Consider the following 144,179-nt stretch of genomic DNA (forward strand, 5'->3'; position numbering starts at 1 on the left):
TTTTTGCTTGAATCCCTCCATCATACTTTGCCTTGAAAAAAAAGAAGAAGAAGCAGCCTGCTCGTTTCAGGGAGCTCTGCTGTTCATTCACAGAATGTTCTCCTTCATTTGACCTTGTAAAGGGGTCTAGAGCCCTGATTTCCTCTGGAATTACTTAGCAATGCAATGCCTCAGTAGAATGTCCCCTTCAGGAAACTTAGGCCCCAGTTGAATGGGACCTCTGGGCCCTTCTCCCTAACTTCTAATAAGAAATCCCAGAGCCATGCTCATAGCATTGGCCAGTGAAGCAGGAATGGGAACTGCCTCAGAAGCCAGTGAATTTTTGATGTCATTTATCAATACCAAAACTGTAACATGACCATCAACTTGCAAGAATTACAATTATATTATTAAGTGGGAAATTTGCCATCTTTGGAAAAACCCAAATGACACTTACCCTTTCTGTTTTAAGATACAATTGATTGGTAGAGCTATTTCTGATTTAATTAAGAGACGCTGTTTCATTTTAAAAGGCCCTACTTAGCATAATGCATATTCGGTGGAGGACCATCTCAAAATAACCTTTTGTATAACTCAATGGAGCAGTGTTTCATAAACACCTTAGTATGATCCATGATCCCTGTTCAGTTTTGAAGCAAATACGACCCAGGCTAGTCATCCTAAAATATTTAAAAGAGGCCAATAACAGAAGCTTTACAAACAACCCATTCATGATCTCTTTCCCTCAGTGGGAATTATATTGAATGTATTCATGGCTTTTAAAATGCAAAGGGTATTGTGGTCCTTTCAGGTCTTTTTGTATAGCAAAAATAATTTATGAATGGAATTACCATTCTGTTGCTCAGGCTAGAGGGGATGGGTTAGAATAGATATGGGTGATTAATCTAAACTCCCCACACTAAATGTTTGTGTTCACAATATATTTTTCTTCAGTTCTGAGGTAGTGTAAAGAAAGAACACTGACCATGGAATCAGCAATCCAGGGCTTAAATTATGGCTCTGCCATTTATAATTTTTGTGACCTTGGGCAAGTCACTTAACCTCTCTGTGCCTCAAAATGAAAGATCTACAAAACGAAGATGCTGATGCAGATGTCTTTTAAGGTATCTTTCAACTCCATATCTATGATTCTATCATTCTTCTGAGTCATTTATAATGATCTAAAGCAGAAGTTGTTGGAGTCCATAACTTAGTTGTTTTTTTAATTGATCGATACAATTGTTTCCCTGTGTATTTGTTTTCATTTTCCTATGTATTCTATTTTATTTTATACATTTCAAAACATGATCCTGAGAAGTGATCTATAGGCTTTGCTAGGCTTCCAGAAGAGTCCCTGACACAAAGAAAGGGTAAAGAACCCCCAGTCTAAAGCATCAGTCCATACTTGGACAACACTTCAGATGTTCAACTGAAGTCCATGTGGCTGAGCCTGGGGAACATCTGCTGAGAAATAGAACTACAACAGATTCCAGTCTCTAACGTTAAACTCAATCATATGATTCTTTGAGAAATACTGGAGAAAGGGGTTGCTTTGGATTATCAGCTTTTCCACTTTCTGTTGATCTGGAAGCGTTTTATTAGACTTTTTAAGCACTTTCAAAGATGTTTTCTCCCAGTACTAAATACCCAATGTCACAAAATAGGGGAAGCATGTTTGGGATCGCTAATAGTTTGAGATGAACATACTGTGCATGCCAGTGTATTAATAAAGAGCACAGGACTTAACAGCTGCCCCTACCCAGACCCTGCAACCTTCTGTATTATACACTATCATGATTTAATGACAGAATTGGCACGGTCCTTTTAATAACTGACACCTATTTGTTAATAGTCCACACTCAAAACCAGTCAGTGCTCAACTTTTAACCCCAATCTGATATCCCAAGCTGCTATCCACTAAGCTTCTGATTTTGGTGGAGGGGTGGAAAAAGAAGAGGAGAAGGTGTAGGTGTTTCCTTAAAGACGGAGATGCTATTGGGGCTTAAGACAGAAGAAAGGATTAAGGACTGGTGTGGAGGTTGGGATAAACCAAGGCTATATTCCAAGGATAGAGGAATCAAAGGCTTTAAATTGTCGATCTCTTCTTATTTACACTTGTTAATAATATTCCATCATTCCCAGCCCAGGCCACATGCCTTCTAATTTTGGCTCCAAAGACCTCCTTTCCACTTTAGTACCCCTGTTTTTCCCTCTTTCCTTCCTGATTCTCTGGAATAGCTGTTGTGCCTTGATCACATTTCTTTTCTTTTCTTTTTTTCTTTTCTCTTTCTCTTTTCTTTTCTTTTTTTTTTTTTTTTGCGGGGCAATGGAAGGTTAAGGTGACTTGCCCTAGGGTCATGCAGCTAGTAAGTGTCAAGGGTCTGAGGCCAGATTTGAACTCAGGTCCTCCTGACTCCAGGGTCAGTGCTCTATCCACTGTGCCACCTAGCTGCCCCATTTTCTTTTCATTTTAAAACTATATTAATACTTTTATAATACCATAACAAAATTTCCCCCCTCCCCAGAGCAAGGTTTTGCTCAAAATCCGACAATACACTAAATAAGTCTGAAAATGTATACAGTGTACCACCCCTAAGGACCTTCAAACGGGTGGAGTAGGGCAGGTGTATCTTTTCATATCTCTTCTTTTGGAGCCACACTTGTTTCTCATAATTTTCTTGCTCACATTTCCTGTGACTGTTCTTTGATTTGCTTCACCCTTCTTGCCAGGTTTTGAAATTTGATTCCTCCCCTGGCACCTAGTAGGTGCTTAATAAATGCTTGTTGACTTATTGTCAGCGGTAGCTTGCAAGCCGCGTGTGGTTCTTTCTTCATCCTGGCGGCAAGTGCTGACACAGATCTTTGTCCTCCTTTCTCTTTTAGTCTTCACACTGCTTTCTTCCTTTTAAAAAAAATGTTGTCTCAGTCTCTGAAGTGTGGAACCAATGCTTTTTGTGTATCTTTTCCCTATCCCAGCTTCATCCTCCATTTCCCTTAGACTTTGATGCCGAACTTTCTTTTTAATTAATGCAGCCTAACTTTAAGACCATGTCAGCATACACTACTTTATATTCTAACTGCTAAAACTTTTTCTTCCCCACCACCATTAATTTTGATAACTTACATCATTTTTTTACCTGTCTGGGTAACATCCCTATATCTTGTCACTTCTAGACATTGTGTGTTTTGTTTCTTTGTCCTTTATTGTTTTAAAAACTTTCTCTCAGTTATCTCTCTCTGCTCTCAGCTGTTCCTGATTCCTTTACCCTTTATTTACCACTTTCTTCTCTCATTTCCTGGAGTTTTCCCATTGATTTCTGCTTTTACTCCAAAGCTCTACCCACTTTTAAATCATTTTGTTCTCTCTCAGATCTCAGTGTGGCTTACCTCTACCATATCTTCTTGTTTAAGCCAATTAGCTGTAATTCTATTCATTTGAGCTTGACTAAAACAGGATGGGAATCCATTTTTTTTTTAAGTGAGGCAATGGGATTAAGTGGACTTGCCCAGGGTCACACAGCTAGTAAGTGTTAAGTGTCTGAGGTCAGATTTGAACTCAGGTCCTCCTGACTCCACGGCTGGTGCTCTATCCACTGGGCCACCTAGCTGCCCCCGGGAATCCATTTTAAGCCAATTTCCTAAGAAGGTCCCCCCAAAACTAAGGAGTTTTACTGCTTCTAATTAATTCTGGGGTACCAGTTTAAAATGTCTGAATATGTATTTAAATTTCTGTTCTTGATTGTGGAAAATTCTGAACTTGGAATCATCTGACTGTGTTCAAATGTCTGATCAGTCATTTACTGTGTTGGGCTAATCAGATGACCTCTCTGGGACTCACCTGTCTCATCTGTAAAAAGAAGGGGTTGGAATTAAGTGGCCTTTGAGATCCCTTACAACTTTAAATCTGTGCTCCTATGAAATGATTTCTTTAATCTCCCAGCATGGAACACAATCTTGCGGAATAAAAAGCTAGCCACATGTGTGTAACAGAAGAGAATTAAATGAGCCCCCATGCCAGTTAGCCAAAAGTAAAGCTAGTTCAACCAGGTAAATGCTGAAGGGGTAAAAAAGATAATAGGAAAGCAGTAATAACATACTTGGGTATCTGTTCCCCACATATATGTGTATGTGTGTATGTATGTGTGTAAATATATGATACATGTATGTATGTGCATAAGTGTGTGTATATATTGTATGTGTATGTGTATATGTGTATACACACACTCTTGCAAGTACTGGGAAATTCAAATGTATGAGAAAGAAATTTTGAAAAAGGACATTCTGTTATAGTGTTTATTTAAAATTAATACCTGCCTCCTGCCCATGGCAATGGTCAAAAGGTATTCTGTTACCATGTGTTATTTTCATATTATTTTGATTAGTAGCAGAGAATCATGCTAGAATGAGAGCATTTGGAACCATCATTAGACAATACTCAGGAAAGGGACTTTTTCCACAAATAAAGTTTTTATAGCAAAATAAACCTAATATACACCCCCCCCCAAACAAGTGCACCTCACTTTTCTTGCTTTCTAGGCTGCTTCATGTATATGGTTGTAGTCAAAAGCTATTCTATTATATTGCATTGTTTTCATCTCATTTTTATCAGTATAGGAAAAATTTTTCAGAACAAAATAATTTTTTAAAAAACCAAATGAATGCTATATATGTAGGCAGCAATTGGAATGATTATTTTAAATTATATTTTATATATTTTTTTGATTACAATAATGATTATGTGGGCTGGACAAAGGCCCATTTCTGTTTTTTTGTGGAGAGGGTGGAATCAGTACCTATAATTTTACAAGGTTCAGGAAACTCCTGGTGGGGAATCTCCCTTCCCAATGCAAATCAGTAGTTGTTCCACAATTTCTAATCTTGAAGAATTGTCTGAAGCACTGATAAAGCAACTTGTCCAGGGTAACATTGCCAACCACGTGTCACACGAAGGACTTGAACTCAGGACTTCTTTCTAAGAGGCTGGTCTTCTTAACAATTCCCCCAATCTTTCTCTAAATTACTTACTGGGTGAAATCATTTTTTCCTTTAATTTAATTGAATAAAGATTTATTAAGAGCCTATTATGTGGGGCAGCTAGGTGGCGCAGTGGATAGAGCACCGGACCTGGAGTCCGGAGGACCCTGAGTTCAAATTCGGCCTCTGACACTTAACACACACTTACTAGCTGTGTGACCCTGGGCAAGTCACTTAACCCCAATTGCCTCACTTAAAAAAAAACGAGCCTATTATGTGCTAGGCAGTATGCTAAGCACTTGGGATACAAATAAAAAAAAAAGAGACTTGCCCCCAGCCATCAAAGAGCTTGCAGATTAATGGTAGGAGCTTACAAGCTAATCTTCCAACAAGTGAGGCAAGTGTCCATAATGACAAAGTTTTAATGGGCAAAGACTTTAAGGAAATGGAAGAATTAATGATAGATCAAAGGTCCAGTCACCACTGTTCACTCTTACTTTGGCAGATTCCTAGGTAAAGCGCCAAGCTCTTAGGTGAGAGAGGTAATTGGGTCATGCCCCTAATTTATTTATTTAAGCATTTCCTACTGCCATTATTTTCAGACCTCTTTTGAACAGCTATGGCCTATAAATAAAGGAATACTTTTGTTGGAGAATTATCAACTTCTATCCCCATTGTCCATCATCAGCTTAATAAACTATAAAATAAAGCATTTCTATGTATGGACTACTTAGTGCAAATTAGACACTTAATATATGCTTATTGAACTGGTTAAGTGTAGTCTATGTGTTTTTCTTCGTAGGTGCAGCTAATAGTTGGGGTGCTGTAGTAGTGTATAACTGCTCACACTGGCTTGTGCCTCCTAAGACTAGAAGAAGTCCAGGGTGCTCTTTATTAACCCAGGTATTGCTACACTTATGTGGTTAGCCTAGAGCTTTAGTTTTATTTAGTTTTTTTGAGATTAGGTCTCTCCTTATCTTACTCAGGCTAGAAGTGCAGCAACTACTCACAGACCTCATCCCCTTGATGATCAGCATGGAAGTATTAACCTGTTGTATTTCTGACAGGGGGCCTATTTACTTTTCTTTAGACAGCCTGGTGCCTCTCTGCTTCTGAGGTTGACCAAATTGATTCTACATTATTTCCAATTGGCTTTAGTCCTGTTGCACCTCAGAGCTCCCAAATTCAGCAGTCCACCAGCCTTGGCCTCCCAGTAGTAGCAGGAATTACAGGTGCGCCGCCACATGCAGCAGCCTCAGTGCTTTGTGAAGGCCTCTCTGACGCCTGCACAAGAGCACCTCTCCTACCACCATTTTTTCCCATGTCGGAGTAAGGTTTTTTTGGAAAACCCCACTGTCCAGATTTGATATAAGAGTATGATATAGCATGTAATTCCACCATTCTGTTGTAATGTGACATGTTTTCTCCTGAAAATCACCACACTGTTACAAACTATGCAATAAAAACCAGAGTTTGTGGGGAACACAATACTCAAAACCTTTCCACTGACACATTAAAAAGAAATAGGAACCTAATAAAAATGGCAGCACAGTAGTTATTGTGTTAATGGTTAAGAAATACACAAATAGTACAATAAATGGAAGCACAGTCTGTGGCCTTGAGCTGTTGTTCTGGCTGTGCCCTGGGATCCACTGGGCCTGGGCTGGTAAAGTGGTGACTACAATGGCCACTGGCAAGAGTGTGGCCTCATGGGCTGCTACCTCTGAATGTCTGAGGCTATAGCATGGGGAGGGGAGGGCTGGGTACGTGTCGACTTAACCCTTTTCCACCCATAGCTCCTATATGCACCAGCAGTATGCAATAAATACTGGCACTTTGGCTAGAAAAAGACCTGAATTTTTCTTGTGGGTGTCCAAAGAGTATAGTTTCTGAGTTATTTTGAGGTAGTAGGGTTTTCTGCCTTCTTACTATTTCCCGTGGACCAAATCTCATATAAGCAAACTCAGAATTTAAATTATCCTGATTGTTCCCCCCAATATATCAATCTGTTGGAACAAATTCACATTTCTAAAATTAAGCCATTAAGGCAGAACTGACTGTATAGGAAAGGCTCAGGCTTGCTACTCACCCATCTGGCATCTAGAATTTTTCTTTCCTTCTTTTTCCTCACATTCAGAGAAAACAGAAGATCAGTATTTGATGTCTATGCTCTGTACTGTACAGATCTAAACAGCTCTAGAATATACAACTCTTTCTAGTCCTCTCAGTTTCCAGAGCTTATGGAAGATTTAGGGGACTTAGCCATGTGTCTGTGGATCCTCTGAGAGTCAGGAGACCATATCAGAAGAAATATGGTGGAAGAAGGCTATCCATCCCTAGTCTCACCAGCCACTAAGGTTTTTTTTAAATTTTCCACTCTGGAATTTCCCTCTGTCTCAGGATGCCACTAATGGTGCTGATCCAGTGTGGATGGAAGCTTACATCTCTGCTCTCCTATTCATTGTTCCTAATGACCCACAGTGGCATGTTAGGGTCAGATGGTGGAACCCCCAGTGTCAGAGTTAATGCCAAGGCCATCCAGTGCCTGCTAGCCACATGGCAAACAGAGCTATAGCATCGCCCCCTGTTCTTCTCTTCTCCCCAGTTCTCCCAGAACTAAGCCACTCTCAAGGTCAGAAAGGAAAGGGAAATCTTGTTTACCTCCATCTATTCAGGTCTGCCTTGTTTTTCTTTTTTTTTTGGGGGGGGAGGTGAGGCAATTGGGGTTAAGTGACTTGCCCAGGGTCACACAGCTAGTAAATGTTAAGTGGCTGAGTCTGGATTTGAACTCAGGTCCTCCTGAATCCAGGGCCGGTGCTTTACCCACTGCGCCACCTAGCTGTCCCCTACCTTGTTTTTCACTGTGAGTTTGACTTACCTCTCAGAAACTTGGTGAATGGAGAAGGGCAAGTGACCCTTGCCCCCTCAAATTACCATCACCTCAGACCCTGGGATAAATAATAAATCAAAGATAAGAGGGCATGGAATGGGTGCCAGTTACCATTTGACATATGAGAAATAATCCTCTGACAGGTTAGCCTTGTTGAAGAGTTGAAGGGTTGTCTTGCTACAGACTATCTCCCTAGCCAGCGTGAAACCATCTTTACAATCCCATTATCAAGCATTCTTCCTTTTGGTTAATGCATTTTGACCACTTGGGGTATGCCCTATTGAAATCCACAAAGATACCAAAAGAGTGTAGAAAGAAGGTGGCAAAAGTGTCGTTAAAAAATATCATTTAGGGGGCAGCCAGGTGGCACAGTGGATAGAGCACCGGCCTTGGATTCAGGAGGACCTGAGTTCAAATGTGGCCTCAGACACTTGACATTTACTAGCTGTGTGACCCTGGGCAAGTCACTTAACCCCCATTGCCCCACCCAAAAGAAAATTACTTATAGAATAAAAGGTCAAAAGGACCATCAAATTAAAGTTTCATTTCTAAAGTGTTCAATTTAACATGAACTCAACATTTTAGCATAAACTCTTCAGGTGGAGGAATAGGGGTAAGCATGATAAATCATTGGATGTTGTCCAATCTAGTTCCCTCACTTTACGGATGCCGTGATGACCCAGAAGACTTAGGGGATTTGCTCTGGGCTTCCAAAGGGCTTGGATTCCAGAACCTCATCTTCCTGAGTCAGCCCGATATCTCCTGCCTCTTGTTTGGCATGGCTGGAGAGTTGTCCTCATTTAATCACTCTTCAAAAGAAGACAGTTAAGGTTTCTTTATTTTCTTGTCTTCATTTGTTTTTTAAAGGCAAGTGCCTGTGTGTGTGTGTGTGTGTGTGTGTGTGTGTGTGTGTGTATAAGAAGGTAAGGAGATGGCTTGGTTTAGTGTACTGACAGTGTGGCCCTGGACAAGTCATATCCCTTCCTATGGCCCATAGACAATTTTTTAAGACTATAAATTGCAGAGCAGTTGCTGACCTGTGTTGATAGGAGTTTCCTAGGAATTCTTATAATCACAAGTCTTAAATAAATTTTATTTTTAAAAGAGAGGGAGGGAGGTACTTAGAGATAAAAAGAAACATACATGTTGAGAAAGCCAGGAGAAGTCATTTTCCAAGGTTTGCATATTATTTCTCCCCCACCCCTCAATTTGAAAATGTATCCCTCCCTTTTGCCTGAAAAGTGTGCTGTGGTGTGTTTCTGTTTACTGGAGACTTTGTCTTTCCTGTAGCATTTTATCATAAAAGAAATACCTCTCCACCATGGAGACCAGAGTTTTCTGGCATTAATTATATGTGCATTTTTAAAAATCCTATTAAAGTGTTCCCTACTGTGCCCCCCTGTGTATAGTGCCCTGCATGACTCCCTGACCTGCTGAGCTTTAATCCTAGCCTCGATTGTAAAGCTATATTGGACTCCTTTTCTGGTCTCTGGAATCCTAGAACTTTATAGATAAAGGAACCTTGGCGATAAGCTGGATCATCTATCTAGTTACAATACCTTCATTTCACATATAAGAAACTGGGACCTGGAGAGGCAAAACAACTTGCTTGATTTCACACAGCTAGGGCAGAGAATTTTAAAAAATCGATTTAATTTATGGCTTTGTTTTTCTTTAACTTTTATCTTCACATAAATCCCCTCTCTTTTCCCCTAGCCATAGATAGAGTCATTCCATGTAACAAAGAATAAAAACAATTAGCAAAACTAAAGCAATTGTGTGCTGTCTGATAGTATCTTCAGAGTTTACATCCATTCTCCCCCACCTATGCAAAGAAGGGAGGAAGATGAATTTCTTATCTTTTCTTTGAGTCAAAACTTGGTCATTATAATTACATAATTTTGATTTTGGTTTTTTTTTACATTCACATTGTTGTAATCATGTGTATCTTGTTTCTCCTGGTTCTGCTTGCTTCATTCTGCATCGATTTCTATCTGTCTTCCCAAGCTCATTTCAGTTCCTCATAGTCATTTCTTACAGCATAGCAATATTCCATTTCATTCACTTACCAGTTTTTTGAGTCATACCTTAATTGATGGGTATCTACTCAGTTTCAGGTTCTTTGAAGAGCATTTTAAGTAAATTATTTCTATTTCTATCTTGAAGGAAGTGGGGAAACTGTTACCCCTATTGCTTTAGTCCTAGACTCTAGGGAGCTTTTGGATAAAACTTGACATTCATTTGCTCCTGCCCAGGTACCATTGCTTCATAGTTTTGAGACTGTCCAGGTCAGCCCCTTCCCTTGACAGAGGAGAAAACTGAGGCCTAAACACTGAAAGTAACTTTGCCCAGAGGTAGTAGGTAGCAAAGTAGGGGTTCAAACCCCTCAAACCCAGCTCAGATTTATCTAAATCTCATGTTCCTGCCATGAGTTGCTTGCACAAAGTTGCTTCCTTGATTTTGTGATAAGATACAACAGGAAAGCTCATTTATTTAGCGCTTTCAAAGGCAAGTTGCCATGAAACAGATCTTTACAATGCATGGGAAGGATTTGCTCATCAAACAGGCACAGTGGATTAGACTGGAGAAATGTTTAGCCTGGTTAAGAAACAATTTTTAAACACGAAATGTTTTTATTATGCCTCTTCCCACAAAACCCCTGCTAATTATAAGCTATTCTTATCAGTTCACTAAAGCCTGTTTTGCTAGAGCCTCTAGTAGGTATTAGTTATTAGATTACTTTATTTTGCTGTATATCCTTGAAGCAAAGCAAGGGGCTCCAGGGGAGAAGGTGATCAGGAAGACCTTGGGGCAGTGCTGCTTCTGGAGCCTCATGCCTGTTGGACCGTGGGGAAGTCACTTGACCTCGTGCAGTCCTCATCTTTTGGGTGTTATGGATTCCTCTGGCACTCTGTGACGCCTCTGGACCCCTTCTGAGAATCATGCATAAGGGGGACAGGGAAAAGGAAGGGAATAAGCATGAATTAAGCACCTACTATGTACCAAAGCACTGTGCTAAGCGCATTGCAAATATCTTAACAACTGTGGGAGGTAGGGGCTATTATTATTCCCATTTTATAAAGGAGAAAACTGAGACTGGGAAAGGTTAAGTGACTTTTCCAGGGTCATACAGAAAAGTAAGTATCTGAGGCAGGTTTTGAACTGAGTCATTATAATCACTGGAGCCAGCTCATAGGGCTCCCAAGAGCAAATTGTTAAATTTTCAGCAGGAGCATTTATACCTAGTAAATTGGCAAAGGCTACAAATCAGGGCTTGATTTATTATTTTGTTAGCTGTCTAGATTTAAGAGATTGATAATGAAGATTAAAAACTGGGTCCTGCGTACTTTTTTTCCTCATAAAGCTGGTGGTTAAACATTTAGGTCTCCCTGATTGCAGGTCCATTACACTGAATACCTGGTTGCCTGGAAATAAAATGTAGACATAAGAAATGATATTATGAAAGAAGAAACTGTTTGCAAACCAAAATAAATTTGGAGAATCAGGAAGCTAGGCCAACAACCTTCTGTGAGAAACAAACAAACAAACAAAACTAAATTAAAGCATGCTTTTTTACGTTTTCATTCCTTTTCCTTATCCAGGACACACGACTGGACTCTCCTTGAACAATGACAGGTTGTATAAGCTCACATACTCCACCGAAGTGCTTGTTAACCAGGCTGGAGAACCACTCCAAGATGGCGCGGGCTACAAAATCTCCTCCAACGTGGACGTTGTACTACTATGGAGGAATCCTGATGGGGACGATGACCAACTAATTAAAATCACGGTGAGAAAACCTGCATGTCTGGGGAAATCCTGGAGATGGGCAGCCCCCCAGAGGGAGTGGCCATGTGCTCCCTTGTTTGTAACCAATCACTAAATTGGATTCATGGGTTTTATCTGCCACAGAACTTGGGTCACCATATTCTGCACCACCACAAAGGTTTCCATTTCTAGGCACCACAATTTAAGGAAAACACGAACAAACTAGAGGATGTGCAAGGGAGAATGGCCAAGTTAATGAGGGAAGACATGTCATGGGGGGAGATTTAGGGGATCTGGAGGAGAGAAGGTTTGAGGGGTAAAGTAGGACATAGTAACCACCTTCAAATATTTGTGAAATAGTTCTGTAAAGATTTAGCAGAGGATCACTGAGCTGGAAGGAACCTTAGAAGCCAATGAGTCCAACCTTCTCATTCTACAGATGAGGAAACTGAGTCTGAGAGAAGGTTAACTGACTCACCCAAGGTCACACAGCTAAGTAAGGGTCTGAAGCAAGACTCGAACTCAAATATTCCTTGCTCTCAAGCTCAGAATTCAGTCCCACCTAGCAACCTCTGCTAAGAATTATTGATGCTCCTCTCTTTTACTGATCAGTCCACAGCAAGTAAACAAATGAACAAATTGGCCGTGTCATACCATGCATGCCTCATTGAGCACATTAGGTTCCCCCACCCTTCCATGAGAAGCAGCAGGCACAATCTGCCATCAGTCTTCTAACGATGCAATTCTTCCTTCCATTGATCAGGGTTGTTTTCCTTTACATTATTGTGTCAATGGTATCATTTGTTTTCTTGGTGCTACTTATTTTGCTTGTACCAGTTCAAATGTCTTCCTAAGTTTCTCCGAATTCTTTGTTTTCATTATTCCTTATTGCACAATATCCATGTACCACAATTATGAGCCCACTCTGTTTCTACTTCTTTACTATTATAAAAAGTATTGGTGTAATTTTTAAAATATATGGGACTTTTCCCTCCTTTTTTAAACCGTCTTGAAGTATCTTATATACCACCTTATAATTTTTCATGTATGTTGCTTCAGCAGGCAAAAGCAAGATTAGTGGGTAGAAGTTATAAGGAAGCAGGTATTCTCTCAAAATAAGGAAGAACATTTTAGCAATTGGAGCTGTCCAGCAATGGAACAAACAGGGCTTTACATCATAGGAAGCATTGAACCTGTGCTAAATGACCAGCTATCTAGCATGTGGTAGAAGGGATTTGAGCATGATGGAGTTTTGGGGTGACTGCTAAAATACTTTTCAGCTTTAAAAATCTATGACTTTCTGAGTCATTTTCTAGAACTCTAGTTTCCTGTTTCCTAAATTCAGTAGAGCCCTATCAAAATCTTGATGAGCATAGCTTTAGTGGCATGGAGGGATAAGGAAAACACTCCTGTGATAGGTATCTTTTTGTTAGGTAGAGACAAATGTATGATATTACACAGAAAATTATTTGATCCAGTGCAGCTGAATCTGTGGAATATTAAAGTATTTTAATGGGTTTTACTATCAGATATATTTTTGCTTCCTTATTCTTTTTGCAATAGAATGCTCATGTCTAACATCTGTATATCTTCCCAGCCTAGTTAAAACCTCAGTAGTCCTTCCCACTTTTTGAACTGTTATATACTCTATAGAAAAGATCATTCTTATTTATGCATTCACTCATTCATTCAATAAGCATTTATTCCACCCTGATCCATTGCAGATCATTGTGCTAGTTACAGGAAGAAATGCAAGTTAAATGAGACATGGTCTCTGTCTTCATGGAGCTTACGATCTAGTACAGGGGTGAGACAAAGGAAGGCAATTATGGGGCAGCTAGGTGTCGCAGTGGATAAAGCACTGGCCCTGGATTCAGGAGGACCTGAGTTCAAATCTGGCCTCAGACACTTGACTAGCTGTGTGACCCTGAGCAAGTCACTTAAACCTCATTGCCCCACAAAAAAAAAAAAAGGAAGGCAATTATTCTACCCATTATTACATGAAGGCTACATTACAGAGCTACACAATAACGCATGGTCTAATAACGTAAATTCTAAGCCAGACTGATTCTATTGACACGGGATCAGGGTGAGCTTCATGGAGAAGATAGTCCTGAGATGGGCTGTGAAGGGGAAACATTCAGGGCTTAGGGGGCAGCATGAGCAAAGGCCAAGAGAGAAGACAAGGGAGTAAGAGTGTATGCAAGGACTGTGTTTAAAGTGGCTTGTTTGGCTTGAACATCAGATACTCACAGGGGATAATGCGGGATGAGTCTAGAAAAGTAAGGTGGTGCCAGATTGGGAAGGGTCTTGACTGGCAGACAAAGGAATTGCACTTGTGCTACTCTTGTGGAAAGGATGTAAAGAGGCAGACTGGATGATAATTCACTTATAGAGATTCAGAATTGACTGAATGACTCTACTCACAAGTAATGTTTCATGGTCTGATGCCAACTCAGAAGAATTCTCCAGCGAGTAATCGTACTTGGTACAAACTGTGTTTGCAAACATTTGGATCAGTGACTTGGATCAAGACATGAATGGTGTGCTTATCTATTCTGCAGATGACATCAAGCTGGGAGGAATAGCTAACACACTGGATTACAGTCAGGATTCTAAGGGATCTGTATAAGAAAGAACACTGTGACAAATTATGAGTAAATATAACAGGGACCATCATACAACCTGATGCAAATTCAAAAGCTCAACTTCACAAGGACAGGATGGGGAGAGCATAGCTAGATAATTCATCTGACAAAGATCTGGGGGTTTTAGTGGATTGCAAGCTCAGTAGGAGCCAGCAATGTGGTACAGCATTCAGTGAGCTGCAATAGAATCATAACTTCTAGGAATAGTATCTCTATACTCTGATCTGAAGCCCGGTATTGAGTTCTGGACCACACATTTTAGGAAGACTACTGCTAGGGTGGAGATCATCCAGAGATGGACAACCAGGATGGAGAAGGGTTTCGTATACAGTCACCAAAGGGACTGGGGATGCTTTGCATCGAGTAAAGAAGACTTAGGGAAGCACAATAGCTGACTCCAAGTATTTAAACAGTGCTATGGAAGAGAAAATAGATTTGTTCTCCATAGTCCTGACAAGCGGAACTGGGAGCAGTGAATGGAAGCAGACAAATTATTGAGTCTTGATGTGGAGAAAAACTTTGCAACAATCAAGGCTATATGCAAATAGAACAGGCTGTATTGGGAGGGAGGGGCTTCTGTCCTCCATTGGGTGGCTGTAAGTCAAGACTCCGGGCCACTTTGAGCTATATGGTATAGAGGGGATTCTTTTTCACATGTAGATTGGATTCGATGTCCCTTTAAGGAACCAGAGTCCTTTCCATGAAATCCTCTAATTCCATGTGATGTTGTAGTTTTCTGAATTGTACAGATTAGAATGAGAAAGGTTTTGGGAAGTGGGAGTGGGAATCTACCTGAAGTAATCAAGAAATTGAAAACACCATAAATGAATGATCCTCAAGGCTCAGCCATCTTTAAAAATCTGTCCCCAGTCAGTTAGATATTTGATCTCAGGTGATCATCTTAACCACCTCCTTAAACCTTGTTGTCTTTGGTGAAGCCAAATCCAGGGGTGGTGGGGAGGGGTGTGTGTGTGTGTGGGGGGGGGATCCAAAGAGTTTACTTGCATTCTTCTTTACATTATAATACTGTATCCCATCTCATTTCCCATGGCTCCTTGAGGATAAAGATACAGGGTGTTTGCCTAATGTACTTTTCATTTGGTTACAGATAAAAGATGTTAATGTTGAAAATGTAAATAAAAGGGATGGAGAAAAGAACATCTTCAAGGGGAAAAAAATCTCCCAAATCATAGGAAAAAATAATTTGGCGGCTTTGCAGACACCTGTGCTTCTCCATTTGACTCGAGGAAAGGTAAGAAGCAGTTTTAAAAGGACAGCGTGTTCTTTTTTTCCTCATCCTTACCTTCACTTCTCTTCTACTTAGAGAGTACCCTGTGATGTCAATAGAAATGGAAAGGATTGCCCCAAAATAGATGTTTTAGGGACCTCTGTGAGGACATAGAGAATACTAGCCAAAGCTAATAAACCAAGGTCCACAAGTTGATCTAGTAGAAAGCAATGCAATTAATCAGGGCACTGTATTTCTTTTTATTTTCTATCCACTTAAGAGTGCTATTTCTATGAAAATATTTATAAAGAAATGTAAGTGATTGTAGAAGGAGATGTTATTCACTAATGACAGATAAGCATTAAGGAAAGTTGTATTAAATAGCAAATGAACAAAGTTTCCAAAGATGGTGAAATGTGATCACAAAAATTTAGAGATATGAACAGAATAATGATGAGAATTAGATGAGATTTAAACGGCCAATTTGATTATAGATGACTGATATCAGGCAAACAGAAAAACATGACTTTCAAAGGGTATGGCATTGCCAGGATAGGTTTAATTTTAAAATTTGATTAAGAGACTTCAGAAATCACATCCAAATTTGAAAATATTTCAATGTCAAAATAATAATAAACATGCCAGCTGGTATGTAGATAACACTTTCAGGTTTGCAAAGTGCCTTATGTATATTCTTTCTCTTATTCCTCACAATAATCCTGTGAGGTAGTTATGATAGGGGTGACCATGCCCATTATACAATTGAGGAAACTGAGGCATAAAACTGGTATGTGACTCACCCGCAGTTGCACAGCTGGTAAGTGTCACAAGTGGGTTTTTAACACAAGGCTTTTCTTGTTTCAAGTCTTGTACTCTTTTCTCAAAGAAGAACAATCTGTACTATTGTAGTATTGAATTAGGTGGCAAGTTGGGTAGAGTGCTAAGCTTAGAGCTCAAATCCTGAGACAAGCTCACTAGCTCTTTGACCCTGGGCAAGTTATTTAACTGCTCAGCCTCCGTCTCCTCATTTTTTTGCAGGGCAATAAGGGTTAAGTGACTTGCTCAGGGTCACACATCTAGTGTTAAGTGTCTGAGGTCGGATTTGAACTCAGGTCCTCCTGAATCCAGGGCTGGTGCTTTATCCACTGCACCACCTAGCTACCCCTCAGTTTCCTCATCTTTAAAATGGGAATAATAATAACATCCACCTCACAGAGTTGTGTGGATTAAATGAGATAAAAGATATAAAGGGCTTTGCAAACCTTAGTTTCTTTGTAACAATGAATTAACTCATTAAAGAGTTAACTAATGAACTCATTTGCAAACATCCATTAGTTATATTCTGAGTCTGTTACAGAAAATGGCCTTGACACGATGGAGTCTAGGAAGTACAGCAATCAATATTGTTTTTAGCCACAGTTTATATAATGATACTAGAATATTCAGAGAAAGTGAACCAAAGGAGATATGATGCACACTTAGAGAACTGAACTGCAGAATGAAATGAAAAGAAACTGAACTTCACATAATCTTTATATTTAAATGTGGGATCCAGCATGGCATAGAGAATAGAGATCGGGTCACTGTCGTTCAGGCTTGGGTTCAAGTTCTCCATCTGCTCCGTGCTGGCTGTGTGACTCCGCCTCTCAGTGCTCTAGGCACCTCTCCACAGCAATCTGTAGCCGGCAGGTGCTGATCTACATTGGTAGGAGGCAGTTTCCACATTGGGAGTTCCCAATGTCAATGAAATCACAGTCCTAATTCAAACAAAACCAAAATATTTTTCCTAAATCTTAAAAAAGGATGAGACAGCTACAATGCAGCTTAGCTTCTACCCCAACAGCATGGAAGGAATGATTGTCTTCTGCCATAATTAAGATTAGAAATCAAGGTTTGTACAAATCCAGGGGTAGCTGAAGTTTCTCCTGTGGCTATAGTTGGCCTATAACAGGATGTAGACTATGAGCAACACGGGGACCAGGGAATCCTGTTGGGAAAATCCGTGCTTTTTTGGTGGAGTTGTGATACCTTCCCTTCGGATTCTCCTCAGAGATCTGGTGACCCAACAGCATGTCCTTGATGACATGGAATCGTCTACTTGTCTTCTCTGCCTCCTCCAATCGAGCAAGACACGTGTGCCAATGTGATATCGATTGGCTGTATAATCTTAATGGCTCCCTGAGTGCCACCTGAGAGCAAAGTCTTTTGTTACTCACAAAAACACATCAGCCCATGCCGGTCAAAGGCTGCATTGTGCTTGCCACATCGTTATTTCAGCAACTCAAAACCCTCCATTCTAGGGGAGGTTAAAGTACATAATGGTATCTTCTAGGCATATAATGCAATAATTACAGAGGGTAAGGTGACGTTGAAGCCTGGTATCATTCTTAGCCATGTCAGCATCCTCGAGAATGCTTGCTTGGGCATCTCATCTTCATGTGAGTTAAGATGACGCGCTAGGTCCCGGCTCCTCAGAAGTTAAAATTCCCCTCTGCTGCTTCAGATCTTAAACTCTTGGACCTCAGTCTCTGCTCATCATCAGGCTTTGATGTTCACCATCACAGACACGGGGCTTCCAGAACAGAGTGGGTTCCTGGCCCATCCCTCTTTGTCCCTGCAGGAAGCAAGACCAAGTGGAAATAAAGCTCTGGCCATGCAGCCTAAGTCTCAAAACTGATTTGATTTTGATGTGACGTTTTCCAGTTCGGTTACCTGTGATGAACTGAATAATGACCAGTTTTTCATCTTGAGCTAAAGAATCCACCCTGGAAACTGGCTATCTCATGCCATCTTCTGCCACTGATGAAGTCAGACAGAGAGTGGCTGGTCCATTTTGTTTTGGTGAAAATTCCCTCTCCTGCTGACAACCAACATATGTTGTATGTTCATTGCTTTTAAACTCAGCAAAATCTGGCTCCCTGTGCCAGATCCCTAAGATCACTTGAAAGTGTCAGGGCCAAGTCAAATCAACAAGCATTCATTAAGTGGTGCCAAGCACTGTGCTAAGCACTGGACCAAAACAGGCCCTGCTCTCAAGGGGCTCTCAATCCAATGGGGAAGACAGCATGCAACAACTATATACAAATAAGTAATGGACAGGGTAGAGTAGAGATAATCTTAAAGGGAGGCCCCAGAATCAAAGGGGGAGCTGGAAAGGCTTCTTTCAAAAGGTGTGACTGTAGCTGGAAAACCAGCAGACAGAGATGAGAAATGAAATGTCTTAGGTGAGGAGCAGCAAGACTGGATTGTGGGCGACATGGAAGGGAGGAAGGGATAAGGAGCCTGGGAAGTCTATGGAGGGCTTTCAGAACCACCCACAAGATCTTACATTTGATACTGGTGGTCGTAGGGAACTTATTCATAATTCTTTTTGTTGCTTCTTTTGCAAGTGATGCAGCATCAGCTACATACTGAAGAGATTTTGTGGGGAGGCGATGAAGGAGTTGAAGGGTGGGGGGGGAGGGCTGAAAAGCGGTAGTACCTGTGGTTTCACTAGGAAAGGAAACTCCAGGTGAGGACACTCCCTCTACCAATGTGGGTTATCACTTCTCCTTTTACAGAGATGCCTGGAGCAAAGGTAGCAAACTCTCAGCCTGGACATTTGTCCTACCAAATGAACGTGTATTGGGAAATGTCATAGATAATCTTACTTTGTGGGCTTTCTAAGGCAATGTGCAGCCTGCAGGGATCCATTTCTATTGGAGTTTGGCCCTCCCCGTAGAACACTGAGAGATGTTAGTGGCTTGCCCAGCAGGGCGCAGCCAGGGTGTGAACCCAGGTCTACACCGAGCTGTCTGCCTTTTAGGTCAGGCTGAATTAGCATTTAAATAAGACAATGTATTGGGACTTTAGTTTCTGCCAGGTTTCTGCCTCCTGCTTCAAAGCTTCCCCTGCCCCCTCCCCCACTCTCCAGCATCCCCTCCCTCTCCCATTCAGACAGATGGAAGAATTGATTCTTGTTTGCTAGGCTACTTCCTTTTGTTGTTTTGAGTCTTTTTTTTTTTTTGTAGCAAGGAAGAGTTTCTCAGTGATGGGAACTTGATTTTTTTCTCTTTCTAAAGATGCTATAAGCCCAGAGAAAATGGGCAGAGGCTTGGTCTTCGGCCTACAGACAATTCCCACTGAGTTCAGTGGTGTGTAATTCCTATCCCATTGTAGTCTGAAAGCTTGCTCTCAGCCCCTCCTCCCATCTGTGGACACCCCCTCCCCCTCTCTTGATTGTCTAAAGACTCGGGGCAGTGTCTTCGGATGACCACTCTAGGTTCATCCATGGACAGAGTATGATCCTGTTGTGAAACAGTGACCTTTATCCTACTATAGTGATGTTGCCTGGTGACTGATAGCTGCCTGCTTGTCCATGAACTGGGAGGAAAAGCACTGACTTTGAACTCAGAGGACCAGGATTCAAATCCTACCTCTGCTCCTTACCACCTGAGGAAGCCCTTAACCTCTCTGGGCCTCAATTTCATCATCTGAAAGATGTATGGGTATCTTAACACACTCTAGGGTCCCTCAGAATATATGGATAATTTGCCTTAGAGTCAGCAAACGTTTGTTCTCCAAAGGTTGAACCAGAGAGCCAGGCTACGACTGATGTAAGGTTAACGACATAAAAATATAAGGCATGTTTGGTAGGTTGGAAGGTTGTGCTATATAATGATAACACTCCAGGATTTTCTTCTACCAGATCCCAACACTTGCCCTTTGAAACATCTAGGAAATAGGCCAGGCTGGTGATCTCATGGTCAGTGGTAATCTGTGCTCCATCATGTGAGAAATCAATCACGGTCTGTTTCCTAACACAGGTGCAGTAGTAGTAGACCTTGGATTCACTTTAGTCCTGGAAATCGTCCTGACCTACCCTTGGCTTGAGAAATATGACTGCATGCCAGTCATGCTGTTGAAAAATGGAGAGAGACCTTGTTTATCATATAACCCGCTAGAAACTCATGTTTGGGGCTGATAGATTGCCAGTGGTTTGTTTGAGAATACGATACCGTGCATTTTCAGACACTGAGGTCATTGTTCCAATTCCCTTTTAACTGAGCCAAATACTAGCCTGACCTAGTGCAGTGACTAAGCTTGGGTCTGCATAGTCAAAGAGAAGGAAACCTTTGAGGTGACCATCTGCTCCCGAGCAAAACTGTAACTTACTTCTGTTAGTTGTGAGTGTGTGTTCACTCAATTCTTCGGATGATTGCTCAGCTTCCTCCTTCACTTTGTGAAGCCCCAGTTCTCTTAGGGAGAAAAGGATGTGGAAGGTAAAGGCATTTCAGTATGAATACCACTAAATAAAATAAGGTGGCTTTTCTAAAGGAATGTGTGAGCCTTGTTCCATCCTTTCCCTAACAGTGCATTTGCCTTTGGCAAACCTATACCTAGGATGCACTTTGGAGCTCACCGCATGACAGTCTAGCAAGTCGGCTTTATTGATAAAGCGCAGTCAAGGAAGGTGAGACTAGGCACAACTGCGAGGGCCCTTGGAAATGGAACACCAAGACCAGTGAAATCTGATGGCTTTTTATAGGGATCTTATCAATGTCAAGCACCAGGCATTGTGGGAACTGAGACTGATTCTAGTGAGGGCAAGTGAGGGGAGGCTTTGCTGGGGAATTGATGGTTAGTTAATATTCACATGCTCTGCCAGTGGGAAATATTCGGCTGTTACTGCTTGACTCAGGAGTTTTGAGCTTCCCTGGAACTTCTTAATTTAGTGCGGTGGGATTGTTATAGGTCCCCAAACAATAGATTGGGATCAACTGCTGGGTCTCAAAGATTGACCTTCTAGCTAGCCACCTTGAGCATGTCTGGGATTTGTAGCAGGAAGGGGGTACTACCAGCAAATGTTCTTGTCTTCTCTCTACTAAGGGATTTTGCTTTCAGCATTTCCCGTTCCCATCATCCTTCTGAACTCAAGCTTTCTATGGAATGAAAAGTAGCTCCTCTTCACCAAAAAGCTAAAGGCTTGGTACAAGAATAACAAATATTAAGGGGAAGAATCTGGCTCCCTCTGCCATTGATTTAATGAGATCTGATTGATAATGCTTGTCTTTCTTTTGGATTTTTTCTACCCCAGGTTACAGACTACTACTCATATCCAAGTGAACCAGTGGGTGTACAGAATCTCAAGAGAGGGCTGGCCAGCCTATTTCAGATGCAGCTAACCTCTGGAACTACCAATGAGGTATGAGCTATAGAGGGATATCACGGAACAGCTATAACTTCTCATTCACTCAAAGAAAAACTGAAACTGGTGCCCTGGAGTACAATTTAATTAAAAAAATACTTTTCAATGAACAGGCTCCCTACCATTTCATCCCATCAAAACGAAACAAAAACAAAACTCTTGTAATAAATATGCATTGTCAACTAAACAGATTCCCCCATTAGCCACATCCAAAAATGTAGGCCTCATTCTCCTTCTTAAATCCGTCATCTCTCCCTTAGGAGGTGGGTAACATGCTTCATCATCAGTCCTCTGAGATTTTGTCATTGCACTGATCAGAGTTTTAAAATCTTTTATTTTTAGCATTTTTTTAAAAAATTTGAGTTCTAAATACTCTCCCTCCCTCCTACCCCTCCCTCACCCACTGAAAAGGCAAGCAATATGACATCAATTAAGCACATGAAATCATGCAAAACATGTTTCCATTTTAGCCATATCACAAGAAAGGGAAGAAAAATAAAGAAAGTAAAACAATTATACTCTGAATTACACTCAGAGGAGGATATAATTTTTTTCAACATGAGTCCTTTCAGAGCAGCTAAGTCTTTCACAGTTGATTATCATTACAATATTGCTGTTACTGTATACAATGCACTGCATCAGTTCATATAAGTCTTCCCATGTATTGTCTGAAACCATCCTCCTTGCTATTTTTATAACACAATAGTACTCCATCACAATCCTATGCCACATCTGTTCAGCCATTCCCCAACTAATGAGCATCCCCTTGTCCATTTCTTTGCCATCACAAAAAAGAACTGCTATGAACTTTTGTACATATAGGTGCTTTTCTTTGATCTCTTTGGACCTAATTGGATCAAAGGATGTGTACAGTTTTATGGCCCTTTGGGCATAGTTCCAAATTGTCCTCCAGAATGGTTGTACATGTTTACTGCCCTGCCACTGTTTATTAGTGTATCTATTTTCCCTCATCCCCTCCAGCAATTGTCATTTCTGATAGGTGTGAGGTACTTCGAAGTTATCTTTATTTGCATTTCTCTAAACATTAGTGATTTAGAGCATTTTTTCATATGATTATAGACAGCTTTGATTTCTTCTTCTGAAAACTTCCTATTCATATCCTTTGTCTATCAGTTGGGGAATAGCTCTTATTTTTATAAATTTGACTCAATTTCCTATATATTTGGAAATTTCATTATCTATATTACCTTTTAGCAAAATGTAGTTTTCCTGATTATCTCTTAATTAAGTTTGTTTTTGTTTTTGCTTTGTCTGAAATCATGATCGCTAGGCCTGTCCTTTTTACTCCAGGGGAAGTGTAATTGATTCTGCTCCAGTACCTTATTTTAACTCTGTGTGTCTTTCTGTTTCAAGTGTGTCTTTTAAACAACATATTGTTAGATTCTAGTTTCTAATCCATTTTTCTATCTGCTTCTGTTTTATGGGTGAGCTCATTCTACTCACAATCACAGTTATGATTACTAACTGTATTTTCTGCTATCTCATTTTCTTCTATCCTTCTCTCTTTTTATCCTGTCTCTTCCCAAAAGTCTGTTTTGCTTCTCATTACTGCTTCCCTTAATTTACCATCCCTTTTACTATCTCCCCCTTTTCTTATTCCCTTCCCCTCCTGTTTCTGTATTGGGTAAGACAAGAGTTCTATACCCAACTCTGTGTGTGTGCGTGCATTCTCTTTCCTCTTTAAATCAATTTCAATAAGAGTGAGGGTCAAGCATTTTCTGCCACCACCCCCCTTTATTTCCCTCCTCCACTGTAAAAGCTCTTCCTTGTGAACCTTTTTTATGTGAGAAAATTCTCCCCATTTACTTCTCCCTTCCACCTTCTTCCAGTACATCCCTCTTTCTCATCCCTTAATTGTTTTTCAGATCATTTCAACATAATGACTCGCACCCATGCTGTCTGTCTATGTAGATTCCTTCTAACTGCCCTAATGATGATAAAGATCTTAGGAATTGCAGGAAGCATATAAGAATGTAAACAGATTAACTTTAATGAGTCCCTTATGATTTCTCTTTCATGTTTACCTTTTTAAACTTCTCTTAAATCTTCTATTTGAGTGTCAGATGTTCTGTTCAGCTCTGGTCTGTTTATCAAGAGTACTTGAAAGTGCTCTATTTCATTAAATATCCATTTTTTTGCACTGAAGTATAATACCCAGTTTTGCTGGGTAGGTTTTTTGGGTTGTAATCCTGGCTCCTTTGCCTTTCAGAATATCATATTTCAAACCCTTTGCTCCTTTAATGTGGAAGCTGCTAAATCTTATGCGATCCTGACTGTGACTTCCGTAATATTTGAATTGTGTATTTTTCTGGTTGCTTACAGTATTTTTTCCTTGACTTGAGAGCTCTGAAATTTGGCCATAATATTACTAGAAGTTTTCATTTGGGGATTTCTTTTAGGAAATGATCAGTCACTTCTTTTGATTTCCATTTTACCTTCCAGTTCTAGGATATCAGGACAGTTTTCCTTGATAATTTCTTGAAATATGATGTCTAGATTGTTTTTTATAATGGCTTTTAGATAGTCAAATAATTCTTAAATTATCTTTCCTTGATCTGTTTTTTTAATCTGTTTTTTAGGTCAGTTGTTTTTCCAATGTGACATTTCACATTTTCTTCTATTTTTCACTCTTTTGACTTTTTTATTGTTTGATATCTCATGAGCTCATTAGCTTCCATTTACCCAATTCTAATTTTTAAGGAATTGTTTCATACTTCTTTTTAAATTTGACTACTTTTTTTTTTTTTTTTTAGTGAGGCAATTGGGGTTAAGTGACTTGCCCAGGGTCACACAGCTAGTAAGTGTTAAGTGTCTGAGGCCGGATTTGAACTCAGGTCCTCCTGACTCCAGGGTCGGTGCTCTATCCACTGCCAGTGCTCTATTAGCTGCCCCTAATTTGACTACTTTTTAAGGTATTATTTTCCTCAGTATGTTTGTGCCTCTTTTTATCAAACTGTTAGTTCTGTTTTCATAATTTTTTTTTATCACTCTCATTTCTTTTCCTGTTTTCTCCTTTCCCATTCTTATCTCTTTCTTTAACTGTCCTAGGAATTCTTGTTGGGCTTGTGTCCAGTTAGCAGTTTTTTCCTTTAAGGCTTTATTTGTAATTGTTTTCACATTGCTGTATTCTTCTGAGTTTGTGTTTTGGTCTTTCTTGCCACCACAGTGCTTTTTATAGTCAAGTTCTTTTTTGTTGTTGTTGTCATTTGCTTATTTTTGCAGCCTATTTCTTGACTTTAAAATTAATGTTAAAATTGGACTCTACTCACCTGGGGGTGGGAAGGCACTGTCCCAAGCTTCAGGCTTTTTCATGCAGCTGTTTTCAGAGTTAGTTCTGGGGATATGCAAGTTTTCAGTGCTTTCAAGGTGGTGTGATCTGGGAAGAGATACGGTCACTGGTTTGTGCTCTGGTCTGTAACCAAGAAGGGCTCCTGCTGTCCTGCAGCCACAAGTTCTAGGGCTCATCACTTCCTTGAAACTGTGAGCAGGGCCCCTGCTCCCTTGTGACCAATCACAAGTGCTCCTCCCCACCCTAGAACTGTGACTCAGGTGCTTATAGGCAAGAGACTTGCCACTTAGCACCAGTGCTAGCGGAGCTTCCTCTGAAAGCCCTTTCTGACCCATTGTCCAACCCCCTTACAGTCTCTGGGCTGAGAACTCCCAAAGCTGCCGCTGCTTCTGCCACAATTACCTCCAAAAGTCTTTAACAGTTGTTGATATTGTATCCATTGTTCTCCTGGTTCTGCTCACTTGACTCTGTATCAGTCCATATGTGTTTTCTAAGGTTTCTCTGAAACTATTCCTTGATTCTTTTCTTTTGACACAACAGCATCCCTGTGGTGATCTATAGACATTCAGCAAAGGCAGTCAGACAGACAGACCCTTGATTAGGACTGCTTTAGCCCAGTAAAAAAAATTCAGGGGAAAGAAGTACTACATGAAGTTAATTAGGTGCCATAACTTAATTCTGATAGAAATACAAGTGTCTATCATTAAAAAGACAACAGTATGGGTAATGCAAGGAAAGAGCCAAGAGCCTTGGTCAGCTACCCTGGAGCTAAGTGTAGATTGAGGGGACTTAAAGAGTCCAGAACTTTAGAGCTGGAAAAACCTTCAAGTTTCCATAGGGTCACAGCTCTAGAACTGGATGGGTCTTTAGGGGTCATTAGATACAACTCGTTTTACACCTGAGCAAGCCGAGGCCCAGAGAGGTGACGTGACCTGTCCAAGGTCACGCAGAGAACAGGTGACAAAGCCAGGGTTGGAGCTCCAGGTTCATGTTCCAATTGAGGAAACAGGCAGGGGATCAAGTGGGTTTTCCAAAGTTAGTACCTAGAAGTACTAGAGCCTCATCTGGCCTTCAGACTGACCCACATTTCAGATAGATCCATTACACAGGGGAAAAATAGAATCAGGCAAAGAGAGATATTAGGAAGGTGGCCAAGAGAAAAAAAGTCCAGACGGCCCAAGCTAGTTAGGGTCCATAGAGCCCAGGTATAAGTCGAGGTTCAAACAAATACAAAAAGCTTTGGGACCATCATTGAAATCTAGCAAAGGAGCCCTTTGGGCTTGTATTCCCATGCCTTCTAGCAACCTCAGGTCTCAGACGTTGACAGGAAGGCAACATCTCGCCCGTGGCCAGCCCATTTTCCTAAGTCCTGTTATTGTCAGGTATCAAGGGGTAGGAACACTTTTTGTTATTCCGGACTTTCTTGTCAGGGTCGAGGATTCAACAGGAAAGCGTGGAAAAATAGCCATGTGCTAGAAGAAATGCACACTTTCATTCCCTTTTCTCACTCCAAATGACCTAGAGAAAAATGCAATGGCCTCGTAGTAAGTTGGGGTGACCTTTCTCAAGGCCCTTCTCTTCAAATCAAGTAATAAATGAGTTCATTCCAAATGAGGTTTCCTCTTTTTTTTTTTTCAATTTTAGGTGGACATTTCTGGGAATTGCAAAGTGACCTATCAGGCCCATCATGATAAAGTGACCAAAATTAAGGCCCTGGATACCTGCAAAATCGACAGGCCTGGGTTTGCCACCCAGAACAAGGTATAACCCACCCCTCTTAATCCAGAGTGTCTGAAAGAAATGGGAACAGTCTAAGAATTTACTGAGCACCTCCTCTGGGCCAGGCTCCGGGCTGAGCTCTTTATAGTCTCACTGGATTTGGCGGAATGAGTATGAAAAGAGGGGGGGGGGGTAGAGAACAAGCTGTGGAAGTGTACATGGGGTCATCAGGCAGAGACTCCAGTGCAGATGGGAAGCCGAAAGGCCCTCCCCACAAACCATGTAGACGGCTACTGTTTTTTCTTAACCGGATCCAGAAATCAACAGCTGAATCCTGGTTTTCTCTCCTCCTTCCCCGTCCCCCCAGGTTTTAGGGATCAGCTCCAAAACAGTGTCCATGACCACTTACAAGATAGAAGACAGCTTTGTCACAGCAGTCCTGGCAGAAGAGACCCGAGCTTTTGGTCTCAATTTCCAGAGGATGGCTACAGGCAAAATTGTATCTCGGTGAGCTAAAGAAGCGTGTATTCCGAAGTTTACACTTTCTTTGCTGTTCCTTAATTTGGAGAAAAATGTAACTATGGTTCTCTTTAGTTCATTTCTCTGGCTGGCACAAATTGTTAAAGTAAAAGCTAAAAGACAAACCCTCATACTTACCTGTCACATGATTATGAGGGAGTATCATACTGGAATCGGGAGGCTCCAGCTCAGGTCCTCCCTCTGACCCACTGGTTGTGTGACCATGGACGCATCCTTTAACTTCACCATGCTGGGCAGCTCCCTCCTTGGCACGGAAGATGCTGCTCTGATTGGTTGAGGAAGGTTCTCTCCGGGGAGTTTCCTGTCTGTGAAGTCTTAGGTACAGAAGAAAAGAAAGGAAGAGAAGAAATTCTTTCTGAAGGAAACATGGCAAATGATCTACACTGTCTGGTGTACATTAGTTATAGTATGACAAACCTAAATTTATACGTTTTTCTTTTTTTTCTTTCAACGAACATTTATTTTATTTTCCATTTACATGTAAGGGTAGTTTTAAACATTCATTTTCATAAGATTTAGAGTTCCAAATTTTTCTCCCTCCTTCCCTCCCTTTCCTCCCTCCTCCACAAGATTGCAACCAGGTTATATATGTACAATCCACAAGTGTTCTTTTTATCAGTTCTTTCTATAGGGGTGCATAGTAAGCTTCCTCATTAGTTCCTTGGGATTGTCTTGGATCATTGCACTGCTGAGAGTAGTTAAGTCATTCACAATTACTCATTGAACAATACTGCTGTCACTACGCACAATGTCCTCTCAGCTCTGCTCACTTCATTATATATCAATGTTCATTAGTCTTTCCAGGTTTTTTGGGGATCATCCTGTTTGTCATTTCTTGTAGCACAAGTCCATTCCACTACAATCATATAACACAGCTTTTTCCATCATTCCTCAATTGATGGACATTCCCCTGATTCTCAATTCTTAGCCTCCACCAAGAGTTTCTATAAATATTTTTTGTACAATTTTCCCCCCTTCTCTCTTTTTCATGATTACTATTGTTAACTGTTTCCCTTCCATCCTATTCCCTTCCCCAGGATATTTATTCTATTATCCATCTTCTTTCCTCCTATCACTCTTCAAAAGGGATTTGCTTCTGTCTATCCCCTCCCCCACTCTGCCCTTCCTTCTTTTGCCCCTCTCTCTTTATCCCTTTCCCCTCCTATTTTCCTGCAGGGTTAGATAGATTACTCCACCCAATTGAGTGTGTACATTATTCCCTCCTTGAGCCAATTCTAAGGAGATTGAGGTCTTTGAGCCAATTTTGATGAGTGTTAGGCTCATTTACTGCCCAGATTAAATAGATTACTCCACCCACTTGGGTGTGTCTGTTAGTCCCTCCTTGAGGCAGCTCTGATGAGTTTAAGATCTTTGAGCCTTTTCTGATGAGTATAAAATTCATTTACTGCCCTGCTCCTCTCCCATCTCTTCCCCCACTCCATAAGCCTTTTCCTGTTACTTTCATGTAGGATTTTGCTTCTGCCCTTCCCCCTCCCCTAATGAATTCCCTTCACCCCTCAATTAAACCCTAAAGATGTTATCATCTAGCTAAGTGACACAGTGGACAAATCACCACCCCTGGACCCAGGGGGATCCCAGCCAAAACCTGGCCTCAGACACAAGACAGTTGCCCACTGTACGACCCCAGGTATGTCCCCCAGCTCCAATTTTTTTTTATGGTTCTCTAGGGTCTTGTATTTGAAAGTCAAATTTGCTATTCAGTTCAGGTCTTTTCATCACAAATATCTGAAAGTCTTCTTTTTCATTAAAGTCCCATTTTTTCTGCTGAAAGATAATGCTGAGTTTTGCTGGGTAGGTGATTCTTGGTTGTAATCTCATTTCCTTTGCCCTTTGGAATATCATATTGCATGCCCTCCGGTCTTTTAATGTAGAAGCTGCTAGATCTTGTGCTATCCTGACTGGGGCTCCACAGTACTTGAATTCTTTCTTTTTGGCAGCTTGCAATATTTTCTCCTTGACCTGAGAGCTCTGGAATTTGGCTATAATATTCCTAGGAGTTTTCTTTTGGGGATCTCTTTCTGTATTCTTTCAATTTCTATTTTAGCTTCTTTTTCTAGAATTTCAGTGCAATTTTCCCTGAGAATATCTTGGAAGATGGTGTCTAAGCTCTTTCCTTGATCATGGTTTTCAGGTAGACCAATAATTTTCATATGATCTCTCCTGGACCTATTTTCCAGGTCGGCAGTTTTTCCCAGCAGATATTTCACGTTGCCCTCTATTTTTTTATTCATTTGGATTTGCTTTATTGTGTCTTGGTTTCTCATAAAGTCACTGGCTTCCATTGGTTCAATCCTAATTCTTAGGCAATTATTTTCATCAGAGAGCTTTTGTACCTCCTTTTCCATTTGACTTTTCAAGCTGTTGACTTTTTTCTCATGTCTTTCCTGCATCACCCTCATTTCTCTGTCCATTTTTTCCTCTACCTCTCTAATTTTATCTTCAGAGCCCTTTTTGAGCACCTCTATGGCCTGAGACCAATTCTTATTTTTCTTGGAAGCTTTAGATATAGGGACCCTGATGTTGACATCTTCCTCTGAGGGTGCCCCTTGGTCTTCCTTGTTACTGAAGAAACTTTCTATGGTCCTCGCCTTTCTCTGTCTGCTCATCTTGCCTTTCTTTTACTAGACTTTTATCTCCTTAAAGTGGGGCACTGTTTCCAGGCTGCAGTATCCCAAGCTTCAGAAGTCCCAGGTGGTATGATTTAAGGAAGATCAGGTTCTTCCCTCACCTGGCCTGTTTCCTGGTCCTAGGTGACCGCAGACCAGCTTGCCAATGAACCAGCTTTGGGTGTTGTGGTTGTTAGCTCCGACGAGCCTGTGCCCCTCCCCCACTTGGGCCACTTCTACTCGAGCCTGCCACCTGCTTCTCAGTAGGGGTGTAAAATCCAAGTTCTGCCTTAGTACCAGCATAGACCCTTGTAGTCTCCCCCCTGCCCAGGGCTCAGCCATCTCACCAGACTGTGTGTGAGCTTAGTTCCAGACGACACTGGTGCTTCAGCTGATTCAGAGGCTCTGGGGATCTCCTTCTCTAGTGAGGCCTTCCTGGGACTGGATCTGTGTCAGGGTGACTGTGGGGTTGGGCTTGACTCCTGTATCAGCACAGCAGCTCCCTCCTTCGGACCTTCCAAGCTGTTCTTGGTTAGAAGATGATTTCAGCACATTCTTCTGTGAGTTTTGCTGCTCCGGGCATTTTCCTATGACCTTATTTGGATATTTTTTGGAGCGATCGTGTCATGAGTTCAGGAGCTCACTTGCCTTTCCTCCACCATCTTTATACATGTTATTTTGATTTTTAGATTGTTTGGGGTCAGTAGTAGTTCCCATGATACCGGGTCATAGAGGACAGCAGAGCATTATTAGAATTTAGTTAAGAAAGGAGAAATCTCAACGACTGAATGAATGTTGACTGTTTCCCTTGCATTATTTGACCAAGTCCCTTACTACTTGATTGGATATGAGTGCCAACCACAGGGCCTTTTCCTTGGTTGTCCTACAGGCAGAAACTGGAGCTGAAGACGACAGCAGCAGGCCCAAAACTGATGGCCGGGAAAAAGGTCGCTGCTGTGGTTAAGGCTGTGGATTCAAAATACGTCTCCATCCCCCTGGTCGGGCAGCTCTTCCAGAGCGAGTGCAAGCGGTGCCCTTCGGTAAGTTCTCAAAGCCCTTCTGCTGCTTTGGGGAACCGACAGCCACTCACTTAGCTTCTAGTCACTAATGCTTCCAAAGGTTCTGTAGGACAGACAATAATCTAGGGCCTTTTGTCTACTAAAAGTCATAAAGGAACAATGGGGAACAATGTGATTGCTTCCTTGTAGAGAACTAGAACAAAGGCACAGAATCGAACATCATACGATCTGAGTCATAACATGGAAACATTGGGGGGGGGGGCGCGGCGTGAGGGTTCTCATTTGCAAAAGCCTTAGATCAGCTGTGCAAAGTCACCTTGGAGAAAGGTCAGTCATGTGCGAGAACATAAAAACTGAATAAAGAAATGCTGAAAAGCAGAATATTATATAATCCTTCATTTACCAAACACAATAAAATCGTAATTGATATATTTGAAGAAAGATTCAGACTTAAAAGAGACCAAATCATTTAATCGTATAGAACAGGTAGCTCATGTAAGCTCTGAGGCATCCTCATCCCAATTCTCAGATGAGCTGGGTCACCATGGCTTGGCTGCATTTCCCCTTGAGGGTTCTACAGGTAACCCTGAGGGGTCAGAGGTAACTTTAGGATGTCATTGGTTCAAGCTGCCCAGATGATCAATCGAGAATCCATTTAGTTAGTAGTTTTGAGAAGGGGTATTTACTAAGATGGTACAAGATGAGTTGGTACAAAATATCTCTGACAAACTTTCTCTCCGGTATGTACAGAATTCAGGGAAAAACATTCTTGGGCTTAGACTTCACATGGAACAAAAGGATGCATTGCTAGAAGTCTTTTTCCCTTTCATGAGCTCCTCAAGAGATTCCCCGTAGGTGGGGTGGGGTCTCTTTTGGGGGCCCCTTGTATAGTCAGGAGCCCAGTCTGGCCATGGCTTCTGGTGATGAAGACCTACCAGTCCATCCAGGGATGCCGGACATCCTGTGCCAAGACATCAGTGTGAAGATGAGTAGAATAAAAGTGGGGAAGGGAGAGACAACTTGGACGAGGCTTTTCCTTCCCCGCCTGGCCGCTGTGCTTGTCAGGGGTCTCAGCTAGAGCTCTACTCGCAGGCTGATTTCTGGTATCCCGTACTTCTTTAGCTGTTCAGTAACACATAGACAATCCCAGGGGTGCGCCCAAGTTTCCTTGACCCGTCTGTCTGTGATTCTTGTGCCTCTAAAGACATTTTACTACTTACTCCAAGGCCTATTTGTTATTGATACAAGCTATGATCTTACCTTTACAGACATGTTGTTGAAGAAAAAGTAATTTCTTCAAATAAAATGACAATAAAGGGACAAAAAAAAACTCTTTAAGGATACAGCCAAAATTATATTTTAGAAGAACATTTAATCTTTTAAGAACAGAGCAGTGAATTAGGCAGACAAAAAAATATAGCAGTTCTGAAAATCAAAAAAAGGCTAAAAATCTATTAAAATGATAAAACTACAAGCTAGGTTTTTTTAAATAATGGAACAGACAAAATATTAGTTAATCTTATTTTTTAAAGGAATGAAAAATCAATTTTTCCCAATCAAAAATGAAAAAGTAGAATTTACAATAAATATACTTCTCCCACCATCTTCCTACTCCATGCTTTAAAAACATCAGGTCATTTCTTAAGTTGTGGAAACTGTTAATTCAGAAAACCAAAAATATTTTGATTTTTTTTTCCTCTCAGATCATCTGGGAATTAATGTAAATTCTACCATTTTCCTGCTTCAATGGTAAAGCCCACACCTCATAAGTGAGTGACCACTGCATTAGGTCTATTAGGTTCAATGATACCAGCTAAACAGGATCATTCCCATGACCTAATAAGGAGATAAGACAACCCAATGTATATGGCCACCATAACCATGGACAAAATTGTATTGTGGGGTGTTGACACAATGCTAACACCTAGATCAAGGCTTCTTAAACTTTTTCCATTTGTGACCCATTTTTGCCTGAGAAATTTTTACCCAACCCCTGGGATATAGTTATATAAAACAGGGATATATAACCTTTTGCTGTGGCCAAATATTCCTGTGCCCCCCACAGTCAGTTACATGACCTCCCATGGGATCATGACCCGCAGTTTAAGAAGCGTTGGCTTATATTACTTGAAAGACATAAAATAGGATCTATTCTAGGGAAGAATAATCAGCCCTTTGTAAATGATTCTGAGACTGAGACATCCCCCCGAAGACGCTGGGTATGAATGGTTGTCGTGTTTTTCAGCTTTCTGAGTTCTGGCAGAGCAGAAGAAAACAACTGCAGCCAGACAACCTGGCCAAAGCCGAGTCGGCCAAAAGCTTCTTAGGCCTCATCCATCGCTTCCGGGCAGCTGGGAGAGAGGAGCTTCTTCAGATTCTCAGAAGCGAGAACAAAGAAATCCTGTAAGTCTCGGGAGCCCATCCCACGGTGTTTTCCTAAGGTCAGAAATGAAACTGGCACAGAAGCCATTTACTTGGATGATTGTTGGAAAGAAAATTGAACTGAGACAAAGCTAATAGAATTGACTGTTTGGCACTTTTGGCACAACTTTATACCACAAGGCAAAAACATAGAATCACTTGACCAGAAAAAGATTCCATGTGCTTAATAGCAATGAAATCTTGATGAGAAACACTCTGGACTCTATAAGGGCAAAGATTGGGCCTGCTCTTGTGCGTGGGGAAGCCAGCAGAGGGCTTAGCCCAGTACCCAGCACATAGGAGGCGCTTAATAAATGATGATTGATGGATAGCTGGGAGTGATACGCTATGCTTGAAGCCTTACATAAACTCTATTTATATTTTAAAGGATTTAAGACTTAATGGGAGAAAAAGGAGACTTCATTTGAGAAATGTAACGTAATTCAAGACACAAATGAAATGATTAGTCTGTAGGAATATAAGAAGTACTTTCAATGTTCCAGCAGGTTCTGTTGATACAAAGACAGACATGAAATAGTACCTGTCCTCAAGGAGCTCATATTCTAAGGGGAGAAGACAAAATATAAAAAAGTTGTTGAGGTGGCGAGGGAGAGGTCCCCTCGAGGGGCCTTGGAGAGGACTTCTGGGAAGTCAGAAGCAGGGGCAGTGCTTGGGCCCTTCCTTAAAATGCAGGTTCCTGGAGGATCTCACCTTTGGCTGCTGGGACGGTCCAGGGGGAGAGGGCCAAAGGAGGTGAAGGCACTTCTGGGGAGAGAAGGCATGGAGGACGACGCTGAACCCTAGAGAGAATGCAGCATAGTTGAATGAGCCCAGCACACAGCTTTTTTTTTTTTTTTTTTTTTTTTTTAATGGGGCAATGGGGTTAAGTGACTTGCCCAGGGTCACACAGCCAGTAAGTGTCAAGTGTCTGAGGCCGGATTTGAACTCAGGAACTCCTGAATCCAGGGCCGGTGCTTTATCCACTGCGCCACCTAGCTGCCCCCCAGCACACAGCTTTTAGGGATTTAATGTGGAGACCATGGCCTGGTCCCTTCCCACGCACCAAATCTTAACTGAATCCATCCCCTGTCCAGTAACCAGCTGCGTGACCTTGGCCAAGTTCCTTAATGTCTTTGGTCCTCAGTGTCCTCTCTACATCATGACAGCAGTGCCACTCACCACCCCTGCTTCAGAGGATTGTTAAGGCCAAAGCACTCTGCCAGCTTGACCGAGCAGTGACGTATGTTTGTATTGATTCAGCGTCAGTCAGACAGGTGCCCACCATGGGCCAGGCCCTGTGCTAAGCAGTAGCTTTTCCTATTCTCTAGAGTATGCTTCTACAGCATTGTGCTATGGGATTGCACAGGTCACTCTGCACATGCCCCACATGCATCTACTGAGTAAAAGGAGCTGAGTCCTAGGGGTCAGGTAGCCTTGGGGCTCTGCTCCAGGCACTGGAACCTCTCGGACCAGCAGAGTCTGTTGTTCAGTTTTGAAAAGTGACAAAACAACAGGGCCTGATCGATTTTGTGGGAATGATGGAGAAAATGGTGATAATGCAGATTAAACTGAAAAGTGTCATAGCTCTGTCCCTTACTAGTCACGTGACTATGACCAAATCATTTAACTCTGTGAGAAATGAGGATCACTGTCCCTCCCCGCTCTTCCTAGGAGATCCTCGTGAGGAATCACAGTGTGTGAAAGCACTTTGAAAACATCAAAGCCTTTTGTAGATGCTTGGTATTATACAAACATACATGCATATATACACACACACACACACACTAAGAATGCACATTATGTGAATGTTTCTTGATATAGTGATGAGGGTTAAGTACATCTACTTAACTATACCACTGCAGAAATTTGGGGCCTGGGCCATACCACCCATACTGAGGGACATCCCCATATCCCAGGTCCTCAATATATTGGAGTCAAGGGGCAGCTAGGTGGTGCAGTGGATAAAGCACCAGCCCTGGATTCAGGAGGACCTAAGTTCAAATGCAGCTGCAGACACTTGACACCTAGTAGCTGTGTAACCCTGGGCAAGTCACTTAACCCCCATTGCCCTGCAAGAAAAAAAATATGTGTGTGCGTATATATATGAGTCAAGTCAACAGGCATTTATGAAGAGCCTCCTATAGGCCACATACTGCATTCAGTGCTAGAATATACCCATATGCTGTGATGGGCTCATAACAATAGTCAATGGTGAAGTGAATACTAACTCCCTCTGAATCCTATGGACTTTTTCTTCTCTTTCAACTTCCATATGTACAGACTCGTTTCACTCTTTAGGCATCTGAGGCACGGACACTTGGTTATTTGAAAAGGCAGTGAGCCGGGCTGAGAGTATCAGCTTGCAGTTGTCAGCATTCCGTGCATTTGTAACGGTGTAATATGGGAGTGCAGATAATCCTTAATAATGATAATAATGGCCAACATTTATATAGTGCTTTAAGGCTGGCAAAGTGCTTTACATGTGTTTCTCTTACTAAAATAGCGTGTACTTATAATGTACTTTAAGGTTTACAGAGCACTTCATTTCATCGCATTTAATCCTCACATCAACCCTGTTAAGTAGGTGCTATGATTATCCCCATTTTACAAATGAGGAAACTGAGGCTGAGAGAAGTTTAAGCTAGTAAGGGACTGACAGGATTCAAATACCATCTTCCTGACTCCAAGTCAGGAGTTATAATTATACCACCTAATTGCCTCATCTTGATCTTAATCCATTTCTCTAGCACTGGAATTAATTTGGTGATTTGTTTTTCAAAGAATTTACTTTTTCTAATTACATTTAGCTTCAGTTTAATATTTAATATTAGTTTTCATTCTTCTAACGATGGCATCTTTTTTCAGAATAAGGAGGAAAGGAACGGCCACCAAGAAAGGAGGAAATGTCCTGGGATTAAGAAATTTGCTTATGAATAATCCATGAAGCAGACAACCAAGCAATAGAATAAAGGCCATGACTAAAACTTTCTAGCAAAGACAACACGTAATAGTGTTGGTAGAAAAAAGTGAAATTGGGTTCTTTCCTTTGTGGCATCTCTTGGTTCCCTGGAAAGACAAAATTCAAAGTCTGTTTGTAGCCAGACTTTTAAACACTTTCTTGAGTGTTCACAATGAAGGCTAACATTCATGACTGTCATTCAGCCACGCCATGGCTGGCCCTCCCTGAGCTAGGCACTGGGGATACAAATACAGAGAGCGGTTTTCTCTTACAGACCCCAACTGATAGACGCTGTAACATCTGCTCAGACCCCGGATTCTTTGGAGGCCGTCCTGGAGTTTTTGAATTTCAAAAGTGAAAGCGACATTCTTCTGCAGGAGAGGTTCCTTTATGCCTGCGGTTTCGCCTCCCACCCCAACGAGGCTCTGCTAAAAGCTCTGCTCGTAAGTGCAAAAGGACAGTGGGGATTTCTGGGGAGAGGGGACAATGAAGTACAATGAACAGGAGTAATACAAATATTGAAGAGTAAAATTTGGCCTGAATTGCTGTAAGGATCGTGTGAAATGCTGTGATAATGCCTCAGATTGTTCTACCTTCTCATGAAAACTTCCCTGGACTGTTTCATAGGCTTAGGGACTGGCTCTGTGATTTCAGGTCCACAAGGGCTTTTGGGTGAGGAAACTCCCCCGCTATGAGTTCAGGTCAGCACCTTCTCAGCAATTTGTGTCTTAGAGATTTGCCCTATGGGGCTCTAAGGGGTTAAGTGAGGAGAGGAGCTAGGTTTGACATGCCCCCGGAGGTAGAGTCAGGATGGCCCAGCTAACCCAACACAGCTCCACAAGGACCCAGAAAGTACAACAGCCCAAGTCCTTAAGGGGAAAGCCAAGAAAAAAAATCATAGTGATTAATTTTTCCACAAGAGCAGAGAGAGATCTCAGAGAATCCCTGGACCAACACTGGGAACAGGAACAAGTGGCTACCAAATGGCAGTTCTGTCACCCATTGCTGAGAGGAGTAGTCACAGATGAAAGGTGCTAGTACAGATCAAGGAAACTTAGCTTGCGATACTGAGCCCAAGAGCAGAGTGGAGACTCAATTCTAACCATTAGCCTTGTACATAAGCCTTCAGTGGAATAACTATGGCAGGAAACCCAGATCAAAGGAGAATCAAGAAGTTCAGTGTCTCTGAACCTATAGAATTTTCCAGTAAGCTAACAATGACTGAGTCCAGCAACAGCCTGCTGAAACTCAACCACATACAACCCGGCGGGTCCAAAGCTGGGCTAGGAGCTTGCAGAGCTCATACTGGGAGGGCAGCGAATAAATCTCTCCCCAGATTACATTACTTTAGACGCATCAAAAACTTGCAGGACCCCAGATTGAGCTGTGAAAATAGCAGAAGCAAATAAAAAGACAGATGCTCAGGCCAAACATTTCTCCCAGAAGGGAGCAAAGCCCAACATTAACATAAAGCCCAGTCAAGGACCAGGCTGGAAGAGTGAACAAACAAATAAAAAAAAGAGCCTGACCATAAAGATTTACTATGATGACAGGGAAGCTAGTGACACGAACACAGAAGACAATGATTTTAAAATATCTACAAAGCCTCAAAGAAAAGTGCAAGTTGACCATAAGCCCAACAAGAATTCTTAGAAGAGTTTTTTTTAAAAAGAGCAAAAAAACTGATTTTAGGGGGAAAAGTAGAAAGTTGAATGAGAGTTGTGCAATAAAGTTATGAAAAGAAAATTAACATTTTTGTAAAAGCAGTTTAAAACATTACTAAAGAAAAGAACTCCTTAAAAATTATGCTTGTAGGGGCAGCTAGGTGGCACAGTGGATAGAGCCCCATCCTCAGAGTCAGGAGGACCTGAGTTCAAATCTGGTCTCAGACACTTAACACTTACTAGCTGTGTGACCCCAGGCAAGTCACTTAACCCCAATTGCCTTGCCAAAAAAAAAATACACTTATAACAAAAGAGGTACAAAACCTTACTGAAAAAATGGAATTATTTTAAAATTAAAATATGAGATATCAAGAAAAAATAAAACAAGGTCAAAAGACTGAAAAAGTATAAGTGTGAAATATTCCACAGAAAAACAACTGATCTGGAAAATAGATTGAGGAAAGATCATTTAAGAATCACTGGACTTCCTGATAGCCATGGCCAGGAAAACTGCTCAGATATTTTAGATAAAGATACAGAAGAAATCAAAAGATTTAACCAGTCACTTCCTAAAAAAACTCAATATGAACACTCTCAGGAATATTATAGCCCAAATCTAGAACTCCCAAATCAAGGAGAAAATACTGGAAGTGGCAAGAAAGAAAGAATCCAAGTATTGTAGAACCACAGTCAGAATCACAGAGGATTTAGCAACCATCAGGATAAAGAAACAGAGGACTTGGAGTATGATCTTCTAGAAGGCAAAGGATTTAGGATTACAGCCAAGAATAACCTATCCAGCAAAACTGAGTACAATCATACGGGGGAAGAAAATTGGAGCAAGTTGATGAAGTAGAGCCCTTTTCAGTATTTCTGATGAAAAGACCAGAGTTGTAGAAAATTTAACATTCAGACACAGGACTTAAGAAGAACATGAAAAGGTAAACATGAGAGAGAGATCACAAGGAACCAAACACGGTTAAACTTTTCATTCGTATGTGAGGAGAGGATACCTGTGACCCCTCAGAAATTTATTATCTCTGGGGGATGCCTTGGAGGAGTCTGATTAGACAGAGGGCTTGGGGTGTGTTAGTATTGTGTTAGTGGGATGATTTCCAAGAAGAAGGAATGGAAAGTTGAGAAGAGGGGATGTACTGGGAGAGGGGGGTGGGGGGAAAGGGAAGGAGAATTGGAAAATTACCTCATATAATTGTGGTATATATGGAAGAGTTTACATAATGAAGGGAAATTTGTGAGGAAAATACCTGAACATCACTCCCATCTTGAACTGGTTCAAGGATCCCCTCTTAGAATAATGCTTTTACATGCATAGAATAAAATATATAGGATTACAAAGGAAACCAATTGTGTGGAAATACAATTATTGAAAAAAATAAGTTCACGGACTTCAGGGTAATAATTAATGATAATAACAATAATGCCATTTTTATAGCTTCTGCTATGCTAGGTACTTTACAAATATTATCTCACTTGATCCTCATATCAACACAACCTGGAGGATAGGTGCTATTATTACCTTCATTTTACATATGAGAAAACAGAGGCAGAGGCTGAGTGACTTGCCCCGAGGTCATACAGCTAGTATGTGTGTGAGGCTGGATTTGACCACAGATCTTCCTGGCTCCAGATCCAGCACTCTATCTACTGCTGTACCTAGATGCCCCAAACCCCTTATTTTAAAGCAGCTCTCAACCCAGCTGTGGCTGCCCATCCGGCACAGATGTTGTCCCTATTCTCCCACCAGTTTGCCCCAAGAAGACTCACTTAATGTGCTGGGAACAGGGTGTTGTGCTGGTGGTAGGGAAGGGTTAGGAGCTTCTCTGCTTCTAGCAGAGCACCCAGGCTTATCTCTTTCTCTTACCACATGGCCAGCCTATTTACTGAATCACTCATGCATTTCTTTGGTGACATCTTTTGTTCTGCTCCTTCCTAATTTCTGGTTTGCAATGTAATATGCAACATTTCCTTGATCACCATTCAATTTCGGTTATTCAGAGACTATAGAATTCCTTCAGTGACCACCCTAAATGGCACAATTAAGGAGAAGAGATAGACTTAATTTAATAAAATCATCTCAGTTCACAATAGAAAAATTGAGTTCTTCATTAGGGAACATGCATGGCCCTTGTGTTCCTGAAAATGGTACTGTCAGATAAATCAGATTATCTCATATCTCTTCAATTCAAAGGTGTATGGTAAATTTCAGGGCCATAACTAGTGATTCTGGTGCCCAGGGCAAGACCACAAAATGTGTTCTTTCATGTATCAGCTAAAAGGTGTCTTCAGATAAACTTTTTAAAAAAAATTTGGGGGGTTCTCTTAATTTTTTATTCATTTTGAATTCAAATATAAAAAGACAAAAAAATTTCCACGTATACAGCACAATACAAAAAGAAGATTCAATATGAATATAAAATGAAGATTGAGTATTTTAGTTTACTTTTTTTGTTGCAAAACTATGTAATAAGTACTATACATTGTTTCCAAAGCTACCCTGCTTTTCTGTGCTTCCAAGTTTTCTTTTATACATATACATATGTATGTACAGGTATATATGTATGTATGTATGTATGTGTGTGTGTACACATAAACACCTATATACACACACACATATATACGTATGCATATAGATACACACACACACACACATATATATATATATATATAAAATACTACACATACTTGTATTTATCAGTTATTTCTCTGGAGACAGATAGCATCTTTCTTCATAGGCCCTTTGTAGTTGATGTGAGTATTTATAATACTCAAAATGACAGTCATTCACAGTTGTTCTTAGAACAATATTGCTGTTACTCTATACAACATTCTCTTGCTTCTGCCCATTTTCAGATAAAAACAGATTAGATTGGGGAAAAGAGAGACCTTGGGGAAATAGCATGTACCTTGGGACCTAAGGCCTCCTGGAGGGGAGAGGTCCTGGGATGCTAGCTCATTGGGAGAGACAGAGAGACCTGAGGACATTTGCTATTACTGTTTGAGTAAACAGGGAAGTGTTGGGCCAGGAAGAGGTTCAACTTGGTGGGCCACCACAGGAAGGAAAATAGGTATCATCTGGAATTGATGTGTTTTAACCAGTTTTTCTAACTAGGTGCTAATCTCATCTATTTCTACCTCCTGAAGAAATTCAAGGGATTATCTATCATCAGTGCCTTCCAAACTGTGGGGCCCTGAACAAAGCACCAGCTGCCCCCACCCTGGTTATGGCTCTGGAAAATGTGTAGGGGTATTAAACTCTGAAACTGAGTATTTGGGGAGGATAAAAACATTTTATTTGGACAGTATGTGTGTGTATATATGTGTACATATATACATATATATATATTTCTCTATGTATTGATATAATGCAGAAAAATGTAAATGTATCAGTAACACCTATTTCCATTCGGCTAACAGAAGACATTCAAGAGTCCTATTGGAAGCAATGACATTAGAGAAACGGTCGTTATCGTCATTGGCGCACTTATCAGGAAATTGTGTCAGAATGAAGCCTGCAAAGCCCCAGTAAGTGACAGTCATTTTGCTGATTTCTTTTACAATCTGTCAGTCATCCAGCAAGTGCTATGTGCCTAACATTGTAGGGCCTTAAGTACGGATTTGTTCTTGAATATAGATAAGGCTTCATGAGAACCCTTGAGGACAGATGTCAATCCACTAGAAATTCAGTTTCCACAATGGAAACCTTTTATTTAGTTACTTCTAATGACTTAGAAGTTGTATGCATCTTTGATGTGTGCATTTTGGTTTCATATGATAAAAGCCTCTCCATTTGCTTGAGAAATCTGCCTCTTTTCTGCATGTTCATTTTTTTAAATTAAAGTTTTGCTGATTTCCTCTGGGTTTTTTTGTTTTGTTTTGTTTTTGTGAGGCAGTTGGGGTTAAGTGACTTGCCCAAGGTCACACAGGTAGTAAATATCAAGTGTCTGAGGCCGAATTTGAACTCAGGTCCTCCTGACTCCAGGGCCGGTGCTATATCCACTGTACCACCTAGCTGCCCCTTCCTCTTGTTTTTAAATCATAATTGTTTCTCAGGATGGCACATCTCTCCCCCACCCCCACATGCACTTGCCTAGCTAGTGGACTTTTCCTTCTAACAAAGGAAAAAACACAGTTAAGCAAAACTAAATGACAGTGCAGTTGTCTGATAGCCTAATCTCCCCATGTGCATCCGCACTGGTCCAATAAAAGGAGAAGGTTCATTTCCTTTTCTCAAGAGCTAAAATTAGTCAGGACACTTAGATGGTGTTTGGGTTTTTGTCATTGTGCATCTTCTTTTCTCAGTCCTGTGTATCTGAATTCCTCATATTCAGTTTTTATTTTGGTCTAATAATATTCTGCTTCATTTATATACAATTGTTCAGCCATGCCCCAATTAACGGGGACCTGACTTCTAGGTTTTTTTGTTAATACAACAAGTTTGCTATGAATATTTAATTACATCTAGAATTTTTCTTTCTGTCTTTGTTGTCCTTATGATATATGCCCAGTTGTAGGATCAGGGACTATGAACAGTTCAGTGACTTTTATACATAATTACAAATAGTTTCCCAGAATGTTTGGAATAATTCATAGCTCTACCTATGACATATGACTATACAAATCTTTTCACAGTCTTCCAACACTGTTTCCATCTTTTTTTTTTCATTTTTGACAATTTGCTGGGTGTGAGGTGGAACCTTGGAGTTGTTTTAATTTGCATTTTTCTGATTATTAGTGATACATTGGGAGATGGTGCTCGCTCTCATATGTTTATGTCAGTTCTCTACCTCTGGGATATCAGACTTTTATTAGTAATACAAAGATTCCCCGCCACCGCCCCTCCCCCAAGTTGCCAGTCCTTCTTATCCTTGCCACATCAATTTTGTGGATGCAAAAATTTTTATAAATTCTCCGTATTCTAAAATGTTCTCTATCCTCTTTTACAAGCTCTCCTATCCCTTCATTAAGAATTCTCCACAGGGGCAGCTAGGTGGCGCAATGGGTAAGGCACCAGCCCTGGATTCAGGAGTACCTGAGTTCAAATCCGGTCTCAGACACTTGGCACTTACTAGCTGTGTGACCCTGGGCGAGTCGCTTAACCCCCATTGCCCCGCAAAAACAAAAACAAACAACAAAAAAAGAATTCTCCACGTAGCAATAGCAAGTAGAGCAAACAAGATACTGTCTTCTGTTCTCGTTTTTTATGATGCACTTTTATATTCAAATCTCTGTGTTCTGTTAAGAAAACACACACACATGCAGCTTCCTGTCAGGGATGACTGAAAAGAAGAAAGGCCAGATTGATCAACATCAAACAAAGCTGTTCTTTCTGCTCTGCAGATGTTGAGCTCATAAAAATATATGCTTTCCCCCTCCCCTGCCCACGTTAAAATTTCAAAGCCAGTTTCAACTGTTCTGTCCGTTCCCTCTGAGACAGACATCACTACAAGGTTTCACTTACTGAGGGGTGCCATTAACAGCCAGACTAGTGGGGTTTGAAACAGAGAGGGCTCAGAAACATGTACACAGGTGCTGCTTTAACTGCAAGGAGAGTTAAAGGTCCCTCAAATTGGAATCCCAATCCCATTGGCCTTTTGCTTATCTTCTAATGTCATCTAGTGATGGCTGAGAAAGGCAGAGAGCCCTAGAGAGCCACCCCTGGAGCCAGAGACCTGGCTTCAAGTTCTGCCCCGAGCCACTGTGGCACCTTTCAGTGCCCTGGGCAGCTCTCTGAGGCTTTTAGCTGCAGAGAAGGCGCCTCTGGGACATCCTCGACCTGCACTGGCAGAGGGACCTTATACCAGTGACTTCAGAGCCCCAGTCCCCATCCATCTGAGGGAGGTTAGGGAGTGAAAGAAGTTCTGGGTGAGGGGAAGACTAGTCATGAGGGCTCTTTTCTCTTCTTTTTACTTACATTATGGCTTCCTTGTCATTTCGATGTGATTTCCTTAGCTTAGACTTGCTTCCTTTGTTCTAAGAATGAGCAGATTGGAGGGACCCTGCACAGAGTGTCTGGCCTCAGATACTTACTAGCTGGCTGACCTCGGGCAAGTCATTTAACCTCTGTTTGCTTCAGTTTCCTCAACTGTAAGACAGTTATTGTTGTTGTTGTTTGTCCTTCGTTGTGTAAATTGTATTTAAGGAAGGCTGTGCAAAGTCAGCAACCTCACTCCCTCCTCCAGCGGCAAAATAGATATCAGGACCATCAGAGATGGCCCTGGATGTTTTAAGGCAATTGGGGTTAAGTGACTTGCCCAGGGTCACACAGCTAGTAAGTGTCTGAGGTGAGATTTGAACTCAGGTCCTCCCTACTTTAGGACCAGTGTTCTATCCTGGGCCACCTTGCTGCTCCAGAGTTATTGAAGGGATCAAATAAGATAGTAATTGTAAAGCCTGGTACATAGTAAGATATACGTATGTGTGTATGTATGTCTTGTGTGTGTGTCATGCATATACACATGTACATATATGCATATACTCAGATGCATACATATGCGCACATATATCTACACACATATACATATATATGTTAGCTATTATGATGAAGGTTTTGTTTTTCTTGCTTTCTCAGTGTGTATTGGGATAGGGATGATGAGAGGAAGAAAATGCAATCCCATAAATAAAATAAATTTGAATTAAAAAACCTATATCTGATATGTGTGATATCTGTACAAACCACACTTGAAGCTGGGTTGAATTTCCAAAACACTAGCAAGTCTTGGAGGTGTTCCAAATGCACCAATTGCTGATAGAATCTAAGACCCCTGAGAGCAGGGTAGGTTTCATTTTTTATATTTGCATCCTCAACACCTAACACCATACCTGGCACATAAGTGCTTAATAAATATTTGTTGACTGATTGATATCATTAAAATGTTATGTGATTCACCACGTGGGCACTATGACAATTCCTGCTTTAGAAATAGTTTTCCATTCAATAAACATTTGCTTAACATTCACCATGTGACAGGGACAACTAGGTACTATATATAACCACACCTATTTTATAAAAAATTATCTACCTTCAAGGAGCTTACATTCTACTTGTTTGTGAGTCCATTGAGCATGAAAAATAGGACTTTGCACATTCAGAATTATGTCTGAACATTAGACCTATTACCAGTGATGTTCCCTGCTTCTAAAAATGCCTCAGGATATTGTTTTGAAACAGTGAGCTTAACTCAGATCAGTGGCTGTTGTGTCTGGGAGAAATGTCCTAATTTGCTTATTCAAGTGAAGTGTAAAGAACATTGTTCGAGAAATAAATGATGGAACATGAGATGGGACATGAGCTTTTCTGGGAATCTGGGGCAGGGGGAGAAAGCTTCAATAGCCAATGTCTCTCCCAACCCATAGTACACATTCTTGAAATGGTGTCCATATTCTCTTTAGGCTGTAGCTGAAGCCAAAAAGCTGATCCTGGGAGGCCTTGAAAAGGCGGCCAAAAAGGAGGATATTAAGATGTATTTGTTAGCGCTGAAGAACGCTCTTCTTCCTGAGGGGGTCCCCCTGCTGTTGAAATATGCTGAGTCAGACGACGGGCCCATCAGCCACCTGGCAGCCACAGCTCTGCAGAGATATGAGAGCTCTTTCATCACTAATGAGGTGAGAGGAGTTACCGGATGGCCCTGAATTCCCCAAGTCCACCTGCTCTGTCACTTAAAGCCCTCCACCACTCTAGCCAAATTGTCCTTCTCTCTCTCACATCCCCATCCCCAGGCCTTTGCATATGTGCTCAAGTGGCTGCTGTTAGTTTGTATTGATTCTGTATACATTGATTTCTGCCCGTGTTGTTTCCCTGGATAGCGTGTAAGCTCTCTGTGGACAGGGACTGCTTCGTTTTTGTACCACCACCACTGAGCACACTGCCTGGCAAACGGCGGCTCTTTAGAAACGTTAATGAATTGATTGAATTTAAGGGAAATGCAAATCAACCTCCCTCAGTCCAGCCTGGTTTTCCTCATAATCATAGTCTGTCATCTGTATTATAGACAGCTCTAACAAAGAATTTTGGACTCTTCTAGTGCCCACTGCCCTGTTTTCAGTTGTCTCTGTCCCCCACCCCCCACCACAGGCACCGTCACAGACCATTGTGCAGTATCATGGCACGCCATGGGAGCCTGAGCACAGAAGGCAGAGCCGTAAAGGGAGAGCTCTCCAGTGGCTGGCGCGCTTCACGCATGACCAGTAACACGAAGCAAAGCCTGGACGTTTTTTAAAAACGTCAATCATTTTAGAAGCATAATTAATTTGGTTCAAATGAACGTTTATTTGGTGCCTCCTACGTGGGTGACTGCACTAGGCTCTGGAAATGCGGACAAAAACCAAAGAGTCCCTGCCCTCACTTTCATTCTGCTTGGAACCTAACGCGTGCACACGCAAGGAAACAACCAAACATGCAAAAGAGATACAAAGTCCTGGGGCGAGGAGGAGCACCTGCCTCTCTTGTAGGACAGGGCGGCCGAGCCAACTCTTGGCTGCTTCTGCACCAACATCCCACAGCCCTTTGAGCCACTTCTCCGCCCTCATCACCTTTCCCCTGGGCTTCTGTAATGGCCTCCTGATGGGTCTCTGGGATAAAATACAAATAAGCTTGTTTAGTATTTAAAGCCTGTTCTCACAATCTGGACCACTCAAATTCTGTCTTCTTGGCAAGCTGACCTACTTGCTAGCCTCCTTCGTGAATCTCCCCAAAGCATAGAGTGTTCTGCATCTCTGCACATCTCCTAGAATCCAAGGAGACGGCAGTACTTGGGACCAGGGGCATATGTGGAGGAGGTGGCCTTGATGACAAGAGCCCGCTTCCTCTGATAGAGAGGTGGTTTTGAAGTGAGAACGGGGGAGGAGGATGGCAGGGTAGACGGTGGCCATTTTTTCAGTAAGGATATGTTGGGGTCATCTATTGAGAGTACAGGAAGAAGGGACATGGTACAGAGCAGGGCTTCTTTAACTTTTGCACTCGTGACCCCTTTCTGCCCAAGAAAGGTTTATGAGACCCGGGTATGTAGCTATATAGAATAGAATACATAACCTCTACTGTGGCCAAATTTCTCACGACCCCCACGTTCAGTTACACGACCTCTCTATGGGGTCTCAACCCCCAGTTAAGAAGCTTTGCTATAAATGATGAGAAGCGGAAGAGAAAGATGTGGCGCGATGCTATGGGGACTGATAGTCAGTTAAGGAAGAGCGAAAGGACTGGTGGGTAGCAGTGAGGGCCCCAACTGAAGTTAAGCCATAGAGCTTTTTAGCGGGCCCAATTAGGAAAGTAGTTGTGCCCTCTCTCACCTGGTTTTGTGATGGGGCCAAATCCAGGACTGGCCTTTGGAACAGGAACAAGTTTGATAGAACAAAGGGGCAAGTGATCAGGGGCAGATTGTTTAGACTTAAGAAAAGGATGGGGAAAATGTTAATAACAAACTATCCTTAAATGTGTGTCTTGCATACTCTGCCCCCACCCCAAACAGTTGTTAAACATTTCTCAGCACACCATTTGGTCACACCCTTCCCAGTAGCATTGGTAGCTATGCCCCAAAGTTCAGATCAGACATGATTTGATTATCCTTTCCTGTGCAAAAGGTGAAAAAGACTAGGGGTAGCCAAGAATCCTGGTCCTGGGCAGGAGGCAAGACGGTAGAGGCTCTGTCAGGGGCTAGGTGGCCTGATAGTAAGGGTCAGAGAAGAAGGGAAAAAGCCTGTGTCTCTAATCCCATTAGTAATAGAGAGCTACGCTGCAGCGTCTGACCAGGGGCCCACCTCTAGTCTTGGTTGGATCTTTCTCCCCCTAGATTGTGGGGTGGGAGGCAAGGGTAGGTCCCTCTCCTGGTACAAAAGCCCGGGGGTCAGAGGTTAGAGGCCTAGGCCTGGGCCTCACTTATGGTGGAGCCTGGGGCCAGGATCTCCTCTGCATTATCAGTGCTGCAGGAACAGCAGCTAAATCCTTGGGATTGCCCAGCAAGGCAAGCCAACGGCATATTTTTTCTACTGTAATTTATATAAAATGACATCACTTGCTGCCGAGGCCTTTTTTCCTTTCCATCAAGGCAAAGGCTTTTTGCTAGACATTTTTGTCATTTATTCTTTCTCTTATTTGTGTGGTTTATTAGCCACTCTTACAAAGTTAGACAGGATGTAGACGTTGAGAGAGCCATTGTGCTTGCTGAGAAGCCCGTCTTACTTCTTCTCTTGTGTGTGCATGTGTGTATGTGCGCATGCGCATGTATGTGTATGAGTGTGTGTACGCATGCGTGTGTGTACATGTGTGCGTGTGCATGTGCATGTGCATGTGCATGCACGCGCGCTCGAGTGCTCCAGATAAGTGTGACACTGCTAGTTTATCCTGAGCCTTTCACCCTAGACCCCTCCCAGGTGATTTCAGTGTCTAAAGCAGATGCCAGGAGTAGCAGGAATGAGGGAACCATGAATAGAAAAAGGAAAACAAACATTCTAAAGGCCTGGCACAGTGTTCAGCACAGAGCAGGCTCCCAGCTACCATTTATCTGGCATTTTAAAGTTTACAAACCACTTTACAGATATTATCCCATTTGATCCTCACAGCTACTCTGCGAGGGTAGGTGCTATTAGATATTCCATTTTATAGATGAGGAAACTCAATTTCCCAAAGGTTAGTGTGTGGCACCTAGACACCTCAAATGCTTGTTGACTACTAATACTAATAAATAGGCATTTATGTGGTGCTTTTATGGTTTGTTAAAGCAATTTTACATGTAGTTATCTCATTTAATCCCTCATAGTAACCCTATTAATATCTCCATTTTACAAGTGAGGGAACTGAAGCTGAGAAGTCAAGTTATTTGTCTAAGGTAACACGACAATAAATGGCTGAGGGCAGGATTTGAACTCAGACTCCCTTGACTTTGTCAGGTTCTCTAGGTTTGTGCCACCTCGCAGCACTCTCTGAAAACAAAACAAAAAAAACATGTGTGACCCCAAAATGCTGCATTCGTTTCCTGCATGGTAGGCTTTCTTGGTGACGGGGTGGGAAGGATAAAAGACCAAGGAAAACAGGAAAGAAGCATCATTTGAGAATAGTGCCAGTGAACCGGGGATGAAATGCCCAGTCTTGCCAGATCCCAGCTGCCCTGTAGCTTGAATGGAAATGGGAGGGCCAAGAGCCAGCTCTGCTCTGACAAAAGCGGATCATCCTCTGCCCCAGGTGAAGATCGTCTTGAACAGGATTTACCACCAGAATCGGAAGATCCATGAAAAGACAGTGCGTTACCACCGCGGCCCTCCATCCCTCCTGAATAACAACCCTTCTTACATGGAAGTCAAGAACCTCCTGCCTTTCTATTGGCGAGCTCCCCCAAAGAAATGAACAAGTACATGCTCTCTGTCGTCCAGGACATCCTGCGCTTTCAGTTACCTGCCAGGTAGGTTGCCCAGAACCAAAGACTAGGCTGAGAGTCTGATGAAGATGGTGTGGAGCAGCCTGGAGATTTCAACCTTGGGGAGGCAGAGGCCCCAAAACACGAATACATTCATTCCCTTAGATCTTCGCTGTGTGAGCCAAGGGACCTCGGGATTGCTGCAGGGCAGTGCCCGGGAAAAAAAGGCAGAGCTCAGAGAAGACGGGGTCAAATCCCCACGGTCCCTCGGGGAGTTAGTGGTGGAGCTGAGGCTTCTTGTGCTCTCCCAGTGACCTGGGACTCTGATTCCTGCCATATTGCTTCCTTTTGCATTTTCTGCTGGGATCATCTATATATGGGGGCTGGTGGGGACAGCCTTGTGCGATGGACAGAGAACTGACCTCACAGCCAGAAAGACCAACTTTCATAGCTTTGGGGGTCGTCTGGGGGCTTGGGGAACATGGGAAGGACCAGACTCTGATTTTGTTGGTATAGGGCACTTCCAATGAGGAAACCCCCTCTCCTCTTTGACCTTTATCTTAGAGAGTTGTCTATTGCTCTGCTCCAGAGGTTTGATGGAGCCAGCTCGAGGCAACAGTTCCCTTGTCAGAGAGAACAGCTCAGAATGCTCCAATGTCACAAATCAGGGCTGGAGAACATGTTCTTAATGTGCCCTTCATTCTCACTCGCTAAGTATGTAGCAGCCAATCCCTCCCGCTTCATGAAGCCAGCATACATTGGAGGAAGTGCTTGGAGGCGGGCCTTCCTGTCTCTCTCTACTGCGCCACACTGCCTCTCTTTCCAGCCGGTCCTAGTATGGAACCTTAAAGATACAAAGTAAGGCCAGGTAGTGAAATGCAAAGAGCACAGGACTGGGCCGGTCACAAGAGACCTTGGCTCGGTCCCCACCTCACCGAGGGACCCTGGGCAAACTGCAGCCTCTCTGAGCTTCAGTTTCTTCTTCTGGAGGAATAGATTTACATAAACTAAGAAAACTGTGGGGGATGGTCAAGAAGTCACTGTACTATGCTCGAGGTCAAACCACATGGCCGGCACATAGTAGGCACTTGTTTGGTGAAAGAGACTGACTAAGAAGCAGCGGGTACAAAGGACAGGCAGAGTTCAGTTGGAAAGAAAAACCTCCTTACAACTGGGGCTCCAGGTTTCCCCACAGGGAATCTCTTCAAACAGAGACCATTCAACCAGTTTTTGAAAACTTTATTGAAAGGCTTATTCATGGGTTGGACAAAATGGTTTCTGCCTGCGCCCCCCCCCCCCCCCATTGGACTCTTAGGAATCCATATGATACAGCAGCAGGGACAGAGCAGTCGACCAGCGGCAGGAAGACCTGAGTACAAATGTAGCCTGATGAGATAACATGTGCAAAGCACCTTGTCAGCCTTAAAGTGCTGTATCCGTAAATAATACGCAGATAAAGTGCCATATGAAATGTTGTTATTACGGTGATGGAGAGCGCCCCAACGTAAGATAGTCCCTCAGGACGTGTCCCTTTAGGACATCTCTATCCTGGGGTAAAAGCTAAACTTAAGACTTGAAAAAAAAATCCATACCTCTCCTCAGCAATTCCATTACCTAGTGATCTCCTAAGAGAAGGTCTATGGGTCATAGATTTGGTCCTGGCAAGGACCTTCTACTGGTGTCCTCATTTTGCAGATGAGGATACTGAGGCCCACGGTGGTTAAGTAACTTGCCCAAGGTCATACTGGTAGCATAATTTGAACTTGGGTCCTATAGATTTCAAAGGCCACTCACTTTCATTCTACCAGTATCCTAGACTGTCTGTGCTTTGGTACATCTTCCACACAAAGGATTCAATAATCCTACCCTCATTTTCCTCGTGCAAGTTGTATCCTATTAATGGGATGCAGCCACCAAATTGGCTTCAGCAGGTTCAGGTTCTACTGGATACCTTCTCACAACTCACTTTTGCATTGAATTAATTACCCTCCCTTTTTGGGGGGGGTAGAGGTTCAGGGGGAGGTGATGGGGTTAAGTGACTTGTCCAGGGTCACACAGATAGTAAGTGTCTGAGGCCAAATTTGAACTCAGGCCCTCCCGACTCCAGAGCCTGTGCTCTGTCTACTGTGCCATCTAGCTACCCCAATTAATTTCCAAATATCAAAGAAACAGAAGATGTAAGCTCTAACATATCCTTTATCCAGCCTCTTCTTTACTCTCAAAATAGCATTAGGAGGATTTTGTCTTGCTTTTCTCTCGCTGCTCTGCCTCCCCCAATCCTAGCCAAATTTAACTTGGAAAAGATCCGTTTTGTTACCATTAAAATTCACACTTTCTCTTTTCATCTACTTCAGCAAAATGATCCGTCGAGTCCTAAAGGAAATGGTTGCTCACAATTACGACCGTTTCTCCAAGAGTGGCTCCTCCTCTGCCTACACCGGCTACGTGGAACGTATGTAACTGGACAGATGGTTCTCGGTCTTTTCTCCTCCCTCGGGATCGTCCATCTATTTGCTTTGGTGTGGTTGTTTTGTTGCTAACTCACGACCTGGATTTTTGTTGCCCTTAGGTGCTGCTCACTCGGCATCCACTTACAGCCTCGATATTCTCTACTCTGGCTCTGGGATTTTAAGGAGAAGTAACCTGAACATCTTCCAGTACTTGGAGAAGACTCATCTTCATGCTAGCCAGGTAATTCTCATTCCACGTGGAGAATTCCCATTTTCACTAAACAAACAATCAATGGGGCTGGGGACATTTACTGAAGGGGGCCCTTAGGGTGGTCATGATTTTGGTTGAAACCATGGTACAGTTCTCTGCAAGAGACTGATCATAACATCAAGAAATGTACTAGATATGTGTTTGACTTTTTAAAAAAAACAAACCTACTGAAACAATTCATGACTCCTAGACGCACATTATTCACAAAATATAAATTGTGCCCCTTGTCCCATTCACCTTTCCCACAATAGTTTGATTTATTTCCCTAGAACCCCAATTAATAAACGATTTGGGTGCTTTCCTCCTACCAGTACCCATGTTGCTAAGGAGTAGTACCAGACTTTCCTAGACTTACCTAACTTAATATGGACAACGCCTAAGAAGGTCAGCCATGTCTTCTCCTGGTATTTTCTAGAGCTGGGAAGAATAGAGCAAGCACTCAAACTGAATGGCCATTTTCAGACCGTCAGCCTCATCTTAAAAAGATGCGGGTCTCTTTTCATTGTCCCAAAACAACACTGATGAAAATACCTGCTTGGAAAGGTGAAACGTTTATTGTTCCACCTGCAAGTCAACCAGCGTGCTTTTCACAAAGTCCATGGTTGGCGCCACATTCACAGCAGAATCCTGAAAGGATGCACGGCCTGCCACAGCTGGTGCATTGTGGGGCTCCCACATTCCCAGGCTGGGGGAAAAGTCACAAAGGGACTTCCATAGTTAATACCTCCTTTTCTCTTTGCTTTTAATTTACAACACATAGCATCATAGACGGTTATATATAGGAAATGAATTTACATTACGATAGTGAAAAATCAAATCTCGTAAATGCTGAAAAATAAAGAAAAGATAATTTTCAAAAAGTTATTAAAACAGTGACTTTTGGCCCATTCTATACATGTTGATACAGTGTCAGCCCAGCAGACAGCATTTTACAATATGCTTTTTCATGTCCTTGGTGTTGCACAAGGCCCAATGAAAACCCAATGAAAAGCAAAGGGAAAGGAAGTCAAGTTTCCACATTTCAAAAGGAAAACACCAGACAGAGAGCTCCCAAGACCAGTCCCCATAGGCGATCAGGTTGGCTAAGCGCCCATACACCCCTCCCAACCCTGGCCCTCCCTCTCCACAGGACCCCTCTGCTCAGCATCCCTCTCACCACACAAACCAGGCTTAATCCTGTCAGGTGAATTTCTCCAGGATCCCTGCCAACTCTTCGGGAATCCAGCTGGGCTTACCAGCTGATCCCTTTCACCTAGGACACGCAAACTAACTCATGGAAGTGAGCGCTGTTTCCTAGATTTAGACTGCATCTTAATTAGCATGCTCATCTTCCAAGGGAAAATACAACTGTGAAAGCATCTGGTTATGAATTCAGCAGCCACACTGTGAACCTAAAGTACAAGGCAGGTGATCTTTGCCAAGTTCCTTTACCTCGTTTACTTACTCACTTACTCACCCCTTCCTTTTCCTCATCTACAGAATGAGCATATTGTACCAAACCATCTCTGGGGTCCCTGCTAGGTGTAGCTCTATGGTCAATGTGTTAGTTATGCTTTGATACTCCATGGCTTTGTGGTCTCAGCAGGAGTGAATTGCTCTCCCCAACAGTATAGACAAAGCACTTTCTCATCTGCCCAGTTCTTTCTCTTTGTCCTTCCCTAAAACCCCTTTGTGGGAGAAGGGAGTCAGTCTCTCTCCCTCTCCCTCTCCCTCTCCCCTTCCCTCTCCTCCTCCCTCTCCCTCTCCCTCTCCCCTCTCCCTCTCACTCCTCCCTCTCCCTCTCCCTCTCCCTCTCCCTCTCCCTTCTCCCTCTCCCTCTCCCTCTCCCTTCCCTCTCCCTCTCCCTCTCCCTCTCCCTCTCCCTCTCCCTCTCCCTCTCCCTCTCCCTCCCTCATATAACAGAGACCTTCCTCTAGATCAGGTGTTCTTAACCTGAAGTCTACCAGACCCCAGGATAGATTTCAGGTGTGGTCCATGAAGTTGGGTAGAAAAAAAAGGCATCTTTATTTTTACTAATTTCTAATTGAATTCTAACATTTCCTTCAGTTATTTAAGTAGATTATTCTGGAAAGGATTCCAGGATGCCAAAGGAGTCACAAATAAGGCTAAGACCTTCTGCTCTAGATGCTTGACCTTTTGGGTGGCCACATGGGCTATGCAGATGCTAACTGCTGTGGCCATGTCACCTACCCACTATACTGTGTCCTTCCTGGGTAGCCAGGCTGTGGATGTAATAGCAGCGTTTCTCTCTCTAGGTGGTTATTGAAGCTCAAGGATTAGAAGCCTTAATCGCAGCCACCCCTGATGAGGGGGAAGAGAACCTTGATTCCTTTGCCGGCATGTCTGCCATCCTGTTTGACGTCCAGCTAAGACCTGTCACCTTTTTCAATGGATACAGCGACTTGATGGCCAAAGTTCTGTCGGCGTCAGGAGACCCTGTCAGTGTGGTGAAAGGACTTATCCTTCTGACTGACTATTCACAGGTAATGACCAAGGCCGTCATCGCTCACCTCCATCTCTGCCTGGTTCTCACCTTCTGCCTCTTTTCTTTCTCGATCATCAGTGAGTACGGAGGAAGCTCTTACTCATTTGTACATTTACTCAGAAAGGTCCTTCTCCTTCTTCAGCACAGAGGGAAAATATTCGTACTGACGGGACAAAGGAAGTATGGAGGAAGCCACCTTTGGTGTCATGACGCAGGCCTGGTCCTGTGCCCTTGGTTTTGCCAGGCAAGAGAGTTTAGAGCAAAGTCTGGCCTGAGGGACAGTCAGTCAATCAAAGAGGTGACATCAAAATTCACAGCTGCTGCTGCTGCTAATCTTGACCCTTGCTCGACCAGTGACTTTGCCAATGCAACAGAAAAATCACTAACTATAGCATCAGGACCAGGATTCAAATCTTGCCTCTCTCTACATCTGTGTGCATTTGGGCAAGCCATTTAACCTCTGTTGACTCAGTTTCCTCATCTGTATATCTGGGATTAGACCAGATGGTCTCAATGGCTCCTTCTCGCTCGAGGTCAGTGGTCCTAAAATTCACTCCAGGATCACATTTCATGAAGACTTTAAATAAAATTTACTCATGTTAGTAAAGTGTCAAATGGCTCCCCCTCCTACTCCAACATTTGTGGAGAAGGGGATTGTTTTCTTATCATTTGCTTGATCCCCCTCTTCTTCATAAAGGACTTTAGAAACCTCCCTACTTAGCTCACAGTCTGATAACAGGGAGAAAAAACCTATCCTCATGGTCAGACTTCACTTACCCGAGATGCTAATGAGTAAAGAAGGTTAAAGAGGAGGCTTTTAGAAAATCTTTTTGGTTTAAACCTTTTGCCAAAAATATTTTTGAAGTGTATCAGTCCAGATTTGTGACTTTTTTAGTCTGAAACCCTCGTGGTATCATGGCATAGATGTAGACAGGGATGTGTAGGTAAATGTTTAACAACCGGCTTTTGGGAAGAGAGGCAGGAAATGTACATAACATACTCGAACATTATTAACAAGTTTTTCCATCACTATCAAATACAGATAATCAACAAAATGATCAATGAAGCCCTGATTTGTAGGATTAACAATTGCCGAGTTATAAACACTTAGGCCGAAATGTTAGCAGTAGGCTCCCATGATCTAGGGAGAATTGGATCCAACACATGCCCAGGTGTAGCTGTAGAAGATGATTGGGTTGTATAGTTGGGAATGTTAAGCTTTCCTCTTTTTGTCGGCCGGACATTTCTGTTGGTTTATTCGTGTTGTTAACTTAAAAAAATAAATGCAAAGCTCTGGACTGGGAATCATCAGAGCCAGTAGTAGCGCCTAACTCATGGGGCTGTGATGAGGTTCAAATGAGATAATACTGGCAAAGTATTTAGCACAGTACCTGCGCACAGTGGGAGCTTAATGAATGCTTGTCCCTCCCCCCTCCCCATCTCTCTCTCTTCATGACCTTGGTTCCATCCAATCCTTGAATCATTATTTCCTCACCTGTTAAATGAGAGGTGTAGAGTAGATATTTTCTAAGGCACTTCCAGCAGCTCAATCCTGCCATTTTCATTGGTTTTGTTACCACTTGTTTCTTTCAGCTAAAAGCTATACAGTATAGGCTTTTAGAACAGAATCATGGAATATAGAAAATATAAAAGCTGAGGGGATTGTTTGACTACAGCTCCCTCACAATGGGACCCTTCATCATATCAGAATATCGGCTTCAGTGAGAATGTCCTACTGATGATAGAAGACTCTTAAAGACAACCTGAGATGTATTTAGGCATTGCTCATGTTGGACAGCCAGTCAATCCATAAACATTTGTCAAGCGCTACTGTGCACCAGGCACTCTGCTAAGTGCCAAGGACACAGAGAGAGAGGAAAAAAAAAATGGGCCCTCTCTCAAAGATATCACAGACTGATGAAGGAGAAGACTTGAAGATAACTATGTACAGTGTGGGCCAAAGGTCATGATGTTTTCATTTTGGGGGGGGGGGTGAGGCAATTGGGGTTAAGTGACTTGCCCAGGGTCACACAGCTAGTAAGTGTTAAGTGTCTGAGGCTGGATTTGAACTCAGGTCCTCCTGACTCCAGGGCCGGTGCTCTATCCACTGTGCCACCTAGCTGCCCCAGTCATAATGTTTTAATAAATTTTTGAAAATTATTTTTTCTTTCTTTTTCACCATTTATGGGATTTGATTCTTCATATGTGATGTAAATTCATTTCCTATATATGCTGGATAAGATGCTATGTATGGTATTATAAATTAAAAGACCCCTTCATGACTTTTGGCCCAGCCTGTACAAAGCAAGCTAGATGTCGGATAAATAGGAGACAGTGAAGAGAAGGGAGGCATCAGCATGAATGGAGGGGACCACGCTGGAGAGGATGAGTCTCCAGACATCCCATCTCACTGAGTGTATCTTCTGTCCATGAAGGCCAGTCTGAAGACAGATGAGCTGGATCCAGATAAGAATCAGTCACATGCCAGCCATGATCTAGTGTATGAGTGAGTCAGGAGGAAAGATGGGCATATACCTCTTCCGTTAAACCAGAGCATGATGAGCAGACTTTCCCCAGGGTAAACTCTGACTCCTCTGGCAGGCCTCCAGCGACTGGAAGGCTACCATGTCTCTTGAGGCCCCGTCAACTTTGAAGAGCACACCAGTAACGGGTCAGCTCTCGTCTCCCAGGAGCAGGGGCACGTATCACTTTAGGTCAAGTGCTGATATTGAAGGAAAGTTGGGTAGCAAATGCCCTGCTGTCCTGAGCAGGCTCGATGGGGTTATTCTGTGCTGGGAGTATAGCTGCTGAGACAAAGTGAGCCATCTGGTTGGGAAGTCAGCTCATTGGTAGCTTCTCCTTGGCCAGGAAAGAAGCCGGCTACCAGATGTCAGCAGGGCAGCGAGCTAGCCGAAGTGCAGTGGTGAGGTATGTTCTGTGGTAGCATTGCTTACGTTTATGATGCACGTCATGGTGCCATCCGTGCGTTCCTTCACTGGCCCACACAAGAACCTCATGAGGTCGGTCAGGGGGCTGTTATCATCCCCATTTTAGATTTGAGGAAACCAAAGCTCGGGCAGGCTGGGTGACTTGTCCAGGGTCTCCCCAAGATCACAGAGCTAGTGAGTAGCCAAGCAGAAAGTGAACCAAGAGAGCATGTGAAACAAAAACATGCGATTGTCCTCAGAAGAGGGTTGAGGCGTCCAGTCAGTGAGGCATTGATTGTCTCAAGTACAATAATGCTTTGATGCTTCCCTCGCAGCGTCTCACAAAGCCATAACCCCAGGCACTCCCTCTATGCTAGGTGGCAGAGTAGAGAGATAGTAGATAGTGCTAGCCCTGGAATAATCAGGAAGACCCTGTGTCCAGGCTAGACACTCACCGTGTGTCCTAGGGCAAGCCATTTCATCTCTGCCTGCCTCCATTTCCTCATCATAATAAATGAGAATGATCATTGCACCCTACTCCCAGTAGTGTGAGGATCCACTGAGATCATTATAAAATGCTTTGCAGACCTTAAAGCACTAGATCAAATCTGTATAAAATGCTGCTCCTGTAAATAGGAAAGAACTTGCTTGCAATTCAGAAGATAAAGGGCTATTACTTTGTACTACACTATAATATGTCACAGTCTCTTTCATCAAGAAGAGTCCTCTGGCAGCCCTGCCATGGGGATCCAGGCCAGTACTCTGAGTTCTGTAATGGAGCAGTCTCTCTGGCACACAGCACAGTGCCTGGGACATCGGAGGCCTATTCTTCAAGGATCCATTGTATATCCTGTAAGCTTAAAGCATTCTTCAAAATCCCAGTGAAACAAGACTGTCTCTCCCAGAAAGGGCCCACTGGCTAACAGAGAGAGTGTTGCTAAAATCAATGGTGTGCTGAGGCATGAAGTCCGTAAGACCTTGGCTTCAAATCCCACCTTGGACACTGTGTGAAACACAGGCAAGATACTGAACCTCTCTGGTTCTCAATTTCCTCATCCGTAACATGAGGATACTAATACCTGGTAGGACCTACCTCCCGGGGCTGTACGTGACGGAAATGACAGAAGTGATGCAAAAGAGCTTCGTGAAGTTTCCCAATGCTCTGTCAATGCCAGGTATTAATGAGGGTGATAGCCACGGCAAAAGCATTCTCGAATCTTGGCCGTCCATTTCAGCATTCAGTATTTACCCAATGTGAGCACCCTGGCACGTACAACTTAGCACTGACTGACTGTGCTTCAAATAGTCTCTTAGGATACTCAGCAGGAGGAATTTTAAGCTGGACAAATCAATACCTACTGAGTGTCAGGCCACTGTGCCAGAATGGGGTCCCAGGTGGAACAGAGATACAGGCCTCCCCTCAAAAAGCTTCATAATGGATTAGAGATCTATTAGGCAGAGGGGCCAAGGACAGAAGCTTTGGAGCAGGGCAGTTACAGGGATTATAAATGGGCTTACAGGGTACTAGGTGGTTGTGCCCTGTCATTAGCAATGTTAATGCCAAATTAAATATTATTCCCTAAAGCAAGAGCTAGGACAGGGGCTAAGAGAGGGAGAGAGTTCACATCAGGGCGTTGGCTCGATGCCCACAGCTGTCTAGCCTGCTGTCCTGGTAGATGGCTAGATGGAGAGCATGGAGGGAAAGAGAAGGCGAGTGACCTCAGGAAAATCACGGAGCCTGCCCAAGCCTCAGTTTCCTCCTCTATGAAATAAAGGAACTGATCTAAATGGCCTCTCAGGGCCCTTCTAGCTCTGGTTCTGTGATCCAGTGAAGACGGTCTGGGGTGTGAGACCCCTGCATAAAAGCAGTGAGGTGAGAACCAGCCCCCTCTCCGATTTAGGCAGCTTGACCTTGAGAATGAATGCTATTCAGCCAAGGACGACATGATATTAAAGCACCTCTAATTAGAAAGAGAATACATTATTTGCGATTTCCTCTGGCTACTATCATTCATATTCCTTTATATTAATTATAATTCATTAGGCCCTGACTGTCACAATAGTGCAGACTAATCATAGATAGAAGGATTTTCACTTCTATCCTCAAATGTCCAACTAGGTGCAGTTGCACGTACTGAGAAGCTTGGACTCTGAGGTCATCCTTCCAACTGAAATTAGGTGCAAGCCTCAATTATAATTTTTAGTTCCTCAATGATTAGGCTTCTATCCCCAGCTGATTAAGATTTCCCTTCTCGTTTGTTGGGGATCCTGGTAGACTGGCATCTGTCTTTTCCTTTAAAGAATAAAATGCTGGGTATTCGTGTGGCAGGAGGGGAGTGATTTTGTTTTGTGGTGGATGAAAAGATAATTGGCTCAGGCTTAGCAGGTCAGTTATATAAAAAAGTTGGTCACCTTGCTAGTAGCAGTGATGTTCTAGGTCTTAAATGATTGTTTAAACCCAGGCTGGTGTTGCTCAGTCCCTTCTAAAACTGAACCCCACTTCACGTGGGTGCAGGTGCCTTGCTGACCTGCACTTGCTGAAAACGTCAGGAATTGTAGGCCAACATCATCACGGACCCCGGCCAGAGAGCTTGGGTCTCTCACCACACTGCCCGGCTCAGGCAAGGGCAGCATTGGTCTGGAAAATGCTTGCAAGGTCAGTTACTCTTTGTTGCCACTCCCCATGCCAAACAGCAAGCTACAACTGCGGCTTTATTCTAAATCACCCTGCCAGCCCTTTCCCAACTTGATCATCAATCCCAGGAACTCGGACACCCCCTTGACAATTCATGCTTCTTACTGCCCATCTGTCCACAGCTCCCACAGCACACGAGTGGGGATGAAGGGCTTCCAAAGGCCAGCTGAGTCACCTCTTGTGCCAAGGCAAGCCTCTTCTTGGCTTCTGTGCTTTCTCTTCTCCTAAGAAATGGCCATTTTAGAACTTTCCTTGTAATGAGTCAGCCAATGAGAATTAAAAGTAGAGACCTTGATTACTGTTTAAGGAAGCCGTATCTAGATCATTCAGATTAAGAGTGAGCCCTTCCTTGAGGAAGCATGTGCTTTGCCTCACTTAAAAGTCACCCCTTGGGAGTGAGGATGTGGCGTGGCATCAGGGGGCTAGGCTTCCTCCTGCCCAGATGGTTTGAATGTATTTTGTATGTACTCATGTATGTATGTATGTATTTATCTATCTATTTATTTGTTTGTTTGTTTATTTATTTTTCCTGCCTGTAAGTGTTTTTTTTTCCCTCTTAAATCTGATAACACTCCCCAAATGCTGGGCTTATTTAAGTAACTTTCATTTTTCAAATATTGATTAGTTTTGAATGATGAAGAGTGTTCTGTTAGTGCTGGGGCCTGTGCAAAGTCTATAAAAGGCGATCAGTCTCTACCCTCTTCTGATTTGTGATAGTAACAACAGGGGAAAGAATACAATGAATGGGCATAGATCACTCGTTAGTCTTAGATTTCTTATAAACTCAAATAAATGATTTAGTCGCCTGTATTTTTAAACCTTCTTTTCATTGTTCTTTTAGGGGAATAATGTGACCTTTCCCCATGCACTAGGAAAGGTGTTTTACCTAGATGGCATCCTATGGAAACAACATTGTGCCGTGTTCTGAAAATTGAATCTCAGTATTTCCAGCTGCAACTTTCCATTCCTGCACCAGGCCCATTGGGGGTGGGGGAGGAGAAGAGGGAGGACTAATGGGAATGTGCCTTTGGAAAGTGCTTCTGTTAACATACGGCTTCTTCTCTTCTAGGTGATTCAGTTGCAGTCTGGGCTGAAAGCCAATGTGGAGTTCCAGGGAGGTCTGGCCATTGATATTTCAGGTGCAATGGAGTTCAGCCTGTGGTACCGTGAATCTAAAACCCGAGTGAAAAACCGGTGAGTATGCTAACGTGTACTGTGTTAGAAGTTCAATATTAAGCTCTTTTAAAGATTTAAAGGACACATAGCTATGCTTTTTTTAATGCAGTTGATCAATAGCTTTATCAGAATTCCCAGCTTAAGAAAAAAAATATAGATGTTTTAAATCCAAAAGATTAAATAAACTTTTAAGAAAAAGACCTCCTACCTCCTACCTGCCCCTTCTCAGTCTCCTTTGCTGAATCTTTATCCAAGTCACACCTGACAATTGTATGTCCTTTAAAACTCTGTCCTATCCTCTCTTTTTCCCCCCACTTTTTTCCACATTTCACTTAGTGATTTGATCAACTCCCATCGACTTGATTATCATCTCTATTCTGATGATACTCAGGTCTGCTTATCTCACCCTAACACCCCTCCCAACTTCAGAGTTTTATTTCCACCCGACTGTGGCCGTGTCTAAAATTAAATTTAGCTTTCTCTCCAGCCTTCTCCCCCATCATCTTCCTTGTCACCAAGGATTAAAGCCTAGGAGTTACCCTTTGTGTTATCTCTCATAGGCACCTTCCTCTCTCCTCTGTCCTCTCCTACCGGGGCTATTGTCTTTTAGCTGGTTTCCCTGCCTCGGATTTCTCCCCCTCACAGTCCATTCTTCTCTCAGCCATCAAATCGATCTTCCTAAAACACAGACCTAACCATGTCAACCCCATCCCTGCTTTCAGTAAACTCCAGTGGCTCCTTAGCATTTCCAGGACCAAATGTAAAATTTTCTTTTCCTCATTTAAAGCCCTTCATAGCCTGGTCCCTTCCTGCCTTTTCAGTCTTCTCACACCTTACCCCAACCCCACATTACTCCATGCATTAATTCAGTAACCCTGGCATCCTTGCATTTCTTTCACTAAACATTCTAACTCTAACTCTTGCCTCCATACATTTTCTTTTTTAAAAAATCAATTTATTATTTATTTGTTTTAAACATTTTTCTTTTTAAATCCCAATTTCCAAATTTTCTTCCTCCTTCTAAACCCTCCCCAACCCACTGAAAGGCAAGCAAAAGATATGTTATCCATGTGAAATCATGCAAAACATATTTCCATATTACAAAAAATAAGCAAAAAAATTTAAGAAAGAGAGAAAATTATACTTCAGTTTGCACTCAGAGTTTATCAGTTTCCTCTCTGGAGGTGGATAACCGTTTTTCATCATGAGTACTTTGGAGTTATCTTGGATCTGAGCAGCCGAGGCTTTTATAGTTGATCATCCTTAAAATATTGCTCAAGGATCTCCTAGTTCTTCTCACTTCGTTTTGCATCAGTTCATATAGGTCTGGCCATGGTGTTGTTGCTGGTTTTCTTCTGAACCCCGCCCCCCATCATCATTTCATGTAGCACAATGGTGTTCCGTCACGGTCATATACCACAGCATGTTCAGCCATTCCCCAGTTGATGGGAATCCCCTCGGTTTCCAGTTCTTTGCCACCACAAAAAGAGCTGCTCTAAATATTTTTGTACATACAGTTATTTTTCCTTTTTTTTTTTGATATCCTGGGGGTATGGACTTAGTAGTGGTATTGCTGAGTCAAAAAGTATGAACAGTCTTTATGTTTTTTAGGCATAATTCCAAATTGTTTTCCAGAATGTTTGGGCCAGTTCACAACTCCACTAACAGTTTATTACTGTCCCTCTTTTCCCTCAGACCCGCTGGCCTTTATCCTTTCTGATAGGTGTGAGGTGGTACCCTCAGAGGTTATTTTCATTTGCATTTTTCTAATCATTAGGCAATTTAGAGCATTTTGTGTGTGTGCTATTGATAGCTTTGATTTCTTCTTCTGAAAATTGCCTATGTACATATCTTTTTTTTGTGTTTTGTTTCTTGTGGGGGTTTTTTGTGAGGCAGTTGGGGTTAAGTGACTTGCCCAGGGTCACACAGCTAGTAAGTGTCAAGTATCTGAGATCGGATTTGAACTTAGGTCCTCCTGAATCCAGGGCCGGCGCTCTATCCACTGTGCCACCTAGCTGCCCCGCCTGTGTATATCTTTTGACCATTTTTCGTGGGTCCTAGTGCGCTGCAATATGGGTTGGCACCCTTCCCTGGTGTCACAGGCCTATCCTGAGGACCTCCTAAGTTGTCTTAGGCTGAAAAAAATATCTCACTCTGAGTTTTTGTTGGCTCTGCTGCTCCAAAAATCTGATTTAAGGAGTTATTTTTAAAGTTTTTTGGAGGGGAATGTTGGGAGCGCTTTAGCGGGGTTGCTGCCACACTTCACCAGCTATGCTTTCTAATTATACATTTTAATGTCACAGAGCTGTGTGTGACTAGGAGAAATCCTGTTGTCCATTAGTCATAACAATATGTATCCACCTCAGTCAACTGAGGCTATAGTTTTAAAGTGCATGGTAGAATAAATCAGTCAATCGATATTATTTATCATCTATGTACAGGGAAAAACTAACATGAAATAACCCTTCCCTCAAGTAGCTTACATTCTATTAAGGGTGGACAGCATGTACACATTCAAGGAAAATCCGCAAGCAGTTGGGGGGAGGAGGATCTGAAAGGCCTCATGTAAAAGGTCTTGCTTGGACTGAATTTTGATGGAAACCCGACATTCTATAGTGGTAGAGGGGAGGGGATTGCACCAGAGGCTGGGAGACAGTTTGTGCAAGGGCTCCGGGCCACTTTGGCCAGACCACTGAGTAAACGGAGGCAGGTCATATAGAATAGAGGGGGATGCTTTTGAACCACCCTTAGAAACTCATCCCAGTGTTCAACAATTCACTGCCAGGAAATTCCCCTACACAGCTAAAACATATCATTCATATTGCGTATTATCCACTCCTCTTTCCACTTCCTTATTGGAAATAGGTAACTTTTAGTCCCTTTTCTTGCTTTGTTTGTACTTTTATAGTTTTAAGGATGATTTTGAATTCTGTTACCCTTCCCCTTTCTAGGCAAAATTGTCTCAGTTCCTTTACCTTTTGTTTTGTAGAAAGGTAGATTCACTTGATTGGATTTCAATAGAGATTTTTATTCTGGATGTAAAACAATATATGTGACATCATCAGTATGATTATTTTCCATATTCATTATTTTAGTGGAAGACTCATAGTTAGGCCCTAGAAGTCATGTAATCTAATTTGTATTTAAACTATCAATTCTATCTACAAAGTTACCAACAAGTAAATTTTACCAAGAATAAATAAAGAGCTCATTTATTTTTAAACATGTGGATGGCGTGAGATGGATAGGGGTAGTAAAATCTAAAATTACCTCTACTTTAGACTGTGGGCCTAGAAATTGATAGCTATCCCAAAGCAGAATATTTACCCTAAAAATACAGCGATTGGAGTTGCCAAAAGGGGTCACTACACCTCCAGATTTCACCCAAAATGACTAGACATGAGATATGAGAAAGAAGCAGGCCACCAGAGGGCACAGCAATTGAATTAAGACCTTCACTGAAGATACATCCTCTTTTTTAAAAAATGCTTTCTATGCAGGAGCTTTCTTTGTTTTTTTGGGTGGAGGGAGCCAAGGTGGTAGAGAAAAGGCAAGAAGTTGCCTGAGTTCTTCCCAGTTTCCCCCAAAGCTCTTTACTTTGGAAGTAATCACTGAAATATAATAAAATACAACAGAATATTTGACCTAAGCAATTAGAATTTATCAGGCTTATACATATTCTTTCAAACATTCTGATCCTTACTTTAGGAAGATGAAAAACAAATGACATTTTATACTTATTCAAATATCAATTGTTACTCAACCTTCAAAAAAAAAAAGTGGATCCAGGAGGTGACTCTTTCCAAGAAGCAATTTTATGTCATCTCTGGCTACATACTTACTAGAGAAGATGCCTGCTGAAAAGTTTACCTTGCCATGACCTTGATCTAATCCTAGCTTTGCTGAAAGGCAAAAGGCCACAATCACCAAAAGGGTTCGGGGGCTTCTGCTGATAGGTTAGCACGAGGAGCAGCCTGTCTTGTAAGAGCATGGGCACAAGCCCCATCGGTGAAGGCATCAGTAACCATATGTTCCAGGAGGTACCAAGGGACTTGTCCATATGTACCATAGGAAGATATCATCAAAGTCTCAAGGAAATGCCCAGTTGATCTGGGACCCTCTTTGATTAGTGTCCCTACACAGATGTCGCCTGTCCTTTTCATGAATTCAGTATGTGAACCCCACATCACGGACAGAGAGTGCTCCTCAGAATGAGTAATCAATGAACAAGCATGTTAAGTGCCTGCCCTGTGAGAGGCTCAGTGTTAAGCACCAGGAACACAGAAACAGACATGAAAACAATGCCTGCCCTAAGGGAGCTTGCATTCCATCAGCGAAGAAGCATACTAGTCATGTGACCCGAGGCATGTCCCTCAGTGCTCCAGATGCTAAAAGTGATGACCCGCTTTGGCAGCGGGTAGTTCCTCCCTGGGAATTCCCTAAATCTATGAAATCCGTTCATCAGCAGGCATTTATTAAACACCCATGGTGTGACACATTGTGCTAGAGGCTGGCATGCAAGTACAAAGAACCACACCAACCCTACTCTAAAGGAACTTACATTCTGTTGAAATCACAGGTCTGGTCGTCGATGGTAGTAATGAGATACAAAGGCTGTCACACACGCTCTGAGTGTTCCCACACTCAGCACTTCCCTTTCCCTGACAGTTCCCACAACTGGGATTTGGGCCATTTTTAAATTCTTGGAATTGAGATCTTGTCAGGGGCAGGGGAGGAGAAGCTCCATGTGTATTGTGAGAGTGAGCCCTGGTTGTGGGCACGGTTGTATCAAAGCCCTGTGAGACACCAACCTTCCACTTAACCCTTTCCTTCTGGTCATCAGAGCCTGAACTCTTCAGGTTCAGACTGAGAAGTTGTAGCCACTTGTTGGGAAAGATTGATGGCCAAAGGAGAAGGGGACAGCAGAGAATGAGACGGACAGATAATGTCGTGGAAGCAACAACCGTGAGCTTGGACAGACTTTGAGAGAGAGCCGAGGATAGAAGGGGCTGGCACACTATGGTCCATGGGGTTAGGAAGAGTGGGACACAACTGAACAGCTGGACAGCAACAACTGACTGTGCTAAACGGTAACTCCTGTTTTATGCTAATCCGTAGGGTGGCTCTCGTAGTGACTGGGGACATCACGGTGGATTCCTCCTTTGTGAAGGCTGGCCAAGAAGCCAGCGTTGAAATAGAAGCAGGACTGGAGTTCATATCCACAGTGCAGTTTTCACAATATCCCTTCCTGGTCTGCATGCAAATGGACAGACAGGAGGCACCCTTGAGGTAAGAAACAAGGGAGATTTTCTTTTCTTTTGGTCCTTCCCTATGAATTCACCAGTGTAGGAGACATTGTGTGGTGTCCATCTCATCAGAGCCTCTTTGGCAACTTACATTCTCCATGAGTTGCTCAGAGCAAGGAGAGGCTAACTGATTTACCCAGGGTTGCAGAGCTGGGACAATGGGTCACTTGACTCTGGGTCTTCCTGAGTGAGAGACCAGTTCTATTCAGTCTCTGACACTGAAATTTGCGCAGGGAATTTCCATTGTTTTGAACACTAGGTTTTGGATCTAAGGGTCAAGTGGGGTTTACCCAAAGTGTGCCCAGCCCCTCTAAGGAGCATGCAGTGCCTTGGAAGAGAAGAGGGCAGTGGCTAGTGCTCTGGTTGAAGGACATTAACTGATCCCAGCAATTAGTTTGGTATATCAGTAATGCCCTTGTTAGCTCCTAAAGACCTCAACCAGGAAATCAAGGTCAGACTTACCATCCTTGAAAATGGAATTGTTTACTCTTTTGTCCGATGTGCCTCATACCTGGGACGTGTACCTGTGGGTTATATTTGGGGTCAAATTATGAGTTTAGAGGGGGTAAAAAAAAGTGAATGCTTTTGGCAACATTCCTAGTTTTCTAGGGAAAAACCCAGGGTGAGCTGCTTAACTTCTCAGTGCTCTCGGTCAAAAGGTTTGAACATGCACATGTGGCCAACAAACCAGATTAGAATGTGATTCCGAAATGTTTAACACAAATAAAAGCTCAGTGAATCAATGAATGGATGAAATAGAATGTAGATAATGTTAAGATGTTGTTTTCTAAGGCACTGTCTCTCCCTAGGGGATGCTGGTTCAGTGGCCCTCCCCTATTTCTATGGTAGTTGCTCTAGGCACTGCCCCTAGACTTCTCTGGGAAGAAAGGGGCCGGGAGTTTCCCCGGCCAGGGCAGTAATTCCCTCTCTCAGTGAATTCAGAGGTCCAGCCCCTCTTCCTGTTCTAGTTGTCCGGAAGCGGCCCCTTCTGCTCTCGAACCTAAGCCTTGGTTCTGTGGTTTCCCTGGAAAAGTTAACTCCCAGTGAAGAACACCCCTCCCCCCACCAAGGCAGGGGACAACTTGCAGTCTTAGAGAAGGGCTTGGGAGCTCTGGGAAACTCCACGTCAAACAACCAAGGATTTCCAATCTGGAGCTAGACCCTGAAAGGTTGTCTAAGCCGGGGCTTCTTAAACTCTCTCCACTCATGACCCCTGTTCGCTGGAGAAATGTTTCCATGTCCCTGGGTATATAGACACATAAAAGAGGTGAGACCCCATATGAGGTTGAGACGCACAGTTTAAGAGATTGGTATCTAACCCAGCCTTCTCATTGTGTTGATGGGGAAATGGAGGACCAGAGAGTGAGTGTCAGTGACAGAGGCACATGGCCAGAATGTGTCAGAGGTGGGATTCCAACTCCAAGGTCAGCCAGGCTCCCTCACTGTCAAGCTTCTTAGGGATGTCGTTTGCAGTAGTTCCACTGTTCTGGACACTAGGACCAATCTGACTTTTATTCTAAACTCCAAATAAGCTGAGCCTTTTATGTCTATGTACAATTGCATTTTCCTCACAAGCTGTTATAGAGGTTTTCCTGACTTAGCCCATCTAAATAAGGAGAATGAACTGGGCAAGTATCAGGATATATATCAATGACAAATAAAAGCACAGATTTGACTAGATTTAATTTTTACAGGATAAAAAAAAAGACACTGTAACTAGAACATTGAGCCACAGTGCACTTCATTTTGGTGTGAATTTCCCTAAGTACATTAAAAAACAAAAAGTACGGGCAGCTAGGTGGCACAGTGGATAGAACACCAGCCCTGGAGTCAGGAGGACCTGACACTCAAATCCGGCCTCAGACACTTAACACTTACTAGCTGTGTGACCCTGGGCAAGTCACTTAACCCCAATTGCCTCACCAAAAAAAAAAAAGTAGCTAAACGGTGGTATCCAACTCAGCCATACGATTGGTGTGGGTTCAGAATTCTGCCCCAGAATTTTCAAAAAGTAGAGCCCTGGGTGTGCTCAGAACAGCAGCTTTGATGGGCTGGCTAAGCCCCTCGGGCCGGCCAGCGTGACCACCAGACACAGGCAGGGAGCTCAGGAAATGAAAGCCAAGAACCAATGAGGAAGGTCTCAAGCCATGTAGCATCTCCACAGTTGGAGAGCCCATGCACTAGTGAGGGTGTGTATGTGTGTGCACACATATGTTGTTGAGGGAGGAGAAGGAAAAATCAGCTGTTTATTGATGATTTATTCCATGTACGGATATTCTGAGAGGCAGCGTGGTGTAGTGGGTAGAGTCAGGAGAACCTGCGTTTATATCCTACCAATCTGCATTGGTAGAGGTTGTTTCTTACATGTATATATGCAGATACATGTCTATATGTGTAGCGTGGTTATGTGTGCATACATGTGTGAGTGTATGCACATCTATGCATACTTGCAGCATTATATATGTATATACTTTACATAAATGTATATGTATACACACATATATGTATAAACTTTAAGATTTACAAAGTGCTGCACATATGTTATCATATTTGATCCTCACAACAGCCCTGATTGAAGGAACTGAGGCAGAGAGAAGCTCAGGCTCACACAGCTATAAGTGTCTGAGTCAGGGTTCAAACTCAGTTCTTTCTCTCTCCAAAACCACCCCAATTCTATCCACTTCAAGATCCAATCCAAAGGGGGAAACAAAGATACTCTATCTCAAATCACTTTGGAATCCAAGCTGCAGATCAATACGTGGTGGGGATGGAGAGTGAGAGGCCATCTCTGGGGTGTGTTGGCGAGGAAATGTAACTTCGATGTGAATTTTGCAGGCGATATGTGACCAAGTACGAAAGACTCTGGACGGGCAAGGGCTATGTCTCCCGCAAAGGAAAAGAAAAGCTGTCCCCAGGATCTGAATTCCCCCTTCATCAAGAGAACTCTGACATGTGCAAGGTGGTCTTTGCCCCACAGGCTGAGAACTCTTCAGATGGCTGGTTTTGAACCTGGTGCCTGACAGGTTTCACTTGAATCCGTGTGTCCCTGTGGGAGGCGCAGCTACGGCATAGCCCAGCACCTGCTCACAGAGAGCACAGTGTTTACATGTTTATGTGTATTTAAGATTTTTGTAAAAGCTATGGGAGAAAAATAACTGAGTCAGTCAATTCTGATGGTCCCTCAATGTTGTCTTGGGTCAAACAACCACAAAAGGGTGACGTTTTCCATGTCGTTTCTGGTTTTCTAATACTCATTTGCCCTTGGCCTGCTGTAAGAAGAGCTTTGCTACAGGCAGATGTGCTATACACAAGGAGCACCAGGAGTCAGTTTTTCAAGCAACTTTCAATTAAGATATTGCAAAGCCTTTTCTTAACAACATGTTAAATTTACAATTTGTTTTTACCAACTAAATTGTCTAATCAAGAAGAAACAGGCTGTCGTGTTTTTATAAGACTTTTTATGGCCTGTCTCACTAATTAATATTTATCTATTTGGTTCTTAAGTTTATTTTTTATTTTAAGCATTATGGGAAGTAGGCATGCAGAGCTAAATGATGAAATCTCATATCTCTGCAGACCGTAGGTGATTATTTCTCCAAGGAGCACCTTTGGTTGTCTTCCTTCATCCCCTCCATAAAACAATGGGATTTACTGTGTAGGTACCGGAAAAATCTGGTTTGGAAACCTCATCAGATTTACGTTAAGTTATGTTGTTCTCTTTGAGCCTTAAATTTGTACACTGTTCTCCTAAAAAGGGATCCTTTTCCAAAGTCCTTTTGACTTCATCTCTTCACCTGGTTTGGTCCCAATATCTCTTGCCTCTGTCCACTTCTCTCTGCTCACATGGCCACCACACTGCTGTAGACCCTCATCACTGCTCACCCACACTGGACTCCCCGCTTCTAGTCTTTCCCTTCTCCAATTCATCCTCTACTCAGCCATCCCAATAATCTTACTAAGGCACAGGACTGACCACAAGCATGTAACTCTCCTCCCCCCTCGCCTCTTCAAATGCCAATCATTCAGCCCCACCAAGCACACAACCCTTCACACACAGTCTTGCTGGCTCTGGCCTAACTTTCCAAACATCCCACATTACTCCGATTCATGCACGATTTTCTGGCCAAAGTGGCTTATTATTTGTTCAGCTCGGGATCCCGTCTCCTGCCCTTGGCACACGCCCTCTTTGTCCACGCCTAGAATGCACTCCCTCCTGGCCTTTGTCTTATCTTGCTTCCTTCCAGGCTCACTCATGTGCCTCCTCTTGGAGGAAGCTTCTCCCCATTTCCCTACTAGTAGCGCCTGGACTAGTAGTCTCCTCCCTTATGTGATCTTGTCTTTGCTTATCTGTTCATTTGTATCCCCCAGTAGAATGGAAACTCTTTGAAAGCAGGGGGTATCTTTCATTGCTGTCTTTAGACCCCCAGTGTCCCAGAGCAGTGCCTTATACGTAGTGGGTGTTCATTAAATGTTTGTTGCCTGTCATTGAATCGATAGCAGTTTGGTGCCGCAAGGTTCAGACTTCCCAAATGGCCAGAGAATTCACTTTAATACGCATGTATGAACTACAGACATAAGAAACAGAGGAATCTGGATTTCTGGACAATGAGACCAGAAAACGAATCATCTGTCTCTATAAGAATAAAAGGGAAACATTAACTGGTTGTGTTTTTTCAATAAACTCTCCATGTATGCTGTGATAGAAAGCGCAGCCCCAGCCCCAACATCCTCTGGGGATTTCAGAAGTGGTAACAGGAGCATTCTCGGCAGCCGGTGGAATCTGCGTGGTAGCGACTGCGTGTTTAACCACCAGGTGGCTCTGGGAGCTAATAAGCTGGACCTGAGCGTACCCCTCTCACCCTGGAGTGTCAGTGCTGCAAAGGTTCCCAGCGGTTCCCTAGCTCCACGTCTGGCTCTGCAGCCAAGCCAGTCCACAGGGTTCTTGTGGATTTACCCAATCAGAATGAGTTCTTGAGCCCCTCCTGTGCTGCCAAACCGGCCTCTTCTCTGAACCCACTCAGTTTCATCATTGAGTGCTCTCCATCTTGGTCAGTCTTGGAAGCATCTCCCCTCAAGAACAGACAAGCACACTTAACTGTGTGCAATGCTCCACAGACTCATTAGTTTAGAATTAAAAGGGCCCTCGGAGGTCACCTAGTCCCTTTTACAGATGAGGAAACTGAGACTTAGAGAAGTAATTTGCCCAAGATCACAACAGACCAGCATTCAACCTTAGTTCTCCTGCCTCGGAGCCCTTCACAAAGGAACAGTATGGATGGGTAAAACATCGATTTACCGTGCAGTTGTATACCTTCAGTCTCATCCAGACCCAGGCAGTGTCCGGATAAAACAAAGGCCACTCAAGGAAAGCACGATCCTGTCTATTTAACCCCTTCTATCTACATCACCTGTAAGAAGGTGAAGGAATGCACACAATATAACACAGTTCCCAGCATCTTTGACTCATGCATCTGGTAGGGCCAGTCATTAGGGAAAGACTCAGGAAGTTATTCTGAGATTCAGTTCCTCCTTAAAGTACGAGTAGGGACTCTACATCAGGTAAAAACAAATGCTCCTAGAGCTTGTATTTTTACACTCGGTGTCCTTCTGCTGTCAGGCAACTCTCACTGTTTTCTGTGACAGCCGGGTCATCCCTGGCGCAGCAGGGATGCAGGCAAGGGCAGAGCCGACTTGGACAAAAACTCTTCCACACCTGGTCCTTTCTGCCCCCTGGACCCTCCAGGTCAAATCCCTGGTGGCTGAAAGCTATTATGGGTCACCCCCTTTCTCAAGCTCTGAGCCCTCGACCTCATCCAGGCATCCTTGTCCTGCTGCCTCATCTCTCAGTTCCATTAGCCCACTCCCCCTCTGGCTCCCCACAATCAGAAGAAGACTTCCTCTCTGTGCAGTAGAGTGAGGGGAGGGGAGAGGGGCACACAGAACAAAGGGGGAGTGATTAGGAAACTTTCAGAGCCTGTAGTATAGCAGGCGTTTAAGAAATGCTTATTGGTTGGTCAGATTACACATTTAGAACGAGATGTGTTGTGATATACATGAAAGCTCTTTGGTGTTCTTTTTTTTATTTAAATCTCTCATTTCTATTGATAGATTAAATGTAATCACTAACCATTTGAATTCCTGCCAATCCATAGAGGTCTTAGTACCAACAGAATCCAAGCCACAAAGCACTTTCCCCCTGCGTAAATGAGATCCTGGATAAAACAGAAGTTGAGTGCAGGTCCTTCCCAAGGTTGGATACACTTGTAAGGACACTATGACCCCAGTTATCCCTGTGCTTTGTGACTACCAACCCCATTGCTGAAATAATGCAAAATAAGAAATGGTGGTAGGGAGTGTGTGGTGGGGGTGCAGGTGGGAGGGTCAGGGGAAGTGGGGAGAGCAATTGGAGAAAAGCACCATTTTATCCTTCAACTAGAATTAGAAGCCAAAGGACTCAGCGTAGTAAGAAAGCTCTGAGTTTGGGGGAGGAGAGAGCAGGACCCCACATTTCTATGTCTTAAAAATGGAAATATTAAGAATTTAATTCAAAATAACTGTTGCAACATTCTGGAATCCTCCTGCAGGCTATCCAGGGAGTAGCCTAGAGGAGCTGAGGCAGGGCCCCCAAAGTGCTGATCTAGCATTGAGGGTGGTGGTGTGGGGGAAGGATTAAATTACTCCTTGGGAGAATTTGGATCAACAAATGATAGTTAGCATTTATTTATAAGGTGCTCAGAGAAACAGGATCACTTCAGTCTAGTGTAGGGAGCAAAGAGAAAAATAAGGGGACATTCTGGCCCTGGCTCTCAAGCCTCTCAGCTCTGACCACTATACTGGCATGGTCCTCTGCATTAGGGTCCATTCATTTCATTCTATTTCATGTGAAGTCTCTTTGGGGCCCTAACAACAATATTGAGGGGGTGGAGCCATCTCAAATAAGCCTAATTGCTCGAATCCTCAGTGTGAGCACTTATATCTCAGATATCAGCAAAATCAGGACCACCTAGGTTCAAACTCTGCCTCTGACACATACTAGTCGTGTGATCCCAGGCATTTCCTTGATCTGTCAGTGCCCCTAAGGAAACCCTCTAAGAGCTGTGTGACCCTGGGCAAGTCACTTAACCCTCACTTGCCCTGCCCCCCCCCAAAAAAGTCATTCCTTAGTAAGCAAGGTTCTAGGAAGTAATAATAAATTATTCAGACCATCTTCATAGTTATATAGTTCCATCTCCTTGTCTTAATATAGTCATATGAAGAGAAATGACTACCCAAGGCCATATTTGATAAACATAAGATCATGAGTCTAGAACTGGAAAGCATCTGAGAGGCCAACCCTTTCCTTTTAATATGATAAAACTGGGACCTGGAGAGGTTTAAGGGACTTAAGTGACAGGACAGCATTGGAACCCCAGGTTTCTTGACCCTAAATTCAACACTGTCTCTCCACATTCTTCTCATCCCACAACCTACTTTTCAGTCTCTTTCCTTGACCTTCAACCAAAAGTAATTTACTACTTTCCAATCTATTTAGGATTTTGCTTACAAATAATCCCTGATTTAGCCACCACTTCCCAGAGAATTTACACCAGCATGAAGGCTTGGCCCATACTTCTCCAAATCCTACTTACCCACCATGCAGTTTCCTGGTAGAATGCCCGCCCAGATCCCAGAAACTTATAGTCTCCCCACTCTCCCCTTTGCCAGGGATGAAAGAGTTGAGTGGACAGATGGATGGAAGCCACCTCCTCCATGGTGCCACATGCAGTAAAGGTTATTCTCCGGCAAACTGGATAACAGAGAGCATTGAATTATAAAAATATGTTTTATGGGGGAAGCTAGGTGGCACAGTGGCTAGAGCACCAGCCCTGGAGTCAGGAGGACCTGAGTTCAAATCCGGCCTCAGACACTTAACACTTACTAGCTGTGTGACCCTGAGCAAGTCATTTAACCCCAAATGCCTCACTAAAAAAATAAATAAAATGTTTTTTAAAAATATGTTTTACACGTGGACTTCTATGACTAAATCACCCTTGCGGTGTTATTGGTCCTCTTTGAGAATGAGCAACAACAAGTCAGTCACTCAACATTTATTAGATGCTTACTATGGGCAAGGCACTAGGGATACCAAAAAAAAGGCAAAAGACAATCCCTGCCCTCAAAGAATCTAACAGGGGAGACAACAAACAAGCAAATATGTTCAAACAAGCTATGTACAGGATAAATAATCAAGAGAGGAAAGGAATGAAGATGGGTTGGGGAAAGCTTCCTGTAGATGGTGGGATTTTGATTGGGAAGCCAGGGAAGTCAGTAGTCAGGACAGAGAAGAGAGTGTTCCAGGTATGGGGGGTAGCCACAAAGACTGCCTGAAGATGAGAGACAGAGTGTCTTGTTGGTGAAACAGCCAAAAGGCCAGTGTCACTGAACTGAAGAGTAGTGGGAAAGAAGGTATGAGAAGACTGGAAAGGTACATGAGGCTAGGATATGAAGAGCTTTGAATAACAAACTGAACATTATGCATTTTACCCTGGAGTGATCGGGAGCCACGGAAGTTTATTGAGTAATGTCGTGACATGATCAGACCAACCCTTTAGAAAAATCACTTTGTTGACCGGATGGAGGATCAATTAGAGTGGAGAGAGACTGGAGGTAGACAGACCCACCAGCAGACTATGAGGTGATGAGGACCTGCACTAGCTGGTGTCAGTACCGGAGGAGAGAAGAAGGTATGTTGAAAAGGCAAAATAAAAAGCTTTGGCAGGAAATTGGATATGGAAGATGAGAGACAATGAGGAGTCCGGGATGACTACTAGATTGCACGCCTGAGGGACTGGGAAGATGGTGTTGCCCTCTGCATCAATAGAGAAGCTAGTAGGGAGGGAGGACTTAAGGGGGAAAGATAATAAATTCCATTTTGTACTTGTTGAGTTTAAGATGTCTACTAGACATCCGGTTTTAGATGTCTGAAAGGCATTTGGAGATGTAAGATTAGAGGTAGATTTGAGATCATCAACATAGAGTAAGTGGTCATCTTGTCTTTGCCTGGAGAATACCAGTGAAGGGAAGCCCTTTCACTTCTTTTCTTTTTCTTTGTGTTTTTTTTTTTTTTGGTGAGGCTATTGGGGTTAAGTGACTTGCCTAGGGTCACACAGCTAGTAAGTGTTAAGTGTCTGAGGCTGGATTTGAACTCAGGTCCTCCTGACTCTGAGGCCAGTGCTTTATCCACTGTGTCGCCTAGCTGCCCCAGCCCTTTCACTTCTGAAGGTAGCCTTTTATACCTCTGGATAGCTGTCATTGCTGAGAAGTTTAATTTTCACTCCTAAAATCAAACCTAAATGTGCCTCTTTGCAACCAGAACCCATTGCTCCAACTTTTATCTTCTGTGGCCAAGCAGAAGTCTCTCCTGTGTGAAATCCATGCAAATATTTAAGGACTGCTATGCCATCATCCCCAGAGTGTTCTTTTCCTCTTTGGCTAGGAAACAGAGGTATAGGCATTCAGCAGACCTGTCTCTGGATGGGATGGTTTAAGAACTATCTTGAAGGGGGCAGCTAGATGGCACAGTGGATAAAGCACCATCCCTGGACTCAGGAGGACCTGAGTTCAAATCCGGCCTCAAATACTTGAGACTTACTAGCTGTGTGACCCTGGGCAAGTCACTTAACCCCAACTGCCTCACCAAAAAAAAAAAAAAAAGAACTATCTTGAAGGGAGGTAAGGGAAGCCATTGCCACTTGGGACCACAAATAGGTTAATGACCTCTAGTGACTACTCCCAGAAAGAGGATTTTGTACATATTATCCATATGGAAAAGCAGGAAACATGTGGACTAAACATGATATTTAAGTGAATGCAGTACAGTAAGGTGAATTCAAAACTGAATGAATGGCAGGAACCAAAGTGCAATCATTAACAGCAACAATGTCCTTGTGGAAGATGATCAGCAGCGGACATCCCTGTGGATCTGTGCTTGACTCTGTGCAGTTGAACATTCTTGTCAGTAGCTTAGATGAAGGTATAAGTGGAATGCTTATCATATTGACAGATGACACCAAACTGGGAAGAATCCAAAAAGACTCAGACACTAGAACATTGGGCTGAATTGCACAAGATGAAATTTTCGAGAGATACTTATATTTGGGTTAAAAAAAATCAACTTCAAAAGTACAAGATGGGAAAGGCAAGGTTAGACAACAGTTGTATGAAAAAAAGCCAGGGAGTTTAATGGACGGCAAGCTTAGTATGAATTGACAGTACAATATGGCAGCCAAAAAAGCGAATTCGATCTTCAACTGTATTAAAAGAGAGGCAGAAGTCCAGGACTGGGAAAGTGATAGTCCCACTGTTCCCTGCTCAGGTCAAACCACATTTGGTATACTATATTCAGCTCTGGCCATGACATTTTAGGAAGCACAATAATAAACTGGGGGACGTCCAGAGGAGAGAGAAAGGATGGGAAAGAGCCTTCAGCATGCTGTGTAAGGATTCATTGAAATAACGAGGGAGGTTTGGGTGGTTTTTTTTTTTATTATTTTGTTGATATCTTTTGGTTTTTTATCACCACAATCATTTCCCCATATTTCCATCCTGGTCCCTCCCTCCATTAAATATTCCTATAACAAAGAAAAGCATTTATGTGTAAAACCAACAGATTCAGCAACCCTATCCCATAATGCATGCACCCCATTCATAGTGGTCTCTACTGAGGTTTCATCATCAAGAAATGGGGATATTGGGACTATAGAAAAGAACATTTCAGAGATGTGATGGCTGTCTCTAAATACTTGAAGGAAGATAAAATGGCAGGGAATTGATTTGTTCTGCTATACCCCAGAGCGAAGAAATAGGAGCAAAGAGATAAATGTTGGCTTGTTGTATGGAAAAGCTCCCTGATGGAGTGCTTCAGGAGAGACTGGATTCTGCTCCCTGAAGATCTTAACTCAAGGGTGGGGGGCACTGTAAAGAAGCTTCTCATATATGTGTGGCTTAGACTTCATGGCCTTTGAGGTCTCTTCGAACTTCAAATCTCACTTCAGATGCTATGTATGAGACCTTGGTCATGTATACTGCTTTCTGTCTCTGTGCCTCAGTTTCCTCATTTGCAAAATGAGGGTTGTTTCTAAGCTCCAATGTGTTAATTATTTGTGACCAATAGATGCTAAGGTAAATTGCTTTTTGACACTTGGCATCTAGAATCCTGACTATTGGGGATACTGGGTGGTAGAGCCACTACTCTTACATAAACAGATGCTTTGAGGGAAAGGTCTGACAGATTGCTAAAAGTGACGCCTCTTCTCCACAAAGTGCTCAGGATCACATTAGAGGTGAAAGGAACCATGGGGATCATCAAATCCAGCTTCTTTATTTTATAGGGTGGGGACCTGAGGTCCTCAAAAAGAAGAAGAAATTTGACCAAGGTCACAGCCAATTGAATACTCATTGAAATTGAGGCCGATCTGATGTGGAGCCAATGGGGCCTGAATTTCATACTTTGTTGGAGCTGAAAGGGAACTTAGAGACAACCTTGTACACCCTTCTCATTTTACACAGGGGGAAACAGAGGCCAAGAGCTGGTGTCAGAACAAGGACCAGACTAGGTCTCTTGGTTTCCACACCCAGGCTGTTGAAATTTGGCTTCCTCCCAGGACACTGGTCCTTCCAGAGCAGTAGGACTCAGCATAAGCCAGTTGGGTCCAGTGGCAAGATCTATATCAGGACAACTGGAGATGGCCCTGTATGTTTAAGGCAATTGAGGTTAAGTGACTTGCCCAGAGTCACACAGAGAGTGAGGGTCTGAGGTGAGATTTGAACTCAGGTCCTACAGACTTCAGGGCCAGTGCTCTATCCACTGCACCACCTAGCTGCCCCTCTCCAAAAGTATAGAAAAGTACAGCTATGACTGTTCAAAACTGCCTTATGACTGAGGCAATGTAAACATTTTTCATATGTAAAGACAGTCTTGGGAAGGCTAAATGACCCAATCATGGTCATATAACTAGTAATTTTCAACCCCAGATCTTCGGACTTTAATCTGAACCTCCAGAAACTCTGTCCTCTACTCACTATCACCACTCAGAGGGAGTTAATCCACCCAGCTCTGGCATTCCACTCAAGCCAAGTGCCAAATGAGTGGTCCTCATTGGCAAGCAAGCCCTGCCATGACACCATAGGCCACAGTTAAAATCCCATCTGTCCATCCACCAGGAAACCTGGGCTCACCCCCTTCTGCTGGAATATCGGCCTGCTAGCACACGTATCGGCCCCCACGCCCTCCCTTCAGATTTACACTCCTTGCTCTGGAAACAGGAGTCAACTCAGTGTGGCCATTGCTACTGGAAGGGTTATGACAGTATCAATCATGGCTTTTACAGCTTTCAAAATTGTTTTTCTAGTGTTGCTGTTAGATTGTATAGATTATTCTCCTGGTTTTGTTCATTTCATTCTTCATCAGTCTATGAAAATCCTCGGAATTGTTCTTCTTTTGTAATATCAATATCATTCAGAGGACTGATGATAAAAAAATGCTCTCCATTCTAGATATGTAACACATAGAGGGTACAGAAGGAAACATATATTTTGGTATACAGCCACCGAGGGAATTTGTTTTACTTGACTGAGAATATTCATTACAAGATTTTTCTTTTTCTTGTTTAATTTGAATAGAGGGTGGCAGGAAGAGAAAATGAATTCTTGTTAATTTTTTAAATGGAGGGCTGGGGGAAGCTGAAGATGTGAAATGTTGGTTTTACTTAATTGTTTTACTTTATTGTGAGAAATTTCTCAGAAAGAGGGAGTAATCTGAAGAATAAAAACAGAATACATGAAAAAAAGTTTTATAGGAAGGAAAGAACAAGGGAAGGGAGGGAGGGAGAGAGGAAGAAAGGAAAGAAAGAAAGGAGTGAGAAAGAAAAGATGAGAGGGAAGAAGAGAAGAAGGGAGGAAGGGAGAGAGGGAGGAAGGAAGGAAGGAAGGAAGGAAGGAAGGAAGGAAGGAAGGAAGGAAGGAAGGAAGGAAGGAAGGAAGGAAGGAAGGAAGGAAGGAAGGAAGGAAGGAAGGGAGGGAGGGAGGAAAGGAGGGAGGGAAGGAGGGAAGAAGGAAGGAAGGAAGGGAGGGAGGGAGACAATTTACTGGCCTTCAACTCCACTCATAATGAAAATCCCCAGACCATAACTCCCTTCCCTGGCCCCATTCTCATATATTGTTGCGTTCTTGCCTTGAAGCAAAGACTCTCTTGGTGAGGCTTAACTGGTCCCTGTGTTACCCTATAATCTCTGCTTATACTCTAAAATTTGGTGCAGATGAATAGTTCTCCACATCTACATTATGTTGTTAAATCAGATACCATTGTTTTGGTGGACCCAGTTGGGACCAGTTGTATCTCTATCGCAGTCCATCAACCAGCAATCATCTGTTATGTGCTTGCTATGTACCAGGCACTATGTTAAGGATGGAAAAATTAAACATTCCTTGACCTCAAGGAGCTCACTGTCCATCACAGAAAATGGTATGCTCACATGGAAGTATTTACTGAAAGAAATGATTATTTCTCTCTTATATTAATAATCAATTATTGAAATACATTGACCTGAAGGACATCGTTGATAGATGAGATTGCTCAAATCCCCCGGGTACATACCTTTTGATCCTAGGTGGGAGGCCCCACCCAACTAGAGAACCTTACAAAGAATTTAATCTAAGGTAAATTGCAGCCCATTATATTCCAGTCAGCCAGGTCTGATTGGAGGTGGAACCCTTTTTGTCTAGGTTGCCCTAGGTTGGGGTAGTTTGGATAAGAGACTTGGACAAGTCTCCTTATCTAAGACTGAATGATCAGAGTTACCTCTCCCGGTCCCTCATTAGAATAGATCCACCTCTCATTATTATATTCATTCTTCTCATTAATTGTTAGCTAGAGTTGGTTGCTACCCTCAGGAACACCTACTTTTCCAAGGGCATATAAATATTGAGTGGATTCCTTGAGGGGTCTTTGGCATTTGAAAATATTACCTGATCCCTTTTATGAATTATTGCTAGCATGATTAATAAAACTATTAATTACCCAGAAACGATGTCTCTTGAACTTTTTATACATCACATAACAAAATAGAAAAATATAAATACAAGATATTGAGGCAATGCAGGTAGGGAGGAGACACACAAGCAGCTGGGGCTTACCAGAAAAAAGTTTCATGCAGTAAATGAGGCTTCAGCTCACCTTTGGGGAGCTAGGGGTTCTAAGAAGTGAGGGTGCTAAAGAACTGCATTCAGGCATGAGGAATAGCCAGTGAAACAATGGCAGATGGAATGTTGTGCATAGCAATCAATAGGAAGGTCGGTGCATCATAGAGTATAAGAAGGAGAGCAATGGGTAATAAGCCTAGACAGGAAGGCTAGAGCCAGGGTGTAATGGGCTCCATTGCTAGAGTGGGGATTTGACCCTAGAGGCAATGGGGAGGCAGTGGAGTAGGGCAGTAAACATGGTCAGACCTGTGCTTGAGGAATATCCATTCTGCAGCCTTGGGGAGGCTTCATTAGAGAAGGGAGAGACTTGAGGTGGGGAGACCAATTTAGGCTATTGCAGTGATGGAGGCAAGAGTTAAGGAGGGCATGAACTATAATAGTAGCCATGTGAGTGGAAAGAAGGAAATGTATGTGAGAGGTGTCAAGTAGAATCAACACAACTTGGAAATTGATTGACCATGTGGGATGTGGGAGAATAAGGAGTCAAGGATGTGAACCTAGATGGAAGAGCGGTGGTCCCCTCAACCAAAACAGCCAAGTCTGTCTTTGTGTTTATTTTCTGGGGTCTCATATTTATTTTTCATGTTTTTCTTCTTGAGTGGAATGTAAGCTTTTCTAAAAGCAGATACTAGGAAGATCACAGACTGAGAACTGGAAGGGAAAGTAAAGGTCATCTAATCCAACCCCACCCCTTTTTTCAGTCTTTTTTTTTTTTTTTTTTGGCAGGGCAATGGGGGTTAAGTGACTTGCCCAGGGTCACACAGCTAGTAAGTGTCAAGTGTCTGAGGCCGGATTTGAACTCAGGAACTCCTGAATCCAGGGCCGGTGCTTTATCCACTGTGCCACCTAGCTGCCCCTGTTTTGTTTTTTTTTTTAGTGAGGCAATTGGGGTTAAGTGACTTGCCCAGGGTCACACAGCTAGTAAGCATCAAGTGTCCAAGGCCAGATTTGAACTCAGGTCCTCCTGAATCCAGGGCCAGTGCTCTATCCACTGCACCACCTAGCTGCCCCCCCCACCCCTTCTTTATAGATGAGGAAAGTGAGACCCAGAGATGCTCAGGGACTTCCCAATGTCGTTAAGATGTCAAAAATAGGATCTGAACCCAGGTCCTTTAATTGCAAATCCAGAGCTCTTTTTTTTTCCACTTCACTTTTCAAGTAACTTGATGTATGAATGCCCTCGCCCACCCCTTCCTCTGCCTGGCACAGGAGAATTTCACTGCATGTTGGTGCCTATGAATCATACAAAACTACCCACTGATCCCTACAGAATATGTTTTGCCCCCTCAGTCCCTCAAAGACATTCACCAACACTCTTCACCCTTCACTGTTCTCCTGAAGCTTTAGACCAATGTGGTTTGCTCACACATGGAGGCTATGCACAGTAAGACAGTCCAAGACTGAGCTGACAGACCTTGAAATCAGAAATAGAAAGCTCAAAGCCAGAAACCCCAAGTCCCAATTTTCTGTGCCTCAGTTGTTTCTAGCACATAATCCCCATGTCCACAAGTCAATTTACAGACAATAAACCACTTTGATGTTGGGTTCTTGTTTGTTTTGGTTTTTATTGCAAGCCCATCATAAGGGCTTTTTCCTTCTACGAACTCAAAGAAAGAATTCTAGGTGGGATCTTTAATGAGTCTGCACCATCATTTTTTTCCTCCTACAATTGTGTTTTCAGCTTTGCTTATGTGGATTTCAAGTCCTAATTATAACTTTGCGTGAAGGCTCCTGTGAACTTCCATGAACAGGGCGATATGAATAAAGAGCTGCATGGGCTGATTGACGTACTGGCAGAGGCTTAACAGCCCCTTTGGAAACTGTGCAGCTGCTGTAGCTGATAATACAATAAATAACCCTTGTGAAGGGGTTTGCCATGAATGGTAGTAGGACACGATGATTTAGGAGTAATACAAAGCCATGGCAAGATTCTCAACCCACAGTTATTACCACTCGCTCCTTCTGTCCTCCCTCCATTTAAAACTTTTAAATGCCTCTAGGGAACTGGGCTATGTGAGAGTCAGCAAAATCTGCCTGGCAACAGAGCCATCATTGAGATAGGTCCTGCAGAGGCTGGGGTGCCCCCATGGACAAAATGCAGAGTCGGTCTCCTCAGACATTAAGTAGGAAGTGAAGGTTCTCATCCAGGTGATTCAGGGCTCCTACCCAATAAATTCCTGTGGTTCTCTATTGCCTCCAGGAGGAGAAACAAAATCCTCTTTTGGGGATTCAAACCCCTTCATACCTAGCCCCCTCCTACCTTTCCAATCTTCTCTTACTTCCCAACTCTCTGTCTCTCTCTGTCTCTGTCTCTCTCTGTCTCTCTGTCTCTCTCTGTCTCTCTCTGTCTCTCTCTCTCTCTCTCTCTCTCTCTGTCTCTCTCTCTGTCTCTCTCTCTGTCTCTCTCTCTCTCTCTGTCTCTCTGTCTCTCTCTCTCCCACACACACACCAAAGGCTACATTTCAAATGACCTTTGATCATGCTATTATCACCATTTGGCCCAGTCACTTCAAACCTCTTTCTCAGTTTCCTCAGCTGTGAAATGGGAATAAGACGGCTTTGATTAACCACTTCACAAGATGATTGGGAAAACCCAATAAAATAATATATGTAAAGTGCATTGTAAACCATCAAGTGCAACTTCAATGAGAGCCAGGATCCCAGATCTGAAGCTGGAAAGAAGCCATTTAGTTCTGCCCCTTCTTTCAGATGCCCAAAGCTAACAAGTAGCAGGACTAGAATTTGAATTCCATTCTTTTGCTTCTAAATCCAGTGCACTTCCCACTAAACCACATCATCGTCGTCATCGTCATAGTTGTCATTAGATCAATTAGTAGTAGTTGGTCAGGGTGAGTCCTTAATCCAATATTATTAATAATTAAAGGCAGCAGAATAGAGTATTGAAGGGAGTCAGGAAGACCTGAGAACCCTGGGCAAGTCATTTAATCTCTGCCTCAGTTTCCCCGTCTGTAAAATAGGAGTAATCATAGCACCTACCTCCTAGGGCTGCTGTGCGAATAAAATGAAATAACATATATACAGCACTTTGCAAGCCTTAAAGCAATATGTTTTTCCTAAGATGGCAATGCTTCTTGATCTATCCGTTGGAAAGCCTGCAAGCTCACCAGTGAGGAAACAATGCTTCAACAGGATGAAATGTTTAGAGTTGTTTTCCAAAGTAAAGAAATGAAATTGTAACAGATACGCATTGGGGGTCAAAAATAAAGACCTAATACACATTTCTTTGCAGTTTCTTTTATTGAAAAATACATTTTTTTAATTCATTAAGAACATTCACAAAACAACACAGTACAAATGCTAACACAACCAATCTCCAGTGTTGGTAATTAAAGGTAAGTAGTCTATTCCCACACAATCCTTTCCTAAAGTAGTTTCCTCCATGTGCAACCCACCATTAGTGCAATACTCAGACTGGACCTGAAGTCCTTCTACTGCATGCTCACTGCAGACTGTGATCTGAGTGTGCAGGCTTTTAGGAAGGAAGGAACTCTCCACCACATCTGTGCTGAAAGCAGATTACTTTTCACATCCTTTCCATTTTCTTCCTTCCGCCCCCCCCCCCCCATGGCCAGGGGGGATATCAGTAGCCGGTGCCCTGGTTCCTTCTGTCACGCCATCCACCTTCCTCTTTTTGTATATAACCTCCAGAGTCCTCACATTCTGTTTTAGCCATAAGGACAGTTCCTTATTGTGCACAAGCAGAGCCAAAGAAATATTGGCACTGTCCTTCTCAGGGGAGGGAAGAAAGAAAGAATCACCCATCAGAGCATGGATACAAGCACTGAAGATGTTCTCAGGACATTTTGGCCATCCGCTTATCAAAGCAGATGCAGGAGAAGAGATAATAGCACACCCACGACAGCTTATCAGACTGTACCATTATGGGATACCTGTCATTATATCATGGCCGCAATATAAAAACGAAATTCTAGAAGCTTGTGACTTGGTATTCCTGAGGCAAATGAAATTGTTCAGTCTCAAGACCCTGTCCTGGATCTCAAAATCATGTGTCCAAAGGAGGGTGGGCCCCCGTACCTACTCTTTAACCTGTCATATCAGACTCAAATCTAAGTCACTAACTCATTGTCAATATTTGTAGCACTCAGCGGTCTGAAGTCTGCTTAGTAACACCAGAAACTAAACTCTGCATACATTTCTGTATGCTATCAGACCATCTCCCCTAAGAAATGAAATTATCAAGTAGTCTCATTTTAGTCATTTCCTTTTTATAGGCAATCTTACAAAACAAAGACAAGTGACAGATATATACATTGTTTGTTCTCAGCAGGGCTGTTGAGATTCAGGGCACCTCGGTGTGGGGTTTGGTTTCTTTCTTTCTTTGTTTTTCAAGTAAGTTAGGCCAAACTGCAAACCCTGAGTGTTTGTGTGCATACCTATACCTTGTAAACTATAATATGAGATTCCTCCTTGAGCACCAAATAGAAGAAAGTCTGCCATCGGTATTTTCAATGCAGATGCAAGTAATGTATTTGCTAGGCGCGAGTAGATTTTTCTGACATTATCACAACTGGGCTACTTAAATATCAATACTGTTCTATAATGCCTGGTAACCAAAAACCTTCAGCAAGCATGGCCTTTTATCACTATCAAATCTGAAGACACCTAAGATACATTCCTTTGCTCTATAAGGCATTGATGAAAGAAAGCAAAGTCTGAGAGTAAGAAAAAGGAAGTACAGAGTGTCAAGTTCTGGTCATAGAGGAGTGAGCTTTTCATAAAAGCTAACTTGGACATCTCTGAGTTAGAATAAATACACTAGTCTGTCCACAGTCATGCCCACAAGTGTCCACAATACAGTTCATCCTGAGGTATGTGCCTGGGAGGGAAAAATACATTCTGGTGAATTCAGATTTCACCTTGGCAGTGACCATGACTAAAGTCCTGCTCTTGAATGGGGACACCTTGGTGGGGTGACCACCCTTGCTTCAGCAGAGGTCAGCTCTGGTCAACCAATCATCAATCAGTCTCTGGATCAACAAGCATTTAGTGAGTGGCTACTAGTGCCTGGCACTGTGCAAGGGGTTTTGGGAAACAAATTCAAAAATTAAATAGTCCCTTGGCCTCAAGGAGTTTCCATTCTATCAACAAGTCCTAACAAGTAGGGAAGACTTAGAATACAGGCCCTTTGATAGACTGCTATCAGGAGCAGGGCCTCTTAAACTTTTTCCACTTGAGACCCCTTTCCCCCAAAGAAATTTTTACACTACCATGGGTATATAAAATAGGTATACAAATCAAACATTTACTCCCAAATGTTTCACAGCCCCCACATTCAGCTATGGGACCACATATGGGGTTGCAACCCACAGTTTAAGAAGCTTTGATCTAGAGACCAGACTAGCTAAGAATGGACTCACCAAAGAGATGACCACCAGCTGATTTTGTCCTGTTTTGTTTTGGCCTCAGCAACTATACTAAGACAGGGAAGAGCTGGGTGCTACTGTGGTGATGCGAAAAAATTACTCTTTTTTAGAGGTACTGTTAGCAAATGGGCTAGACCATCCAGAACACCTCAAAATGGAGCTGATTTAAACCTGGCCATTTTTATAAACAGGAAAAGAAAGCATATCAAGGTAAAAAAAACATAGGGCAAATGGTACACAAGCCCTGTGGAAAATTCCAAGTTATGCATACAGAGTAATAGAAATAGGCTTCAAGTCAGATGACCGGGGTTCTGACCCCAGATCTACACCTAATACCTGTGTGATTTCTTTGTGCCTCAGTTTCCTCATCTAAAACATGAAGTGACTGGATTAGGTAACTTCTCAATTCTCTTCTAGCTCTGGATCTATAATCTGATGAACCCTAGAGGGGAAAGCCAAAGCCTTAGAAGTCTCTTAAAATGACTGAGAGTTAAAAGAAAGTTCAAAGTAAAATGGATGTTTTTAAGGGCTGCCCACGTATTACTAGGGTTGGGTGTCAGAAGACCTCTCACACTCTTACTTTATTCAACATAAAGGAAAGAATGATAGGACAGTTGCAATTAAATTCAAATTAATTAATAGGATTTCTTGTATATATATATATATATATATGGGGGGGTCAATGAGGGTTAAGTGACTTGTCTAGGGTCACACACCTAGTAAGTGAGTGTCAAGTGTCTGAGGCTGGACCCGAACTCAGGTCCTCCTGAATCCAAGGCTGGTGCTTTATCTACTGTGCCACCTAGCTGCCCTTGTCCATCAATATTTAATGCAACCTCAAGAGATGACAAAGTAATACAACATCAAGAATAGCTTTATATTAAAATTTTTTAATTCTAAATTTTAAAATTAAAAAAATTTAACTTAAAAGGTTTAAAAAATCTCTCCTACCCTCTGACTTGAGGTAGTGAATTGTGTGGTGACCCTGGCATAAGGCATTTATTTTATTAAGATCAGAGCATTGGAATTAGTAATAGCTGGCGTAAAATCAATTTCAGCAGTCATTGGATCTGTGTTCTCATCATTTTGCCCCTTAATTATCCATCTCATTCTATATCCTATAGAAATCAATAAAGTGAGATTACTCAAGCACTTAGTATCATCTGGACAAAAAAACAAGAAGCGATATTTCCTATAGAACTCAAGTCTTTTCCCAATGTGAAAAGTTAAGGCTTAAATCTGCCGTGAAGAGTTTCTGAGGCTGTTAGTCCCACTGAAGGCCACATCTCTACTCCCCGGGGGCTTAGGATTCCCTACCAATGACCTGAGCAATGTTGGGCAAATCACTCATGACATCTGTGGGCTTCAGCTTCCACTGACAACTGCATTAGTGCTGCTAGCACTTGGAGCCGAGGTTTGGCCTCCCCACTAATGTTTCATGAGAAGGAGTCTGGATATAGCAAGGTGACTCACCGAGGGCCTTGGGCAAATCACTCATGACCTCAGAGTCAGTCACTGCCGTCAGCAAGAGGTATACGTCTTATAAGAGCAGGCATAGCTCAGCATGACAAAATTAAATGATGCTTTCAGACAGGACTTAAACGCAAAAGACAAATCAAGGCCTGTGGCCTTTAGGCCGAACACATCGCAACAGTATTTCCAGGGGATTCCTGAGAGCATGCCGCCACCACATTCTAAACCTTGTTTCCTTCATAGTCGGATTCTCAGCCAGAGAGAATTGGCTCCTACTTCTTCCATGCTCAGTGGAACTTATTTCTAGATTAGGATCTCTCAAGGGAGCCCCCACATTTACACAGTGGGATTCTTTTCACTAATGATTAGCAGGTCTGACAGATAAGAGGTGTGACTATAGTGGGAGGAGACCAGTACCATGAGCCACGCAACCTTGTGTCCTACGCCAAGAAAGTGGTGGTGGTGTTCTCAGAAGCTATTCTAAAGAGAAAACGATATTGTTGGGTCATATTCTCAAGCCAAGGGTAATATTTTAAATTGCTAGGTTTTTATTTTGAACAACCCAGAACAGGAAAAGAAATTCCTTGAGAGAAATCTACGGGGATATTTGTTTTAGCATCTCAAAAATCAGATTGGGAGGCAATTAAAATAATTTTTTTCTCAATAAGCTGTTTAATACTACCTCAGATAGGGCAAGCGATCCATATTCTCTCGTTATTTATGACTGTTGAAGATTTGTAGGATAGTCTTCCTTATATCTCCCTCAGAATAATGATATGACTAAGGCAGTGTCTATACAACTGAGGCATAATTAGAGGCAATGGAAAGATTCAACAGGTCTGGTGATGCTGTTTAGGAACTAGACTCTTCCATCATTGTTTGCAGCCGTGCAGACTGGCCACAGGGACGCAGACCCACCTGAGCTCCTAGTGACATCTCATTCTGTTACCCCAAACTTTCTATATTGTTCAGTGTACCAGAAAAGCAAGCAGCTATCGAGGGGAATCATTAAAATGGGAAAGGTAAAAGAAAACAACCCAGACATTCCAAACTTGTATCAAAAGCCTGCATTCTGAAAGAAAAACGTCCCCTTATGGGACAAAGAACTTAATTTCAAATTCACTCATTGACTTCCTAGTACGTTCAACCTGTCCAATTTTCAAGTGACATAGCACAGTACAAAGGAGAAAAAGAAAACCCTTATTTCTTTTCATAATCACTTTTAAAATCATACCAAATCCTTTAAAATAACTCATGAAACAAACACCAGAGAGTAACTATACGTTCTCGCAGTGCTATCCAAAGTACTTCCTTGGCACATCTGAAATCCAGATGTGTTCTGTGATTCCCCCAGAGAATCCCCTAAGATTCCAAGTCCCAATAAGAATGCTTCTCTGATCCAAACAGATATTTTTGTCTGATTGGCTGAGCTGTTTCAGAAGCCCTGTATAGCAGAACTAGCACCTTTCATTTGCAAGTTTTAATTGAACCCTGTGAACATTTCAAGGACTTTTACCTCAGGGACAAATATGAAGCTTACATTCTGAATTCAATATAAAAAGAAACAATTTTACAGAGAAAAAAAGGCTTAGTGTTATTTTAACTTGCTTCATAAAACTACAATGATGTATACTGCCTGGAAAACAAGAAACTTACACACTTGGTTTGAATGGAGCAAAAAATGAGGGGAAAAAAAGGTAGAAGCCGTTTTACAGATGAATTCTTAGTGCTGTTGGAAGGTGATTCCCAGATTAAATGAGGAGAGTCCTTCCACCTTGCTCCTATAAAAACATAACCAAAGAAAACAATGTCAATTTTTAAAATACATTTCTTTAAGATTACAAAATGTCCCCAAATATTGATTTTTTAAAAACCTTCCCTAATGGGTTGATTCTGATGGTTATTGTAATAAATTTCAACATTGTAACCATTTACTTTGGCACAAATAGTAGTAGAGTTAGAAGGTATGGATTTAAATCCCGCCTTTGGCATTTACTACTTATGTGACCTTGAGTAGGTCATTAATTTTCATGAGCTGCAGTTTTTTCAGGTGTAAAATGAGAATTGGACCAAATGACCTTCCTTCCAGCTCAGTGTCTGTGTTCCTTTGATCCTAAGAACCCATGCTTTCTTCAGTAAAATGTTAAGAGCAAAGTCTGCCTTCTAAGTCAATCAGCAAGAAGAGATTGAGCATCTACTGCGTGCCCTGGCTTCAAATCAAAGTCAACAACATGGTGCAGTGGAAAAAACAAGGTTTTAGTTACAAGGCCTAGTTTCTAGCACCAGTTTGGGTGAGCTGTGTGACCATGAGCAAACAGTTTAACCTCTCTGAGCCTCAGTACCCTAATCTATAAAAAAGGGACAATAATATTCAACCCCCTAGAGCTCTTGAGAGAAAGATGCAAACCACAATGTTTTATATAAATGTGAACTGTTTTTTATTATCACAGTAATTCAAAGCTTTGTAAGGTTAGGTCCCATGTATGAGAATGAAGTAGAGGCTTAGGAAGTGTTATAGACACACATACATAGTTGAAGGGCCTAACCTGCATGCATGTGTGTGTGTATGTGATTATATGTCTGTATGTGTATATGTATAGATGTGTATAGATGTGTATATGTGCATATAGGTATGTTTGTCCATCTACACCCCATGACATATATGTTATATGTGTGCTGTGCATATCGCATGTATATATACATACCTAACATGTATGTGTTTGTTGTTGTATGTTATATGCATTATGTGTTATATATGTTAGGTGTGTGTATATTAAATAGGTAGATAGATGATAGATCGATAGATAGATGGTAGATAGATGATGATATAGATAGATGGATAGATAAATAGATAGATAGATAATAGATCAATCGATAGATGATGACGATAGATGGATAGATAGATAAATAGATGATAGATAGATGGTAGGTGATAGATAAATAGATAGATAGAAAGATAGATAGATATAGATATAGATACAAATAGACAGGTAGACAGAAAAATAGTTAAAGGGCCAAACTGGACTATTCTAATATTCCACCTAGGCCTGGAGTCAGGAATTTCTGAGTTCAAGTCCAGCCTACTAGCTGTATAAACCTGGGTAAGTCACTTAACCTTTGTCTGCCTTAGTTTCTTCATCTGTAAAATGGGGATGATTATGGCACCCACCTCCTGTGGGAGTTGGGAAGATAAAATGAGACAATGTTTGCAAAGCATTTTGCAAATCTTAAAACTATACACAAATGCTAGTTGTTGTTGTTGTTGTGTTGTTGTTATTGCTGATTTCTTTATTTAGGACCAAAGGCACGCAGAGGAACATAGTCCCACAACCGATTCAAGGGTAACATTAATGGTGAAACATTTAAATAAACTGAGATAAGTCACACCAGAGGCCCATAGAAAAAACATCAGAGGCGTTTCACTGATGTTGTAGTTGTAATCACAGAATCAGAAAGTGTCAATCCAAAGCATTTACTAAGTGCGTACTGTGTTCCAGGCATTGTGCTGGGTCCTGAGGATGGAAAGCCGAAGCTGAAACAGCCCCACCTTTCAAGTAAATTCCATCAAAGGAGACATATACGTATTCAGAATGTCCCAAAAGTCTTAGTGCAGTTTTAAGCCGTTTTAGCTTAAGGATTGTTATTGCCCTTATTCAGACCAGAGGAATAATATAATCACATAGCCAGTTAATTTCTAACAACTTAAAACTGCACTAGGGCTTTGGAGACACACACATGTATATATGTATGTGTATATATGTGTGTGTATGTATATGTGTGTGTGTGTGTGTGTGTATATATATATATATATATATATATATATATATATATATATATATGTATGTAGAGATAGACAGACAGGCAAGGTATATGTAAAGTAAAATGCAGAGTAATTGGGGACGGCAGCTGGGGGAATCAGAAAAGGCTTCCTGTAGGGGGTAGTATTTGAGCTGAGCTTTGAAGGGAAGGGGATTCTAAGAGTCATTCCAGCCATGGGGGACCGGGGAGATCTTAGGGATCATCTAGTCCACCTCCTGTTCCCCCCTCCTTTTGCATATGAGAAAACTAAGGCTTAATATGGGGGAAAGTGGCTTGCTCAAAGTCATAAACCATACAGAGGTTGTGGAGCTGCAAAGTTTCATTTAAATTGAATTTTTCTAAATTGACCGATTATGGAGTTTGATATTTAATACAACTCTGCAGGGGATGTTCTTATAAATCATATTTAATTAACTTGTGTTTTTTTATAAACCTAGATTTCCCTATGTCTCAAAATGAGGCACACCCTAGTAACAGTGAGCACTGCTTCCGAGCCCATTCCAAGATTGGCATGGATATAGCAAAGTGTAACTTGAAACCATTTCTAGCGACTGAAAATAAACCTCTTCTATGTCTACCTGCACTTTTCCTTAAAAGGAATTTTTTCTCATTTGAAAGGAAGGAAATATATTCAAATTTTAAAAATCTCTTTTAGGGTACCAACCTAGTAGTGGTATTGCTAGATCCAGAGTACGCATAGTTTTATCACCCCTTGGCCATAGTTCCAAATTGTTCTACAGAATGTTTGAATCAGTTTACAGCTTTACCAAGAGTGCATTAATGTCCCAATTTCCCCATATCCCCCACAACATTTGTCATTTTCCTCTGCAGTCCTATTATCCAATCCAATAGGTGTGAGGCAATACCCAGAATTGTTTTGACCTGAATCTCTCCAATCAAGAGTGAGTTAGAGGGTGGCTAGGTGTTGCAGTGGATAAAGCACCAGCCCTGGATTCAGGAGGACCTGAGTTCAAATCCTGCCTCAGACCCTTGACACTTACTAGCTGTGTGACCCTGGGCAAGTCACTTAACCCCAATTGCCTCACCAAAAAAATTTAAAAAAAAAAGAGTGAGTTAGAGCTTTTTTTTTCATATGGCTATAGGTAGCTTTGATTATTTCATCTGAAGATTTCATGTCTTTTAATCATCTATCAGTTCAGAAATGGCTCTTATTTTAACAAATTTGACTCAGTTCTCTATGTGTTTGAGAACTGAGGCCTATCAAACAAACTTGTTTCAAGTCTTTTTTTTCACAGTTATTGCTAACTGTATTACCTTCCGTCCTATTCCCTCCCTTTGATATTCACTCTATTTTCTATCTTCTTTTACCCTATCTTTCCTGACTGCTCCCTCCCCTGATCTGCTCTCCCTTCCTTCACCTCTCCCCCCTGCCCCTTATCCCTTTCCCCTTCCACTTTCTCACAGGACAAGATCTATGACTATACCCACTTGAGTGTGTATGTTATTCCCTCTTTGAGCCAGTTCTGCTGAGAGTAAGGCTCACTCACTCCCCTGCACCTCCCCCATCTTCCCCTCTCCATGCTTTTTCTTGCTGAAAGAAAGCAAATATAAATCTCGTTCAGTATAAAGACCTGCCTAACAATTATAACTGTCCAAAAATGGAATTGGTTGCCTCCAGAGAGGAGTTTTCCAATAATGGAGGCTCTTAAGTAGAGGCTGCATTCTCATTTACCCAGAATATTGTAGGGGGGATTTGTTCTTCAGCTATGGATTGGGCCAAATGACCTCTAGTATTACCACCAACTCTGGGCAGCTAGGTGGTGCAGCGGATAGAGCTCTGGGCAGCTAGGTGGTGCAGCGGATAGAGCTCTGGGCAGCTAGGTGGTGCAGTGGATAGAGCTCTGGGCAGCTAGGTGGTGCAGTGGATAGAGCTCTGGGCAGCTAGGTGGTGCAGTGGATAGAGCTCTGGGCAGCTAGGTGGTGCAGTGGATAGAGCTCTGGGCAGCTAGGTGGTGCAGTGGATAGAGCTCTGGGCAGCTAGGTGGTGCAGTGGATAGAGCTCTGGGCAGCTAGGTGATGCAGTGGATAGAGCTCTGGGCAGCTAGGTGGTGCAGTGGATAGAGCTCTGGGCAGCTAGGTGGTGCAGTGGATAGAGCTCTGGGCAGCTAGGTGGTGCAGTGGATAGAGCTCTGGGCAGCTAGGTGGTGCAGTGGATAGAGTTCTGGGCAGCTAGGTGGTGCAGTGGATAGAGCTCTGGGCAGCTAGGTGGTGCAGTGGATAGAGCTCTGGGCAGCTAGGTGGTGCAGTGGATAGAGCTCTGGGCAGCTAGGTGGTGCAGTGGATAGAGCTCTGGGCAGCTAGGTGGTGCAGTGGATAGAGCTCTGGGCAGCTAGGTGGTGCAGTGGATAGAGCTCTGGGCAGCTAGGTGGTGCAGTGGATAGAGCTCTGGGTGTGCAGTCAGGAAAACCCAAATTCAAACATTATCTCAGGTACTTTGGAGCTATGTGACCTTGGGCAAGTCATGACCTCTGTTTGCCTCAGTTTCCTCATCCATAAAATGAGAGGGTTTGATTCAGTGGTCTCTAAGGTCCCTTCCTTCCAATTCTCAATCTGTGACATGTATGTAATTCTATGAAACTATGAATGAACAGAAAAGCCTACATGCTTTCTTGGTAGATAGAATCACATTTCACGTGCAAGTGGCCTCCAAATCACACTGTCTGTAATAGCAGCCCATTGGCAGTACTGATAACAGCAGCAGGTGTTTTTCTTTAATAGCAAAACAAGGAGTCTATGATAATGTAGCCATTTAAGAATTGAAATGCATGTGTAAAAAGACTTTGCAAATGTCTACAGCTTCATAGTTTCTCTTTGTATTTTTGTACATTTTAATTCTTTGATTTAGGGTGTGGTGATAATAGCATTTCAAATCCCGTGAAATCACAGGGACCATTCTGTGTTACAGGGAGCTATAACTATACGGTAAATCGAGGTGCTCAGTTGTGTGTGTGTGTGTGTGTGTGTGTGTGTGTGTGTGTGTTAAAGCATATTTAAAGTTCTCCCTCCTCCTTATGCCTCTTAGAATTCCTGTCTTCCTTTAAAACATGATTCAAGCACCACCTTTCCTTATGAAGCCTTCCTTGATGCCCCTTAATTGCTAGCACCCTCCCTCCCAAGCTACCTTGTAATAGACTCCTTTGTACATAGTTGTATTTATTCACTTGATAATCATGCTGTATGTATTTTCCTATGTACTCGTCTCCTCCATTAGGAAGTGTGCTCCTGGCAAGGGGGGATTGTTCCATTCTTTGTACTGTCTCCCCACTGCATGGGACTTAGGAAGAACTTGATAAATACTTGGGGACTTATTGATCTTTTAACAGAAAGTAAACAGAACAGAAAAGAAAGAAGTTACATGGATGAAGACTCCAAAGAAGGCCTAAATCATTCCCATGATTCCCAATTTCTGTCCTTTTGCTTTTCTTATCTTAAGTACCAAATACTTTGGCAACCCACGTGTTGTATGCCATTGGATACACTGAATCTATGTATTAATAGCCAGCGTGCTGTGGTGGAAAGAACGTCAGCCTGAGAAATCAGAGGCCTGGACTCTGCTTGTGTCTCCACCTGTAATGAACTAGCTCTGTTTCCATGGACAAGTCACTTAGATCATTTAACTCAGGGCCTTAATGATGCTATATTTAAATGAGAAAATTGAACTAGATAACATGAAGGTCTCTTCCAGGTTTAGAAGGAAATTACTTGATTAATTGGCATTTTCTCATCTGAAACTCTGGTTGTAAAAATTCAACAAGAGGAAATTGTAGAAGTCATATACTAGAACCAAGTGAGTTAAGGATTTTTCCCAAGAAAGTGAAACCTTTAAGATTCAAAAAGAGTGCTCCTTCCCCATCCCTTCCTTTTGTCCAGCAAGAAGTCACTGTAGGTGTTGGGTGTTTTCCCCCTTAGTTGAAAAGAACAAAAGAATATTATTAATATTACTAACAAATATTATTAAGAACATATGCATGAAAAGTTCCAAGTTCAAATTTTTAATATTTTTTTACTGTAAGTTCTGGTCAACGTTTTTAGATTTTGTTTTCTTTTTGTCAAATAGAGTCTTGCTTTCACTGTTATAAGTAATTCCTGGGGTCAGCTAAGTGGCACAGTGGATAAAGCACCGGCCCTGGATTCAGGAGGACCTGAGTTCAAATCTGACCTCAGACACTTGACACTTACTAGCTGTGTGACCCTGGGCAAGTCGTGTAACCCTTATTGCCCTACAAAAAAAAAGTAACAGTAAATAATTCCTTCCCTCAAAGTAGATTAGCACTGTCTCTACCACTTCTTAAAACCTTAGAGAGTTGCCTGGGACATTATGAGGTTAAGTGACTTGCCTAAGGTCACACAGCCAAGCTATGTCAGAAATTGGACTGGAACCTAGGCCTTCCTGATTCCAAGGACAATTCTCTAGCACAAGGATATTTGCCTCACAAACCTAACTGGTCATGCTTATCCAGAAGGCTTCTCTTCACTTAATAAGAACACCAAAATCAATGGTAGTAACAACAATAGCTTGCCTTTATCTAGCACCTCACCCTTCAACACATGCTTTCCTCAAAGCCACCTGTGAGGTAGGTAGGCCTCACTCTTGTTTATGCCTAGTATCATGGGGGAGGAGCTGGAGTTATTTCTGCAAAGGACACCCCTATTCTCGGTCACCCTGGTTTGTAACCTCTAGGAAGTCCTCGACTCTTCTTCCCATTCTCCTACATGCAGGCATTTTCCAAGTCTTTTCATTCCATTCCCAGAACTTCTCTGACATCCATCCCCTTCCCTAGTAAAGACTATTATTGCTTCTCTTGGGGAGCACTCATTTAGAACATTCTCCCTATTGTCCTCATCTCTGCTTCTCAGGAGTCTTGTCTTCATTCCAGCCTCACCCCAGGTGTCTCCTCCTATGAGAAACATGCCCTTATGTTGGCCTTGGCTCTTGGGGCCCTTTCCTGCATGGGTTTTCATTGTGCTCTGTTTACGTACATGTTGTGTCACCTTCCTCTGGGAGAAGATAAGCCCCTTGAGGGCAGGGATCTCTCCGGCTCAGGGGAGAGAGTTACAAAACAATAAGTAAGAACCAATCAGAGGGAAAATACAGGGGCTTCATGTTGGTCTCTCTATGTCCAGTGTCTCACACAGGGCCTGGGACACGCTTGTTGATTGATTCCTATATCCTCCTGTGTGAGAGGCATGATGATGGAATGCAAGGAGAGTTGGCCTTGGAGCTCAAAAGACATGGATTCAAGTTATGCTGCTGAAACATAGTGGTTGTGGTTGTTTGTCCTGTGTTCTTGAAGAGGTCCATGGCTTTGGGAGGGGATGTCATGACTTCCAATGAACTGGATTTAAGTGAGGGAGGGCTGTGCAAAGTCACCAGCCTCACTCTTTCCTCCAGAGAGGGTCCAGTGGCAAGATACACATCAGGATGACTGGAGATGGCCCTGGATGTTTAAGGCAATTGGGGTTAAGTGACTTGCCCAGGGTCACACAGCTAGTGAGTATCTAAGGTGAGATTTGGACTCGGGTCCTCTCAATTTCAGGGCCATTGCTCTATCCAGTGTGCCACCTAGCAGCCCCATATTGGTTGTATGATCCTAGACAAGTTATTTACCTTCTTAAGGACCTTGGCAATTCTCTAAGATAATAACTTGCTGAGCCAATTTGCATTGGTTAGAAAGAATGTCTTCACTGGAAGTTCCTTATTCCAATGAAATCACAGATTTACTAGAAAAATCACTTCCTACCCCTCTTTGCTTAGAATTATGCCCAAATAAAGTTGAGGGGATGCCCATCAATTGGGGAATGGCTGGACAAGTTGTGGTATGTGAATACAATGGAATACTATCGTGCTGTAAGAAACAATGAGCAGGAGGAGTTCAGAGAAACTTGGAGGTCTTGTGTGGGCTGATGATGAGTGAGATGAGCAGAACCAGAAGAACATTGTACACAGTATCATCAACATTGAGTGTTGATCTACTGTGATGGACTATATTCTTCTCACCAATGCAATGGTACAGAAGAGCTCCAGGGAACTCATGATAGAAGAGGATCTCCAAATCCAAGGAAAAAAAAAAGAACTGTGGAGTATAGATGCTGAATGAACCATACTATTTCTTTTGTTTTTGGTACTGATGTTTTTCTATTTTGAGGTTTTTCGTCATTGCTCTGATTTTTCTCTTATAACATGACTAATGCAGAAATATGTTTAATGTTATTATGTATGTATGTGTGTGTATATATATATATAACCTATATCAGATTACCTGCTGTCTAGGGGAGGGGGGAGGGAGGGAGAAAAATCTGAAATTGGAAAGCTTGTATAAACAAAAGTTGAGAACTATCTTTACATGTAATGGGGAAAAAATAAAATACTTTATTAAAAAAAAAAGAATTATACCCAAATAGAGGAGAGAATTGTCATATGGAGCTAACAGCCCGCGCTTTGGGTTATATGATATTAGGAAAGTCCCCAGGGGATATCAGAATACCCTGGCATTCAACCAACTTGCCACTATGAGGAAATCAGTCATCCAGAATGGCACTGTAGCATTCCTGCTAGCTTGAAGTTCTACTCCACCCTAGGGCAACCCCAGGGTAAATACTTCCAGCCTGGGTTGCATTCAGATAACTTGGTGCTTCCCCTGGAGGTCTGTCCCAGGCATGGGCTGACACTGGGGATGTAGAAAGGCCCTTTGGCAAACTATAAGTAGTTGAACCCCTACTTGAAGCATAAATCTCTTCTATGGCATCCCCAGTAAGTGGTCATCCAGCCTCTTTCCTTGAACTCCTTCAATGACAGGGAACTCACTACCTCACAAGGCATCCTAATTCATTATTAGCTAGCTCTAATTGCTAGGAAGTACTTCCTTATACTGGGGGGAAATCTCCCTCCCAGTAACTTCAATCCATGGTTTAGTTAATAGGGCTTCCTTGGTGAAGTATTCCCGTCAAGGAAGGTTTGAAGAAGTCTAACCTAAACAGGAAGGCATCTCTCATATGGGCACTCCTCAAGAGGATTAGACCAGTCATAGCTGACTAATGATCTTATGTACAGAAGCCCAGTCAACAGCCCGAGAGTACAAAACTACTTGGAAGGATTTTTTTTAATTATAAAAGTATTTTATTATTTTCCAGTTACATGTAGAGATAGTTTTCAACAGTTGTTTTTATAAGATTTCTAGTTTCAAATTTTTCTCCCTCCCTCCCCCCTCCCCAAGACAGCAAGTAATCTGATATAGGTTATATATGTACAATAACATTAAACATATTTCTGCATTAGTCATGTTATAAGAGAAGAATCAGAGCAAAAAAGAAAAACCTCAAAAAAGAAAAACAACAGCACCAAAAACAAAAGAACTAGTATGGTTCAATCTGCATCCATATTCCACAGTTCTTTTTTTTTTCTGGATTTAGAGAGCCTTTTCCATCATGAGTCCTTTGGAACTATCTTGGACCATTGTATTGCTGAGAAGAATCAAGTCTATCACAGTTGATCAATACATAATGTTGATGACACTATGTACAATATTCTCCTGGTTCTTCTCATCTCACTCATTATCAGTTCATGCAAGTCCTACTTGGAAGGATTTTATATGACATCATGGCCCTAGGTTTTGGATGCTACCAGGCCCAGCCCCAGAGTAAAGTGATAAGGAGATCCAGTTGAGTGATGGGGAAGTGGGGTTGTCCCCTAGTTTGGAACAGGTTTAGGAGAAAGGGGAGAGATGAGGGAATGCAAATTACAAGCTAACTCATTGGCCCCAGGGAGAGTTCCTGTGAACTTCAGGCTTCCTAATTGATTTTATAGCCTCAACTCTCCTCTTTCAACCTATCCTCCACAACAGCCACCAAGGAGATGGTCCTAAAGTACCCTCTGACCATCTGTCTCTTTCTCTCTCCTGCTCAAGACAGAGTACAAAACAGTATTAATCAATTAGAAAGGGAAATATAAGGGTTTTTTTCTTTTATTGGATCTGTGATTTCCTCAGGATAGGGAGCTCTGAACAAGGAACTTTCTCTACCATTTCAGATCTGCACCTGCTATGCAGCAGGGGAGAGGCTTGGCAAGTTACTGGTGGACCTGAGATGTTAAACAACTTGCCCAAGGTCACATAGCACATACGAGTCAGAGGCAGGACTAGAACCTAGGTCTTCCCAACCCTGACTGCAGCTCTTTAGCCCTGACACCATGATGTACACAGGGGAAATTGCAGAGCACAGAAAAAGCACAACAGGGTGAGGGAGGAGGCAAAAGAAGTCTAAGCAAGGAAGTAGCTGAAACTAAGGGATAAGAATACATACAAACAATTGAGTCAGAAAACAGGAAATGGGGTGAAAATGGCTCATGACAGGTCACATCCTTACCTCAGGAGCCTAGCAATTTTGTCTCAGTTACTAGCACACAGGAATACACTGATTAGAGTTTTAGGCTAGGGGTTCATACACATTTTTGGTGTCATGGACCCCTTCTCAGAACAGCTAGGTGGCTGAGTAAATAAAACATTGGACCTGGAATCAGGAGACCTGAGTTCAAATCTGGCCTCAAATTCTTCCTAGCTATGTGACTATGGGCAAGTCATTTAACCTCTGTCTGCCTCAGTTTCTTCATTTATAAAATGGGGGTAATAATAGTTCCTACCTCATGGGATTGTTTTAATAATATATGTAAAGTACTTTGTAAACCTTAAAGTGCTATAGAATGTGTGTGTGTGTGTGTGTGTGTGTGTGTGTGTGTGTGCTGAGTGAAGTGAGCAGAACCAGGAGAACATTGCAACATTGTCTGATGATCAACTGCGATAGACTTGGCTCTTCTCAGCACTACAGTGATCCAAGACAATTCCAAAGGACTCATGAGGGAAAATGCTCTCCACATCCAGAAAAAAAGAATTGTAGAATCTTAATGCAGATTGAATCATACTATTTCTACCCTTTTTCTCTTTTTTTGAGGTTTTCCCCTTTTGTTCTGATTCTTCTTTCACAACATGACTAATGTGGAAATATGTTTAACATGAATGTAATGTATAACCTATATCAGATTGGAAGGAAGAGAGGAAGAAAAATTTGGAATTCAAAATCTTATAAAAACAAATGTTGAAAACTATATTTACATGTAACTGGAAAAAAATTAAATACTATTAAGATTGAAAAAAAAAGGGAAATTAGGAGAAGAGCAGTCACTACCCAGGACAGTCTCGGGTCAGTAGTCAGTGGTGATGGGAGATGAGGACACAGCAATAATTGAGAAGATTCATCCAGGGATGATGAAGGCTATGAGCTTACAGTGCTTCTTCTCTATGGTGAGTGCTTTTATCAAGAACTCTTTTCTCCTTTTCTCCACAATCACTAGTCTCCTTTTATATGGGAGGAAGAATTAATAACTGTTGAGTGACTTTCTTTTGGTGTGGCCAATGAGTGATAGAAGTGGTAGCTGAATTAATTTCTCCTGAGTCCAAGACCAGGACAACAGGCGGCCAAGACAATATGGAACTGAATTAAGCAGGTGGGAGAAAGGACAAGCTGACTGTGACTTTTCCGCTCTGCACTGTTCCCTGCTCACTGAGCTTAAATGGCATATTATAGATTGATAGCAATGGCTTCTTTGGCCTTTGCCGATAAGATTATCACTCTGTTCCTGAAACAATTTATGATCTTTCCTCAGCGTTTGTATTATATTATTATATTTAAATCAAGTCAACAAATATTTATTAAAGCTCCTAGTGCATGCTGGGTAGCTAGGTGGTACAGTGGATAGAGTGCTAGGCCTGGAGTCAGGAAGACCTGAGTTGAAATCCAGCCTCGGATATTGACCCTCGGCAAGTCACTTCACTGTGTTTGCCTCAGTTTCCTTATCCGTAAAATAAGCTAGAGAAGGAAATGGCAAACCACTCCAGTATCTTTGCCATGAAAACCCCAAAAGAGGTCACAGAGAGTCAGACAGGACTGAAAATGACTAAACAACAAAAATTATGTGCCAGGCACCGTGAATAGTGCTGGGGACCCACAAAAAAAGCAAAAATAGCCCCTGCTCCCAAGGGGCTCACAGTCTGATGGGGAAGACAACATGTGAATGACTATATGTAAACAAGATCCAGATGGGTTTAATTAAAGATGATCCCAGAGGGAAGGCATTGATATTATGGCGACCTGGTGGGATATGAGCTGAGATTTTAAAAAAACCAGGAGGCAGAGCATTTCAGGAAGGGGAAATAGCAGGTAAAAATGTACAGAGCTGGAAAATGGTCAGCAGTGTTGGAAGAACAGCAAATAGGCCAGGGCCACTGGATCACCCAGTACCCATCGTATCCACTGCCTATGCCCCCCAACTTCAGAGGAATATAAAAGTTCCTTAACTGGAAATCGAAGGAATGTCTGTCCATTGGGGAATGACTGTGGTACATGATGGTGATGGAGTATTATTGTGCTATAAGAAATGACAAGCAGAATGACTTCAGAAAGGCCTGAAAAGACTCATAAGAATGTAAGTTCCTTAAGGGCAGGGACTGTCCCATCTGGGACTTTGAATCCCAAGAACCTCAGACTGGGCCTTGCACACAGTAGGTACTTAATAATTGTTGAATGGAAATTGTTGGATTCATGACATTATAAACCCAACTACTATGTACTTGCTCATTCTGAATGTATACCCCTTATATAATTTTAAAAAAATTTTTAACAGTAAGTTATTTTATTTATTTTTTTTAGTGAGGCAATTGGGGTTAAGTGGCTTGCCCAGGGTCACACAGCTAGTAAGTGTAAAGTGTCTGAGGCCGGATTTGAACTCAGGTCCTCCTGACTCCAGGACTGTGCTCTATTCACTGTGCCATCTAGCTGCCCCTACCCTTTATAGAATTGAAAGCTATGGATTCAACCACCCCAAATCAATTGGGATCCAAATCAAATGTCCCTCTATTTACTGTAAGAATTAAACACCCGAGAGCCAACATGGCTGACTGTATAGAGAGCCAGCCTCAAAGTTTGTAAGATCAGATTTCACATAATAGCTATGTCACCCTGAGGAGGTCCCTTAACCTCTCTGTGCCTCAGGCAACTTTCTAAGACCTAAGTAAAGAGTCAGCACTGAGTACTGGAAGGCACTAGACTCAGAATCAGAAAGATCTGGGTTCAGACACAAGTTATGTGATTCTGGACAAGTCAACTATACCTCTCTGTGCCTCATTTTCCTGATTTGTAAAATTAAGAAGTTGTACTTGATGACCTCTAAGGTCCCATCTGGCTTTGAGATCCTAAATTCCAAACCAAGGACTCAGAATTAGGGTTGGACCCTCATCGTCTGTCCCACGGAGCACTGCAATTGCCTCTCATTTGCTGTCTGTGCCTCAACCTCTCCCTACACCAGTTCATCCTCCACAGAGCTACCAAACTGATTTTCCTAAAGCCTAGGTCTGATCATGTCACGACATCCCATTCCCCCTCCCTCCCCCGCTGAAGAAAACCTCTAATGGATCCCTATTACCGCAGCTGCCACGATGTAGCAGGGTATCAACTCCTCTGTTGGACCTCTAACACTTTTGACAACCTGGCCTCTTCTTACTTTTCTATCCTTCTTACCCATTCCTCCTCTCCATGAACTCGTCTATCCATCCATCCATCCATCCATCCATCCTGGGCCTTGGCCATCAATGCTTTCCCTTCTCACCTCTTGGAATCCCTAGTTTCCCTTCAGATCTCAGCTCAAAGGCCATCTTCAAAATAAAGCCTTTTCACATCCTCTTAGTTGTTGTGTCCTGCCTCCCCAAACTCAAGGAAACACCCCCCCCCCATTCTCCATTTTGGATCTAGACTTTCCATATGCTTATGGAGCAGACCTTGGCAGACTGGTCTTCCGGCCCATCACCACAGGATCTTTGAGATGGATCTCTGCAGGTAAAGGAGATCTTCAAAAGCCAGTTCCTCTTCAATATGTACATGTTGTCTCCCCTATTAGGATGTAAACTCCTTGAGGGCAGGGATTTGTTTCACTTTTGTCTTTGTATCACTAGGAACTAACCTATTAACCTGTGCTTGGCATTCAGTAAAGTACTTTATAAATGCTAATCAATTGGCTGATTGCTCTCCCTCAGTTGTTCCTCACAAAACCCAAGGTAGGTAGCTAGGATTTACTGTCCCCATTCTACAAAGCAAAATCAAGGCTGAGAGGTCAACAAGAGCCTTGCCCAATATCACATGTCTATTATTCAGCACAGTTTTGTCTCTGGTAGCTCACAAGTCATCTGGCTACCAGTCCATGGTTTTCCCCACTCTATACAGAGAAACGTTTTTGTTCTTTAATACCTTTCCTTTTCCCTCAGTTTACACCAGCTAAAAACTCACACGTGTCAATCAACAAGCATTTGTTCCCTGTGCTGTGTGTCAGGCATTCTGTTAGGCCCCAGGTATGCAAAGATATAATAATAATAATAATAATAATAATAATAATAATAATAATAATAATAATAACTTTATATAGATTGGAAAACTTCAAGAGTTATAAAAGTGCATATATTATATGTAATATATGTTGTATATTATATATTACATATTATATTTACTATGTTGCATATGGTAATTATTGATAACATATTATATGTTAGTTATTTTATTTGCTCCTCCCAACAACTCAGTGAGGTAGCTGCTGTTATTATCCCCTTTTATATAAATGGGAAAACTGCAGGTGAGAGGTTGGGTAAATTGCCTGTCTAGCATCACCCACCTAGACAACATCTGAGATGCTATTCAAGTTCAGGAAGTCAAGGAGTTTATATTTCAGCAATACAGGTACCTTTACATAGAATAAATAAATTAAACCAACTCAATGTAGCTCTTTAAGGTTTGCAAAGTTCTTTCCTCCCAATAGCTCTGTGAAGTTGCTGGTGGATGGATGTTCAGGGAAAAAAAAATAGCATATTTTAGGTGTTTGTCCAAGGTCATATTCTTATTAACTGTCAGCCTCAAGGCAGGGGAAGGGGGTGGGGGAATACATTTGAAAGGTTGATGTAAAAGCCAGATATTAATACATTTTTATAAAAAATGTAAGTGCCAGAGCCAATATTCAAACATACATCATATAGCTTTAAATTCTGTGCACACCTATAACCAACATGGTGACATTTGCTCAGGCCCACCCACAAGCCAAAAATCTGCTCTTTTTAGGATTAGAGAATCACCAAATTAGTACTGAGAGGAACCTCCAGGGACATCTAGTCTAAACCTCTCATTTTATTTACAAATGAGGAATATTCTGGCAAAGACACTTCCGGTGACAGAGTCAGGATTTAAACACAGATCCAGATCCCGATGACTCCAACTTTCATTAGCAATGCCTGCCTCCTTCCCTGCTAAGAGAACTGACTTTCCTTCAGCGTCTAACTGGTCACCAGGAGTGAGAAAAACCCAAAACCCTACAGGTATGAGTCACTTAAAGTCTCCTATCTTTGTAGATGACATATGTACAAGATTCAGACAATACAGAAATAAGAAATACCATCTCTGGAAAACTAAGAATGGGAATGGGGAGGGAGGAGATGCCCAGGGGACAAAGACATCCTCCCCCTACCCCCACATACACACATTTCCCTCTGTGCCCCTGAGAATGAGTTTGGGAGATTGGGGTTTGCATTGAGGTGTCTTAGATTCGAACAAAGGAATAATGTGTGTAATGCTCCCTTTCACTCCCTGCAGAGTCCTGGACCCTCTCTTAGAACAAGAAGCATTGTTTCCTAACAAACTTGGGCCGACTGTTTGCTTGGGGTGTGCCTTGTGACTAAGAGGAGAAACAAAGGAGGAAGCCAGCATTTTTATTTCATCTGATTACCTTTTCTAATTATAGACAGCGTTCCTCCCTCCTCCCCCACCCCCAATCAGCAGAAAGCCAGTCCTGAAAAGAGTAGTTAGTAGCCCTGGGTACATAAAATCCCAAGTTAGCAGTGTGGCCCAGCCATCCCCAGGAGTGGCCAAAAGATGGCCACCCAGCCAGCAAGAGGGCGTGTGTTGCAACATTGGCATCCTCAGCTTTCAGAAAGGTCAAGCTGTGTGAGTGAGCTGCTGTAGGAGAGAATGAGTGTGTGTGAGTGTGCACGAATGCCTCTAGTAATAACCAGCAAACACGTAAATGGAACTTACAGTCAAGCATCAGAGCTTAAGGAATGGCACTTGGACTTGGAATATTATCGAATTCTGCCAGAATTCAGGGGAAAGATGAGGTGGTGGGAGGATAAGTTATGTGGATTCTAATAACCATCTTTAAAAAGAAAAGAAAATGCCTTTGGCACCTATAGCTCTGAAAAGTAATCAGACTTAGCATATTGCTAAATGTGGTTGTCAATAAATATGTACTAGGTGCTGGGAACAGTGCTAGGTCCCAGGGATGAAAAGATGAGTAGGAAGCAATCCCTCCAATTGACCCATTTACTTTGTTATTTATGTCACACTTTGGGGCTGGGGGTGGGGAGGCGATAGTGAAAAAAAGGGTGGGGGTGGAGGTTCAGAGAAGCCTGGAGAGAAGGCTGGAGAGAGTATGGAGAAATACAATCCACAGCAATCCCCAAACCTCATTTTCATTTCTTCCCAGCTTTCACCATTTAGGAGCTTCAGCAATTAACTAAACCATAATCTCTCCTTCTCATTTCTCCTTGCTCCTGCCCTTAGGTTCTAAGGAAAAGTAAAGTGATTGAAGTCAGAGAGGGAGTGAGGCACATTAAAGGCTGGAGGGCAATGTAGCAGAAGCGGAACACACAGACGATGTAGCAGTTAGAAACTAGAAGGGGGAAGGGGAAGGACCTGGGATTTCATATGTGTGTGTATGTATATATGAAACTCCCGGTAAGGAAAATCCCTCTGTCAGTGCAGACTGGCCCCCTTAGTCTCGGAGAGGTGACCACTAGAAATTTAGCTCCCGAGTAATTAGAATGGGATGGAACCTAACCTCCCTGAAATACCCAGATTGCAAAGATAGGACTCCCTCCCTCCACTCTGTGAACCTTAGTGCCCTAGCATTGTGTGTGTGTGTACGCAAACACCAGCACATATGTACCATATTTGTGCACATATATGTGTCTACATCTATATACCTATTTCAATAGAATTGGTTTCCTTTGTAATTTGATGTATTTTATTTATTTCATACATTTAAAACATGATTCTGAGGAGGGCTTTTCCGAATTGCCAGAGAGAGTCATGACACATAAAAAGAGGTTGAGAACCCCTACTTTACAACTTATGAACTTTAGACAAATGTAATTCCAACTTACCAGGAGCTGCTTCCATTTGTTTTCCCGGAAATGTTTTTGCTCATCATCTGTGTTCCACCACGAAGCTCATGGTGGTACCATCGAAAGATGGGGGCGTGATGATCCTTGGCCCCATTGGCTGTGAGGTGATGCTGATGACAGGCTTGCCGTGCACCTGGGCGAAGCCCTTGGCGCCTACAAGCTGGGAGGTTGCGGCGGGGCCAGAGGATGAAGTAGAGGAGGAAGGCTGGCCCATGGCGATAAAATACGGGGTCTCGGCAAAAGCCATATCTCTGGGGGCTGCTGCATCTTTGCCAGAGGGATCTCTAGTCAGGGGAGAGAGTTCACTTCCTCCAGGAGCACGGGTGAGGGTCGGCGGCTGCAGGGCATTGGGGGGCAGCATTGGAGGCAGGAACCCAGGGTAGATCATGTAGGTGGGGCCGTAGGCACCAGGGCTCAAAGCTAAAGGGGGGACGGGGATGGACATGGGAGTCACTGCCTGCTGCTGGGAGGTCATGGGGACATCTACATACTGCCCAGTCTCCGGGTCAAACAGCCTGCGGGTCATGGGTTGAACCGGTGTGTCTACCAGGTAGTACTGGCCAGTGGTCAGGTCTAGGAGCATCTTCCGCTGGGTTTGCTGAGGCTGCGGCTGCTGGAAGGGGTCGGTTGGGCCCGGAGCTGCTGTTGCAGGGGGCGGGGCAGAGATGCCGGGAGGGGAGAAACACAGAACCTGTGCTTGGGCCCCGTGCAGGGAGAAAGGCAGTGACTGCTGGTGATAGACTGCCGTCGGGGGCTGCTCGGGGCTCTGGGCTACGGCTGGGGCAGTGGAGGCCGGGTCCCGGGCACCGTCTGTTTTATTCCGCCAGCTGGGCCGACTGACCCCACTGCTCTGGGCGCCCTTGGCACCGCCGGGGACCTGGCTGCGGGCACTCAGGGGCGGCAGGCTACAGAGGGTGGCCGCAGAGGAAGCCGCGGCTCCTGCTCTTCCGGGCACCTCGGCACCCCCCACGTTCCCTTTGAGAGGGCCGGGCAGGTAGCTCCCCCCGTCACTGCCGGCTGAGTCCAAGCCCTTATCCCCGTCACTGCCGCTCTTCTTGCTAGTGCCTTCCGTGGGCAGTGCTCGGGTGGCCGGAGAGATCTTGAGGGAGCGGAGGCCCTGGGATTTGATCCCCTTAGCCACGGAAGAGCTCTCCTGGGCAGGCCCTTGAGGGAACTTGCCCGCGATCCCGCCCGCCACTACAGCTGTTTTCTGGGTACTTACTGTGAAGGTGTTTCGGCTGCTGGGCAAGGGAGGTAAGGGCTGCAGAGGCTGGGTCCTCTCCGCGTCTTTGTGGGCTGGGGGGATGTAGAGAGACCGGGGCCTTTCCCTAGCCATGTTCTCAAAGGCCGCAGCCCTGGCCGACACACTCTCAGCATTGGGGTTGGAGTTTCTTCGCTGAAGGCGTTCTGGGGCCACCCCCCTCATGAGCACCCCGCTCTTCCCCCCGGGCCCTCGGTCTTCTACCTCGACCAGCCTCTTGGCCGGCTTGCCGGCTTCTCCCCCATTGCCTTCGCGTTCTTCGCTCTCGATGAGGGACAGCACGTGACTGTCGGTCATCATGGGCAGCGGGTCACTCTTACGCTTCCATTCATACCTATTGAAACTGTACAGCTCCTCCATCGACCTCACGGCCGCCGTGAGCTTCTCCAGGGCGTTGCGTGTCGGCTTGGGGGCTTTGACTTCCTCCTTGACCTCTTCTTCTCGGGCCTTTTCTGGTGACTTCTGCGCAGACGCCTTGGAGACAATCTTTAGTACCGGCAGGTGGGAACCGTGTTCGGTCTTATTGGGAGCAATGGTGGCCACGGGTAACCGACCGGATGCCCTGTGAACTAAGACTGTACCTTCAGGAGAAGAAGAGGGAAGGGTCCTAGTGGCAGCTTTCCCCGCGCCATCCCTTAGATCTCGGTCCATGCCTTCTTCTCTGTGGCTCGCTACCGCCTGGCACGTGATCACCATCGGGGACAGGGACTTGGGCGGGCCGCCGCCCGCAGAGAGCTGCCTGGGTTTCGGTCCCGAGGTTCCCTGTTCCGGGGTAACGCTGCCTTTATCACTGCTTTCTCCCGATCCTTTGATCAATTTCCTGACGTCTCTCACCTGGTGGAGCGGCCCTTGAGCTTTGGATTTCTCCCTCACGTCCCGTACCTGGAACTGAGGCACCTTTTCCAAGCTGTCCCCCCGGAACAGTTTCTGCTGCGCTCTGCTGTGGTCCTCGGTGGTCTTGAAGAGCGTCGAAGTGCTGCCGCCTGCCAGCTTCGGGGTGAGTAACTTGGCTATATTGAAGTCGGCGCTGGGCTCCTGCACGCTGCCCAGGCGGATCTTGATTTCAGGGACTTTGGGTTTGATCACAGCTGTGGAGGCAGCCTGGGCCGTAGGATATTTAGTGGCCTGTTTGCCCGGTTGTTTGTCTTTGGGAGTGTGCTGGATGGTGGGGACGAAGAGCCGGGACATGATGGTCGACTTGCTAGCCGAAATCTCCCCAAGGTCAGCCTTCCAGTCCCCACCTTTGGAGAGCTTCAGCTTCCGGATGGGGGCCTTCTCCTCCAGTTTCTCCCCGTCCCTCTCCTTCCAGGACCTAAAGGCGCTGTTCTGGCTGCGAAGGAAGATGCCCTTGACGGTTTCGGAGGCGCCCTTCTTAATTCCGCACACCTCTTCCGGGCGGTGGTCAGCCAAGGGTCTCCTGGAGCCGGCTCCGCTTTCCCGGGGAGAGCTCGCTTGGAAAACTGGAGACTTGTCTTCGGAGAGTGGAGTGTCCCCGCCAGCGTCCGAGACGCTGACCACTGTGTACTCAGAGCTGGCCTCGGAGTAGTGGGAACTCTGTCTCTGCAGCCCCTTCTCGGGGGGCTTCTCCCAAGCCGACGAGTCCTCGGGCTCCCTGGACGAGCCAGGGGGCTTCTTGTGGGATGTGTCCGAGACTTCCCCCCGCTCCATCTTGAACTCCTTCTCCCGCTGCATCTTCTTGGAGATGACATTTTTGAGAAGGCTGGAAGCAAATTTGGACTTTTTCTGAGTCCCTTCTGCCCGGGAGGAAGGCTTGACGCTCTCCGAGGCCTCCGAGCCCTCGTCATCCGTGTAAACTGAGCCCGGGGCCTTGTTGGCACCTTTTTTCCCGGACCCAGCCACGGAGCTCGCTTTGCTCTCGCTGCGGAGATTGAGCGTCTCCAAGAGGGTGACGATCCGGGAGCCACTCTGGACCTGTTTCTGGAAGCACAGGGGCGTCTCCACGTGGGTGATCTCCCCGTCCACCTTGCTGACCACAAACTCCAGGGCCTTGGTCTGAGCCTTCTTGGACTGGATGTAGAGTTGGTCTGCGGCCGAGCTCCTGGCCCCAGTCCCCTTCCGCAGCCCTGCAGCCACGGCCGCAGCGCTGTTCTTCAGCAGGCTCTGCTCCACCCTGGCCCCCAGCCCCCCGCATTTGAGATCCAGGAAGGTCGACCAGCGGCCAAAGCCCACGTCGGAGAGGGCTGCGGAGGAAGCCCGGGAGCTGATGTTAAGGGCCTCAAAGTAAGGGTAAGCCAGGCTCCGGAAGGCTCGGGACGTCAGGTTACGCACCTCTTTATCTGCATCGTCCAGCTCGCTGACCGCACTGGACGCCCCGCTGGAGTAGTCCGCCAGCTCCTTGGCCCGGATGGCCCCGCAGCGGGTCTGCAGGCGGGCAGGTACGGCGATAAATTTCTTTGCATGGTCTTGGGCTGTTGCTGCAGCCGGGTGCGGCTTGGGCGGATTTGAATTGTGTTCAGCAGCTGAAGAGACTCGGAGGCTCATTTCGCCTTCATGCTTGGCAGCGTGAATAATGTTTTGCTTTGCCCGCACGTTGCTAGGCTCATTTATAGCCCGGGAAGTTGGTTTGATTGATAGGCGGATCTGGCCTGGAGCGTTCCCACAGCTGCTCGGGGCTGCTGCTGCTGCTGCTGCTGCTGCCGCTGCTGCTGCTGCTGGAGCTGCCTTCTGGGGCTCGCCTGGGGGCTCACAAGGGGGGGTGGCAGCAGCAGCCGTATCGGTGTCACTTTCAGAGAGGGTGCTGCCCACTTCAGTGCTGCTGGTGTCACGGCCATCGCTGGCCATGGTTGCGTGCCCTGGCTCGCTGCTGATGGGGGTGGGAGTCCTGGTGGCACTGGTGCTCGGGCCGGTGCTCAGGTAGCAGCTGTCTTCGGTCGGGGTGGTGTCGTCCCCGGGGGTCTCATCACTACCACCAAAGGAAGCGTAGTCAACGAAGGAATAGATCACGTTGTTGTCCTCGAAGTCCCACCGGGAGGCCAACCCGAGGTCAAAGTCTGTGTCCTGCTCGACTTCACTCAGCTGGATCTCATGGGTGGTGATGTAGTGAGCCTCCTCCTGCGGTGGGGGGTGGCCGCAGCCCTGGGACTTGGCAGGGGTGGCCCTGAGCCCTGCTGGGCCTCCTCTTCCTGCTCCTCCTCTTGCTTTTCCTCCTTCTCCCCCTCTGGGCCGGTGGGCTGGGTTGGAAATCTCCGGGCCGCTGGGCTCGCTGTCGCTGCCCTCACCGCTCTCACTCTCGAAACCTAAGGAAGAAGACGATGAGGCTAGACCCCCAATGGAAGTGGGCGTGTCGTCCAGGTGAGGGGAGCAGGCTTCCCCTACCTTATCCGCTGGGGACGAGGAGAAAGAAGAAATGGACTTGGCACCCCCACGGCTGCAGGAGAGCTGGAAGCCAGCGAGCTCCGAGGAGGTAGGAGTCTGGGGAGTGCGGGCCGGGGGCTCCTCCGGGGGGCTGCTGGCTCCGCTCTGAGGGTTCCCACGGTCCCCTACCGGAGTTAAGGTCGAAGTCCCGGGGCTTTCTCTGGCTGTTCCTCCCGGGCCACAGATCTCCACATATTTCGCTTCCCCGGGTGGCTTTGCAAGCGTCAGCTGCGGCTGTTTGAGGTCTTGGCTGCCTTGGCGGCTGCCCTCCCCATCCCCGATTTCACTCACTTTGGGCTGCTTCACTAGGTCAGGAGTGGTCACTTCCATACTGATCCCTTCCTCAGGCCGCAGTGACAGGAGGAGACAGTGGTGAGAGCCGAAGGTGTCTTGGATCCTACTCTGGTGGCCCCCTCTGGGACGAAGAGTTGCCTGGAGAAGGGGCCCACGTGCCCGGAACAGCCCCCCAGCTGGGGACACTTTTGCCACTGATACCAACTTCAACTTCTTCAGCCCCTGTGGCGTGGCCCGGGCAAACCCAAGGGAGACGGGAAGGCCCCTGGATGGGGTGGCGGAGGTGGCTGCAGTGGGCTGTGCTGGGGGGGCTGCTGCTCCTGCGGTGATAGCTGCCAGGGTCTTGTAGCTGAGCTTTCCCGTACAGTTGTTGGCTTGGCACTGTCTGCAGCTATGAGACCGAATGCCATTGGTAACAGAAGGAGCAGCATCTGTAGCCCGACCCGGAGACACCCAGAAATGAAGGGAAAGCATGTGTTGGTTCTTCTGTAGCCTCGTCCAGGTCCTGAATGGGGTGAGAGAGGTTCACGTCATTCCAGAAATATTTTTAGTGTCCAGTCTCCAGGCATACTGAAACCAAACTTCTGGATGAAGAGGATAGGCTCGACAGAGAATTTTGAGAGACAGAGACAGAGAGACACACAGAGACAGAGACAGGGAGACACAGAGGCAGGGGGGAGAGACAGAGAGAGAGAGGGACAAAGAGACAGAGACACACAGAGAGAGAGAAGGGTTGGGAGGTGTAATTGAGGGGAGTCATATGTTTTTTATTCAAAACAATCAGAACAGACTACAATCTCTACTTTAGATGGGTTGAGGAAATAGTAAATTATCCTTCAGCTTCCCCATCTCTTTTGCCCCTCAAAGTCCCAAATTAATGGGGCTTTTCTCTTTCTCCCATTTTTTCATTGCATCTCTTTAAAGTCACATGCACAGAAATTCTGGGAAAGTTTCAAGATTTCCCTTGGGCATAACTTTCTCTTGGAAAGTCATCCAATTCCTCTTAGCATCTGAAGAGGATGGCTTCTGACAATAAAGGTGTTAATAGAGGAAGCGATCCTTTTCTACATATCCCAAAGTTACCCTCTCTAACCTTCCCCCCTCAATTCCCAGTGCTGTTTGGAAAATCTCTTCTAGAATCTTCTTAGAGACAACAAAAAGGACAAAGGGGTATTTTTTCACAGAACCAAGCAAGCGAGGTTTTGTAAAACTTTTCCAATATAGTTACTAAGTTGGAGAAATTGGAAGGGGTTGAAAGCAGAAACGGGCACTCCACCTCCATTCCCCCCAACAAAAGTTTCCAAAGGTCTCCCAATTTGTGAAACCATGGCCAGACAATAAACCCCTAATTAAATATAGCTTCAGCTGCAGTCCCCTGATTAGATTACACTGGCCCTCCTCCAGAGCTTCAGGGCACCAAGTCAAAAGACACTCAAGAACAACGCAGTTTACCCTTCATCAGTACCATGCAGCTTGGAGGGAGGTTCAAAGAGGAAACACAACCCAGTGGCATACCCTCCGGAAGTGAAGCCCAAATCCCAGCTCACTGGCTTGGTGGTTCATCCATTCAGTCCATCCAGTGGTCTGGGAAGAAGGATGGGGCAGCCGGAGATTGGGGCTCTTGGCTGGTGATCCCTGAAGCAGCTCTCCCCTGGTTGTGATCTCCAGCATCCACAGCTCTTGTGTTTTGTGGAGATCAAATCCTCTCCATCTGCCAGGACCTTACTTCCCCACTATACATAGGCTATGTGTCACTTATGCCGATGGAATAAAGCCCTATTTTAAACATCTCCATTTGTGGGAAGCAAAAATAACATCATCGACCATTCCCTTGAAACAAGAATGTCACCCACACATGCAAAAATGTTCTTCCCTCTGGATCCAGCCGTGGGCAGACAGGGAGTGGGGTGCCTAATGCCACCTGAAGGATATACCTTCCAAAGTAGGTGTCTAAAAGGACAACCTTCCTGATCTCTCCCACACTGGCTTTTTGCCAAAAGCATGAGAGCCAAGAGAATAAACAATCCCAGGGTGATACAAAGCTATTAAAGATGCTTCTTCCAAATCCCTACTTCCACTTTTCTCTCTCTTGTGTACAGACATTATATTTACTGATGTATAGTCTCTCACCAGGGCTGGAACTGGAATAGAAAGACCTGGATTCTATCTCAGGATACCAAAATTTAGAGGGAGCAAAAGAAAATAGTGATTTTTAATTGGGCAATTAAAAATTATTATAGGGGCAGCTAGGTGGTGCAGTGGATAAGGAACCAGCCTTGGATTCAGGAGGACCTGAGTTCAAACCCAACCTCAGACACTTACTAGCTGTGTGACCCTGGGCAAGTCACTTAACCCCCATTGCCCCGCAAAAAAAAAAAAAAAATTATTATAGGGGCACAGCTGGGTGGCGCAGTGGATAGAGCACCGGCCCTGGAGTCAGGAGGACCTGAGTTCAAATATGACCTCAGACACTTAACACTTACTAGCTGTGTGACTGTAGGCAAGTCACTTAACCCCAATTGCCTCACCAAAAAAATTAAAAAATAAATTGAATAAAATAAAATTATTATAGCTACAGCTTAAATAGTACTTTCTTTTTTTAAAAAATAGTACTTTCACTCCTTTAGCAAGAAGACATTTAAAATCTCCAGTTGAACCCTTCTTATCTCCCAGAAGGAAACCTTTCCTGTAATGGCCCTGTGACATTCTGGGGACTCTTCCCCCAGTGTTGGCTGGTGTTGCCGGGTCTCTGTATTGCTATTAGCGGGTTGTGTCCAGAACTCTCCCCAACTAGGGAGTTAGTGTCCTAGGCTCTCCCTCTATGCTTGTTTTGAGGATGTATATGTAGGACTTGTGGACCAGTTGCCAAAATGTCTACTTAGGGGTCTGAGCCCCACATAGGAAGATCACATCAATGTGGCACCGAAAAACTGATTAACTATGAAAATTTTAGTCAATCAATTTATTTGACAACAATTAATTGGACTGATTTTTTTTCTGAATTCATCAAATCAATCATTTAAGTGCCAGATATAGTACAGATTAAGCGTTTAGGGAGAGGGCAGCAAGGTGGCGTAGTAGATAAAGCACCGGCCCTGGATTCAGGAGGACCTGAGTTCAAATTCAACCACAGACACTTGACACTTAATAGCTGTGTGAAAATCCACTTAACCCTCATTGCCCCCCTCCACAAAAAAAAAAGGAGAGTTTAGGGAAACACTTTGGTTCCTTAGGGCCAGTGGGGTATATAGTCAATGTTTGGCTTCCCCTTGTCCTCCCCAAGGGTATGATTATACTTGGGCACTGAGAGGGATGTTATTTTTTTAACAGATGAAATTTTTTTAATTTATGGAATAAAACAAGCATTTCTATAACATAGTACAATAAAAAAGCTGATTGTACATGAAGCTGCAAATCTACTGGCCACAACTTGCCATTCCTTTCAAATATACAGTAAAATCATCATGTAAATTTCTTCTACTTCCTTCCCTCGGTGCCCTCTTTTTCCCCTTGCCTTAGTGAAAACTTAGAGAAAAGTCAGTGAGTTTTCTTGTTTTTCAGAGCCGAAAAGTACTTAGAAAAACCAGGGCTGCTGTAATTCAGTGTCCAAAGGAGAATTTGTCTTCTATTCTTACTTTCCATAGGACTGCCTAGCACGCTATCATTGAATCAAGGCTAGAAGAGACCTTAAAGGTCATTTGGTCTACTTTCTTCATTTTATAGATGATGAAAATGAAGCTCAGACAGGTTAAACGACCTGCCTGCGGTCACACAGGTAATTAAACTTTGAGCTCTTTCCATGTTACTTCCCAATATTTCAATATATTCTACTGGCAAGCTATGTGACAAATAATCGGATTCCCTGATCTGCAGTTTGACATAAGTGCTTCATCTCTGAGCCCCACAAAGCTATGGTCTAGATCTTGTTCTCAGTTCTAACCAAGGTTGACCCATGGAGCAGACATCATGGGAAAGGGAAGAGACAACTTGCCTCCAATAGATCCTTAACTCCATGTCTCCTTTCTGGACTTTCTGGTTGTTGTTCAGTCCTGTCCGATTCTTTATGACCCAGTGGACTATAGCTCACCAGTACTATGGGGTTTTTCTTGGCAACGATATGGGAGTGGTTTGAAATGGATTGAGGCAAACAGAGGTTAAGTGACTTGCCCAGGGTCAATAAGTGTCTGAGGCCAGATTTGAACTCAGGTCTTTCTGACTGGGGGCCAGAGCTCCATCCAGCTGTTCATTTCTTACTCTAGTCTAAATATATTAAAGAGAATGAAAACAAATCTCGACTTGACATCTTGTGAATGGAAGCAACTTTCAAAGATAATTTTTAATAAAATCATGAAACCTATTAACCACAACAACCATGAGAAACCAACAAAACTGGGTGATTGACAAATGGCAATAAAATTGAATGAGACTGTCTAATGAAAAGGGTTCACACCCCACTCACTTCCCATCCATGTGAAGTCAGTGGCCTTGTAAGTTATTCTGTTGATATTGCTGGAATAATTCCCAGTCACCCAGGGCATCTAGAGCATGTTCTTCTTCCACATTCCTAGGGTCATTTTTGACGGATGAGCTCAAAGATCGCCTACCTGATCTCAACTCTTGAGCAATTAGTAGTGACAAATGTCACTAATGTTAACTAATCTTGCGTAGACTCACTTCATGAACTAAGCAAAATCGACTCCTTGGATAACTCTATATGGGAACTGAAAGATGGTAACAAAGGGAATGATTCAGATGTATTATTTTTAACTGCATATGGAATATTCTGTGGTATTACCTGTTAACATTGTATGACACATCAGAATGTGTAAAGAGTGAAGTGATTAAAGAAATTAAGAATGACAGCTGGGCCATCAACTAATAACAGATGATGAGTATATCCATAATTTAGGATTTAGATCTTGAAGGAACCTTGGAGGTCATCTAATCCAACCCTTTACACTTTTACTGATGGGGAAACTGAGGTACAAAGAAGGGCAGCTAGGTGTCCAAATAGAATGCAAGATCTGAAGTCCGAAAGACCCAAGTTCAAATCCTACATCGGTCACTTACTAGTGATTCTGAGCAAGTCACTTAATCCCTTTTTGCCTCAGTTTCCTCATCTGTAAAATGGAATAATAGCCATCTGCCTACCTCCAGGATTGTTGTGAGGATAAAAAAAGATGTATGTAAAGCTCTTTGCAAAGCTTAAAACTCTATATAAATGCCGGTTATTGCTGTTGTTGTCGTTGTCACCATCATCCCATGCAACTAGTAAGTAGAATCCTTGAACTGAAAGGTACCTCAGAGGCCATCTTAGCTAGCTCCCTCATGACACAGATTAGGAAATTTAAGTGTCCTGTCCATTAGCACATAGGCAATAATCATCAGGGGCATCATTTGGATCCCGATCTCTATGTTCCTCTGACTCCAGAGTATTTTTCCCATTGTGCCAGGAGAATCAGGATTTGAACCCAGTTTCTCTGACTCTAAATTCAGGAATTGTTCTACCCCACCACAAAAGGGCTGCAATGTCAAAGGCATATGAGATGCCATAGCTCCCATTCATTTCCTCCATTAGCCAGCCTCAGACCATGGCTTGCTGGTAGACCTTTTTGGGTGTGGACACCCCCTTGTGCCTGGAACCCTAGAATTCAGTCTTCTTTTTGTCCCAGCACCCTGAAAGTAGCACACATGCTTTCTTGGGTTTTAAAGGGTTTTATTGCTAGATACTACAGAAAAATATAACAAGGCATTAAAGTAACAGACGTATAGTAAAAGAATCCTAATATTATTTAACCCTGGGCTTCCAAGCAAACGTAGTTTTTACTTCTATTTGACTTAGAAGACAGGCCAGGTGGCAGGATCTCCTTCAACTGCCCTCCTTCATTCCTTAAAACTTCTCAGAAACGATGCCCACTATATTCTCCTCCTCTCCCATCCAAGGGAAGAGGTGTCCCCATTCCTTGCTCAGGCTCATGTCTCTCTGCCTATACTTTTTTTTGATCCCCTTCCTACTCTCCCAAGGACTGTGCTCCAGCAGTCATCCCTTCCCTCTCAAAATGCCAACTAGTCAACAACAGCTCATCAAGCTTTCCTTAAATACCTACTGATTTGCCAGGCACAGTGACAGAGGTTGGGGAATACAAATTTAAACAAAATCAGTCTCTGTCCTCAAGGTCTGTTGAGAGGAATTCATTCTATCATCCTCAAGGATCTTACATTTTATTCTGTCTGGATCTACTACACATAAAGCAAATACATAGTCATTTGGGGGCTGAGAGGATAATGCTAACAACTGCGGGGAATCAGGAAAGGCCTGGTGTTGGAGATAGCATTTGGGCTGCACTTTGAAGGGACCTGGAGATTCCTAAAATCGGAGTTGGGGAGTGAGAGCATTCCAGGCATGGGTAACAGCCAGTGCAAAAGCTCAGAGATGGGAGATGGGAGCAGTCATGGAGCTCCCTGGCTGGAATAAAGCAATGGTGACTCAGTTTCCCATTGTTCCCAGCCCTACTTATCCACCAGTGTTGGGGGAGGCCCTGGTGGGGAAAGAGACACCAAGTCTGCATCTTTCCATATCACCTGCTTTTTGTCACCCTTGTCACCTGTTCTCGCTACCTCAGGAAGAAACTGAGATGTAAGGACCCTACCTCTTTTGTTGAGGTAGACCTATCTGCATTGTCTTAAAGTTACCCATAAAAGCTGTCACCACCTTGAAGCCATTGCTGATCTCTAGTGATCAGCCTGCCAGTGTACTGCGACTTTGACTTACTTATAATAAAATCCTTTCAATTCTCTTTGTCCTGAGTTTTGCCTCATTAATCGGGGTGAAAGCCCAAATGAAGAATTTTCCTTTCAACAAACCCAGCAAATAAATGTACATTTTATTCAAAGGCAAAGGAAGACCACTCAGGCGTTTCAAGTAGAAAACTGACATCATCAGCCTTATGATTTAGAAATATCAGTTTTGGAGCTACATCCAGGATGAATCAGAGGGGAGAGAACCTAGATTCAGGCAGACAAATTGGGGTGGGGGGTGGGGGGTGGGGGGGAGGCACTGCAGTGGTTCAGTAAAATCAGGTTTGCTGAGGCTGGGAGGGGAAGGAGAATTAGGATATTCTCACGTAGCTATTGCTTGGAGTAGGTGACCTCCTAAGTGACCTTCAAATTCTGACATTCTGTGATTTTTTTTTAGAAGAAAGCATATAGTAAGTCTAGGCATCAGTGCCAATAATTTTATTTAGAAGTTTGGCAGTGTGAGGGGAAGACCAAGGTAGGGTGGTCCACATATGGGGAAGAAGGGATTTTTTTTAGGGATAGAGGAGATTGGAAAGGAGTCCCAGGAGAGAGGAAGATACATAGTAGTAGTAGGAATGAATGAATGGATGGATGGATGGATGAAGTAGATGAATGAATGAATGAAGTGGATGAAAATGCATCTATTAAACACCACTACCATGTGAGGGAAGAGAAAGGATGTTATGGAGAGAAGTATCAACACATCTTAGCAACTCACTGGATGGGGGGGGTGGGTAGGGAAAGTGAAATTATCTTTAGTACAATTGTTACTGCTGCTGCTACTATTCTCATGCCCTGGAGATTTTAACCCTTTCATAACTGGAATTCCACCCTTGGGCCTCATTATCCTAAATGGCAACTGCATCTCCTGCCCCATTATTTTAGGCAGGCCCTAGTCATGCTTTACTTTACTCTCTATTCCCTGGCATCTTCCGGACACACAAACACACACCCCCTTCCTCTGAATATCAACACTGCATTGATCCTGGAATCTATTTCCTAGTGTCCTCATTCACCATCCTGGTAACTTTCTAGGTCAAACTACCCCTCTCTAGCCAGATCTATGATATCATCTATGTGGGACCCTCACCCCCACCCCCACCCCGTTAGAATATAAACTCTTCAAGGGCAGAGATTGACTTTGCTTTTGAATTTCTATCCTCTGGGATTAGGCACAGTGCTTGGCATATGAGGACTGCTTTTTCCTTCCCTCCCTCCTTCCTTCTTTCTTTCCTTCCTTCTTATTTTCCTTCCTCTCTTCCTTCCTTCCTTCTCCATAGCCCAAACAGGCAGTTCTGAAAGAGGAAAGCATTCCTTCCTTCCTTCCTTCATCCCTCCCTCCCTCCCTCCCTCCCTCCCTCCCTTCCTTCCTTTCTTCCTTCCTTCCTTCCTTCCTTCCTTCCTTCCTTCCTTCCTTCCTTCCTTCCTTCCTTCCTTCCTTCCTTCCTTCCTTCCTTCCTTCCTTCCTTCCTTCCTTCCTTCCTTCCTTCCTTCCCACTACTCCTGCACATCTCCACCTCTCTAGATATTCCTCATCAGTCTACAAACACAATGCCCCCTCTAACCTAAAAGAGACCTCCCTTCTCACCTCTGTCTCCCACTTCTGCCAAATTTGTGGATAATGTTGTTATACCTGAAGCCTCCAAGTACTCACTACCTAGCTTCTCCTCACAGAGCTATAGAAGCACACCATGTCAGAATTTTTGAAGGTCATCAAATTCAAGCAATACCTAAACAGAAAATCCTCTGTAACATGACAAAAAGGTCAGCTAGGTTTTGTTTCAAGACCTGTAAACCATTGCCTCCTAGGGAAACCCATTCCACTATTAGATAAAGGTAATTGTTGGGCTTTTTGTCAGGTAATGATGGTTAAGTGACTAGTCCATGGTCACACAGCTAGTAATTGTCAAGTGTCTGAGACAGGATTTGAACTCAGGTCCTCCTAAATCCAGGGCCAATGCTTTATCCACTGCACCACCTAGCTACCCCAGATAATGGTAATTGTTAGGAAGATCATCCTTCCTGTTAAGCCAAAACCCACCTCTTTGCAACTTCCATCCACAAAGTGGAAAAACTAATGAGCTTTCTTTCTCAGTCTTTTACAACATGGCTTTGAATTTATGAGACAGCTCTCCCTAATGGCCAAATCCAATGTTGGGGTTTTTTTTATTCCTCATCCTTTTTTTAACTTCTCAGTAACTTATGACCTAGATGATAACCCCCCTACTCTTGGTAACTTACTCGCCCCTTAGTATCAGGAGATCAAACTGTCTCAGGAACACAAGGGTAAAAAGAGTACAGATGATGTATGTGACATTCTTGCTACTTCAGCGAACAGCTGAAAAGAGGAACAGCTGTTTGCCACCCCCCCACCCCGTTTCGGCAATGAAGGATGCCAGAGAGTGGGAAGGAAACAGTTGAATGGTACTTAGGTGATATATGGAGAACGACCTATACTTGGGGGTGAGAGTATATGGCGCAAGTTGGTGGATATGGTGGTGAGAAGTAAGGAAAAGCTTTAACCACTGAGAAAAATTCTGTTCGACAGCCCTCTAGCCATCATATCAAGGGAGGGAGAAAAGAGGGAGATGGCTGCTCACTAAGATGTTTGCTACAGTCCTAGAAGAGATTCAAGTCAGAGTCCAAGGTAAAAAGCAAATTCTCTAGAGATGATGAGGTTGTCCCATACTAACAGCCATTGCAATCTCTGCAACACTCCCTGAATTCTTTTTTTTTTTTTGGTTTGGTTTGGTTTTTGCAGGGCAATGAGGTTTAAGTGACTTGCCCAGGGTCACACAGCTAGTAAGTGTCAAGTGTTTGAGGCCGGATTTGAACTCAGGTCCTTCTGAATCCAGGGCCGATCCTTACCCACTGTGCCACCTAGCTGCCCCCTATTAAGTGTACTTTTGATGAACATTCCATTGTTCCAAGGCTGTCCTTGATTTGTAGTCTCTAAATTTTCAGTGGGATTTAAATCAGGCAAGTTCCCAGGTCACCAAAATAAATGTATATCCATCTCTTGGACCACTTTCTTAACCGTTCATGGCATGTAGCATGGTGCACACTGTCTTGCAGGACTCTATCTCCATTTGAGAATTTCTATAATTCAGAACCATTCTGCTTCTTATTATAGTAATTTATCAGAGTTCATCATTCCCTCAACAGGTACAAGTCTTTAAGGTCCAATAAAAAATACCTCAAACATCTTTAGGCTCAATATTTTACAATCTAATGAAGATGCCCAGATCTTAAAGACTTTCCTACATTTCTGACAATTATTTTGATATAGCCTTGAATAATAAAGTGAATTTTGTCAGTAAAAATGACCTTTTTTTCCAATCTTCAGTACCCTAGTATTGTCTTCCCCATGACAAACAATTTTTCTTCATAGCAGTGGTCAGTAGCTAGGTTTTTGTTTGATTGTTTGGAAGCAATCGGTGTTAAGTGACTTGCCCAGGGTAACACAACTAGTGAGTATCTGAGTCCAGATTTGAACTCATATCCTCCTGACTCTAGGGCCAGTGCTCTATCCACTGTACCAGTTAGTTGCTCTAGTAGCTAGTTTAAAAAAAAAATTAATTATTTTCAAATTTGAACTCAGGTCCTTCTGAATCCAGGGGCAGTGCTTTATCCACTGCGCCACCTAGCTGCCCCAGCTATCTCTTAAAAAAAAATTAGTCTTGTTTTTCCAACTTCAAAGTGTTTAGGGGGGCAGCTAGGTAGTGCAGTCGATAAAGCACTGGCCTTGAATTCAGGAGGACCTGAGTTCAAATCCATCCTTAGACACTTGACACTTAACTAAGCTGTGTGACCCTGGGGCAAGTCACTTAACCCTCATTGCCCTGAAAAAAAAAATGTTTAGGCTGCATTATAGAGGAATTAGTAACCTTTCCAGCTGCTGGATCCTTCTGAGGATCCCTGCTTGTTTTTTGAGGATCAATTTGGCCATTTTGCAATAAGAGTTTATCAGTTCTTGGTCTTATTTTTCATTATCTTCTGCATTATCCTTGGACTTCTGGGGAAACCAATCCTATTTCATTGTGGGCTATAATGATCCTTGAACTGCTCAGCTTTCCCATACTACCAGCCACTGCAATATTACAATAGTCCCTAAATCCTGCTCTTTAATAATTACATTATCATGTTTTCTTGGAGTAATTTTCTTTCTTTAAAAACCACTAAGAGGGCACCTAGGTGGCGCAGTGGATATAAAGCACTGGCCCTGGATTCAGGAGGACCTGAGTTCAAATTTGGCTTCAGACACTTGATACTTACTAGCTGTGTGACCCTGAGCAAGTCACTTTAACCCTCATTTTCCTGCAAAACCCCCACAAAAAAACACAGAAAGCAAGCCCCAAACCAGCTATGTACAGAGATAGCATGTTGTTGTTTGTCCTTCATTCTCAAAGAGGACCATGACAGATGTCATGACTTGCAATGAATTGTATTTAAGTGGGGAAGGATTGTTCAAGGTCACCAGCCTCACTCTCTCCTCCAGAGCCATCTGGGTCCAGTGGCAAGATATATATCAGGATGACTGGAGATGGCCCCAGATCTTTGAGGCAATTGGGGTTAAATGACTTCCCCAGGGTCACACAGCTAGTAAGTGGCTGAGGTGAGATTTGAGCTCACATCCTGTGGGACCCTAGGAAAAGCATTTTAGCTTTCAGTGTTCTAGGAAACTCTCTAAGACTATAAATGATACAGAAGATGCCACTTGTGTCGATAGAAGTTTCTTCACTCAGGAGATTTTTATAACAACAAAATCACAGGATCAGTCCCTATCCCTGTCTCTAAGAACCTCAAAATTGAAAACACAACCAAACAGAGCTATGAAACACACGTGTATGACATGAAATCCAGCTATCAGTGGGCAGAGAATCAATCAATCAATCAATCAATCGACATTTATTAATCTCCTACTATTGCCAGACACTGGGGGGATACAAAAAAAAGCAAAAAAGCAGTCCCTGCCCTCAGGCAATTTATAATCTAATAGGAACTAAATCAAGCAAACAATTAACTAAAGGAGGTAAACCAGCCTAATCCAGTTTCATTTGGTCAAAGTCAGACTTTATGAATCAGCCTAATATCAGTAGAAAAGTGTGTGAGACCACTGCTATCACAGCATGAAACCCTGTCAAGAAATAGAGACAAAGGGGCAGCTAGGTGGTACAGTGGATAAACCATCAGCCCTGGATTCAGGAGGACCTGAGTTCAAATCCAGCCTCAAACACTTGACAGTTACTAGCTGTGTGACCCTGGGCAAGTCACTTAAACTCATTGCCCTGCAAAAGAAGAAGAAGAAGAAGAAGAAGAAGAAGAAGAAGAAGAAGAAGAAGAAAGAGACAAACACCACTGAGATTCCAAATGGACAGTAAGTTGTGCTGATAAGAGTAGGGATTGTATCATTTATTGCATCTGTATATATGGTGCCTAGTACACAATAAGCAATTGATAAATACTTTATTGATTGATGATCCAGCATTAAGCAGGAGGAGGACAGTGACTTGGACCTAGATCTAGTACTTTGAATTGGTCCTCTCCGAGAGCAATATTTCCCACCCAACTTTCAATTCACCCCCCACACAGCTGCCAAAGGGATCTTCAAAAACTTCAGGTCTGTCAGTCAATGCTAGCCACCTCACTCAATAAACTCCAGATGGCCCCTATCATTGATAGCATTTATATTGCACTTACAGTTTTGCAGAGTGAGTTACAATTATTGTCTCATTTCATCTTTACAACAACCTTGAGAGGTAGATACTATTATTTATCTCCATTTAAAGTTAAGTGATTTGCCCAAGGTCACACAGCTAGTAAGTGATTTGAACTCAGGTCTTCCTGATTCCAGACCTGTGCTAAGTGCAGCCAGGAGTAAGACTTGCCACCCACAGGGTTACTCTCCTAGAGTTCTAGGTAGCATCTGCCTTCTGGGAACCCAATGAGCCATTTGAACGGGAGTAGCTCAGAGCGGGTACTAGATGAAGAAAAGCTTCCTAACAATGATAGCTACCCCCAAATGGAATAGACTATGTCAGGATAGGACCCTCTCCCTGAAGATCTTTGAGAAAAGATTTGTCAGTCACTGTGTGCTGGAGGGAATTCTTGTTCACTTATGAGTAGAAATAGGAAGCTTTCGAGGTCCCGGCCAGATCTGACATTCTATGATTCACTTTTGTAACAGGGACACTTGGGAAATTCTCCATATGGATCCAAAAATGATTTCAAAGATATAAGAATAGGATCTGTGTTTAGGTAGCAGTTCCAGTGGGCATAACATGGGAGTATTAGTGTTCTGCAAGTTCAAATCAAGTTGGTCGTGGGGTCCAACAGGCTGCACAGCTTATCTTCTCCTGGGCTTCACTAAACGAGGGTGGAGAACGAGGGAAATGATTGATAGCTCAACTGTGTTACTCTGTGTGGGCGAGCCCTCAGCTGAAGGACTTCAGCAAATCATGGGACATGAATCACAGGACTCGGCATCCAGAGCTGGGAAGGACCTTAGAGACCTCGAAGTCCCACCCACTCATTTTTTGTAGATAAGGAAACTGAGGGTCCAGAAGTGATGGCTTCAGTTCTTGCATTGACTGGTTATCAACCAGCACCACACAGCAACACTCTGACCCCCTCGTCCTGGCCAGTTGTCTTGCAAAACATGTGCCATTGTCACAAGGTTCTCAAGTGTGAGGGTGGATGGATTAGTGTAAAACTATCTCCAGGGTTGGAAAAACAGCTCATGGCATGTACAGTCCTGAGGGTGAGGAAGGAGCACCCGCTTCATAAGACGAGGCAGCCGTGCCAAGCACATCATAGGAACTACTAAGTGATTATTATTTGTTTTCCAAGGTCTTCACTGGAGCAGCATTCAGGTAACTGAATTAGAAGGTCTCTCAAATTGTAGCATTGCACAAAGGATTGTGGATTTGATTTTATAATTACTAGCTGGCTCCTTTTTTTTCCTTTGAGATTAGTCATTTCTATTTTTTAAAATTTTTATAGTCCCTGGAGACTTATCTTTAAATCCCTTTTCTTCTTTTTCTGGGTTGTGTGTGTGTGTGCACGCGCACTGACCTATGATATCATCTGAGGCCTTCCAATCCTGGAAACTCTTCCCACTTGTAGGGATGGGCAAGGGGTTGGTCATTTATTGTTTGTTTGTTTGTTTTTTGCTGGACAATTGGGCTTAAGTGACTTGCCTAGGGTCACACAGCTAGTAAGTGTTAAGTGTCTGAGGCAGGATTTGAACTCAGGTCCTCCTGAATCCAGGGCCGGTGCTCTATCCACTGCGCCACCTAGCTGCCCTGGTCATTTATTGTTATGAAGAGTTACCTGGGGACACAGAGAGGTTTAAAGGTTTCATGGGCACTACGTGTCTGATGGAACTATTTAGTTAGTTTTGAAAGTATTGTTTTTTGAAATATCAACTTGAGAGAAATCATGCAAATTAAATCTCATCTCCTTTGTCCTCATTCTATATCTCTGGCTCTTAGATTCCTTCTCTCCAAAATACTACCAGCAGCTAACATGCATAGAAGTTTTAAGGTTGCAAAATGCTTTGTCTATGCTATCTCATTTTGTCCTCAGAATGACCTTGTGACGTAGGTGCTATTGTTATTCCCACAACACTACCTAAGATGAATGGGTTGGAATAGAAGACTTCCCTCACTCTCAAGGTGTGACCCTTGGAGCCTCCTGGTCTTAACTCAAAACTCATTTCTTCTAGGAAACCATTACAGATGAAGTCCATTCCACTCCACTCCACCCACCCTAGCATCTAAACACAGTCCCTTTACATTTACCTTTTTGAGGCATGGGATCAAATAGCTTGTGTTTGTCTGTGCAGAGATTAAAATGTCCCTCTCTGCAAAGAGAGTCCTATTTCACACACACAGTCTTCAGCAGATGACCAGAAGACTATTACTGTTGGCAAGGGAGAGAAATGTAAAAATCCCGAAGAAATAAGGCAGAAGATCAATACATGTTTTGATAAGCTATGCTTCCTCACTTATCCACTAGGAGGAATTCCAGGTCCTTTGCTAGTGTGGCTGTGAAGAGAAGACAGATCCATTATCACCCTCCCTAACCCAACCACTCCAATGCACATAGACATAGACACCATTTAAGAGTATGTCATATTTTTTCAGTTTCTATTGATGCCAGTCTACTTTCTAGGAAGTGAGTTGGGGGGGCTATATAGACAGTGGACTCTATAAATGGAGATCCATCTGATGCCCCAAATCAGGTGTATTCAGCTAAAGAAATCAAGCAATGGTCATAGGTCAGATTTTGCATTCATTAGCTGTTTGTTTTGGCATTGCACATACATAATCAGAACTGGCACTTTTTTGTGTTATGGGGAGTCATTTGTCAATGTGCATGAAGGGGGGGCGGTCATTTTAGAGCAATTTTTGTAGATGATATGGGGTGGTAGGATCTCTGATTGAGAAGATCATAGAACTCAAGTTATACAGCACAGCATGAAAACGTGAATGGAGTTAGGATAAAGGAGATTCAGATAAATTTGGTCCATGAGGATGGAGGGAAAAACACAGTCCTGGGAGATAGCCAATAGGAAGGAAGAGCATTTCCTCAAAGATTGTACACTATTTGAGGCCTGGAAGATGATAAGAGGCAAAAGAGACACCAAGATATTTCTTGTTTCAGAAAAATGGTGGTAAGGTCTAGACTTGTGATTTCATCAGCATAGGGAAATCCCAGAAGAAGAAACTATTTATGCCAATTCTTTTCAGCAACTTGCCTTAGAAAAGTGGTGTTCAAAGTGCTGTGAGTTCCTAAGACCCTTTCAGGTAACCTAAAAGGTCAAAACTCTTTTCATAATAACATTTTTTGATGTCTATGTAATGGGGCCATTGGAACATGCCTACTTTAGCAAACACGGAGGCTGCCCCATGGGGATATGCTTGGGCATATCCAGATTTTCCAAGAAGGAGGCTCTCTTTCTACCCTACAGCATAGATGGATGTGGCCTCTTTCATTGGCTTCCTAACTGGAATAGGCTGTCTTTAAAACAAAGAGACTCCATTTTTTGGAGGGTGGGGGGGCTATGAACTCTTTCTATTAGATTTTCTGGCTCACATTCTTTCCTGTGTTATCCTGCCTTCAATCCTGCCTCCAAGGTCATAATTTCCCACTGGTGAGTATCTTCACTCCAGTTACCAAAGTTAGACCCACCTAAGTAGCGGAGAATGAATTTTAGGAGATCTGGGCATGCCCAGGAAGGACTTCTTAGGGTCTGTAGGGATGCATAGGTGAATTGGGCATGCTTCGAAAGCTCCAACATCTAATATGATAAACATTGATAGCTACGGCCCATAAAAACAAAAGCCTTTTGGAGAATTCTCAATAATTTTTAAGAATGTAAAGGGATCCTAAGGTTAAAAAAAGTCTAAGAACTGCTTTTTGGAGAATTGCCTTGAAAATTGCAAGATCAAGTGATGAGAGAAAATGCTGAATTGTAGCTCTTCTCAAAGATAAGGAAAACAGGAACAAGAGAGGGGGGTGGGGTTGATAGCTAGCTAGAACCAGTTGGAACTGGTCCAAGCCGGCAAGGAGGGTGTCTGAATTTTTAATGAACCCAGTCATTACTGTGCAAGCTTAGTCAGTATTAATAAGTTCATGAATATTATCTTCTCTGCTTCTGGGCGGGATTTGACAGCCATTTTCTGAACATTTGATATATAGAAATGTATGTAATGGTGGGGGAGAACATACTAAGGGGTTACATAGGTAGACTTCTGGGAAGACTGAACCTCCCATCCATCTGAGAAAAGAGGAGAAGGACTTTAAGGGATATAAGTTTATGACTTCATTGTGATGCACTTCTTTGAGCATGCAAAAGAGTGCCTGTTCACAGGAGAATGTAATAAAAAACCCTTCATCCATGCTCCACTGCGAGTCTAATTATTTGTAGGTGTTAATTGTTTCCAACAAGTGATTTGCCTAAGTTTGTATAATCAGCACGTGTTGGAGGCTAGACTTAAACCTAGAAACCTCCTTTCAAGCTCGTGGTGGTCAAGGCTACTACAAGAAGCTGTCTTTCTGTCTTCAGATGAAGAAATCAAAGCTATCTAGAGCCATATGAAAAAATGCTCTAAATCACTGAGTAGACAAATGCAAATTAGAACAACTCTGAGGTACCACCTCACACCTATCAAATTGCCTAATATCATAAAAAAAAGGAAAATCATGGCTGTCAGAGGGGATGTGGGAAAACTAGGACAGCAATCCACTGTCGGTGGAGTTGTGAACAGATCTGACCATTCTGGAAAGCAATTTGGAACTATGGCCAAAGGAGTATGGAACTCTGCATACCCTTTGTTCCAGCAATACCACTGCTAGGTCTATATCCCAAATACAGCCCCTAAAAGAGAAAAAGACCTATTTGTACAAATACATTTAGAGCAGCTCTTTTTTGTGGTGGCTAAGAATTGGAAATTGGGGCAGCTAGGTGGCGCAGGGGATAGAGCACCGGCCCTGGAGTCAGGAGTACCTGAGTTCAAATCCGGCCGCAGACGCTTAACACTTACTAGCTGTGTGACCTTGAGCAAGTCACTTAACCCCAATTGCCTCACTAAAAAAAAAAAAAAAAGAATTGGAAATCAAAGAAATGTTCTTCAATTGGACAAGCTGAGGTATATGATGGTGATGGAATATTATTGGGCTATAAGAAATGATTAGCAGGGTGATCTCAGAAAAACCTGCACTTACATGAACTGATGCAAAGTGAAGTGGACAGAACCAGGAGAAACGTTGTACACAGAAACGGCAATATTGTTCGATGAAGAACTGTGAATGACTTAGCTTTTCTCAGCAATGCAATGATCCAAGACAATCTCAAAGGACTAAAGATGAAGCATACTATCCACCTCCAGAGAAAGAACTGAAGCATGCTCTTTTTCACTTTCTTTCTTTTCTTTTATTCAAATTTTCTTATAAAAAATTACTAATATGGTAATATTTTACATAACTGCATATGTTTAACCTTTATCTGATTGTTTACTATCTCAGTGAAGGGGTGGGAGGGAAGGATAGAATTTGGAACTCAAAACTTTTTTTTTTAAACTGTTAAAATGGCTTTAACATATAATTGGAGGGGAAATAAAATATATATTAAAAAAAACCCAAGAAGCTGCCTTTCTAAGATTTAGGGCAAAAAGCTACAGATTAATCAGCAGCCCAGCCTTCACTGGAATAAAGGAAATTCAGATAAATTTGGTCCATGAGGATGGAGGGAAAAACACAGCCATTCTGAACGGCTGAATGGGAGATAATCAGCTTAGATATATACACTAGAAAAGATATTATGTGGAATTAGAATCATTTAGTCTAATTTGGGGCAAAGCTAATCTAAATAATGGAATTATATTATATTAATCTAAATAACAATCAAATTATATATGTGTATAAATATATGTATATATGTAACTATTATGAGTGCCTTTTTGGATAGACTACTTAGTGATTTTCAGCCTTTGATGCCTCCACTGACATCCAGCATACCATTTCAACATTAATCTTCCGGTAACATCATCTTCGTCATGTGAATACCCTGCTCAGAAATCTTCATTGACTCCCCATTCACACCAGAAAAAAACCCAAACAAAAACAAAAAATTCACCTTCCTACATTTTGCATTTAAGGCCCACAACCATGGATGCTTTCAAAATATTGGGCTCCCTTAAGTAGTGAAATATTCTCTTCCAATCTTGTTCATCTTACTGATTTGCTTTGTAAATCTTCCTTTTTGAGGGTCCTAAAAACTTGAAATCAGCCCTTTTCTAAATTGTTGCCCATTTTGAATTAGCAAAGCCCAAATGAGGTTTGACTGTACTTAACCTCTACTTTTGACCTAGTTAACCAGAGACAAAAATCTGTAAAAGCTGCCTTAAATAATCTAAATTGGATTCAACCCACATTCATTAAGTTCCTATTGTCAAGCCCTAGGGAGGGTATAAAGCTTATTAGGTAAGTCACTTTCCCTGCTTTCACTGAGCTTAGTAGGCTAAGAATCAAATAAACATAAACAAACCGTGTTATTTTCCTCATCACCCCAGTAAAAGCCCTTGCTTGATGTTGAATGGACGTTTAGACTGTTGGTTCATTGTAATTCATCCTTCATTTTTTTTGGGGGGGGGCAATGAGGGTTAAGTGACTTGCCCAAGGTCACACACCTAGTCAGTGTCAAGTGTCTGAAGCCGGATTTGAACTTTGGGTGCTCTATCCACTGCACCACCCAGCTGCCTCCTCGTCCTTCGGTTTTCAAAGAGGACATCATGGGGTAATATCTTGACTCCTGGGTGAACTGGATTAAAATGAAGCAGAGTTGCACAAAGTCATCACCCTCACTCTCTCTTCCTGATTCATCAAAGTCCAGTGGAAGACAAAAGTCAAGATTACTCGTAATAGCTTAGGATGCAGTGGATAACCTCGGTGCCTTCAATATCTGACCAAGCTCTAAGAACTCCACAATGCCTGCTTCAGTTGCCTTCATGGCCCTTGGAACAAATTGTTCTCATCCACCCATTCCACCGGAGGAAGTCTTCACATGCTTGGGGTAGACACCTCCCCCCAAGGTCTCTCAGTTACCCTGAAGCTGGGTTTTTTTTTTGTTTGTTTTTTTTTTTTAGTGAGGCAATTGGGGTTAAGTGACTTGCCCAGGGTCACACAGCTAGTAAGTGTTAAGTGTCTGAGGCCGGATTTGAACTCAGGTACTCCTGACTCCAGGGCCAGTGCTCTATCCACTGTGCCACCTAGCTGCCCCATGTGCCACCTAGCTGCCCCCCTGAAGCTGGTTTAGCCCATTGGCAGAGAAGGTTTACCCGGGTATGGTTGCTCTACATGTGACAGCTTCTTGGAGTCACAGGTAAGAACTGAGTGACAAGGTAGGCACTAAAGTTGGATAATGAGCAGCCCTGAAAAGGGCTCGGCAAGCCCTCACACCAGAGGTGCTAGTCCTCCCTGAACACCCCTTACAGGCTCTGTAAGAACCTCACAAAGCAAAGACAAATCTTTCCCAGTGTCCTCTCTGTGGTTATCTCCAGTTTACCCCATATAGATCTTGTTTGTACATGGTTCTTTGCATGTTGCCTTCCCCATTAGACTGTAAGCTCCTTGAAGGCAGGAACTGGAGTTTGCTCATTGGTTGGTTGGTTGGATTTTTGCTTTTCTCTGTATCCCCAATTCAATTAATAAACATTTATTAAGTGCCTATTGTGTGTCGGGCACTATGTTAAGAGCTGAGGATACAAAAAGAGGCAAAAGACAGTCCTGCCCTCAAGGAACTTACATTACAATGATTCCCAGTGCCCAGAAAGAGGAGAGAAGGAAAGGAACAAGCATTTATTAAGTACCTACTATGTATTAAGTACTATGCTAAATGCTTTATTATCCCATTTGATCCTCACAACAACCCTGGGAGGTAGGTACTATTATTATCTCCATTTTTATAGTCAAGGAAATGAGGCAGATAGAGGGTAAGTGACTTGTCCAGGGTCACACAGCCAGGAAGTATCTGAAGATTTGAATTCAAGTGATGCTGACCCCAAGCCTGGTACTCTATCCATGGTGCTATCTAGCTATAACACAGTAGGTGCCTAATAAATGCTTGTTGACTTGAATAGGATCATAGAATTTAGAGGTGGAAGGGATCTTAGAGGTCACTTTATGTAACTGGAACACAGAAATTAAGTGACAAGTCCAAGGTAGCCCAGAGAGCAGTCTATATTTGAATTTAGGATCTCTTACTCCAAATTCAGCACTTAGTAGTACTAGGCAGCATTGAGTAAAACTGTTGTATATGAGGGCTTTCAAAGGTTAGGAAACTTGAAGCAAAGCATTCAAATCCAGGTATTGGAGGTTGAGCAATTTCTGTCTGGAGCTGGGGGTAACCATGACTTTCACTCCACATCTTCTTGAAATGAAAAAGGAGGAAAGGATATTGGCCTGATACATAGCAGACGTGTAGACTCTTCCGTGATTTGGGTTTGGGGTGTTTTTTTTAGGCAATATTTTTTTTTAGTTTGTTTAAAACATTCAAATTAAAACTAACAAACTCTAGCCAGAGAAAAGCTTTGCACCCCCCTTTGAGACAAATGCCTGACTTTAACGTCCACACTATTTTTGTCCCTGTAAGCATATACCCTTTCCATAATGCTTGAGTTGGTATCTGCATATTTACACATACACTGATCTATGAATAGAAATAGGTGCCGAGGATTTTCTGGCTCCTTCCAGTGACTGTCTTTATATTACCAACAACTAGGGAAACAGGTCCAGGGCAAGGAAGCCATTTCTAATCTAACTATATCCACATTTTTACAGGAATAGACTACAGACTTTCCACAGCAAGGAGGGGACAATCGTAAAACACTTTGCCACTCACTTTAGAAATATGATCATCCAAGCTTTGAAGATTATGCCCTGCTGTGTCTTTCCCTCAACCTCTCGGGATGAATATAGAAGTCGTTGGAAGATCCAAGTCATAACTAGGATAAAGTGGCTGGAATTTTGCCCCAGGCTACTAAAATTTAGAGGGTGCAAAAATGCAAATAATGATTTTAAAAGATTAAGCAACTTTGTTACATCAATATTTTGATAATACCTTCAATTCCTTAAGAAACATCAAAACTAGATAGATGGCCAGTGGATAGGTGGACTTGGGGCAAGGAGGTCAAAAGTTCAAATCTGGCTTCAGACTCTAGCAATGTGACCCTGGCCAAATCACTTCACCTCTTTCTGCCTCAGTTTTCTAATCTGTTATAGGATAATAATAGCATTTACATCCCAGGGTTAAAGTGATGCTCAAATGAGATTATATTTGTAAAGCACTTTCCAGAAGTTAAAGTGCTATTTTATTGCTAATTCTTTTTTTTTTTAGTGAGGCAATTGGGGTTAAGTGACTTGCCCAGGGTCACACAGCTAGTAAGTGTTAAGTGTCTGAGGCCGGATTTGAACTCAAGACTCCAGGGCCAGTGCTCTATCCTCTGCGCCACCTAGCCACCCCTTATTGCTAATTCTAGCAATGACCATTATTTGTCCAATTTGTTGCATATAGAGCTGGACTTAGAATCAGGAAAACCTCAGTTTGAATCCTGAGTCATTTACTAGTTTAAAATTCTATGTAGCTGTAATATTATTATAAAATAAAGAAATGTCAATATATTAAAAAGAAAAGCAAGCTGTACATAATAGAGGTCCATGGTTTTGTGCAGAATCCCATTTTACTTGTTATACTATATAAATGGAAACGTAGGGTTATTTGGTGTTATGGTCAGAAGAAAGACAGGTCATATTTTCTAAATAAACCCTCTCTGTGCCTCAGTTTCTTCATCCATAAAATGGTCCCTCCTGGCTCTAAATTGAAGATCTTCAGTTGTTAATTCAAACAGCTTGTATTTGGAGGAATTCACTGCTTCTCAAGGTAGCCCATGCCATTCTTGGACAACCCTAAATTTTAGGATATTTTTCCTTAGATCTAGATAAATTCTCTGTCTCTGTCTCTTTCTATCTCTGTCTCTCTCTCTGACTGTCTCTGACTCTCTGTCTCTGATTTTCTGTTTGGGTTTGTGTCTTTGTCTGTCTCTTTATATCTCTGTCTCTGACTCTCCATCTCTGTCTCTTTGTCTCTTTGTCTGTCTGTCTGTCTCTCAATCTGTATCTTTGCCCCATACTGCCTCATTTCCCATCCGGAGTCAAGTAAAACAAATCAAATCCTTGACAATGTTTGACAGCCCTTAAAATAGTTCAAGACAGTTATCATAACCCCATTAATCCTCCTCTTCTCCAAACAAATCATGCAAACCTGTCCTTGTCTTTAACAGCATCCTTGACATTATCCCTAATGTCCTCAGAGCCTGATCATTCTCCTCTGCACAATATGATTGTAATTTCTATTGATGCTTCTTCTGTTAATACCATTGCTTCCATTGATCACATTGATCTCACCTCCATGCCTCCCTTCTGGTCAGAATGCAACTGGAGAGGCAGCAAGATGGCTCAGCGAATAGGATGGAGTGCTTGGCGTGGAGTCAAGAAGACCCAGGTTCAAATCCTACCTCAGACACTTACTGAGACCCCGGACAAGTGCCTCTCTGGGCCTGTGTTCTTTATCTGTAAAATCAGGGGGGTTGGAGTAGGTGGCTTCTAAGGTTCCTTTCAATTTAAAATTCATGACCCTATCATCCTATGAGCATCTCAGAAGACAAAATGGTGTTTCATCTGCTAAGTCTCTTTTGTTGGGTAGATAATACTTCTGCTCTGTGGCATCCAGATTTGTGTATTTTAAGAGGAGGTCTCCTCAAGAAGTGAGATCTCTTTTTTGCTTTTCATTCTCATCCTGGAAACTGGGTCTCCATGCTGAACTCAATTATCCTCTCTCTGATGATGCCTAGAGGTGATCTCCTTGCTACCTCTTCAATCTATCCTCCACTGAGCAGTCAGATTGCTCTTCCTAAATCCCAAATCTGACCCTATCAGACCCCCATTCCTATCCAATAAACTCCCGTGCCTCCCTATTGCTTCCAGAACCAAATATAAAATTCTCTGTTTGGAGTTCAAAGCTCTTTATAACCTGGTCTCTTCCCTTTCCAGTCTTCTTATACAAAATTGTCCCCATTTACTCTGTAGTCCAGTGACACTGACTTCCTTGCTGTTTCTCACATAATCCCTCAATTCTGGGAATTTTCACTAGTTATTTCCCTTGCAGGGAATTTTCTCTCTCCTTATCTCCATCTCCTGCCCTCCTGGCTTCTGCCAAATTCCAAATAAGATCCCATCTTCTACAGGACACCTTTCTCATTTTCCCTTAATACTAGTGCCTTCCCTGTGTGGATTATCTCCAATTTTTCCTGTATATATGTTGGTACAGTGCATAGAGTGCTGGACCTGGAGTCAGGAAGACATGAGTTCAAATTTGACTCCACATACTTGCTAGCTGTGTGACCCTGGGCAAGTCACTTAACTTCTGTCAGTCTGTACCTGAACCTATCTCACTATTTAGAGATGGCTTTGTGTCATGCTCCAGATGGAAGACAGAGTCATACCCTTCCCACAATGCCATAGACTTAGCTCTGGAAGGAATAGGAGAAGCCATCTAGCTCAACCTCCTCATTTCACCGGTAAGGAAACAGAGTTCTTGAAATGTCAGGTGATTTGCTTAGGAAAACACAATTAGAAAATCACAAAGGCAGAAATTGAACTCACATCCTCTCATCCCAATTGCGTCTAGATCTCTCTCCACTGAACCACACAGTCTAAAAACAGATGCCTTCTACGAGCTACCATATTCTTCTTGTTGAACAAGTAGGCATTTGCTAGTTTATGGTCACAGGGACATGAATGATACCTTGATGCCTCAGCACTCCCTCATGAACCATTAATTGGCATTGATGGCCTTGAGGGACAGTGAACATCTCTCCGGAAGCCTTCAGTCCACCTAGAGAAGCCAGTTCCCATACCAAGTGAAGCTGAGCAGATTTAAGTGCTGAACAAAATCCACCTTCAATCAGATTTTATTAATTTATAAATAAAAGAAGATCCAGATGATCCTTTAGGCTTTAGCAGAACTTGACTTAGGACAAAGATGTTCTGGGCTCATTAGGGCTCTGTAAAAGCAGAGAGAAGAGCATAGAAGGAGGATTAAGAATGACCTACATTTGAATTAGGTTTGTTCTTTCAGCTACAGCCCTACAGGGGTAAGGCCTATTCTATCCACCCCCTATTTGCCAAAATCTAGTTTGATTATTGTTCCCAAGAATAATAATCGTTAGTCATCCTCAACAATAAAAACCATTCTCTTTGGTTCAATCACTTCTCCAATTTTTCCAGGTCTTTGTGAATGCTCTTAAACCTCCAGTTTGGTGACATACTGTCTATTGCATTATCCATCACATTGATGAGCATGTTAACACGGGCTGATTGGAACATGTCCCAAGACATCCCCCCAAGGAGACATTTACCTAATCAATCAAGCAATCATTAATCAATAAATATTTATTAAGCCTTACTATGTGTGAGGCTCTTTGCTAGGTGCTCGGAATACAACCTGGGGTGACTTTCTGAGAGTTACCCTCCAACCTGCCAGTTGAATGAATAAATAAAAACAACTATTAAATCCTTACTGTATGCCGAACACTTTGCTAAGTGCTGAGGATATCAATACAAAAAGGAAAAACAGTACCTAAACTCTAGAAATATATATATATTTTTTTTTTTTCCTTATGAGATATTTTATTTTTTCCGTTACATGTAAAGATAGTTCTCAACTTTTGTTTATACATGCTTTACAATTTCAGATTTTTCTCCCTCCCTCCCCTCCCTCCCCCCTCCCCTAGACAGCAGGTAATCTGATATAGGTTATATCTATATATCTCTATACATATACATATAGATATATATATACACACACACATATATATACACATAATAACATTAATCCTATTTCTGCATTAATCCTGTTACAAGAGAAAGAATCAGAGCAGTGATGCAAAACTTCAAAATAGAAAAAAAAACACAACAGCACCCAAAACAAAATAAATAATATGGTTCAATCAGCATCTATACTCCACAGTTCTTTCTTTCTTTTTTTTTTTCTTGGATTTGGAGATCCTCTAGAAATATATTTTAATAGAAGAGACAACACATAAAGGGGAAAGTGATGGCCAGAGAGGGTCACCTGGGTCTTGAAATTTGAAGGGAGATAGTAAGTGAGTAGATTGACACAGCCCATCCAGGAACAGTGGCAGAGTTAATTTAATCCTAGTGCAAGATTCCAGAACTCAGGGTAGGAGTGGGCACTAACAGAGTGGCAGAGACAAAGTAGTTTATGAGGAAGAGAAGGCCAGAAAGTTTAAAGTTAAATCAAGTACGGCTTGGACTTTTCCTGAAATAGAAATCTGATCCAGGAGAGGTAGAAGTTTCCCCTGGCAAAGAAGAAGAGAAGGTCAGAGTTGATTTAATGTCCTCTGCAAATTACAGCTGATATATATCACTAACACACATGTGTTTGGATTCATAAAATATGGAACCTGTAGTATTGTGGTGGTTTCATGTACCCCTCTCTTCCCAGACCTGACATTTGTACATTCCACATGGTTTCTTTATTCTCTCTGCTATAATGGATGTGACAAAAGCAGACCAGTGAGGGACACATGGGTACAGCATGATGGCATTACTAAACTTCTTGGGTGACTGAACCCACAATGGTGCCATGCTTTGATCTACATCAGACCCTTCAGAAGCTGCTTACCAAAGAATAAGATGGGATTCAAATTTCTCCCAGCTCCGGTTCATCCTCCACGCTGCTTCCAAAGTGACTTTCCTTAAGTATAGATTTGACCATGTCACTTCCCTCTAGCCTCTAGGATCCTTGAAGCCTCTAGGATCAAATAGACCCTTCTTTGTTTTAGTTCTAAAATCCTTCACAACCTGACTCCTCACTGCTCTTTCTACCTTCACTATATGTTCCTCTCTCCCATTCTACAATTTGGGCTTCTCTCTGTTCCTCACACATGATGCTTCATCTCCAGTCCCCACGCTATTCTCTTTGCCTGGAATCTACTCCCTCCTTAGGGCACCTGGGTGGCATAGTGGATAGAGTGCTGGCCCTGGAGTCAAGAGGACCTGAGTTCAAGTCTCATCTTGGACATTTACTAGCTGTGTGACCCAGGGCAAGTCATAACCCTAATTGCAGCTGGGACCATCTCCAATCATCCTGATGTATATCTTGCCACTGGATGCACTTGGCTCTGGAGGAGAAAGTGAAGTTGGTGAACTTTGCACAGCCCCTCCCTCGCTTAAATCCAGTTCAATGCAAGTCAGGGCATCACTCTGAGAGTGAAGGACAAACAACTCCCTACTCACCTCTTCCTCAGAGAATTCCCTTCTTCCTCCAATATTAAGTTCTAACACTGCCTTCTACATTTGATTTAATTATAACAGGCAATGAATTGGTCCAAAAACCAATGGGCAAGAATAGCTGATGACTTCAAAGCATATGGTTTTAGAGTTAACATATGGTTTGGAGTTCATCTAGTCTAACCCTTTCATTGGACAGATGAGAAACCTGAGGCTCCATGAAAGAAAGCAATTTGTTTGGGTTCGCACAGAGATGACATCCACATATCACAGTAATGGTGCCCCTTGAATCATGTCTCTCCTAGGCATGGTTGAATACTATATGCTATCTGGTAAAATTCCAAGTACAGCATAGCAGAAGATTTGGGTTGGAGTCCTCCCTCTTACTGCTTATTGACTGAATGATGACTTCTTGAGCCTTAGATTTCTCATTGGTGACACTCGGACAAATATCTCTACTTCTTGGTTGATCTACTTCCAGAGAAGAAGGCATTTTATAAATTGTAAAGCCTATAAAAATGTAAACTATTTGTGTGTCATCCATTAGACAAAAATCCATGTCCATCCATGAACAAAAATAATGGGGCTTTCTAAAAGTGCAAATGATTCCTAAAACGCCCCCTGCCTTCACCTCTTCAGGAGACATTTGGGGAGGCAGAGCTGAAATGCATCATTACAGTGGAACACACATCTTTGGGCACCATCTTAGAGCTGTATCTATTCGGAGCGCCTTGTCTATTGCTCTGAACTAAGCGGGTACTTAGTAAATGTTTGCTGTCTGGATGAGGATTCTGCTGCTTCCTTCCCCTTTGTCTTTTCACTTCTTTAATACAGCTCAAGCATCAGGGGCAGCTAGGTGGCACAGTGGATAAAGCGCAGGCTCTGGATTCAGGAGGACCTGAGTTCAAATCTGACCTCAGACACTTGACACTTAACTAGCTGTGTGACCTTGGGCAAGTCACTTAACCCCTATTGCCCCGCAAAAACCAAAACAAAAAAACAAACAAAAAATATAGTTCAAGCATCCCCTTCCTGAGGCCATTGTTTCAGTAAAAACACAGTAGTAGGTGGCAGTTCGTTCCTTTTCGATTTGTTCTTCCAATTTCATTCTTAAGTGCCCTTGTTTTGTCTTAACTGTTTGGGACTCTTGCCAAACTTTCTTTAATCCTGTTTTTCTCTCCCCACTTTTTTTTTTTTTTTTTAGTGAGGCAATTGGGGTTAAGTGACTTGCCCAGGGTCACACAGCTAGTAAGTGTTAAGTGTCTGAGGCCGGATTTGAACTTAGGTACTCCTGACTCCAGGGCCAGTGCTCTATCCACTGTGCCACCTAGCTGCCCCCTCTCCCTACTTTTTAGTGTTTTATGAAACAATATTGCTCATAGTCTTTCTCCATACAATTTTACAAAGGACTTTATATTCTAAAAGTGTTGTCCACAGCTACTATGCCCCTCTGTTTGGCAAGAAAATCAAGTATTTGCTAGCTGAGGCAATTATAAGACTCTTTTGTCTCATTTTGGCAATTTTCATCTGTTAAACTTCAATATTAAATGATCATGATCTGTATTGACATCCATTTCTCCATCTATTTTGCATCTTCTAGTTCAAGAGCTCATTTAAATATGTCAAGTTGGAATTGTTTTAAATATGAATTACAGGGGCAGCTAGGTGGCACAGTGGATAGAGCACTGGCCCTGGATTCAGGAGGACCTGAATTCAAATCCAGCCTCAGACACTTGACGCTAGCTGTGTGACCGACCCTGGGCAAGTCACTTAACTCTCATTGCCCTGCCCCCACAAAATATTAATTTCATCTTTTTCTTATTTTTTGCTATTCCTTCTAGTCTTGTATTCACTGTTAACAAGTCAGTGGTCTAATGGTCCACAGAACCAATTAAGACTGAATGATATGCTGTTCATTAAAATTTAATCAACTTTTTGATATAACCATATCTATTCCTTCTTTATTCTTTTCTTTAGCCTCTTTCATTTTTTTATAATTGAGTCATATTTTCCAACATGTTTTAACCATTTCCACTACATTCCTCAAAGCCTTTCCACTCTAGCATAACCTAGGCCATCTTGTTGTGGTAAAATTAGAATTCGGCTGACTCATTTGGGAGGGGCCACACCTGGCCCACCCTGAAGTTAAGTATGCTACTGAGGTCAGAAGGAGAAATCTCCTCCCCCTTTTAGGGGAGGAAAATTAGATGCTAGTTGAGGGGAGTCTGAGTCTCTTCCAGAGCTCATTTTCTTCTTCCCTCTTCCTCCCTGGCAGTGGGTGGAATGAGCAAGAGGAGCAGCAGCCAAGTCATTCAAGCCTGGTTGTAAGTTGTGCTTTCCATTGAAGCTACAAGCTCCAGGCGGTAAGGCGCTCTGCTCTTTTGAATAGACTTAGGTTAGAGCTAGGAGGATTAACCATATTTCTTTTCCCCTATTTCCTTGTCTTTGATTTTATTCATTTCACCTTTGCTGTTTACTTTATTCTCCCTAATTAAACATCTGTGGAACAGAGGCTGTAAGGCTCCTTTCTTATTGGCCTGGGAGAAATATCTAAAAAGGCATTTTCTGAGGGGAGGGAGCTTTAAACCTAGAGGTCCCTCATTATCTCCGGGACCCCAAAATTTAGGTGAGCCACCCAATTAACTCTTCATATATTAAATTTGGCCCCCACAGTGTACTTTGCCACACAACTTTTGAGAGCCTAGGCTTAGCTCTGTGTTACCAAGAAGCAATGCACTGCCAGGATAAATGAAATAATGACCTTCTGGTTGTAGTGCAGACCAACAAAAGAGGGTCATTTTTGGTTTTAGATACTGTACTAATCTAAAAATATTATGTATAGGGGCAGCTAGGTGGTGCAGTGGATAAAACACCGGCCCCGGAGTCAGGAGTACCTGAGTTCAAATCCGGCCTCAGACACTTAACACTTACTAGCTGTGTGACCCTGGGCAAGTCACTTAACCCCAATTGCCTCACTAAAAAAACATTTTAAAAAACCAAAATAACAAAATAAAAAAATATTATGTATACAGAAATAGACGTTCTTTCCTGAGAGGGTGTGTGTCATAGATAGATAGATGACAGATAGATAGATGGTAGATAGATAAATAGGTAGATAGAGATAAATAGGGAGGTAGGTAGGTAGATAGATATATACATACATGTGTGTGTATATACAGGGTGGGCCAAAAGTCACAATGTTTTAATAACTTTTTGAAAATGTTTTTCTTAATTTTTTTCCATTTATGAGATTTGGTTTTTCACACATATTATAAATTCATTTCATAGACTTACTATATATGATGCTATGGTATTGTAAATTAAAAACAAAAATAAAGGAGTTGTTACATATTGAAACCCCTTTGTGACTTTTGGCTAGATGTGTGTATGTGCATGTATATATGTATGTGTGTATGCATATGTATATGCATATGCATATATACATGTGCACACATACATGTATACATGTATGTTTTGTGTGTGCATACACATATATTTTATAACAAAATTATTTCTTTTTTCATGGTGAGGCTCAGTGAATTTGTAAATGTTTGGTCAATCAGTGTGGCTATGTGTTTAACAGAAGAGGATTCTTAATTGTAGATTCTTTTTTGTCAAAATTCTAGGTTCAACCATGAAAGTGTAAGCAAGTTTGCAGTACCCAAGTCATAGGTCAGATCAGTTGTGCTGTGAACTTGAAACATGGAGGAACTGCTGTCTTTTAGAAAGTATCCATCTATGTTAGGACTCTCTCTCTCTCTCTCTTTCTCTCTCTCTCACTCTCACTCTCTCTCTCTGTCTTCCTTCTTTCCTTCCTTTGTCCCTCCCTCTCTCCATCTCTTTCTCTCTTTCCTTCCTTTCTTCAGCCTTCTCCCTCTTTCTTCCTTTCTCTTTCTTTCTTTCTTTCTTTCTTTCTTTCTTTCTTTCTTTCTTTCTTTCTTTCTTTCTTTCTTTCTTTCTTTCTTTCTTCCTTCCTTCCTTCCTTCCTTTCTTTCTTCCTTCCTTCCTTCCTTTCTTCCTTCCTTCCTTCCTTTCTTTCTTTCTTTCTTTCTTTCTTTCTTTCTTTCTTTCTTTCTTTCTTTCTTTCTTTCTTTCTTTCTTTCTTTCTTTCTTTCTTTCTTTCTTTCTTTCTTTCTTTCTTTCTTTCTTTCTCTTGTCTTCTTTCTGCTGGCCAAGTTCATTGAGTCTATTTGAAGGACCAAACGAAAATCGATCCCCTTCTTAGGCAAACCTTCCTGTAGCAGTAGGCTCTATGTTTGGTCACAAGAGCTGAAGTCTGTAAAGTGAAAGTCCAGCGGTTATTTCTCCCATACCCTGAGCTTAGGGCCAGCCAAAGTGCTTTCCCCCACATAGCGATGAAAGGAAGGATCAAACAGCTCTCAAAGTAAAGCCTCTATTAAACTTGGCTTTTCTATATATAGAGCAGGACAGTAAACACCATTGTGAACTCTGCAATTTGCCTTCTGGGCATTATGTGTGTATATGCGTGTGCGAACACACATATACATACACACTTATATGCTCACACATATGTATAAAATTCACCTCCTATAATACTTTTTCTTTACCTTTTTAATTTTAATTTAATTTCTTTATTTTAGTTATACCACATAGACATGTGGATTCCTAACTATAATTTATAAACTTAAGAAAAAAAAGCCATCAAGTTAACAAGTTGGCATTTGTATCTTTTAAGCCATTTCCCAGTCAGCTACTCTCTAGTTCCCTAGATAAAGTTCCCTGAAGGGCCCCTCAGAATCAGGGCAGCTTAAATAAATGAGATTTGAATTAAAGAAAGGGTAAGATCACTAACTGTAGTTGGAAAGTGTCATTTAGGTCAGATTCCTAATATGATGAATGCCTGGGAATGGAACTCTTTGAAAAATCAGAAAAGGACGCCCTTGCCAAAGAGTATCAGACCCATCAGTGGCATTGGTTTCTGGTATTTCTAAACACTGCTGATTGAAATTCATTTTGTCCTCGTAAAAAATTATTTCCTTAAAGATGATTCTTCACAAAGATGATTCTGAATAGTCAAGATAAAGCATATGAGCTTCCTTTCTTATGAATGTTTCTTTCTTTGTTTTTAAATTCTTCATTTTTTGTTTTGAAACATCCCCCCAAAAGACATAAACACAATAGAACACAAAAGAGAATTGCATGTGAATCTCCATTTCATATCATTTGCTTTCTCTCTCTCTCTCTCTCTCTCTCTCTCTCTCTCTCTCTCTCTCTCTCTCTCTCTCCCTCTCTCTCTTTGCAGGGCAGTGAGGGTTAAGTGACTTGCCCAGGGTCACACAGCTAAGTGTCAAGTGTCTGAGGCCATATTTGAATGCAGGTCCTCCTGAATTCAGGGCTGGTGCTCTATCCACTGCACCACCTAGCTGCCCCACCATTTGCTTTTAATATATATTACATATTTTTTTCAAAACTGCCTTGCTTTTCTATACTTCCTTCTGAAGCATATTTTATTCCTTCTCTTCTGATCTGTGCATTTTAAAAACTGTTTCAATAATTCCCTTTTTCAAAATCAGCATTTTTATTCCCTTCTCTCCCAACCCTACCAATTAGAAAAGAAAAAAAAAAGAGACCTTGTAACAAATAAACATAGTTAAGCAAAACAAGTCAATTGTGCTCCCCTTCTGTCTCAGAAAGACTGATTGTTTCTCAATTCTTATCTGAGAGTTTCTCCTAGCCATCCTGAAAAATTGGGATAAAGCCACAGTTGTGTGTAAACCTACAGCAGTT

At 42.8% G+C, this 144,179-nt stretch overlaps 2 protein-coding genes across 2 annotated transcripts; one reads left to right on the plus strand and one right to left on the minus strand.

Annotated features, from left to right (window-relative positions):
- The first annotated feature begins 1,079 nt into the window (after nucleotides 1-1,079).
- Nucleotides 1,080-71,268, plus strand: LOC122732260 (microsomal triglyceride transfer protein). The gene is given in 21 exon segments (XM_043972345.1): nucleotides 1,080-1,103; nucleotides 6,044-6,185; nucleotides 11,446-11,633; nucleotides 15,368-15,511; nucleotides 21,564-21,671; nucleotides 26,629-26,745; nucleotides 27,071-27,210; nucleotides 30,760-30,910; nucleotides 33,135-33,292; nucleotides 36,544-36,712; nucleotides 41,369-41,476; nucleotides 45,344-45,556; nucleotides 49,128-49,256; nucleotides 49,258-49,281; nucleotides 49,283-49,344; nucleotides 51,654-51,751; nucleotides 51,869-51,990; nucleotides 54,276-54,503; nucleotides 61,197-61,321; nucleotides 66,422-66,592; nucleotides 69,445-71,268. Coding segments are annotated over 21 exon segments (2,793 nt in total). The 3' UTR covers nucleotides 69,617-71,268.
- A 15,681-nt stretch (nucleotides 71,269-86,949) lies between these two features.
- Nucleotides 86,950-114,084, minus strand: C6H4orf54 (chromosome 6 C4orf54 homolog). Its single transcript, XM_043973082.1, has 2 exons — nucleotides 106,808-114,084; nucleotides 86,950-89,506 (listed from the first exon to the last, which is right to left on the minus strand). Exon 1 carries the CDS (start codon nucleotides 112,230-112,232, stop codon nucleotides 106,851-106,853), a length of 5,382 nt encoding a protein of 1,793 aa, XP_043829017.1. The 5' UTR covers nucleotides 112,233-114,084; the 3' UTR covers nucleotides 86,950-89,506; nucleotides 106,808-106,850.
- Between the last annotated feature and the right edge of the window lie 30,095 nt (nucleotides 114,085-144,179).

Source organism: Dromiciops gliroides, chromosome 6 (assembly GCF_019393635.1).
Source record: "Dromiciops gliroides isolate mDroGli1 chromosome 6, mDroGli1.pri, whole genome shotgun sequence".
Taxonomy (NCBI): domain Eukaryota; kingdom Metazoa; phylum Chordata; class Mammalia; order Microbiotheria; family Microbiotheriidae; genus Dromiciops; species Dromiciops gliroides.

Bases quoted from the DNA above. Each gene is read 5' to 3' on its own strand.
- C6H4orf54 (XM_043973082.1), bottom strand. From the start codon at position 112,232: ATGCTTTCCCTTCATTTCTGGGTGTCTCCGGGTCGGGCTACAGATGCT.